The following is a 144,179-nucleotide window of genomic DNA, read 5'->3' as shown; positions in this document are numbered from 1 at the left end:
TTTGTAGAAATGTGACTCCTGATTAGGACACATAAGTACAGCACCTCCTTTTATAGGTATGTAGATTTTAATGGGGATCTCTTAGTACAGAATTATAGATGATGATCTGCCTTGTCCTGTCACCTTCAATTCTTGGGGGAGCCTATTCACTATCAGCTAATATTGGTGATGGCCAAGTCTGGGGCTGGCAGATATGAATGTTGGCAGGCAGCTAACTGTCCCTGACATTGTGGTCTCCAATGCCATGACCTGCTCAGTTTGTTCTAATATTTTGATTAGAGCTAGTAGTGAGTAGTTAAGACAAGTGTCTGGATGGCCATGAAGTTGTGGGGTAGACTCCAGAGGTGTTTTCTGTCCAGAATGGTGATAGGATGCTCCCAAAGGGAACTTTGATCACTCTTCTGTCACCTTTCCCCATCACTCTGAGTAGCCATAAATTTAGATGTTGAGATTATAAATGAGTGATTGTTTTCTCCCTAGGGCAATGACTGCTTTCCTCTGAATCTAAATCTCGGAACTAGCTCCAGCTCGGGGGTGGGGGGTTGATTAAAAGACAGGCTTTTCCTTCCATTCAGGAGAAACTGGATCTTCAAAGGAGTCAAGGACCAGAGAGGAAAGGAATGTATGCAGTCTTTTCCCTAATGCCCCTGAGTACTAATGGGCTTCCTATAAGTCTGAAGAAATGGTCTGGATGATTTACAAGTCTATGAATGTCAAATCCGTGTATTTGTCTCTTTCAGGAAAACGGATATGCGCTGGTGAGAGCCTGGCTCGGATGGAATTATTTCTGTTTTTTACTACCATCTTACAGAATTTTACCTTGAAATCTCCCATTGACCCAAAAGATATTGACACATCCCCAGTTGCCAGTGGTTTTAGCAAACTACCTCCATCCTATGAGCTCTTCTTTCTACCTTTCTAACACATGTGAAGGACCCTGCCTGGTTCCAACTCTACTAAAGTCTCTTCATGTGCTATGAACAAGCTATATTCATTCCATTTCCTGTAATGAAAGCCCCCTCTGAAAGCCCAATATACCCTTCTACCATAATCTAATACTTCTTTTACCTTTTGCATAAATCATGACTTAATTTTCCCCCAAATTCCCTAGAAATTCTATATTCTTTGAATATTTCTTCCCTTCCTTTTTCCCTTCCCTTCCTTTCCCTTCCCCCTTTTGTACGCATATTTCAGATCACAATTTAGATGTCATATCCTTGCGAGCTCTTTCATCCTAATAGTATGTACCATATAATTTAAGACTTAATTGTATACCCATCTTATATTATGTATTCTTTCAGACATGTTAGTAGATCCTGTCTTGTGCTCCTTACTAGATCTTAAGTTTCTTATTAGGATGGCCTTTATCATACTTTTGTGTGCAATTATCCACCACCGATGAGTTAGAAATCTTTTACTTCTCCTTAAATGTCTCAGGTTATATACATACATAACCTACTCTGATGGCTGCTTAACTCAACACAATGTGATGGCAGTGAAGTGGTACCATGGACAGAGTGTAGAACCTGGAGTTAGGAAGACCTGAGTTAAATCCAGCCTTAGACATTTACTGGCTGTATGACCCTGGGCAAGTCAGTTCATCTGTTTTTGCTTCAGTAATATGTATAATGGAGATAATCATAGCATCTATCTCCCAGGATGTTGTGACAATCAAAGGAATGGATAATTATTAAACATTTAGCACAGTGTCTGCTACATATTAAGTGCTATATAAATGTTAGTTGCAAGGATGATTATTATTACAAAATTACTGCTGCTATTACTACTATTACTACTACTACTACTACTACTACTAATACTACTACTACAACTACTCCTACTCCTACTCCTTCTTCTACTACTAAATATTTCACCTGCCTACTCTAATTACAAGGTATGTATGTTAAAAGAAATACAGGGCATATTTGAGTAGTCCTGTTTGACTGAAGTGTAGAGTGCCTAGAGGATATTAATATGATATGAGCCTGGAAAGGAAGATAGGCTTGAATGTCATGAAGAAGTGTTTGAACTTTAGTCAGTAAACAAAAAATGAGCTGCATATTGACCTGATCTATGCGTACGAAAGATTAGTTGGACAGAATGTGAAGAATGCATTTTATGGGGGAGGGGGATGGCTTTTGTGGGAATACAAAGTCAAGTAGGCCAGGTTATTTCAGGATTTGGGGAAAGGAATTATTTGACACAATATTACAATGATTGATTTAATGAAGATAGTAGATAGGATAGATATTCAATTCCAATGAACTATGCATCTGCCCGAGGTATATAGAACTATTCAGCTGGAAAACTGAATTCCTTATGACCCAAAGTGGAGGCTCCAGGTTGCCTGCCCACTCTTTCTTGCCTCTCTCTCTTCTAGCCTTCTAAAGGAAATAGTGTCCAGAGAACCAATGTCACCTAGTTCATATCACTAGTTGTGGGGGTAATAGCACTAGATGCTCAGCCTCCAGGGATACAAGTATATTTCAAAGGCATATTATTATGTGTACATTAGTCTAGCTTGTTATTAACAGTTGTATCTTCATCTTTAATACTGAACGATATGTGTTAACATATCAAGTAAAGAACACACCCAGTGGTCTCTCATTATTTGTATACAGATGAAAAGCATAACAATTACTCTTCCAATTGCTCTCTGGAGGAGAGCTCTTCATCCATGGAAACCCAGCACAGTGGCATTCTTTTATTTTTAAAGCTACCATATGAACAGTATGCTGAAATTTCTCAGTCTACAAAATGCTACCAAGAAGGGATTCTTTCATTTTACCATCGTGACATGTTTCCAAAATACACAGAAAAAAATCTACTTTTTTGTCTAAGAGTCTGGGAATTCTGGATTGGTTCTATGTGCAAGTACTAGCAAGTATTTAAAGGCATGATAAGCAGAAAGATGGCAGTTGGAAAGCAGAGACTTACCTAAAGTTCTCCCCCAGGACCCTCCAAACACCTACAAAAAAGGCTCTGAACAAATTCTAGAGCTGCAGAACCCACAAAATAGTAGGGGGAAGCAGGGCTCCAGCTCAGAACAACCTGGATGTTGGCTGGGTAAGTTCTATCCCATGGAGCTGGGAGTGGAGCAGAGCAGAGCCAAGCATGGACTGCACCTGGACCAAGCAGACCTGAAGCCAGGAAGAACAGGCTGTATGGCCCTGAATCAGTGAGCTGGGGCAGTTAGCAGACTTCTCAACCCACATATGCCAAAGACAACAGAGAAGCCTAGTGGGAAAAAAGTTCAGGGACAGAGTGAAAGGAGTTCGTGGTTCAGCTACCACCATGGGGGCAGCAGAGGTGGTGCAGCTACAGAATTACAGCTGCAGTTCCTTCTGGGCCAAGGCCCACCTGGTGGGAGGAACTAAGTGGTGGATCCCAGCAGCAGTGCATAGCCTGCTCCAATCTGAGTTGCAGTACAGGTTGGCAGTTCTTGGGGGAGGAGGAGCACTGGTGTGGCAGAGCTTCCTGTGTAGAAATATCTCTGAAAACAACAGCACAGCCCCTCAAGTTTGGGACAAAGCACTCTCTACTCTACAAGCAGACTATCCCAATGAAAAACTGAAGGGTCAAGTAAGTTGGCCTGGAACTTGGCCAGGTAGTGAAAATGGCCTCAGATTCAGACTCAGACTTTGGAATCTTTCTTTGGTGACAAAGAAGACCAAAACATACAGCCAGAAGAAGTCAATGAAATCAAAGAGCCTACGTAAAAAGCGTCCAAGAAAATCATGAACTGGCCCAAGGCCATGGAAGAGCTCAAAAAGGATTTGGAAAAGCAAGCTAGAGAAGTAGAGGAAAAATTGGGAATCGAAATGAGAGTGATGTGAGAAAACCATGTAAAACAAGTCAATGACTTCCTAAGGAGATGCAAAAAAAATACTGAAGAAAATAACACCTTAAAAATAGACTAAATCAAATGGCAAAAGAGGTCCCAAAAAACAATGAGTAGAAGAATGCCTTGAAAGGAAGAATTGCTCAAATGGAAAAAGGAGGTCCAAAGACCACTGAAGAAAATACTACCTTAAAAATGAGTTTGGAGCAAGTGGAAGCTAGTGACATTATGAGAAATCAAGATATTATAAAACAGAGCCAAAGGAATTAAAAATTGGAAGACAATGTGAAATATCTCATTGGAAAAACCACTGACCTGGAGAAACGTTCCAGGAGAGATAATTTAAAAATTATTGGACTACTGAATGGCGTGATCAAAAAAGGAGCCTAGATATCATCTTTCAAGAAATTATCAAGGAGAACTGCCCTGATACCTTAGAAATAGAGGGTAAAATAGAAATGGAAAGAATCTACTTATCACCTCCTCAAAATGATACCCAAAAGAGGACTCCTAGGAATATTGTCGCCAAATTCCAGAACTCCCAGATCAAGGAGAAAATACTGCAAGCATCCAGAAAGAAACAATTTGAGTATTGTGGAAACACAATCAGGATAATACAAGATCTAGCAGCTTCTACATTAAGCGATTGAAGGGTTTGGAATATGATATTTCAGAGGTCAATGCAGCTAGGATTAAAACCAAGAATCACCTACCCAGCAAAATGGAGTATCATACTCCAAGGCAAAATACGGGTTTTCAATACAATAGAGGATTTTCAAGCTGTCTCAGTGAAAAGACCAGGGCTGAACAAAAAATTTGAATTTCACACACAGGAATCAAGAGAATGATCAAAAGGTAAACAAGAAAGATCATAAGGGACTTGCTAAAGGTAAACTGTTTTGTTTACATTCCTACAGGGAAAGATGATGTACATAATTCATGAAACCTCAGTATTAGGGTAGCTAAAGGGAATATACATACATACATACATACGTGTATGTGTATATATATATGTGTGTGTGTGTATGCATATATATACATATATGCATATACATACATACATACATACATACATACATATATATACATATATATATATATATATATAGACAGAGGGCACAGGGTGAGTTGAATATGAAGGGATGATAGCTAAAAAAATAAAATAAAATTAAGGGATGAGAGAGGAATATACTGAGAGAGGGAGAAAGTGAGAGATAGAGGGGGTAAATTATCTCACATAAAAGTGGCAAGAAAAAGCAGTTTATTGGAATGGAAGACGGGGCAGGTTAGGGGGAATGAGTGAATCTAGCTCTCATCGCATTTGACCTGAGGAGGGAATAACATATACACTCAATTGGGTATCTTACCCCACAGGAAAGAAGGAAGAAGGAGACAAAAAGTGGGGACAATAGAAGGGAGGGCAGATAGAGGGAGGAGGTAATCAAAAGCAAACACTTTTGAAAAGGGATAGGGTCAAGGGAGAAAATTGAATAAAGGGGGATAGGTTAGGTAGGAGCAAAATATAGTTAGTCTTTCACAACATGAGTATTATGGAAGGATTTTACATAATGATACACAAGTGGTCTATGTTGAATTGCTTGCCTTCTTAGGGAGGGTGGGTGGCGAGGGGAGAGGGGAGAGAATTTGAAACTCAAAATTTTAAGAGCAGATGTTCAAAAAATGTTTTTGCATGCAACTAAGAAATAAGACATACAGGTAATGGGGCATAGAAATCTATCATGCCTTGTAAGGAAGTAAGGGAAAAGGGATGGGGTTGAGTGTGGTGACAGAAGAGAGGGCTGACTGGGGAACAGAACAATGAGAATATGTGCCATCTTGGAGTGGGGGGGTAGGGTAGAAATGGGGAAAAATTTGTAATTCAAACTCTTGTGAAAATCAAAGCTGAAAACAAAAAAAAATATTAAATAAATAAATAATAGAAAAAAAGAAAAGTAAGGAAAAAAGGTACAAAAAGTTAACAAGCAGTAATATTACAGTCAGCAGCCTCTGAAAAATGAGAAAAGTTCTTCTCCCTTCAGCCACATTTCCAGTCTTGGCTGCTTCTGGCCCTATTTGGGGAAAGTATGAAGATTTGAAGGGGTAATCAATCTCCTAGCTTCTTGCAGTGCCTGATATATGAAAAAATGCTTAATAAATCCTTTTTCATTCATTTATTTGTTCATTCACTCATTCATTAGGGCATTTAAAATCAAAGACCCACTAATTTTTCCCATTGGGACATTGTAGGTTGCATTTCTGTAGTTATGGTCGGAAACGCTGCAAAAAAAATCTTAGAAAGGACCTTAGGGTCAATGTGCTTCAATTTACACTATTTCCTTATCTTCTAACATTAGAAAACTTCCTCTAGTCTCAGAAATATTTGAAAAACATGGGCTACCAAGTAATGATAGTAGGAAATTAGTAGTTCTTATTGTACAAATATCAAATCAGTAGGTCACCCTAGAAAACAATTCAATAGATGAAATAGAAAACTTAGGGTCAGGAATCAAACAGTCAAGCAAATATTAATTAAGCCCTTCACAGAATCACAGAATTGAGTTGAAAGGTACTTCACTGCCTGTCTAGTCTAACCCACACTACAGCAATTCCCACTATAACACATGGAACAGTTGATGATCCAGTCTGCTCTATCCAAGCACTGTGCTAGATACTAGTGGTACAAACTCAAAATGGAAGCAATCCCTATCCTCAAGGGGCTTATATTCTGTGGAGGAGACAACCTGCCCATCCATAAGTTTGCTGTACATTTCATAAGTACAGGACCACATGATACCAATGTGGTACAATGGGAAGAGTAAAATGTTAGAGGATCTAGGTTCAAATCTCAATTCTGCCCCTAATCTGTGTGAACTTGATCAAGTGACAACCTCTCTGCACCTCTTTTTGTTTATTTGTAGAATGAAGGGATTAGACTAGGTGGTCCAACTGAGGTCTCTTTCAGTTCTAAATCTATGATCCTAAGAGTATATACAAAGTAAAGGCAAGGTAACTTTTGTGGGAAGTCACCAGTCGTTGGGGGATCAGGAAAGGAAAAGATTCCATGGTGGCCAGGCTTCTAATATTCTAAGTGACCATTTTTGCTAAGTCTGCTAGATTTATCTTTTGCTGGTCTCTAGAGAAAAGAATTTTGAGCTGGAAGGGATTTCATAAATCATCTGGTCCAATCTTTTCATTTTAAAGAGGAGAAAAAAGTAAGGTACAGAAAAGTGATGTGACCTGCCCCAGATTACATAATTGGTAGTTTCAGAATCCAGTTGTTATGACTCCAATTCAGTGCTTTTCCCATTATATCCTTCTTCTCCTACTTTATTCAGCTAAATATCCAAATCCCATATTTCTTAGTGTTGTAGTAAAATAGGTGACATGTGCATTTGCAACATGTTTTTATATCTATATATCTCTTTTTACCTAATGTGATCCTTGCCATCATTTTTCTTTGTCTGGGTTGGCAGATATCATGCATGATGTTTGAGCTAATACTACGTGTCCAGAAAGGCTTTGTTTATTATAGCTTTATGTTTTTTATAGAAAAGTGTGCTGGGAGTCACAAAGACCCATCTTCCTGAGTTACCATCTGGCCTCAGACACTTGTTAGTTTTGTGACCCTGGGCAAGTCTCTTAACTATGTTTGCCTAGGTTCCTCAACTGTAAAATGAGCTAGAGAAGGAAATGGCAAGCCACTCCAGTCAGTACCTTGGCCAAGATAACCCCAAATGGTTTATGAGGAGTTGTGACTAAACAACAACAAAAGGTGGAGTTAAGTGAATATATTTTTAAATCTTGCGTGTTCTTTCAACACGATCACTTTAAACCAGTTAACTATTTCCCATTCTCTAGCCTTTCTTATGGGCTCCAATAGTTGTTTGGAAAATTATAAGGAAGTTATGAAGACAGGAGGTGTCAAATCTGGTTTGGAACCCAGTGTGTGATTTGTGCTAACATTCTCCTTTCCCTTCATCCTGCTCTTTCACCCTTGGCCATGAGATCATTTTCTGGTCTGTTTGCCCATGGTCTACAGTGTGAGAGGCCACAGGTTAATCCTAAAGGATTGAGTCTGTCCTATTGGTTCAAATGTGCGATGGGGTAAGAAGTTCAAGAATCCAGAAATGGGATCTCAATCAGAACTGAGGAATAGAATTATGGGTATCACCTAGTTGTGGTATAGTTATGTCAATGGCTATGCACAGTTTAGTACCTTTCATGGCATAGTTCCAAATTGGTAGGGCCCTTAGCCATGCTGTCCTGAAAATGCCCTTGCTCCCTGCTGGACCAATACTGAACTCATTAAGTGTGTACTCCCTTCTCCTTTCCCACAGCCAAAACCTGGGATCCTGTCTGCTCAACACCACTAGACCTAGCATCAGGAAACAGCGAGGTTGGTGTAGCCCTTCAATCTTTCTCCACTCAGACATCTGATCCTCATCCTGGGTTAAAAGTTTGTGAAGTGCAAGCTCAAAAGGCCTTGAGGTGAAAGTTTTTGAGGCCTAGTCTGCTTTTCCCAGGGCTACTCTGTGGAAGTTCAAGAACAAGAGGGTTTAGCAGAAATAGGAAAAAAAAATTTTACCATTCACCACCTAAAGAAAATTGCAGGAGGAAAACTGACAAGAATGTCATTGTGAAGTATCAAAACTCCCAGGTTAAGGAGAAAATATTTTGAGCACCAGGAAAAAAAATACTGTAGAGATACAATCAGGATTTCACAAGACCTACCAGTTCAAGACCATAGGTTTTGGAATATTCTATTTCAAAGAACAAAAGATCTGGGGTTATGACCAAGAATAACTCACCCTGCAAAGGTGAGTAGTCATGAATGAAAAAAAATGGACATTTGACAAATGAAAAGACTTTCAGGTATTTGTGACAAAAACACCAGAACTGAATGGAAAGTTTGATATAAATAATTCAAAAGAAATAGAAGGAAACATTAAAGACCAATTATAATGGACTGTTTAAGTTAAACTCTTTACTTCTTATGTATGAAACTGTTATCAATATTCTTTACAATGTCATCATGGCTAGGGTGGATTGAAAGAAAAGTTGGGGCTGAATTGTGTATGAAGAGGTGTTTCTAAAAACAATTAGGTAGGAAAAGGCAAAAGCAGCAATTATCTCAAAAACAGGGCATGAAAGGAAGAACTGATATGGAAGAAGCAGGTGGAGGTAGAGGGCTGGTAATAAAGGAATCTTACTGTCATTGGATCTGGGTTGAAGAGGATACAATAAGAACATATCCAGGGGTGTAGTCATCTTCTGGACTTGTAGAGAAATGAGAAGAACAGGAGACATGGTTGAGGAGGAACTTTTGAAAGGGTATGCGAATTAAGATTTAAGAGGGCAGGGGAGAAGAAAAAAGCTTCTTAGAGGAGTGGGTAGAATAAAGAATAAGAGAATAAGGGGAGAAGATAATGTAACAGGGATAATCACAAATAGGAATTATAACTGTGAATGTGAATGAGATGAATTCATTCATAAAATGGGAACAGATAGCAGACAGGATTAAAAATCAGAATCCAACACTATGTTGTTTACAAGAAGCACATTTAAGAATGAGAGATACACAGAGAGTTAAAATGGAGAGCTCGAGCAGAATTTATCATTCTTTAGCTGATGCAATGAAGGCAGATGTAGCAATCATGATCTCAGACAAAGTTATGGCTAAAATAGATTTAATTGAAAGAAGTGAATAGGGTAACTACATTTTGATAAAAGGTACTAAAGACAATAATGAAGTATCAATACTGTATCTATATGCATCAAATGCTTTAACATGTATATTTTTAAAAGACAATTTAAATGAATTACAGGTGGAGATAGATAGCAGTGTTATAATACTAGGGGACTTTAACTTTTCTCTTTCAAAATTAGAAATCTAACCAAAAGTAATTGAAAAAGAATTCAAGGAAATGAATAGAATTTTTGATAATCCAGATATGATGGATATCTGTAGACACTTGAATGTAAATCTAAAGAAGTAAACCTTTTCCTCTGCATTTCATGGTATCTTTACAATTGACTGTATATTAGGACATTAAAATTTTATAGTTAAAAGCAGAAATACTAAGTGTGTTTTTTTCAAATCATTATGTAATACAATTATATTAGTAAAGGACCACAAAAACATATATTAAAAGCAAATTCTAGTTTAAAGAACCTAATCTTAAAGAATGACTGGGTTAAAGAAGAAGCCATAGAAATAATAAATAATTTCCTTAAAAAGAATAATAATAATGAAACAATATATTAAAACCTGTAGGATACAATAAAAGCAGTAATCAGTGGAAAATTTATATTTCTAAGTACTTACATCAGTAGAGAAAGGAAAGACCAAGGAATTGGGTATGCAATTTAAAATATACATATAAAAAACAAACTAAATTTCCCAATAAGACACCATATTGGAAATACTAAAAATTAAAGGTGAGATTACAAAAATTGAGTGTACAAAAACACAGTGAATTAAAAAATGAAGCTAGGAGTTGATTTTATGAAAAAGTCAATAAAAAATATATTATTGGTTAATTTGACTTAAAAAAGAAAGGAGAAAACCAAATCACTAGTATTTAAAACAAAAAGGGTAAATATATCACTAAATGAAAATGAAATTAAAGCAATTATTAGGAGTTCGTTCACCCATTGTATGGCAACAAATTTAACAATTTATGTGAAATGGAGCAATATTTATAAAAATATAAATTGCCTAGATTATCAGAAGAGGAAATAGATCTATTTTAGGAAAAGGAAATTGAACAGCCAATAAAAGAGCTTCCTAAGAAAAGAAGCACCAAGACCAAATGGATTTACAAGTGAGTTTTATCAATATTCAAAAATTAATTAATTCCAATATTGAGTAAATTATTTGAAATAATAGTCAAAGAAGGGATCCTCCTAAATTCATTTTATGAAACAAATATGATACTGATACTTAAACCAGGAAGAGCAAAAACAGAGAAAGAAAATTATAGACTGTTTCCCTAATGAATACAGATACAAAAATCTTAAATAAAATAGTTGCTAAAAGATTACAGCAATATATCACAAAGGTTATACATTATTACCAAGTGGGATTTATGCCAAGAACGCAGGGATGGTTTAACATAAGGAAAACTACTACTATGACTGATTATATCAATAGTAAAAGTAAAAAAAGAATCATATGATTGTATCAATAGATGAAGACAAAACTTTTGATAAAGTACAACACTCATTTCCAATGAAAAAACCTGAAAGTATAGATATAAATGAATTTTCCCCTAAATTGATTACAAGCACTTACATAAAACCATGGGCAGTCATTATTTATAAGGGGAATAAGTTAGAAGCCTTCCCAGTAAGATCAGGTGTGAAGCAAGGATGCCCACTGTCATCAATATTATTCAGTGCTGTATTGGAAATCCTAGTAATAGTAATAAGTGAAGAAATACAAAGAGAAGGAATCAGAATAGGGAGTGAGGTAATAAAACTATTTATTTTTAATTTTTTAATTTTAGACAGATACTAAAACTTAAATATATAATAAGAAAATTAAAAGAAACATTACAAACTTAAATATAAAATAAGAAAAAAAACATGTCATGTGATAATATGAACTAACAGCAGAACATCGGAGAGGATTCAGAGTATATAGCTATAGCTCATCATTTCAAGAAAGCCTGTATGTTAAATACTGTGAATTATGTTGAAAGCTGTCCATCTTTTCTTTGCTTCCTTCTAGGTTTTCTCCTGTTCTCTGCTGTACACTTTTTGCTTTATTCTTTTTTTCTCTTTCCTCCCCCCTCCCCACCAGCCCCAGGCTACAATTGAACATGGATATATTTATATGTAGGTATTAACATACAAATATATGTGTACACAGATACACAGATACATAGATACATATATAAACATACTTTTTCGAAGAGATGCCACTTCTAATCTTGTTTTTATGTTTGTGCATATCTCTTTTTCCTGTCTCTCCTAACTCCTCTACTTTACTTCTACCTGCTCACTTTCCCTCCTATTACTTAACCTATCCTTACTTCAGCAATCCCTCCCTTATCCTCCCATTCCCCTAAATCTAAACATCTTTCTATATCCCCCTTTCAACTTATTCCCTCACCCTTCCCTCTAAAGATCCTTCCTTTATCCTCTTCCCCCTCCCTACCCTCTTAGAGTTTTATTTCTTTCTAAATTTAGTAAACTTTTATAGTCTTTTAGATGTATATGTATTTTCCCCTCTTAAACCCATTCTTGATGAAAGTAGGTTTCCAGAACTAACAGCCCTTCTCCCTCATCTAATTCCTCTGTATTGGTTCTTCCTCTTGCACCTCATTTTAAGATGATTACTCTTGTAGCTGTTCTTGAATGGTTTTACTTTTTGAAGTCCTATCATACTCAGGTCTGGCCCAATCTTTTTTATAAGCTACATAATTTCTAGTTACAATCTTAGACGTAGGTTTTACATTTTCCATACACAAAATGTAAACATTCTATCCTTATTTGGTCCCTTCTAACTGGTCATTGATATGTACCTCATATTTCTCTTAGCTCTTGTATGTCAAGTCTTTTATTGAGTTTGGATTGTTTTTTTTTCTAAACAAAGTCCTGAAAGTCTGACAGTTGTTCAAATGTCCTTTTATTTTCATTCAGAACTATGCTTTGCTTTGCTGGGTATGATATTTTTGGCAGGAAGGTCCATTTCTTTTGCTCTTTGACATAGAGCGTTCCAAGACCTGTGATATTTAGTGTTCCAACACTAGATCTCTCCTGAGAGAACATGGTTTTTATTGAAAGACGGGGGAAGTACTCTAACAGACACAGTTAACACAACAAAGACAAAGACACAAACAACATAGATTCATCACCTCTCAGGGGAACTCCAGCACTTGATGCTCTCAAAGCTGAGGGGGGTCCCAGTTTACACAGTGCAGTTCAATCAAGGCCCGAAAGGGAAACTGATCCCAGGAAGCTTCCTCTCCATAGTGAGATCCCCCTATCTTGTTCCACGTGGGGACTTTTATAGCTTCCTCAACAAGGAGGGCCTACTGCAAACTGTCCCAGATGTTCCCCTCCAGAAGGGGCAGTCACTCCCCTCGGGAGGGGAAGATCTTGTCAATCATTTTGTTTGTGAGAACTGGCTAGGTCCTCAAGAAGCAGTTTCGGAATTTCCTGTCCTTTGTCCATTGTTTGGGCCCATCAATCAGAAAGCTGACGTCTGAGAGGTTAATGTCTGATTCTTTATTCCAAGCCGGAAAGTCTTAAAGCTCTTTGCAAGAAAGAAAGGGGGAAAGGAATGTCTGATATTCCAAACCAGAGAGTCTTGCTGGGGGTGGGGTGGGGGGGGATGGGGGGAAGGAAGAAAAGCCGGGCTTACACTATAATGTCGAAGATCTTCTATAATGATTTATCATTCACTCCCCCAGGAATACAGTGTGCAGATAATTTTGTTTCAGTTATGGAGTTGGGGATAGGATGGGAAAAAGGGAGAGATTGGGAATATGGTTTATTGTTTTGTACAAAAAAATTGTGTAATTTTAGTGTCCATTGCTGCAAGATGTTTTGCCAAATAAATGTTCTTTCTTGTTAGATGACTGAGTGAAGACCTTTTCTTGAAGGGCATAGGTCCTGTGCAATTTAATTCATTGTAGTAATGATTATGCATTAGCTAGTAAAGTACACCAATTCTCTGGCTAAAGAAGAGAATAACCAGATTATTGTTTTTGTAACTAGTTATGTTTTACTTCAAGACATTTTTATTCACATTTTTTGTTTTTATGTAGCCTTCATTTCTGAATGTCCCTTCCACTGCAAGTATTAGACACATATAGCCCACAACACTCCTGAGTTCAGCCTGAACCAGATTGAAATATAATGGGGAAATGTTTAACAAAATAAATAAAAATACAATAAAATAATGTTATATTTTAAAACTCAAGTCTATATGTGTCCTTCAGTATTCAAATGTCATGTATAATTTCATGGTCCCTATTTCTATTTGAATTTGATGCCACAGTTCTACACACCCTTCATGTGTCCTCCTACCTCCTCACACTTAGCCTGCAACAACTCCCTCCCCCGCCCCTTCCCTCCACCACCACAACCCCTCACCTTTCCCCCCACACTCTCTGGAAACAAGGGAGGGAAGTATTTTTTCTCATCTCTTCAGGAACAAGTTTGGTGCAGTCATCATAATTATTTGACATTTGGTTTAGGGTGGGTTTCCATTTTCTGTTATCATTATGAATAGTTTTCTTGGTTCTGCTTAATTTACTCTGCACTAATTGCCATAAATTTGTCCAGGGTTCTTTGAACTCTTCATGAAGAACAGACTATTAATAATTTTTACAATTACTCAATAGAGAACAGGATCTAATACAAGGGACACAGCTTTGGGATTATACTATACAATTAACAATAAACAGGTTCAGGGAATAGAGCACTGGCCCTGGAGTCAGGTGGACCTGAGTTCAAATCCAGTCTCAGATGCTTAATGCTTACTAGCTATGTGACCCTGGGCAAGTCACAACCCTGATATCCTCACCAAAAAAAAAAAAGTTCTGGAACCTCAGTTCTCAAGTGAACATATTCCTTAATGTTTACATCTTGGATTGGAAATTTTAAGATATTTACAGATTTTGTAATGTACCTTTAGATTAATAAGGATAACTAACATTTTTATAGTGTTAATTATGTGCTAGGCACAGTGCCTATACATATAAGAAAAGGAGAGACAGTGCCTGATGTCAAGGAGCTTACACCTGAGTGAAGGAAAACAACCCATAAAAGGAAGCTTTTTCCAAAGGGCTGGAATGGGGTAAGGTACCTGATGATGAGGATATGATAATGGAGTGTATTCCAAATAGTGCAGCTTCCTGGGAGCTACATATTTTTATACATGTTTCTTATTTTCCCTATGGAAACATACTATACTTGCTATCATTTTGTGATTTCAACTAAATATTCCTCCAAATTTTATGCAGGAAAATGGGCTTTGAGCAATAATGGATATTTTTTTGCAGTGACTTACAAATATCAATGTGAAGAATTAAAGTTAATCTTTTTTCAAGTAAATCTTAATCACAGTCTTTATACACAGTGAAGGAGGAAACCATAGATTTTTGAGCATTCTTGCACAAGATAAAATTTGTATTTAAACTGTTCCTTGGTTTCAAAAAAATTGTGGAGAAGGAGCAAAAGTAGAACTTAGAATATGTATTGCACATTTCAAGTCCTTTACTTTTTTGCATATGCTGAAAAATTATCTGTAACATAAATTTTAAAAATGGTTTCTAAAGTGTTAGTTTATTTTGTTGCTTTGTTTTTAGGATTTCAAAAAGCTTTTTGGGGTCCAGTCAATAATTAATAATACAATGGCAGTGCAAATTGCAGCAGTTACTCGGAAAATAACATTTTTCATATATGCACAAATCTGCCTTGGAAAATGTTAAAAATTTTAGAGTTGGATATCTTTTTCATTTTGCTCCCATTTTATTGTATTAAAAAATGAAATTCCTTTTAATTTGTCAAAAAGCAGTGCTTGCCAATTGTTGGTTACTTGTGATGTTTACTAAAATGACAGCCAATCTGTAGTTCAACAGAAATGGGATGCTATCTAAAAAAATAAAATAAAATCAAGTGGTGAGAGAGAAATATATTGAGCGAGGGAGAAAGGGAGAGATAGATTGGGGTAAATTATCTCACATAAAAGTGGTAAGAAAAAGCAGTTCTTTGGAAGGGAAGAGAGGGCAGGTGAGAGGGAATGAGTGAATCTTGCTCTAGTCAGATTTGATCTGAGGAGGAAATAACATACACACTCAATTGAGTTTCTTACCCACAGGAAAGAAGGAGGAAGGAGATAAAAAAGGCGGGGGATGATAGAAGGGAGGTCAGATAGGGGGACAAGGTGATCAAAAGCAAACACTTTCAAAAAGGGACAGGGTCAAGGAAGAAAATTGAATAAAGGGGGTGTGTTGGTAAGCAAAATGGGCTCTTAGCACTCAGTTCAACCAAGTGCCCTCGAAGAGTTTGGCTTTTGTTTCCTTTGATTAATTCAGTGTATTTCACTGAGTCTTACTAGGTGCTAAGCCCCAGGCCTAAACCCCTATTAGGTGCTAAGCCTATATGGGTGTGAAACTCCCAGGGTCCTAAGGGGAGGTGCTAACTCCAGAGCCAATCATAGCAGCCTATGTTCTGGTCATTCAGATGATGTTTGATGATGTCTGAAATGGTATAAGATGAGAAGAGAGAGCTATTTGCTCAGGCTCTCACTCTTGGTGGCGTGCTGGTGTGGAGACTCTGGGCAGCTGTAGTTAAGAGCCCTCCAGCTTGCCTGGATATCTGGACTTGGTTTTCTTGGTAACTATGAATTGTGATTTGGTCTGTTTCTAATGTACCTTTGTGTTTGTGTTTGCTCTGAAGTTCAGGGTGCTGGCTATTTCCCCTGAAATAAGTGACTGATGTTTGTACATTGGATTGAAATAAGATTGTTAACCCCTTAACGTTCCTTCCTTAGTAAAACAGATCAAAAGAACCTGGGCTTTGGCAGCGTTCTTGTTGTTGGGCTTGTGTTGGTCTTTCACTCCCACAACAGCTGCTAGCCAGATTGTTGAAACAGGGGGATAGGATAGGAAGGAGCAAAATATAGTTAGTCTTTCACAACATGAGTATTGTGGAAGGATTTTGCATAATGATACACTTGTGGCCTATGTTGAATTGCTTGCCTTCTCAGGGAGGGTGGGTGGGGAGGAAAGAGAGGAGAGAATTTGGAACTCAATGTTTTAAAAGCAGGTGTTCAAAAAAAAAGTTTTTGCATGCAACTAGGAAATAAAATATATAGGCAATGGGGCATAGAAATCTATCTTGCCTTACAAGAAAAGGAAAAGGATATTGGGGTGGGGAGTGGGGTGACAGAAGGGAGGAATGGGGCAACCAGAATTTATGCTATCTTGGAGTGGGGGGAGAGTAGAAATGGGGAGAAAATGGTATTTCAAACTCTTGTGGAAATAAGTGCTGAAAAATAAAACTATTGAATAAATAAATAATAATTAAAAAAGAAAACTGAAATGCAGGCAGCCAGAGATTTCAAAGGCTGCAGCTAGGGAAACAAAGACTCTTTTCCTTATAATTTCTGGTCTGACCAACCTGGAATTACAGTGGAAACAGAGCTAAAAATATTTTAACAGATTCTGGGATTAATCAATAAAATTTGGAAACTGATTAGTTGGAATTTGGGAGAGAACTCCTGAGACTGTAGATCACTCCAGGAGCTCATTTGTGCTAAAACACCTCCTCCCAAACCTGATCACTTATCATTCCCCACTCCCTCCCCAGAGTTAAGACGGAATCTTTTCCCTTAGATTTAAGTGAAACGTGTTACTCCTAATTTGACATTTAAGATAAGTCAGAATTTATTAGACCATTTGGCACTAACACAAATTGGGAAAATGCATAGATCTGAAAAAAGACACTTTGAGTTTCCCTGTATGGGGAAGAAGGGTCTAGGTGACACTGGATCTTTTCCAGAGTCCCACTCACGTTTGACTGGCAAATTCAAGGTTCTCACTTTCAGAAATAGTTTTTAAGGAGTGAACACAAAAGTGAAGTTCACTTGAGTAAAAGTTATAATCATTAAGATCTTTCACCCTGTTGTCCTGTCTCTAACCAAGCCAGGGCTGCAATAAAAGAGCAGCTAAAACAAATTTCTCTCATTCCAGATCAGATAAGGGAAGAGTGTAATGGAAGGCAATTTGAGTTACCCTCCCTCACCTTGGAAAAGAAAAAGAGGGGAGGTATAGTAGCAATATCGGGAACTCCACTGGCAACAGCCCTGGAGCTCTGGGCACCCTAAAGCCCACCTTTGAACTGCCTTGAGAAAATCTCCAACAAGAGCCCATGAAGTGCCCGCTAGATTAGAGTGGAGTCAAACTCAGTGCTGGAACCAGATTAAGATGTAGTTAGCAAATGTTTAACAAAACATACGAAATAACATAATGTAAATTTTCATTTTCTAAATTAATATAGGAATTATGAAGATTAATTTTAATTTGAGTTTGAGACTATTGTGTTATTAGATATACAGTAGAGGAGAAAATCACTAGTACTTTCTGAAGCAGCCCATTCTAATGATGGGTCGCTTTGATTTTTAAGAAGTTGTTTTTTGTTTTGTTGTGTTTTATTCCTTATATTGAGCCAAAATCTACCTTCTGTGCTTTCCATCAGTTACCCAAAACTCAACCTTTCAGGACACAAGCAAATCAAGTCTAATCTGTCTTCAATACAACTCAACAGCCTTTTATCAGAGGAGAATTTCCACTGAATTTTGTCTTCTTCAGACTCAATAACAACATCACTAGTCCTCTTACTGTCCTGTAATAAAGGATAACCTGTTAGTGTGTGTGTGTGTGTGTGTGTGTGTGTGTGTTTGTGTGTGTGTGAGAGAGAGAATCCTTTTAGAAAATGAGATTCTCAGTGCCTTGATTTGCTTATAATACTTTACCTTTGGGCAGGCAGAGGAACCTCTCCTCTCAAACCCCCAAATCCTTGCTCCCATATCACCAAAACCTGGAGCTTTGCTCCAAGTTTCCCAAAGCTGAGCACCTCCCATTAGGAGGCTCAAAGGTTCCTCAGGGACCCTCCTCCTTATCCACCAAATCCCCCTCCTCAGTGACTCCTGGGACCTTTAATTCAAATGCTTAACTCTACAGCCTCCCAGCACTCCCCAGTCCTTAGTCCCTCTCTCTCCCCTTTCCCAAATCCCTGACTCGACCATCCTTGAGTCCATAACGAGGCTCTGCAACTGCGGGGAGAGAAGAAAAGCCTCTGCACTTGGTAAACTCCACAATTCTCTGTTGGAAAACTATATTTTATCTCTGACCTGTTTCCTGATTTGCAAAGGGAAAAATAATAATGGTTTTTGTTATGGGATCAAAATGATATAATGATTTCAAAATGCTTAATATCATGACTGACTTATGTCAGAAACAACATTATTTTAAATGTAATTGTTAACTTTTCAGGTGGTTTTTGAATACTGAGGGCAATAAGTTGAATAATTTCTATATGTGATAATCTGTAAATGCAATTGATGTCATCTGAAGTTTATTGTTTCCATATTTCTAAAATTATATTGTATTTCTAAAAACCTTTTAGATTGTGAAATTTGAGAAGACTGCTATGTGGTAGAAATGATATTATAGCAGTTTTAATCTGATTTTGATAAATGTGAATTGGGTTTTTAAAAGGACATTATGAAAATTTGATAATTTGAAACTGTTATATTTGGTTATAACAAGCAATAATTAATAATACTGATATTTACAATGAGAGCAGATTTCTATTTAAAATCTTGTCCGTTATGATGGTTTAAAATTATAGTTTCAATATATTAATGATGAGATGAAAGATTCTCTCTGCAAGGAGATTTAGAAATGCATTCACCTAAATTGATAATGGGTTGTTTCAAGTTTTAAATACATAATAATATTTTGGACATTGTTACATTTCTAAATCATGTAATTTGGCAAATGGATGTATGAATAGTATTGCTAAAAATGCAATTTCTCTTGTGTGATATTAAGATGTTAGATGTTAGATTAAGAATTGAACAAAAAAAATAGGGGTGTGATTTTCAAGCCTGTTTCATCTAAGGAAAGGCCTGGTAAAATTTGTTATTGTGATAAAGCTAATTTAATTGGTTAAACTTATAGAAACTAAGTGTCCTCTCCATTACAACACCTTTTAGACTAAGGAACTTTGTAATATCTAGGAATTCTGTATAATATTTGAGACTGAGGACACTTTACATGAACTTTGTTTTAATGAATTCCAATGTTTAAATGATTACTCTGCTTTAAGGAGAAAGAAAGAGATTTCTATCATTTTAAAACTTTCCAACTAATTTTCTTCAGGAAAGTCTAGCAACTATTCCTTTCAATGTCAGGATACATTTTAAAACTGTTTTAAAAAGGGGAAACACTTTTGGAAAAAAATGTTTTAAAAATATGTTTTGTGACTTTAGAAGGCCTACTAAACTTTCATTTGTAAGATAATTAATTGCTAAGTTAATGTAATGAGTTTATACATCTTGCTGTTTTGATCTGAATTTGTAGTCTTTCCACGACCTAAGAAAGAGTTAGAGCCTATCACATGTGTGTAAGATTTAATTCCTAAAGTGTCCCTTTCCTCCAGAATGAGTAAATAAGGACATCAATCCATCGACCTGTGAGGTTGGTCATTAAGCTCTTTGCTTTGTTTAAGTTGGAATGGGATTCAAGTACAGACAGTTATGTCAGTAAAAAGTACTAAGCTATGAGCTATCTTGTCTTATAGGTGAAATGTAAAGGAAAGCTGAATAATGGTCTTGAGAGATTTGGAAATATAAATAAAGGTTTGATTGTAAATATGAAAGGGAGATAAGAAGATTTAGGGACAAAATGGAGGTTAACCCTCCTGTTTCCCTAGAAAGTTCTTCTGGACCCACTTGCAGATGGTTTAAGTAAGTTGAGAGAGTATGAGGAAGTATTTTATAAGACAGAAAAGTAATGTACCTGGATTTCATAATTAATACTCAATGAAATTTGGGACAGTCCTATCTGAAGGATATTTATTTACTATTAAGACTTTATGCGACTACAATTTATTGTGCATTAAGCTCTGATTACAAGGATAGGTGTCATAAAGCCAATAGTAGAATGGCATGCACTACAGGCTCAAAACTTCTAAAGGTGGATACCTGTGCCTGGGGATAAGTTTTGAAGACAACCTTGGACACAGCTGAGGTAGGATCTTCCTGACTCTGTTTCCCAATTTTGCTATTTCCTTTCTGAAAAGGAAACATTCCCCATCTGAAAGTTCTGCTTTCAACATCTAGTGGCTATATGATTGGCTACCAGATATGACTCATGCCTGAAAACAAGCAGAGCTAAGGAAGTTTTTTCCTTCTGCTAAGATATATGACATTGTCCCTCTTTTTCTCTAATAGCAAATTTATATTTTCAAGACGTTTTGTAAGCACAATGCTAAATCTATTAGGTAATAGATGGATATTGGAGTATCTCTGAGTTACTATGATGGGATGCAGGGATGAATAGCTTATGATTTTTACCTATGTTCATGGCCAAATAAAAATAAATATAATATAGAGATAACATCCTCCAAAAAGAGGAAATGATTGGACAAAGTAATAAGACAAAAATGTAATGTAGACAAGGTGATAAGACAAAGATGTAATGTGATAGATGTCTAATTAAACAGGAAAGCAAAATTTTGAGAAAAATAACAGGATTAGATTGATTCCTCTAAGAATAAATACTGATGCAGATGATTGACTTCCAAAATTTATTATGTTTTGGTAAATAGATATTAAGTTTGGATTTTTGCATAAAATGGTATAAGATAGTGGTAAAAGTAAAATTATTTCTCCTCTATTAAGGTATCTGATAATTTAAAAAGGAAGATGAGTTAAGTTTATGGTTGGACCTTCACATTTTAAAGGATTCCTATATCAAGTTCAAGATTTAGGTAAGGATAGAAACAGCAAATAATATATAAAATGAAATTCTCTGAAGTTTCAAAAATGGAGAACAAAATTTAAGTGATTGTACTAAGTTATATTAAGTAAGAATTATCTGGGAATTTCTAGATCTGAACCAGAGAAGCAGAACTCTTTTAGAACTGTCCTAAGAATAAGAACTTTTGTCAAAGAAAGGATATCTAGGGACCAGATAACTACATCAGGCATCTGGTATTAAAAAGTGCTGCTTAAATGGACATTGGGAATAGGTAACTGGGAAACAAGGAATTTAATGTTGGTTAACATTGTTAATAATGATTGCATTACTTTGTATGGTTTGTGTTTAAGTTTTCTTGGTTATCTAATGTGTAAATGTAAAACATGTGCCCCTCTCAATACCAGTCTATTGTGAACCATCTAAGTGGTTTGAACTGTTCCTGACTTAATGTAATTGTGCAATTTTGTGAATTGTGAGAAAAACTTTATTGTATTTGTTTAAACTCAGCCCTCTGTGACTGGGATATTGAATTATTTATTGCACTTTTTGAACTTAACCCTGTGTGGCTGGGAAACTGAAGCATTTCTATGTGCCTTTGGTCAAGGACCTTTGTTGTGTTGTTTTTCCCTCAACTATCAAATCATATGTGTTCTGGGAGCCCCTGTCAGTTCTGACTACTCCTATAGCTGCCAACTTGTGGATATCGACTCCTTGATCTTTCTGTCACATCTAAAGATTGCCCCTGCTCCCAAGTGGACATCTGAGGCAAAAGCAGACCTTGCCATTCAGTTTCAAAGTGGCCTGAAAAAGATGACATCAGATTTAACCAGACCTGAACAAAGAACTACTGTTTCCCTACCTTAAGTCCTTTTCTTATTTTGCTTAGTCACCCTATTTTTCCCATTATGCTCACTACCCTGATTCCCCTTGCAACTTGCTCCCTCTGTTTGTTTACAATTACTGCCCCATGTCTGGGGATGTCCTATCACAGAAAAAAAGAAAAACCTGAATCTACCTAGATAAGGATTTTTAGAACTTCACCCCTGAGGAAAATAGAGGTTTTTCCATACCTTCCTTGTTCTATAGGTGAAGTTTTCAGTTTGCCTTTGACCAAAAGGAGGAAATGATAACCATTTAATATCATTTTTGTAACTTCAGGAAGGGCCAGAGCCAGACATAGAATACTTCTTCCTATATCAACAAGGCCAGATCAGGCTGACATAAGAGCATTCTTTCCTTCTCTGCCTATGGCCATTAAGGATCAGACACTTAACCCAAGAAACCATCTTGAATAATGTGACTTTTTTTTTCTTAATATTGTATGGGCATATACTGTGTTATGGCTTCTTAATGGTAAATTAAACACAGAGATCCTGGGTTGTAATTTCAATTCACACTTTGTCAACTCTCTTATCTTATTGTATTTACAACCTATTCCATTAAGGAAAATCATTTTCTTGTACCATGGTTAAACATACATGCGGATCACAACAGTGAAGTAATGCAGGCATGCTGAGTTGGGACTAAAAAATGTATTTAAACCTTCTCAATCCTTTGTTCACACAGTCAGACTTTGTCTGGTCCCATACATGTATGTATCCACTAGCTTCAAGGGAATAAACCATATGAATTTACATATCACCTATCTTGTTTGCCTACTTTAACCAAACTTTCAGGTCAACGCTACATGTCAGGCACTTTGCTAAGTGCTTTACAAATACTTCATTTGATCCTCACAAAAACCTTAAAGATGGGTGCTTTAATCTATATTGTTACAGTTGAAATCAAGGCAAATAGGAGTAAAGTGACTTTCCCAGGATTACAGCTAGTGTGTCTGAGTTCAGGTTTGGATTTAGATCTTCCCTAACTTCAATCCCATTCATTGTTACCACTGCACTCAGCTGTCAAAGTAATCTATCCAAAGCTCAGGTCTGACCATTTCACTCCACTCCCCCTGCCTACGCCCACACCCATCTCCCGGGGTTTCCTATTACCTCCAAGACCAAATATAAAATCCTCTTTGACTTTTAAAGCCCTTCATAACCTCCCCATCCCATTTTACTTTGCCACTCTTCTTAGATCTTAATACCCTATCATATAATCTAATCTGGTGACACTGTCCTTTCTCATTCTTTAATAAGACACTCTATCACCTAACTTAGTATTTTCATTGGCTTAGCCCCAGACCTAGAATTCTTTCCCTCCTTATCTCTACTTCTTGGCTTCCCTAGCTTCCTTCATGTCTCAATATCTCACCCTTCATAAGAAACCTTCCTTGGTCCCTTTAATACTAGTCTTTCCTCCTAGAATGAAAGTATTGGGGGTGAGGTTTGAATAGACATAATTCTGGCTTAGAACCCCATATCTAAGGAGGACATTAGGGCTTTATGACCCCAATCTCCTGCTCCTCTCCTAGTAGGTATCTCCTTTGGAGAAGGTGGGCAGGGGAAACTAGAGATACCTAGGCACATCTGCTGTTGAGCCACATTTAGACAAACCAATAGGGACACACACAAACTGCTTAACCTTTCACAGACTGGGAGACAATTCTGGGAAGATGGCGAAGTAGGTCAGAAAATTCCAAGCTCTCAAGATTTTTCCTCACAAAAGAGTAAAAATAGCACCTTAGGGCAAACAAAGTGTGGGTGGAGACAAAGAAAACTGGGGCACAACCAGGGTTTTCCTCAGAGAGGTTGAGAAGATCTGAAGAGAAACCCCAGGACTAGGTTTGGTCCAGTGAGGAGTAAACAACGCCAGGCTAGGTTCAGTTTTAACAACAAGCTGGGAAGCCCTTTAATCAACTAGCGGCAAGCCCCAGGTTTACTTGGTCTGAGAGGTTGCCCCACCCCCAGTCACTGGAAATTTTCACTTTGGGATAGTACGACTATTTGTGCATTTGAGCCCAGGAAAACTGCAGGAACCTCTGCTGACAAGGAAAGCCAAACTCAGCTGTGTTGCAAGGAGTGGTAGGGGTGAGAAGGAACCAGCACATGCCTCATGAGTGCAGAAGCAATGGGGTAGAAAGCCTCTGGCTGTGGACAACTATAGAAGGTTGCAGCTCTAAAATTTATTCAGAGTCATTTCCTACAGGTGTTTGGAGGGACCTGGGGGAGAGCTTAAGTGAGTCCTTGTTTTCCAGCTGCCATCTTGGCTCTGCCCCCTCCCCTCCTCCTTTCTTCCCTCCCTTCCTCCCTTCCTCCCTCCCTACCTTCCTTTCTTCCTTTCTTCTTTCCTTCCTTCCTTCCTTCCTTCCTTCCTTCCTTCCTTCCTTCCTTCCTTCCTTCCTTCCTTCCTCCTTCTTTCCTTCCTCTTATAACAAGGGACTGGCCAGTGAAGCTGCAGTCCTGGAACGAACGACATGGATATTAAGTGGAACCCAGAGTACATATAAAAGATTCCCTTGGGGGGCCCTTTGTATCTTTCCCTTTTAGTGCCTAGTGAGGAGGATGAGCTGCTGTACTCCTCCCTGTGTGGGAAGGGTTTCAGACACTCTCTCACTCAGAGTTTATAAGGTCTTATATATGGGACCTTGCCTGGGATAAATATTGGAACCTTACATTTGTAGGAACCCATTGAAGAAATTCTTCACTTAGAACTTTTGTTACTGGATATTTTAAATTGAGTACCACTAGTCAATAACTGGCAATTGTTTTTCTCTCATATTATTTATTTTAATTTTTTCTTGACTAGATATAAAAATAATTTTAAGCATTCATTGAAAAAAATCTTAAGTTCCAGACTCTGTATGCATGTATGTATGTATATGTATGTTTGTGTACATATACATATATACATATGTATGTGTACATATAGATATAGTATAACTGTGCAATTATATAAGACATATTTCCATATTAGGAAATTACAAAAGAAAACTCAGGCAAAAAAACCCAACTAGAAAAAGAGGAGTTTAAAAAAAAGATTCGATCTGCATTCAGACTTCATCAGTTCTTTCTCTAGAGATGGAAAGGTATTTTCATCAAGAGTCTTTTAGAATTTTCTGGGATTATTATATTACTGACAATATCTGAGTCCTTCCCAGTTGGTCATCATTCAATATTGCTGTTACTGTGTACAATATTCTGCTGGTTCTGCTCACCTCTCTTTTCATCCATTCACATATGTCTCCTGTAATGGCCAGAAAAGAGGGACTTTCTCTTATTTTTCTTTTGGAGTATTTCTCAACACTAAAACAATCAAGTGCCTTTGAGTCTTGCCTTTGTTTCAATCAAGAGTCTTTGATTGAATCAGAAGTCTTTGATGACCTGCTTAAGCCACATTAAGGCCTGGGTCACATGGGTTTGGGTCTCATGGTTGTAACATTCTCTGACCCTGAAGAAGTATGTGTATATATATATATATATATATATATATATACTCAAAGGTTAGCATTTTGCTCACTCACTAGAGGAATGTCCTGTGATTTGACCAGATGACACTCTGGGTTTATGTTAAGGAGCCCCTCAACATTGAAAAAACCCAGATGTTGGTGCTTCTCTCTCTGGTAACTATGTATAAAATGTCTTGGACAGACAGCTAGAAACCTGTCTGCTAATTTGTGTTATTTTGTTCTGTTTAACTTCTGCTTGTAATTTCTGTTTGTGTTTTCTCTGAAGTTCAGGGTGCTAACTTTTTCCCTGAAACTAAGTGAATGATACATATATATGTCTATATATCTATATCTATATCTATATCTATACATGTTTTCACATAATTCCTGAGTTTGTTTTGGCAGGTAGACTCACAACTATTTTACAGTGTCAGTGGATATTTTAAATGCAATTTTCTTTCAATCTCTTACTGCTGGACATTGTTGGTAATACGTAGAAATGCTCATGATTTGTGTGGGTTTATTTTATATCCTGCAACTTTGTTGAAGTTTTTAATTATTTCTTTTTTTTTTTAGTTTTATCCTTTTTTATTTATTTACAATTGAAGTCTTTGATGATCTTTTCTTTTTCGTTTACAACACTCGGTTCTACATAATTTTTAGTTCCTGATTTTCTTCCCTCCCTTCCCCCCTCCCTCTCCAAGATGGCATGGAATCCCTTATATCTTCCCCTTATAACTTCACATTGAATTAATTTACACACTAGTCAAGTTGTGAAGAAGAATTATGACCAATGGAATGAATCATGAGAAATAAGAAACAGAACCACAAAAAAACAACACCCAAAACAAAAACAAAAGAGAGAAAGAAAGGGAAAAAAAGGTGAGCATAAAATGTGCCTCAATCTGCATTCATACTTCATAGTTCTTTCTCTGGATGTAGATAGTATTCTCAATTGTGATTCCTTTGGAATTGTCTTTACACCTTGTGTTGCTGAGAAAAGCAAAGTCTGTCAGGGTTAGTCCTCATAGAATCCATATATCTGTGGTTGTGTATAATGTTCTTCTGGCTCTGCTCTGCTCACTCAGCATTATGTCGGGTAGGTTTTCCAGGTTGTTATGAAGTCCGTGTCATCCCCATTTCTTATAGCACAACAGTATTCCATTACCTTCATATACCACAGCTTATTCAGCCATTCCCCAATTGATGGGCATCCCTTTGATTTCAAATTCTTAGCTACCACAAAAAGAGGTGCTGTAAATATTTTTATACCTATGGGTCCTTTTCCCACTTGTGTGATCTCTTTGGGATACAACCCTAGAAGTGGTATTGCTGGGTCAAAGGGTATGAACATTTTTACAGCCCTTTGGGCATAGCTCAATATTGCTCTCCAGAATGGCTGGATCAGTTCACAGCTTCGTATTAATTATTTCAGCTAAAATTTTACTTGATTCTCTAGAATCCTCTAACTATATCATTATATGATTTGCAAGGAGTCACAGTTTCATTTCCTCATCATCTATTCGAATTCCTTTGATTTCTTTTTTTGTCTCTTATTACTCTAACTGGTCTTTCTAGTACAATAGTGACATCCTTGCTTTACCCCTGATCTTGTTGAGAAAGTTCTTAGTTTCCCCCATAATAGATAATGCTTCCTGATAGTTTTAGATAGATACTATTTATAATTTAAGAAATCTTGATTTATTCCTATCCTTTCTAGTGTTTTCAATAGGAACGATGTTGTATTTTGCCAAAACCTTTTTTACATCTATTGCGAAAATCATATAATTTTGGGTTTTTTTGATATAGTTAATTATCTTGATAATTTTGTTAATATTGAACCTACTTTGCATTCCTAGTATAAATCCCACCTACTCATAGTTTGCTATAATCTCCTTGTAAATATTTTAGTTGCAATTTTTGCTTCAATATTCATAAGATAGATAATCTGCAGTATTCTTTCTCTGTTTTCACTCTCTTTCTAGTTTAGGTATCAATACCACATTGGTATTATAAAATGAATTTGGTAGGACTCTTTTCCTTTTTTTACAAATAGTTAATATAGTATTTGATTTATTTCTTCTTTAAACATTTGGTAAAATCCATCTGGTGCTGGGGATTTTTTTTCTTACGTAGCTCATTAATAGCTTGTGCAATTCCTTTTTCTAAGAAAGTGTTATTTAAATATTTTTTTCCTCATTTGTTAATCTGGGCAATTTAAATTTTTACAAATAGTTATCTATTTCACTTATGTTGTTAAATTTTAGGCATCTAACTTGGCAAAATAACTTGTAACAATTGCTTTAATTTTATCTTCGTTGGTGTTTAATTCTTTCTTTTCACTTTTTATAATGGTAATTTGGTTTTGTTCTTTCCTTTTTTAAAGTCAAGTTGAGCAATGGTTTATCTATCTTATTGTTTTCCCCCATAAAACTGACTCCTAGTTTTATTTATTAGTTCAATGGTTTTATTACTTTCATTTTTATTAATCCCTTCTTTGATTTTCCAGATTTCTAATTTGATGTTTAACTGGGGATTTCAAAATTGTTCTTTTTCTAGTTTATTAAAATTATTTGACCAACTTCTTGATCTGCTTTTTCACTGTTTCATTGATGTGTTTAGAGATATAAAAATTTCCCTAAGTACTGCCTTCCCAGTACATAATTTTTTGTATATTGTCTAATTGTCATTCTCTTTAATGAAATAATTTATTGCTTCTTTGATTTGTTCCTTGACCCACTCATTCTTTTGGGTTATGTTATTTAGTTTCTAATTAATTTTTTGTCTATTCTTCCATGGCCCTTTATTGACTATAATCTTTATTGCATTATGATCTGCATTTGGTTGTGAGGTTTTTATGCTTCAATAAATAGTCAGTTTTTGTGAAGGTGCCATGTACAGCTAAGGAAGTGAAATACTTCTTTCTATTCCCATTGTTTTCTGCAGAGGTTTATCATATCTAACTTTTCTAAAATTCTATTCACCTCCTTAACCTCTTTCTTGATTATTTTTTGTTTAGATTTATCTAGTTTTGAGAGGGGAAAGTTGAGGTCCCCCACCAGTATATTTTTACTGTCTATTTCCTCCTGTGCCTAATTTCTCATTTTCTTAAGTATCTTTTCTCTTTCTGTTTAGACTACAGTCATACATTCAATATTTCATTATCTCAGAAAACATTTTTTGACCTTTTTTGTGTAAGTACTGCTACCTGTTATATTTCTGAATCCTTTATAAGTATTTCTATTGTTACCCTGGGGTGTTGGTACCTACCTGCTCAATGTTCATATTTTCTTTCTGTCATTGAAAACAGACCTAGACTTCATGCCTTATTGTTAAAGACTTAAAGAGTGAAAATGCATAGGATATAGTTTGCCTGCTCACCTAAAACTCCCAAGTAATCATCCTCAATTTTCCTTTCTTGGGAGCTTCATACTTTATGGAGATATATCTTATCTTGTTATTCTGAAACTGAGGCTTAGATTACTTTTGCTTTGGCTTGGGTCCCTGGAGAAAATGTTGAGTGCTTTACGGGGCTTCAGAGACCTAGAAATTTTGGTATTCCCTCTGTATAAGGGCATATCTAGAGATGTTGCTTAGATTCCCTAGGGAACCCTGGAGAAAATTTGGGTTTCTCTACTATATTGCTGAATTTTATAGAATTAAATTGATTCTGTGAGTCTGACCTCAGAAGAAAAGGGTTGGACTTTAGAAAAAGATGGAGATGGTGAAGTGGCCCAGCTCCCCACAACCCATGAGAATAAGGAGGTGACCCCCTGTCTACCCTAAATCCTAAATCACTTCAGATTGAAATCAGAATGATCTGTACTTACAAGGTTTCATTCTGAAATAAGAATTTTCTTTTTCCTTTCTTCGTTTGTCTTTGGGTTGGTCAAGGCCTTTTTCAGCTCCTAGATAGGTCATGTAAAGTACTACACAAGATTTCTATTTTTTTTCTTTGTTGAATCTGTACAACTACATTTGTGGGAATTGTAATTTCTCTATAAAATATGTAGGACTTTTAAGATCTGTGTCACATTGACTGTTTTCAGACACTTTTACAGCACTGGGGGAAAGCAGCCAAGAAAAAGTATTTATGCTTCCCTGAGGTCCTAGGAAACAGTCATGGATTGAGGACATGGGCAATGTTTTCAGAAAACCCCATGGCTTATTTGTTGAGGACAGTAAAATTTTAACATGGGAGTGGGGAGGTGTAGGAAATGTTTAATGGGGGATTGGTCAGTAAGAGCTTAGTCCCAGCAGCATATGGATGTTTGGTGAACCTGCTTCTGGGCAAACTGAAGAACCCCCTTTCTACTTGGGAAGGTGAACATGCATTCTTACTGTCCATTTACCATGTCCCTTTTGGTTGACTACTGAGCTGGGATTGGAAGTTCATTGGAAAGACTCTCATGGGGGGGCAGTTCTATCTCTTTTGAGCTAGTTTCTCTTTAAAGGAGCCAGGAAGCTCTCTTTAGTACTTGATAGGTCTAGAGGACTGGGGCTTGAATCGTTGATATAAGCTCCTGTCTGCCAGAGAAAGCCCAATCTATGATTCTTCATAGGCTTCACAAAACTTTCTGTGATGTGAAAGTCAGTAGACCTTTCTCATTGGGCCTTGCTGCTGCAAATTATCTGGAATTTTCCAAACTGTAGTAGTTTCACTTTTAAAATGTAACTTGACTTAAAAGCATTGCAGAATTTATAAAAGGCTTTTTTGAAATTATGTGTTTTTGTCAAACACTAATAGTATAACTATAATGTACGGATCAATGAAAGCCATCTCCAGATGTGTCTGGTTATGTGTCTACAGTCAGTGACAGCAGGATATCTTGGGGAAAAATATCAACTAAAGATGAACACAAATAGCATTTTATATTAACTTTGATGAGGAATTTTAAAAGTATTAAACCCTAATGCTTTTCCTCAGCTATCATGATTTCCTTGCTTTTTCAGACTGAGGGACATTGAAATCTTACTGTTTTTTATTTCTAAAGCAGAAAAGCCTCAAAAGAACGTTAACACAGTGAGCTTTGTATTTTACAGTATTCAGAAGCAGCATGTGGCCTGGCCTTTGTGGTCATATATCTGTTTCTCTTCCACATGATATACCTGTACAATGAGCTCCTGACATGCCACACATTATTATTCCATGCTCACTTTGATCTTACACAAATTAACTATGCAACCAGGATATTTAAGGTTCAGTTACCATCTCTTTAAAAATGAAGATGAACATGAAGTGCCTCAGTGATGTTCATTGTAATTATTAAAGATTGTAACAAAGAATGAACCCTCAATTACCCTTTTCCTCCCCGAACATCTCAAATTTTGTTGAATGAAGTCTCACAAGTCCTTTCCATGAGACCTGAAAAAGACCTCAGGTTAAGAAGGTGAAGGTTTCCCACTGCATAAGGGGTCATCTCCAGTCATCCTGATCTATATCTTGCAAGTGGACCTATATAAATCTGGAGGAGAAAATGAGGCTACTGACTACACAGCCCTTCCTCACTTAAATCCAATTCACTTGCAAGTCATCTCCCTGATGTCATGATCTTCTTTGACAACAAAGGACAAACAACAATGCATCAATGAAATTTTTAATGTTATTAAAAATGGCCTCAATTTTGGAACAGATTAAGAAACATTTCCTCTCAGCAGAGTGCTAAAGTATTTAGGATATGCCATACACTGTCAAAGTCCTAGTGTCAATGGTTTTCCTTAATGCTTGTTAAACGTATTGATTGTAAGGGGAGGCTGGGCAATATTGGGAAATAACTATGGCATATACGGAGAAAAAACAATCAGCAAAGCTTTAAATAACAAATTGAATGGCTCCTGATTCTTTAAAATACACTCCTATAGAAAAAAGACCTACTCATTCCTCAGGCAGCAGAAATAATCAGGCACATTAAATACCCCTTTTCTTCCTATGGTGGGCAATAAGCATTTTAAGTGGTTCTGATGTCATTTTCTCCTAGAACTTTACAGTGATGATGTGAGCAGTAACAGCAGAGGATGGCATTTTTTTGTTCTCTTCATCTTATTGTTAGACCAAAGTCCATTGGAAGCTTGCTCAGGATGCCAGGGAATTATTAACTGACTAATCTTGCATTTGCAGTCCTCCCCAGTTTTGGATTCTAAGTCTTCTGTTGCATTAGTAGTAAGGAAGAGCATCAGTGGATCCATCTGTGGTCATTTTTCTTGGCTTACTGCTCTCTATCTCATGTCTGCTCTTCATTTCATCATGGAGCTTTGGAAAGGGAAGTTTCCACCTGGTCCTGTTCCTCTTCCCATTATTGGAAATATATTGCAGCTGGACCTTAAGAATATCCCAGAATCTCTTTGCATAATAAGTAAGCATCTCTTTCTTCTGTTGGTTTCATTCCTGACTATTAGCAGCAGTCGTTTTGTTTTGGGAGACTGTCTTCAAGCAGCTTATACTATCTAATGCAAAAGGCATATTAGACTCGGTAGGTAGGTACCTTGTTGGTTTTCTAGACCATATTTTGATTTACTGTAGTAGCCATCAGAGCCTAGTACTTCAGCAGTAGCTAGTGATATCAAGTTCCTGTAGGTGAACATGAGATCCATTCTACAAAAAGTGCCATCCTCTGCTATTACTGCTCCCATTGGCCCTGCAAAGTTCTAAGAGAAAATGCCATCAGTCCCACTTAAAATATTCATTGCCCACCATAGGGAGAATGGGGGTATTTAATGTGCCTGATTATTTCTGCTGTCAGAGGAACGAATAGGTCGTACAAACAGGTATGGGCCTCCAGCCTTTATTAGATCAGAGTGGAGAATGTTTTCCTTAAACATTCTTTCAATGGAGCACTCAGGCAGCCTCTATGTGCAGCCCCAGTAGTTGCATGTAATCTTCAATGGGCCCGGCTGAAAGCAAGCCCAGCTGCAAGAGGAGCTAGCAAGTGCTGAAATCAGACCTGTAGATCTCAAATTCTTTGAAAGGTAGCCTGGAATGGCAGAAAAGTCATCGAACTTGGGATTAGAAAGGCCTGGGTTTAAGTCCAGATTCTGACATTTACTGGCTTTGTGCTTTAGGAAAGTCATGATGACTTCTCTGGACCTTGATTTCCTATATCTGTATGAGGATATTATCAATAAATGTCCTATCTGCCTCACAGGGTTGTAGGAAAAGTTTAGGTGAGGCTAACATGTAGAAGCAAAAATATGTTCTCATTTTGACCTGGTAGATTGCCAAACTGATATTTTTACCATATCCTTCCCATGCGTACCCTGATCTTTGGGGCCTCTGTGTCCTCATTTACAAAACTATATGATTGGTTTAGAAGTGGAGTTCTTCATCTTGGGACCATGAACTCCCAGTGGGTCTGTTGATTTATTTCAGAGGTTCTGTGAGCCTGGATGGGAAAACTGACATCTTTATTTTTTCAAATATAAGTGGTTTGCTTTGTAATCCTTTGTATTTTATTCTGAAACATCAATCAGAGGAGTACATAGGCTTCACCAGACTATAAACAGAGTCCACAACCAAAAAATAGGTTAAGAAACTCTGGTTTAAATGACCTGTAAAGTCCCTTTTGGATCTGTATACATGATCCAATGGAACTTATTCATAGCATTTCTGTTGGAATGAGGACCCTTTGTTGCTCCATTATTTCACTGAGAAGCATTGTTCCTATTCCCCAACTCTCCTCAGAGCTTTAGATGAATAATAATAATGATAATAATATCACTTATATAGTGGTTTAAGATTTGCCCAATGTTTTACAAATATTATCTAATTATTATCACAATAAGCTTTAGAATTTAGTATTATTATTATCCTCAATTTACAGATGAGGAAACCGAGGCAGACAGATGTTAAGGGACTTCCTGGAGTCACATAGCTATTAAGTATCTGAAACTGGATTTTGAGTAAGGTCTTCTTGATTCCAAGTCCAGTGCTGTGTCCACCATGGCACCCAGCTTTGAAATATTAGCTCAACCTCTCAGAAAGGTTGGGGGTGCTGCACCAAGGTCATATACTGTGCCTCATTAGCCAGTCTCCTGGCTGCTAGCCCAAGGAATGGAGCGAAATTTTAGCCTTTTGAACCATCTATTGCTTGGGTTGGGTTCATGGGTTGTATCATCCTTTCTGTAATAAATGTCAGAAATGTTTTGGAGGAGTTGATAATGGAATGAGAACTTCTCCAATAAGATCAACAATAGTAATCCAAGCTGTTTATCTCATGACTGAGTGATGACTGTCTCACTACTGCCCAAGTCTCTTTTCACAGCTAACAAAAGAGTATGGCCCAGTGTTCACTCTGCAATTAGGTATCCAGTGTGGTGTTGTATTACATGGGTACCAGGCAGTGAAAGAGGCTCTGATTGATCATGGGAACAAATCTGCTGACAAAGGACATATGCCAATTTTGGAATTGGCAAGCAAAGGAGTAGGTAAGTTTCTTCTTGGTGTAGAGGAAGAAGAGAAAGACAAGAATAGGTAAAATAATGGTGTCTTGAGAAAATGATGGAAGTAGATCCACTTTCAAATCAAAGCCACCAAAGCAATGGCATGTTGGGAAGGATATAATGAGTGGTATAGAAGCCATTTGTCTTTTTTTCAGGGCAGCAACTGTGTAACATCATGTTATATGTTATAGCCAGTTAAAGGAGGAAGAAAGAAGCTAAGGGAAAAATAAAAGGAGACAGTCTGACAGAGACAGAGAGACACAGAGAGACACAGAGATAGAGAGACAGAGATAGAGAGAAAAAGAAAGAAAAGAGAGGAGGGAGATAGAAAGGAAAGAAGAAAGAAAGGAAGGAAGAGAGGGAAAATAAAGAGGAAAGAAAAGCAAAAAGAGAGATGCAAAGAATGGAGCCAAGGAAAGAAAGAAAGAAAGAAAGAAAGAAAGAAAGAAAGAAAGAAAGAAAGAAAGAAAGAAAGAGGGAAAGAAGGAGAGAATGATTGTGGGTGAAAGAGTCCTGGAGGGAGAAGTGAGATGTATTTCTCCCATCTTTCCTGTACAATTCTGTACAGGATTACAATCCTGTAATCATTCACCCTTCAGGTGTAACTTTTATCTTCAAAGATCCATTATTCTAGTTCATTTTCCACTTGTTTGGAGGTTTCTCCTTGCTTTTCTGAGATTTAGTGGTCATCTGTCTACCACCTACACTAGTATCTTCTTAGTGGACATTGACCACAAGTTTATGTAGCCTGGGATTCCTGGGAACATGTCTTCTGGCAATCTGACTAGTGTCTTCTCCATATTCTCTATGAGAATGTAATTGAGACATTGTCAGATGCCTTGCTGAAATCTGTGTCTAGTCTGGCAAGGCACTGCCTAAATCAACTAGTCTGATGATATTGTAAAAAATGAAAAGAAATTAGATTAAGCTAGCAAGACCTATTCTTGATGAACCCATGCTGACTCTTAGTGACCACCCTTTTTAAGTGTTCACAAATCAACTTCTCTTAAGAGGAGCAAGAAAGTGAGTAACTGAGACTAGACCCCACACTGTGTAGGCCACTGAGACCTTCGTCTTGCCTTGTACCTCTTGTTGGACAGAGCAGAAAAGTGTGATTGGAGCCAATAGATGTAGAAGGTTAGAAAATTTGCCACAAAATGGATGAAATGAAGCTGGTGGTCAGGGATTTGTTACTGCCACCAGTAACAGGTAAATCAAAATTACTTCAATATGCAAGGATAATGATCTTCCCAAATACTTAGCCTTTGAAGGCCAAGGAAGGTATAGTATAGCCAGTGTGGATTAGAATCCATATGAAGGAAAGGTATCCATACTTTTTGAAATAGTCTTAAAATTATAATAATCTGAGTACTTTTGGAATAGGTCACCTTGTTTAGGCTACTAGCCTAAAATTAGGACGAAAATACCTCTCACATGGAATTCTGTAAAGTACAGCCTGGCAAAAGTGTCTGATAACATTTTTCATTACCGCTTCTGATAACTCACTAGAAGCCAAACCCATTTCTCCTGTTACAGCAAATGTAGAACACTTGTAGTAGGGACATTTGAGTAAATCAAGGTGGGAAATGAAGGAATAACAACGGGTAACAAATACAGTACCTACTATGTGCCAGGCACTATGCTAAGTGCTTTATAAATATTATCTCACTTGATCTTTGCAACAACTCCAGGAGGTGGGTGCTATTGTTATTCTTCATTTTACAGGTGAGGAAACTGAGGCAAAAAGAAGTGACTAGCTCAGCTAGTAAGTATCTATGGCTATATGAGCTCTCCTACTATAGAATGTTTCACCAGGATTAACACGAACCAATGAGAGCAGCATTCCCACCCTCCTGTGGAATCTGGGACTTTTGCTGCTACTCTGCATAGATGTTTTCTCCCCCATTATGATGTAATCTCTCTGAGGGCAGGGACAGTTTCCCTAGTGCTTAGCCTACAGCCAGTAAGAGCTCAGTAAATGCTGCTGGATTGGTTGATGGATACTCTCCTCAGTTGCCTCTATAATGCTTTTCTCTAGTGGTTTCTCCTCCTGCCTGATTTTTGTTTCTCAATATTATTTTGCTGCATCACTATCCACCTTCAGTCCCCTAAGGGCGAATATCTCCAAGACTCTGTCTTTGGCCCTCTTCAATATAACCATCTCACCATTGACCCTGATGGAGAAAGCCCAGGACCTTCAAACCCAAGACCCTGGAGAACAGCAATACTTTCACTCTAGTGTCCATAGCCACTCCCTTGTGGAGATACAGGCTAGCAACTGCTCCCACAGATGCTAAGGCACATGGATTGAAAAATATTTACAAAATGAATACAAAGTAGTTTGGGGAGCGGGAACACATGAATGATCCTGGCTGGTCAAACCACCTCTGCCTTGAAGGTCATCTCCCCTCTGACTCTGATGGAAACAGCCCAGGCCCTTGAGCCCAAGGACTTGGGAATAGCAGTGTCCTCCCAACCACCAAATCACTTCCAGGCCAGTCTCTCCAATTCTCATTGAAAGAATAATACATTGTGGAGAAATCTTTCTCATTACCACTAGCAACAATTGATGAACAGCTACCACAAACAGATAGATAAGTACAGGCATCACAGGGATGGCAGCAATCTCTAGACCATTGGTCCTTTAGACCACTCATAGCTCCCATTGGGAGAAAAAACTCTCCTGAAGAAGGGGCTGGCCATCTCCACCAATTGCCAGCCAATTACCAGCCAATTTCTATTCATAAGGGAGATTAAAAAATAATCAACAAAATTAGAAACAGAACTAGACAAAGCAAGATGGCGAAAGCACTGGAGCACCCTGATGGAGAGTCAAGAGGCAACATATGCCAGTCAAGGCAATGTACCATCACTGCCTTGACATCATCACTCCTTAGACAGCCCAGGACTCTGAACCTAAGAGCATTTGGAATAGCAAGGCTTTCAGCCCTGTGCCTGCAACCCTCATTCTGGGGTTACTGATTGAAATAAAATGAAATACAATTTAAAATTAAAATGAAGAAGTCTGAAAGAAAAGCTGATTAGGGTGAAGTGATGAATAGGGATTTAGAAATGGGAAGTGATGCAATATGGTAGGAAGAGCAGTGTATCTGGGGCCAGGAGAGATTTTGGGTTGAATTCCACTTCTTGATCCTTCCTAGTTGTGGCATAAATTAACTAATGGTCTTGAGCCTCAGGAACCTCATGTATAACGTGGGAATTATACTATTTGCACTTAGGATTCTTATGTGGATCAAATCAGATGCTTTATACCGGGTGATTTATTTTCAAACTTGCTGTGCCAAATAAATGTCAGCTAGAATGTAAGCTAGAGGGGAAAGCAGTACAGTCAGGTCCTACCTAAAGGCAGGCAAGCCTTCCTTTTGATCATCATGGAAGCATTAAGGTCTTTATCTCTCTCTCTCTCTCTCTCTCTCTCTCTCTCTCTCTCTCTCTCTCTTTTGGGATTACCATGTGACCCCACATTAATCCTTGGGCATGCTCCCTGCAATGTAATCTGCTCTATAATTTTCCAGAAACACTTTGACTATAAAGACCAGAAAATTCTATTTTTATTGAAGCTTTTAGAATAAAACACCAAGACCCTAAGTTCCCCATGGATTCAGGTGGGAGCAATGTTCTCTGCTTTTGGAGCTCACAGTATTTTTTTTTCATTACTTCCAAGAAACTACTGGAAAGAGCTAGGCCAGAGTTCATCATGCATTCCATTGGAATATACAACAGTGCCACACTTGGCTGGAATAACATTTTCTTCTTCATTGACAGGCACTGAAGACAGAGAAGGTTGCCCCAATATGGTCTAATATGAGGGACATTATAAGGCCCCTCCCTGGAGTAGTTCATCCACTGCTCACAGGAACTGAATGTTAAAATTCATGTTACTATAGAGAAGCTGACATTTCCCTTTAGTACCTGGGTTTGGATCAAGTTAGCAGATGTGCTAACTGTCCCAGTAGAAGATGGTAGACAGAGCTCTTTGAAGACCTCATAATGAGAAAGGCTGAGAGCTTTTCTGTAGGAAGTAAGAATTGAGAGTGAAGGCCAAGATAGTCTCAGGCAACCAAGGAATAGAATACTAAATTATTCTTAGGGAGTTTGTATAGGAAATGATGGGAAAAGTCACTATTTTGCAAAGGGCATTTGTCCCACCTTCTCCTAAACATTATACCAATGCTAGAGCAGAGAATTATTTTCTCTTTCTAATAAAGTATGATGTAAAATTCTTCTTTTTAGGTCTATAATTCTTTTCCTTTTCTAGTACATTATCTTCCTGGATCTCATCACAAAGTAATTAAAAATGTTCATTCACTGAATGAATTTATTTTCTAAGAAGTGAAGGAATACCAAAGGACACTGGACCCCAGTAATCCTTGGGACTTCATTGATTGTTTCCTGATGAAAATGGAGCAGGTACAGTGTGAGCTGTATGTCTGAATCTCAGTTCTTGTACATGAAATGGCTTGTATATTAGAAGCTTACATTTTCACAAATGTATAGCAGTACATAATCATATATCATTGATAGTGTGCTCAGAGCATCATATGGGGTAAACATGATTAGAAGACGTGGTCCTAGCCCTAATGGAATTTCTAACCCAACAGAAAGAAGGAAGCACATGTAAGGAGAAGAGAATAAAAATCTGGAATGCGTAGAGAAAGATAAAATAGATTTTTTTTTCTTTTTTTTATTTATTTAACATATTTAGTTTTCAGCATTAATTTTCACAAGACTTTGAATTACAAATTTTCTCCCCATTTCTACCCTCCCCCCCCACTCCAAGATGGCATATATTATGGTTGCCCTGTTCCCCAGTCAGCCCTCCCCTCTGTCACCCCACTCCCCTCCCATCCCCTTTTCCCTTCCTTTCTTATAGGGCAAGATAAATTTCTACGCCCCATTGCCTGTGTATCTTATTTTCTAGTTGCATGTAAAAACATTTTTTTTTGTTTTTGAACATCTGTTTTTAAAACTTTGAGTTCCAAATTTTCTCCCCTCTTCCCTTCCCACCCACCATCCCTAAGAAGTCAAGCAATTCAACATAGGCCACATGTGTATCATTATGTATACCCCTCCCACAATACTCATGTTGTGAAAGGCTTACTATATTTTTCTCCTTCCCAACCCATCCCCCTTTATTAAATTTTCTCCCTTGACCCTGTCCCCTTTCAAAAGTGTTTGTTTTTGACTACCTCCACCCCCATCAGCCCTCCCCTCCATCATCCCCCCCATTTATTTTTATCTTCTTCCCTCTTCTTTCCTGTGGGGTACGATTCCCAATTGGGTATATATGGTATTCCCTCCTTAGGCCAAATCTGATGAGAGCAATGTTCACTCATTCCCCCCTCACCTACCCTCTCCCCTCCTCCCACAGAACTGCTTCCTCTTACCACCTTTATGCGAGATAATCCACGCCATTCTATCTCTCCCTAACTCCCTCTCTCAGCATGTTCCTCTCTCATCCCTTAATTTGATTTTATTTCTTTAAGATATCTTCCCTTCATCTTCAACTCACCCTGTGTCCACTCTCTCTCTCCATATATATATATATATATATATATATATATATATATATATATATACACACATACATACACATTCACCCATATACATACATAAACATATATGTATGCATATTCCCTTCAGCTACCCTAATACTGAGGTCTCATGAATCATACACATCATCTTTCCATGTAGGAATGTCAACAAAATAATTCACCTTTAGTAAGTCCCTTGCAATTTCTTTTTCTTGTTCTTTTTCTTGATTACCTTTTCATGCTTCTCTTGAGTCTTGTGTTTGAAAGTCAAATATTCTATTCAGTTCTGGTCTTTTCACTGAGAAAGCTTGAAAGTCCTCTATTTTATTGAAAATCCATATTTTGCCTTGGAGCATGATACTCAGTTTTGCTGGGTAGGTGATTCTAGGTTTTAATCCTAGCTCCATTGACCTCCGGAATATTGTATTCCAAGCCCTTCGATCTCTTAATGTAGAGGCTGCCAGATCTTAGGTTATTCTGATTGGGTTTCCACAATACTCAAATTGTTTCTTTCTGGCTGCTTGCAGTATTTTCTCCTTGATCTGGGAGCTCTGGAATTTGGCGACAATATTCCTGGGAGATTTCTTTTTGGGATCTATTTGAGGAGGCGATCGATGGATTCTTTCAATTTCTATTTTGCCCTGTGGCTCTAGAATATCAGGGCAGTTCTCCTTGATAATTTCTTGAAAGATGATATCTAGGCTCTTTTTTTGATCATGGCTTTCAGGTAGTCCAATAATTTTTAAATTCTCTCTCCTGGATCTATTTTCCAGGTCAGTGGTTTTTCCAATGAGATATTTCACATTGTCTTCCATTTTTTCATTCCTTTGGTTCTGTTTTATAATATCTTGATTTCTCATAAAGTCACTAGCTTCCACTTGCTCCAATCTAATTTTTAAATTAGTATTTTCTTCAGTGGTCTTTCGGACCTCCTTTTCCATTTTTCTAATTCTGCCTTTCAAGGCATTCTTCTCCTCATTGGCTCTTTGGAGCTCTTTTGCCATTTGAGTTAGTCTGTTTTTTAAGGTGTTGTTTTCTTCAGTGCATTTTTCAGTATTTTTTGGGTCTCCTTTAACAAGTCATTGATTTGTTTTTCATAGTTTTCTCGCATCCTTCTCATTTCTCTTCCCAATTTTTCCTCTACTTCTCTAACTTGCTTTTCCAAATCCTTCTTGAGCTCTTCCATGGCCTGGGACCAGTTCATGTTTTTCTTGGAGGCTTTTGGTGTAGGCTCTTGCACTTTGTTCACTTCTTTAGGCTGTATGTTTTGGTCTTCTTTGTCAGCAAAGAAAGAATCCAAAGTCTGAGACTGAATCTCAGTGCGTTTTCGCTGCCTGGCCATATTCCCAGCCAACTAACTTGACCTTTGAGTTTTTCAGTGGGGTATGACTGCTTGTAGACTGGAGAGTTCTATGTTCCATGTTTGGGGGGGAGGTGCCAGCTCTGCCACACCAGCACTGCTCCTTCCCCAACCCCCAACCCGGACTGGGCTTAGATCTTCAACAGGCTGTTGCACTCCTGCTCTGATCTGCCACTTAATTCCTCCCACCAGGTGGGCCTGGGGCCGGAAGTAACAACAGCTGTAGCTGCCTCACCTCTGCTGCCCCCGGGGCTGGAAGCCGAACTGCGAACTCCTTCTGCTCCCGCAGCTTTTCCCACTAACCTTCTCCGAAGTCTTTGGTGTTTGTGGGCTAAGGAGTCTGGTAACTGCCGCAGCTCACTGATTCAGGGCGCTAAGGCCCCCTCCGCCTGGCTTCTGGTCTGGATGGTCCACACTGTTTAGGCTGGGTTCTGCTCCACTCCGTTCCCAGCTCCCAGCTCCCAGCTCCGTGTGGGATAGACCTCACCCAGAGACCATCCAGGCTGTCCTGGGCTGGAGCCCTGCTTCCCTCTGCTGTTTTGTGGGTTCTGCCATTCTAGAATTGGTTCAGAGCCATTTTTATAGGTTTTTGGAGGGACTCGGTACGGAGCTCACACGAGTTCCTGCTTACCAGCCGCCATCTTCCATGGTATTGCATTTTTATTGATTTGGCTAAGCATTTCCCAATTACATTTTAATCTGGTTTGGGCTTCACACAGTTTTGCTTGTTGCTTGTGGCCTGAGGGCTGAGAGTTTGACAGCTCTGATGTGGTAGGCAAAGAGCTGGCCTCAGAGCCAGGCAAAACTGAGTTTAAGTCCCCTCTCTGACACAAAATGTCTATGTGATCCTGGGTGGGTCACTTAACCTGACAGTGACCTGGAGCTACACAACTCTATTGAGACTTTAAGTTTTTCAGAGAAAGGGCAGACTTGCCTTGGCAGAGAGAATTTTTTTTAATCTGGAAAAGTTCCCTATGCCAATGAAATTGCAGGGCTAGTCTCCCTCCCTCCTTCCCTCCCTCCTCTCTCTCTCTCTCTCTCTCTCTCTCTCTCTCTCTCTCTCTCTCTCATTCTCTCTCTTTCTCTCTCTCACTTTCATTCTCTTTGTCTCTCTGTGTCTATCTCTCTCTTTCAATTTCTCTTTCTCTCAATCTCTCTCTCTTTCAATCTCTCCATTTCTCTCTCTGTCTCTCTCTATGTCTTTCTTCTCACTGTCTCTCTCCTGTATGTACTATCTGCAACTACTAAACTACTTTGATAATTGCCAATTTCTTGTTCCACTTTGGATCATGCTGCTCAAACTTTATTTATAGGATTGTAGATTAAGAACTGAAAGGGATCCTGCAGGTCATTGAATCCAATCCCCTCATTTTATAGATGAGGAAACTGAAATATAAAAAGATTAAATGACTTTCCTAACATCAAGATCAGAGCTGGGGTGGGAGGGGCAGCTGCGTGGCACAGTGGATAGAACACTGACCCAAAGTCAGGAGGACCTTATTTTAAATCTGGCCTCAGACACTTACTGGTTGTGTGACCCTGGGAAAATCAGAACTGGGATTGAAACCAAGGTTGTCTGCCTCCAAATCCATCACAGTTTCCATTGTGCTCTGCTGCTTCCCATAATTTTCAATTAATCATGCCAAATTATTCCTAAGAAAAGCAACAACCACAGTCTGAATTTACCATTGAAAATTGGTCTCTATTGGAAGAGATTTATTTATTGCAGGAACAGAGTCAACAAGCACCACCCCGAGATATGCAATCTTGTATCTCCGCAATACCCTGAGATACCAGGTTGGATAACAGGCTAATAATACACATCCATGATTTAGTCAGCATGAAAGGGGGTCATGGTCCTTTTGAGAAGTTCCCTTAAATTTTTCTTTTGTCATTTTAATATACTTAAGTCATTAATCATTTAAGTTTACTAATTCCTCCACCTCTACCACTAACTCCCCCCTGCTTAGTTAAATGGTATTTAATTGTGAGTTATTATTAGAGATAGGCACAGAGTAGTGATAAGGATAGAGACTATAGCCCAGTGATAGAACTGGGAGGAACTGACTGATTGCTAGGCAGTAGTTCCTGATGGCTCATTGATCCTGTCTGACCACAGGAGGAGCTGTTGCATCTGGATGCCTGTCACTCATACGGTCACACAGGGAAGTACTTTGGAACTATGGTTGGTCATACTGTGTTCTGGAAAAGTCCATACTGAGACCTAAGGAGGACAGGAGGCTGCCTGATGGCATGGGGCATAGGTCCCTCAAGGGATTCTCAGCTTCCTTAACAGCCTAAAATGGAATATTCACTGATCTATCTATCTGTCTATCTATCTATCTATCTATCTATCTATTTATCTATCTATCTATTTATATATCTATCTATCTAGGAGAATGTGAAGATCAAGTGCCTTATTTACTAATGTAGCTCATCATGAAAAATCAGAGAAAATAAGAGAGAAGGCAGTTTTTGTCCCTAGTTTTGTGATCAATTTTCATTCTTATTGTGACAGGAAAAATTTGTGAAGACATTGATTGTGTGATTGGCTGAAATCGAAGTCCCTGCATGGAGGGCAGAAACAAGATGCTTTACACGAATTCTGTGATACATGAGATCCAGTGCTACATTGACCTGGTTTCCATCAGCTTGCCCCATGCAATATCAGATGTTCAATTTAGACAATATTTTATCCCCAAGGTCAGAAGTGTTTCTCACTCTGACACAAGATTTTATATACTCTCCTATTGAATTATAGAATCTTTGGTTTAGAAGGAACCTCAGGTGAAGCTACATCCCTGAGAAGTGGTCACAGAATTTCAGACTTTGAAGGGATTTCAGTGGTCATGTTGTCCAACCCCAATCTAAAAAAGAATCACATCTACCTATATGCTCACCTTGTGGTCTTCTAGTTTTTGAATAAATACTTTCAATGAGGAGGAACCACTCAATGCAATGCTGTGGCATTCCATTCTAATCTTGGGTAGCCCTAATTTGAGGGAATTTTTTTTCCTTGCATTAAGGCTAAGTTTGCAATTTTGTAACTTTAACCTATTCCTCTTTTTTTTTTTAATAACTGAGGATGACCTTTTTAATCACATATGCAAATTAGCATAGAATGTACAAAAGGATCAGATCTTTAGGTGGGTAGATCAAATAGTTGTCCAGAATCAAGTAAAATGGTATAGTCCCTGATGGTCAGTGTAATCACTGAAGCAAGACCTGTAAATATAACTTAGTTGAACTTCATGAAATCGATGTCTTTTGCATACTATCAGAAGCACGGGCGTCACATGTTCAGGCTATACTTGCCGATCGGGCCATGCCGGTTTGAACAGACATGGGATGACCAAGACCCCTGGCCGAATTTGCAAGGGTGACTCCAGTAGAGCTGCTGGTGACCCATGGCACCATGAGCAAAGACCGGAGACAAAAGCTATTCCTCTTGGTTTTGTCCTCTGGAACAAAGCAGAGCAATGTTTCTCTTTCTAGTAACAGTCCATAAAACACTTGAAATCAGCTATGAGGTCTCCTGTTCTATTATGTCTTCTGTTCTCTTGTTTAAATACCCCCATTTCCTTCAATCCATCCTCACATGGCATGGACCTGTTATTCTTACTATCATGATGCCCTCCCTTGAGTAGCCTCCAACTTTTCAATGTCCTCTTAAAATACGACTCCTAAGAAGAATACAATAGTCATTTGTTAACTAATGAGATCAGAGTACAATGGTACCTACTTTCATTGAGACTTCAATAACTACCCATTGTACATGGTCAGTCCATCAATTTTAAATCTACCTAATTGTATGATAGTTTAATCTGTATATTTCCATCATTTTGAGAAGAAGAAAATGAAAACCTCTATCAAATGCCTTGCTAAAATCTAAGTAAACACTATAGCATTCTCCTGATCTACCAGTTTATTAACACCCTGAAAAAATAATGATTTCACTCCAGATCTTTGTGACCACTGCTTTCTTATCTATCATATGTATCTTTCCTCATTCCTTCCCTATCCAAATTATCTCTTTAGAAATGTATTGTAGACTCTGTGTGCAAATTGAAGGTTACTTTTTTTTACTTAATTAAACCTGCACAGGTGTCTAGGAGCTCTCTTATTTTCTCTTTACTCCTCTGGGATATTAAATCCATGTTAGCCATATTGATTTATTTATCCTCTCCTTTTCAGTTTAAAGATAGTTCCCTTGGCCAGAACAAAAACCAGAAAAAAAAGAATAATTGAGAAATTCTGTATCTTCTCTTATCTCTTGTCATCCTCATCTTATAACTTTCTCAGTTGTGGGGTTATCCTTTCTATCAGGTACATTTCTCACAACAACATTGCAGATTTTCTAAGTTACTATTAGCAGTTAAAAAACTTGGCTCATTCCATGCCTAAAAATGGGAGGTTTTGGCTGGATGATAGTTCTTAGTTCTCTTTCGGCTCTAACATTTTATGGTACCACCACAATACCAGTACTGTCTTCTGTTCTGTCTGATGATCAAGAGTTCCCCAATCCAGACCAGTTTGACCCAGGTTACTTCCTGTATGAAAGTGACAAGTTTAAGAAGAGTGACTATTTCATACCTTTTTCAGCAGCTAAGACATCTTTTAAATGTGTGCATCAAAGATGGAGTGATAACTCAAAGGATCTGTTTTTCAGTCTAGCCTTACTCCTTATTACCTGTTTGATCTTGGTCAAATTATTTCATTTCTCTGAGCTTCAGTTTTCTTACATGCCAAAAGACTGGTTTGGACTAGGTGACCATTATGGTCCTTCCAAGTTCTAAAACCAGTGATTTTGTTGGAGTCGTACATCGTTCTTGTAATTCTTCTTGGCCCATGGTTCTAAACTAAACTAAATCAATTGGGTTTCAGTGTAGTTGTCTGAGCTAATCCAAAAAAGAAGTAGAAATGAGATAGTGGCCACCCTGTTCTACATCAACAACCCACAAGCCCCCTGCACTTTTCCATATTAAAAACTATCCTACCAATCACTCTCAACCAGGAGCTACTTCTCAGATAAGGTCTTCCAGGCTTTTATGTTAACATAGTACAATATTGAATCTTATTAACCTAAGGAAGGGGATTGGATTATTAAGCATTTATTACTATGTGTAGGCACTGGGGATACATTTACAAAGAATGAAACAATCCCAACATGTAAGCTTTCTGAAAGGAAGGATTTGTTTTTTAGATCTCTGGGACCTAGCAGTGTTTGCATAGTAAGCATCTAATAAATGCTTTTTTAAACTCTCCAATAGTATGGAGCCACAGAAAACCAGTAATTCCTTGCTTTGGAAATGGGATTGATTCAAACCCAATCTGTATTGTTTCAGTGTCAACCTGTGCATAGTATTACAATGATGAGATGAAGACAACCTGAGGGTATCCTTACTTGGAGTAGGTAGGACTGAGACTTGTAGTTTACAAGCATAGCCTTTTCATCTGGGTTTTCTGTTCCTTGCCATGACTTAGAGAAATGTGTCTGGATTATACCTGAAGGTGTATTAATGCAGAGAATAACATTCGAGATTTGAATGTCACAAAATTTAACATTTGGAAGATGGATAAGAACCCAGGTTATTAACTCCCAGACAAGTCTGGCCCATAATGCCAATCAGGAAGCCAAGCTTACCTGCTGCACAGACAGGTAACTCCAGGGAGTTATCCCTGAGACCTTCAATGCTCACCATACTACCCTGTCTGATGCTCTGAAGAGAAACCAATTAAAGCAGTGGCAAAAAAAGAAAAGAAAAAACTACAAAAAGTATTAATGAGAAACAAGTAAATAATCATAAAGTTCAGGGTTTAGTAATAACTCTTATTTCAATAATTTACAGATATTAACATGTTGCTTGAGTGCTAAGGGAGCATTAATAGTAGATTCATTAATAATTCATCTTCCTGAGTGTGCAGGGTGATGGTGACTATAAATACCCCATGTAACCAGCCTTTGTGCTGACATGATCTCCTTATGAATAAATTATCAATATTTCCTCAAAAAGCAATAAAAACAGATGCTGCAAATTTTTTTTTTGCATGCAACTAGGAAATAAGATATACAGGAAATGGGGCATAGAAATCTATTTTGCCCTACAAGATTCTAAAGGAAAAGGGGATGGGGGTGTTTCAACAATCCGGCTAGCAGCTTCTGTAGGGGTGTAAGATCCACCCACAGCCAGCACCCAGAAAGCTGCCAACAGCACAGGTTCTTCTGATCTGCTTAATTAAGGAAAGCAAGGTGAATGGGGTTGATAAGCTTACTTTTAATTCAGCATTCAAATGTCATTCAGTTGATTCAGGGGAAAAATCCAGCACCCTGAACTTCGAAACAAAATGCAAACAAATTACAAACATCAACAGACTTTGTCTTATTCGAATCCCAACACGTAGTTACCAGAGTTCAACAAAATTTCAGCATCTGGATTTACAAGCTAGAGGGCTCCTTAGCTACAGCTGCCCGGAGTGTCCTCATCAACACCATTTCCAGAGCCCCACACCAATGGCTCTGTCCTCCCTTCTTATAGGGCTTCAGACATCATCTGAATCACCAGAGCTCAGGCTCTGGTGATTGGTTCTTGAGTTGGCCCCTCCCCTTAGGACCCTGGGAGGTTCACATCCACATGGATTACGTTAACACCTAATGGGGTTTGGGCCCGGGGCTTAGCACCTAGTAAAGCTCACTGAGATAAATTGAGTCACTCAAAGAAAACAAAGGCCATTCTGGTTACAGGGGGGAGTGGGGTGACAGAAGGGAGGGCTGACTGGGGAGTGGGGTAACCAGAATGTATACCATCTCGGAGTGGGGGAGGGTAGAAATGGAGAGAAAATTTGTAATGCAAACTCTTGTGAAAGTCAGTGTTGAAAATATTAAATAAAGAAACTAAAATGCAAAAAAACCCAACAAATTTGAGATTAAACAATCTAATCTTAGTGCGTTAAAAATAAGTCAAAAATAATTAAAAATCATGAAAGAGAATGGCAATAATGACATAATGTATCAAAACTTATAGTATATAATAAAAGCAGTGATCAGTGGAAAATTTATATTTCTTATTGCTTACATCAATTAAATAGAGAAAGAACAGACCAATGAATTGCGTATGTACTTAAAAAAACTAGAAAAAAGAATAAATTAAAAATTCCCAATTAAACACTAAATTGGAAATCCTTAACATTTTAGGTGAGATTAATAAACTGAGTATGAAAAACCCAGTGAATTAATAAATGAGAGTAGGCATTGATTTTATGAAAAAAATCAATAAAATATATAAACCATTGGCTAATGTAATTTTAAAAAAAGGAAGAAGTATTGACTAGTATTATGTAATATTAGTATGTAGTATTAGTATTAGTAACACTAGTATTATGACTAGTATTAAAAATGAAAGGATATTAAATATAAAAGGATAAATATGCCACTAAATAAAGGTAAAATAAAAGCAATTATTAGAAGTTATTTTACACAATTATATGCCAATAAATTTAACAATTTAAGTGAAATGCAAAAATATTTCCAAAAGTATAAATTGCCTAGATTATCTGAAGAGGAAATAGACCTATTTTAGAAAAAAGTAATTGAATAGCCCATAAAAGAACTTGCTAAGAAAAAAAGCACTAAGACCAAATGAATTTATAAGTGAATTTCATTCATTAATTAATACTGAGTAAATTATTTGAAATAATAGGCAAAGAAGGGATCCTACCAAACTCCTTTTATGAAACAAATATACTGATACCTCAACCAGGAAGAGCAAAAATAAGAAGATTATCTGCTATTTCCCTAATGAATAAGGATGCAAAATCTTAAATAAAATAATAGCTAAAAGATTTCAACAATATATCACAAAATTATGCATTATGACCAAGTGCAATTTATATCAAAAAAATAAGGTTAACAAAAGGGAAACTATTAACGAGCTTGAATACAAGAATTAAAATTTTTTAAAAATCATATGATTATATTAATAGAAGAAGAAAAAAAGTTGATAAATTTGTAATATTAACTAAGGTGGGACTTTTTTTTACTGTTTTCTCTTTTGGAGCACTTATTTAACCAAGTGCCTTTTATTAAGTCTTACTAGTCCCAAGCTCACACGAGCAAAAGCTGGTTAGGACCTGAACAGGGTACAAAAACTCAGAACCTAGCATTTTGTTTGGGGCTCTCACTCATTGGAAGATGGTCTGTGTGGAGACACTGGGTAGCCATTACAGAGCAGCCCAGCTTTGAAGATATCTAGTTGTTTGTTTTGGGAGTTCTCACTCACTGGAAGAGTGTTGGTGTGGAGACTCTGGGTAACCCAGACATTTTGTTTGGGGCTCACTTGTGGAAAAAATGTTGAGACTCTGGGCAAGCCTTTGTAACTGCCCCCCAGCTTTGCTAACCCAGATTTTGGCTTAGATTTGCTCTGTTTATATAATGTATGTTTGTATTTGCTCTGAAGTTCAAGTTGCTGGCTTTTCCTCCTGAACTAAGTAAATGATGTTTGTATGTTGGGTTGAAGTGATATGGTTAACCCCTTAAAGTTACTTTCCTTATTAAAGCAGATCAAAGAAGCTGTGCTGGCAGCTCTTGTTGTTAGTCTTGTTGGGTCTTACACTTCAACAGCTGCTGCTAGCCAAATTGTTGCTACAAAAGTACATCACTTATTTCTAATAAAAAAACATTTGAAAGTATGGGTATAAAAGGATTCTCCCCTAAACTGATTAAAAGCACTCATCTAAAACCACTAGCAAGCATTATTTCTAGTGTGGATAAGCTAGAAGCCTTCCAAGTAATGCCAAGTGTGAAAGAAGGATGCCCATTGTCACCAACATTATTCAATGTGGTATTGGAAATTCTAGCAATAGCAAGAAGAGAAGAAAAAGAAATAGAAGGAATCAGAACAGGAAATGAGATAATAAAACTATCTATTTTGGCAGATGATATGATGATATACTTGGAAAAATCCCAAAGATTTAACTAAAACTCAGTTTAAACAATCAAGTTTAGCAAAAACAATACAAAAAACCCCAACAATTTTACCAAAGTAGCAGGATATAAAGTAAATCCACATACATCATCAGCATTCCTACATATTACAAACAAAACTTTACAACAAGAGATAGTAAGAAGTACCTCATTTAAAATAACTCTAGACAGTGTAAAATACCTGGGAGTATGCCTGCCAAAAGAAACCCAGGAACTATATAAACAAAATTATAAAAACCTTTTTACACAAATAAAACCAGATTTAAATAATTGGAGCAATAGTAATTGTTCATGGGTAGGCAGGGCCAATAACAAGTTTACCTAAACTAATTTATGTCAGTTTTTGTTTATGTGCCATGTACTGCCGAGAAAAGTTATATTCCTTTCTATTCCTATTCAATTTTATCCAAAAGTCTGTCATATCTACCTTTTCTAAAATTCTATTCACTTCCTTAGCTTCTTTCTTGTTTATTTTGAGGTTAGATTTATCTAGTTCAGAGATGGGGAACTTTGAGGTTCCGCACCACTATAGTTTTGCTGTCTGTTTCTTCCTGTAACTCCCTTAACGTCTCCTCTAAGAATTTGGATGCAATACCACTTGATTCATATATGTTTAGTAATGATATTACTTCATTTTCTATGGTGCCTTTTAACAGGATATAGTTTCCTTACTTATCTCTTTTGACTAGATCTATTTTTCTTTTGCTTAGTTCAAAATTAGGATTGCTAGTCCTCCTTTTTTCACTTCAGCTGAAGAATAATGTATTCTACTCTAGCCTTTTACCTTTACCCTATGTGTATGACCCTTCTTCAAATGAGTTTCTTGTAAACAACATTTTGTAGGATTATGGTTTTTAATCCATTCAGCTACCCACTTCCGTTTTTTGGGAGAGTTCATCCCATTCACATTCACAACTATGATTACTATCTGTGTCTTTCTTTCCAGCAGATTTCCCACCCATTTATGGTCTTACTTCTCCCTTCTCCCTTCCCCTCCTCAAAAGAGTTTTGCTTTTGACCACCGCCTCCCTCAGTCTTCCCTCCTTACTGTCAGCCCCCTTCTCTTTTCTTTCCCTTTTCCCTTACTACTTCTTCACTCCCTTCTAACCCCCTCTTTTCTTTCCCCTTTCCCCTCCCACTACCTGTAGAACAAGTTAGATTTCTATACTTAATGGAGTATGTTATTTCCTCCTCGAATCAAATCTGATGAGTAAAGCTGAAACAATGCTCATCTCCCTCCTTTCTTTCCCTCTACTACATGTTTTTGTGCCTTTTCATGTGATGTAATTTACCCTTTTTGCCACCTCCTTTTGTCTTATCCCATTACAATCCCTTAGCACCACTTAGCTAGGTATTTTTATCATCATTTCAGTTATTTTGTACCTACACCCTCTATCTATGTATATCTCTTTTAAATGTTGTAAGAAATCCACAATTCTCAAGATTAAAAGTATCATCCTCCCATATAGAATATAAAGAGTTTGGCCTTATTGAATAGCAAGGATTTTTATACTGTTTTTTCCTGTTTATCTTTCTATGCCTCTTTTGAGTCTTGTATTTGAAGGTTGAATTTTCCACTAAGTTCTGGCCTTTTTATCAGGAACGTCTGGAAATCCTTTATTTCATTGAATATCCATCTCCTTGCCTGAATGATTATGCTTAATTTTGCTGGGTTATTGATCCTTAGTTGTAGTCTAAGCTCCTTTGCCTTAAAGAATATTATATACCAATCACTTCAATCTTTTAATGTAGAATCTGCAGGTTCTTGTGTGACCCTCACTGTAGTTCCTTGAGATGTGAATTGTTTCTTTTTGGCTGTTTGCAGTATTTTCTCCTTGACCTTATAATTTTGGAATTAGGCTATGATATTCCTTGGTGTCTTCAATTTGAGATCTCTTTGGGGAGGTGATCAGTGGATTATCTCAATGACTATTTTACCCTCTGGTTCTAGGATCTCAGGACACTTTTCCTTGATGATTTCTTCGAAGATATTGTGCAGAATCTTTCTTTTTCATGGTTGCTTTCCAGAAGACCAATATTTCTTAGATTTTCTCTCCTGGATTGATTTTCCAGGTCAAGCGTTTTTCCAACGAGATATTTTATATTTTCTTCTATTTTTCATTCTTTAATTTTTGCTTGATTCTTGATGCCTCATAGAGTCATTAGCTTCTACTTGCCCCATTCTAATTTTTAAAGAATTATTTTCTTCAGTTACCTTTTGTACCTCCTTTTCCATTTGGTCTATTTTTCCTTTTAAAGAATTATTTTCTCCAGATAAGCTTTGTACCTCCTTATCCATTTGGCCAATTTTACTTTTTAAGAAATTGTTCTCTTCAGTGAATTTTTTTCATTTTGTCAATTATATTTTTTAAAATCTTTGGTCAATTTTTCTTCTACCTCTCCAATTTGGCTTTTAAATTCCTTCTCGAGCTATTCCAAGAATTCTTTTTGGGCTTCAGACCAGTTCATATTCACTTTTGAGGTTTCACATGTGGGTATAGTGTCAACACTATCCTCTTCAGAATTCATATTTTGATCTTCCCTGTCCCCATAGTAACATTTTATGGTCTTTACTTTTCTAGCTTGCTTCTTGTTCATGGTGGTTGCCTTTTTTCCTGGCTTTAAAAGTGGATCTCTGCCTCTGGGTCACAGGGGGTTCTGTCCAACATCTCTTGTGCTGGGAGCTAGAGTTCTGGTTACTGGCTTGTGTGCTGTAGCCTCTGGCTCTGTCAGCTGGAAGCTATTTAATGCTGCAACTCACCTGGTACTGAGCTGAAGTTGGCTGGTGTGTGCTGAAGTCAGGTCTTTCTGAGTTTCCCAGGGGTTACACTGAATTTCGCAGTGTGAGGTGTGGGGGAGAGGTGGTCTGGCCACTGGAGTCACCTGCTCCCCAGGATAGGTTTAGCCGCTGGTGGAAGCCTGTGCCAGTGTCTGCTAATTCCCTTAGCTCTGCGGAGGCACTCCAGAGGTCCTGGTGTTGGTGCTTACCAACTCCACCCCCCTGGGGCTCAGGATCTCCTGCTGATCTGCTGAGCTGGGACTTCCTGGAATGCTTCTGGTCCTGCACTGGATTCCTTTAGCCACAGCAAGAAGGACCCTTCCCTTTGATCTCCCTAGCCACCTGGGATAAAAGACTGCTGTACCCCTAGGTTCCACTATTCCAGGATTTTTCCTTGGGCAATATTTTCTAGTTTTTCCAACGTCAACATGGTGGGGGTGAGAGCACTTATGGTTTACTCTGCCATAATGGCTCCAGGAAGTTCAAGTAGGTGACTTGCATATATTTAGTCTGTGATATCCCCAGGAGTAGCTGCGGCTACTGCCACAGGCACTGCATTTCTGTCTCACCCAGTTCTGAGACATTCCCACCCTGCAATGAGAGGTTTGGGAATCACTCCTGTGGCTGGTGATTCAGTTTGCTATGGCCTGGTCCCATTTCACTATGGCCAAGTCTGTGCTGGTGCAACACAGACACTCTATGATCTCCCAGTCCAGGGCAACAGATCCTTCTTGTGAACCTTCCAGACCTGTTCTGCACTGGAAATCTGCCACACTCTGTCTCCCAGTGGATTCTGCCACCTCAAAAGTTGTTCAAATTCATTCAAATTCACTTCTTAGAGGTACTCAAAGGAATTTGTGGGAGAGCTCTGGTGAGTCTCTGCTTTCACTCTGCCATCTTGAATCTGCCTCCCTGCTTCTCAATATTCTTTTGCTCGAATCAATATCTGCTTTCAGTCATTTAAGTGTGTTTATCTCTAAGACTCTGTCTTTGGCCCTCTTTAATATAACCACCACCTCAAGCACCATCTCCCCTCTGAGTCTGATGGTGACAGCCCAGGACCTCTAAACTTAAAAGCTACATATATTGAAAAACATTTACAAAATGAATGCAAAGTATTTTGGGGAGGGTCAAACCACCTCAGCTTTAATGATCATCTCTGCTCTCATCCTGATGGAGACAGCCCAGGCCCTTGATACCAAGACCTTGGGAATAGCAGTGTCCTCCTCAACTCCACATCAATCCTAGGCGAGTCTGTACAATTCTCATTGAGAGGATAAATCACTGTGGACAAGATGCCCATCTTTCTCATTACCATTAACAATGACTAATGACCAGTTACTGCAACAGGTGGATAAATACAAGGGCCATAGGAGTGGCAGCAATCTCTAGACCCTTGGTCCTAGTCTAGTCCTCCCTGATCTCATTTGGGGAAACAACTCCTGTGGAGAAAGGGCTGGCCATCTCCATCAATTGCCAGCCAATTGCCAGCCAATTGCTATTCATAAGGAAAATGGGCCAGCCTGGCTAAAGCTATGGGGGCACCCTGAGGGAGAGACAGGTGGCAATACGTGCCAGTCAAGGCAACCTACCATTACCACCTTGACATCATCAATCTTTAGATAGCCCAGGAGCTGGAACCTAAGAGCATTTGGAATAGCAAGGCCTCCATCCCAGTGGCTGCAACCCTCATCCTGGGATTACTGATTGAAATAAAATGAAATATAATTTAAAAAGAGACATGAAGAAGTCTGAAAGCAAAAGTTTGATAGAGTGAGGTGACGAATAGGGATTTACAAATGGGAAATAATGTAGTACGGTAGGAAGAGCACTGCATCTGGGGCTTGGGGAGAATGTGGTTGGGTCCTGCTTCTTGATCACTCCTAGTTGTGGCATAAAGCAGCTAATTTTCTTGAGCCTCAGCAATCTCGTCTATAAAATGGGAATTATACTATTTGCACTTAGGATTCCTATGTGGGTCAAATCAGATACTTCATAAAGAGTGGCTTATTTTCAACCTTGCTGTGTGAAATAAATGACAGCTAGAATGTAAGGTAGAGGGGAAAGTTGGATAGTCAAGTCCTACTTAAGGCAGGTAAACCTTCCTTTTGATCACAATGGCAGCATTAATATCTCCTCTCTCTCTCTCTATCTCTCTGTCTTTGACTCTGTCTTTCTGTCTCTCTCTCCTTTAGGATTACCATGTGGGGACCCCACATTCATCCTTGGATCTGCTCCCTGCAATGTAATCTGCTCTATCATATTCAAGAAACATTTTGGATACAAAAACTAGAAATTTCTGTATTTACTGAAACTTTTAGAAGAAAGCACCAAGATTAAAAGCTCCCCATGGATTCAGGTGAGAGCAGTGTTCTCTCCTTCTATTCAAGCTTAGAATATTTTCTTTTCATTACTTCAAAGAATCTACTGTAAGGATCTGGACTAGAGTTCCTCATGCATTCCATTGGGAGGTACAACAGTGCCACACTGGGATGGGGTCACATTCTCTTCTTCATTAACAGGGACTAAAGACAAAGAAGATCACCCCTATGTGGTCTGATCTAAGGGACATTATAAAGCCCCTGCCAGGAGTACTTCACCAACTGGTCCCAGGGACTAAATGTTAAAATTCATGTTACTATAGAGAAACTGACTTTTCCCTTAGGCACCTGAGTTTGGATCAGGTTAGCAGATGAGCTAGCTGTCCCAGTGGAAGGAGGCAGGCAGAGCTCTTAGAACACCTTACAATGAGAAAGGATGATAACTTCTCTGCAGGAAGTCAGAATTGAGAGTGAAGGCCAAGGTAGTTTCAGACAACCAAGGAACAGAACATTAAAATATTTTTAGGGAGTTTGCATAGGAAATGACAAGAAAAGTCACTATTTTGCAAAAGGAATTTGTCCCACACTTATTCAACCCTCTTCTTAACATTATTCAAATGCTAAAGTAGAGAATTATTTTCTGTTTCTGATAGTGTGATATAAAATTCTTCTTCTTAGGTCTACATTTCTTTTCTATCTCTAGTACATTATCTCCCTGGATCTCATCACAAAGTAATTAAAATTGTTAATTTACTACATGAATTTATTTTGGAAGAAGTGAAGGAACACCAAAGGACATTGAATCCCAGTAATCCTCAAGACTTTATTGGCTGTTTCCTGATCAAAATGGAGCAGGTACAATGTGAGCAGTAGATCTGAATCTCATATATTGTACATTAAATGACTTGTGTATTAGAGGCTTACACTCACATTCACAATCATAGAACAGTAAAAAGTAAATGCAAAGTAGTAAATGGGGCAGACAGAAGAATTAGAAGATAGGGTCCTAGCCCTAATGGAATTTCTAACTCAACAGAAAGAAGGAGTCATATGTAAGGACAAGAGAACAATCATCAGGAATGTGTAAGGAAAGACAAAATAGGTTATAAACTGAAGATTTAAGTGATGAAGGAATTCAGAATTAGCAAGAAATATAATAGTTTTGGAGGGTTAACATATGGCTTCCTTCTGGACAAGTTAAGTTTTGATTTGGGTCTTGAAGAAGATCCTAGAGCTAGGCAGTTATGATTGGGCAGGACATCTCAAGACTCTGCAAAGAAAGTGGGGTATAGGGAACATTAGTTTGAGCAGCCTGATTGGAATGGAGGGGCTACTGTGGTAGGTGCTTGGGGGGAGGATGGTGGGTTTTATAGTCAAGATGGTGGGGTGAGAGGCTCCTCACTTTCCACCACAACCACAAATAGAGCAAAACCAAAGGGAAGAAAAATCATTGAAAAGTTACATAAGAAAAAAAATTGACTAAATTAGAAACAAAACAAGAACAAAGCAGTATGCTACTGTAATTCATACAAAATAAATGAAGCCCTGAAAGTACTAGAAGGTACTTCTAGACAGAAGGTAAAAGGCAGAAGGTAAAAGATATGCTGATGAACGTCCTGAAATGGATCAATGACCCACTTAAAGTAATGAAGTATACTCTGAGGTCCCTGCTTATGTTTTTTTTTTTTACCAGACCAACCAGAAAACACATTGATTCAAAAATGCATTTAATTTAGCAATATGGTAACACAACTGACAAAGAGAATCCTACCTTCTTCAGCTCATGTGCATAAGGGCATATTCTTCCACAGATTCCCATCCCATTGGTGGAAGAAGGAATACAGGAGAGAGCAAATATGTAAACCAGAGCAAAAGATTTTTAGAATGATTACATACAGTAATCTCTTGTAATGCACTCTGTTTCATGTGTGAGAACCTTAAGAATGCCATAGGCACCCCCACCACCACCCACAGTGGGAGTAGACCTTGGTTGACTCGAACTTGAATTATAAACTCTAGCACCTGCCTGGTATTCCTTTGTTTTTACCTTTCTTAACTTTATTCCATAGGATATTTGTTATATATTCAATTTATGACCTCAGTAGTGACTTTTCCTCAATACCAATACCTCATGGTCATGGCAGAGCATTTAGTGTCTCAATTTCCTCAACAATAAAATGACAATAATAATGTATTCCCCCTATCACAGTATTTGGACGAGGATAAAATGGGAAAACGTACATGGACCCCTATTTTATAAATTGTTATAAATATGTAAGTTGATAAATTTTTCCTTCCTCATTTGCTAAACTAATAAATCCTGTTTATCTCACTAAACTCATATACAGTAACAGGATTTATTAGCTTTGTAAATTGGGAGGAAAATAAAATAGCTTGTATATTTGCTATTTAGTCATTTCAGTCATGTCTGACTCTTCACGACTCCATTTCAGGTTTTCTTGACGAAGATACTGGAGTGGCTTTCCATTTCCTTCTCCGGTTCATTTTACAGACAAGAAACTTTAGGCAAACAGGAGTAGCTCGCCCAGTGACCTGTTCAAGGTCACTCAACCTGCAGTTTTCTGAGGCCATATTTGAAGATAAGTCTTCCTGACTTTAGGTTCAGCATTCAATCCACTGGACCTCCTAGCTGCTTGTGTATAGCCACAGATACTATTGATAAATCCTATATGTGTATAGATATTTTGAAAGATAGCATGATAGAATACAGTTGTGTCAAGCATGAATAGAAATGGATCCCAGCAGGCCTCATATTCATGTAGAAAAACCAGAAATTAACATTACCTATGTTGTATTGTATCTTTGTTATTTTTGCTAAACATTTCCCAATTGCATTTTAATCTAGTTTGGGCCCCAAACAGTTTTGCTGGTTGCTTGTGGCCAGTGGGCTGAGAGTTTGACACCCCTGTTGCAATAGATAAAGAGCCGGCCTCAGAGCCAGGCAAAACTGAGTTCAAGTCCCATCTCTGATACAAAATGTCTATGTGGTCATGGGGAGGTCACTTAACCTGACAGTGCCCTAGGGCTAGGCAACTCTCTTGAGGCTTTAAGTTATTTAGAAAAAAACAAAGACTTGTATTGGTCGAGAGAATTTTTTTTAAGCTGGAAATTCCATGTGCCAATGAAATTTCAGGTCTAGTCTCTTTCTCTCTCTTCCCCGCCCCAGGTCCTTCCTTCCCCCACCCAGGCTTTCTTCTCTCTGTCTCCTTCCCACATGTACTATTTGCAATGGCCAAACTTCCATGATAATTTCCAGCTTCTTCTTCCTCTTTGGATTGTGGTGCTTGAACTTAATTTATTTATAGAATCATAGATTTAGACCAGAAAGGGATCTTGGAGGTCATTGAATCTAACCCGCTCTTTTTAAAGAAGAGGAAACTAAAACATAAAAAGATTAAATGACTTGTCCAAGATCAAGATCAGAGCTGGTATGAGGAAGGGCAGCTGGGTGTCACAGTGGATAGAGCACTGGCTGTGAAGCCAGGAGGACTTGAGTTCAAATCTGGCCTCAGACACTTTCTAGCTGTGTAACCCTGGGCAGGTCACTTAACCCTGGTTGACTCCTCCCCCCAAATTTTTTTTTTTAAATTCAGAACTGGGATTCAAACCAAGGTTGTCTGCCTCCAAATCCATCATGCTTTCTGTTGTGCCCTGCTGTCTCCCTTACTTTCCAATTAATCATACCAAATTATTCCTGGGAAAACAACAATCAGAGTCTGAAGTTACCATTGAAAATTTGGTCTGTACTGCAAGTGATCTATTTCATGAAGGAACAGAGACAACAAGAACCACCCTGAGATATGGACTCCTACTTCTTCTGAAACACCCTGAGATTACAGGTAGGATAACTGGCTAATAATACACATCCGTCATTTTGTTAGCATGAAAGGTGTTCATGGTCATTTTGAGACTTTCCTTGGAAACTTTTCTGTTGTCATTTTCATATGTTTAACTCATTAACCATTCAAGTTTATTTATTCCTCCTCCCCCACTACTTCCTTCACCCTGCTTGGTTAAGAGGTATGTAATTGTGAGTTATTATTAGAGACAGGCATAGAGATAGTGATAGGGGTAGAGACTATAGCCCAGTGATAGAACTGGGAGGAACTGAATGATTGAGAGGCACTAGTTCCTGATTGCTCATTGATCCTCCCTGACCCCAGGAAGAGCTGGTGCATCTGTATTCCTGTCATTGCTAGAGTTGTGCAGGAAAGTACCTTGGGCCTATGGTTGTTCCCGCTGAGTTCTGGAACAAGTCCAGACTGAAACCCCTCCTCCTTTCCTTAACCAAGTGTTGCTTGGCCTGTATCTTTTTAAGGACAATGTGTGCCTGTCATGAAGGCATGGGTCATCGGTGCCTCAAGTGATTTTCAGCTGGCTGAAGGTACTAAAATGGAATTTTCACCTCTCTATCTATCTATCTCTCGTCTATCTATTTTTGAGAATGTGAAGGTCAAGTGCATTATTTACCTATGTAGCTCATCATAGAAAATCAGAGAAAATAGGACAGAAGGCAGTTTTTGGCCCTACTTTTAAGATCAATTTTCATTCATGTTGTGACAGGAAAAATTCATGAAGAAATTGATTGTGTGATTGGCAGAAATTAAAGTCCCTGTATGGAGGACAGAAACAAGATGCCTTACACCAATGCTATGATACACGAGATACAGTGCTACATTGACCTCGTTCCCACCAACTTGCTCCATGCAGTGACAGAAGATGTTCAATTCGACAATATTTTTTCCCCAAGGTCAGAAGTATTTCTCAATCTAACTCAAGATTGTTTACACTCTCCCACTGACTTATAGACTCTTTGAGTTAGAAGGAACCTCAGGCCAACCTACATTTCTGAGAAGTGGTCACAGAATTTCAGAATTTGAAGGAATTCCAGTGGTCATATTGTTTATCCCCAATCTAGAAAGAATTCCACCTACTAGTATGCTCATCTTCTGGTCACCCAATCTTTGCTTAAAGACTTTCAATGGGTGCCAGATGCTTTTTACTGTGATATTCCATTCTAATCTTGGACAGCCCTCATCTGAGGGAATTTTTTTCTTGTATTTAGCCTAGGTTTGAAGTTTTGTAACTTTAATTTGTTCCTCTTGGTTTTGTCCTCCCTCTGGAACAAAACAGAACAGAGTTACTTTCTCTTTCTAGTAACAGTCTATAAAACATTTGAAATCAGCTATTATGTCTCCTGTTCTCTTGTCTAAATATCCCCATTTCCTGCAACCCATCCTCACATGGCATAGACTTCTTATTCTTACCAGCTTATTTTCTTCCCTTGAGTATCCTCCAGCTCTTCTCTGTCCTCCTATTATACGACTCCTGGAATCAATACAATCCTCATTTGTGAGCTGATGAGATCAGAGTACAGTGGTGCCTACTTCCAAGTTACCACTTAAAACTTCAATAATGACCCTTTTTATATTTCTAGCCCATCAGTTTAAATCCACCTAATTGTATGATAACCTAACTTGTATTTTCCATCTTTTTTAGAAGAATATGAAAATCTTTATCAAATGCTTTGCTAAAATGTAAGTAAACACTATGTGCAGCATTCCCCGATCTACCAGTTTATTAACACCCTTAAAAAAGAAATAATGATGATGCCTCTCTTGATATTTGTGACCCCCATTTCCTCATCTAGATTCTTTTCCTTATACCTTCCTTATATAGATTAATTATCTCTTTAAAAATACATTCTAGTTTCTGAGTGCAAATTGAAGTACTGGTGTCTAGGTGCTCTCTTATTTTCTCCTTACTTCTCTGGGGCATGAAATCCCTATTACATATATTGATTTATTTATTCTATCCCTTTTGGTTCAAAGATGATTCCTTTGGTCAGAACCCCAGAAGCAAAAGAATTATTGAGAATTTCTGTATCTTCTTTTGTCATTATAAGGTCAATGGGGAATAAGATCTTCTCTGCCCATCAGCAGGCCTCATGTGTAGCCCATTAAGGGAAGCTTTCTTGCTTATAGGAAGGCTTACAACATTTTGTTAATTTCTAATTAGACTTCGAGCCTATTAGCTGAAAGAGTATATATTCTCAGAGGTGAGCTTTTTGCTTTTAGGGCTCACTTATGAAAAAGATGTTTTGATTCCCTGGTTGAGACTCTGAGGGGCCATATGTTCAGAGTTCTGCAACTTCTCAGAGTTAAAGTCTCTCTCAATTCAGTGGTAGATGTAAAGCTTTGATTCAGGCAGTAGAGCCCTTTCTGTTGGTCTTTATTTCTCTTTGTAGTTTTTCTATGTAATTAAATAAGATCATTGACCCCTTTTAAGTTGCTTTCCTTAGTAAAGCAGATCTAAGAACCTGCACTAGCAGCCATTCCAGGTATACCAGTGTAGTTGCTGTTACAGTCAATTGTCTTCCTCATCCTATAACCCTTTCAGTTGTGGCATTAGCCTTTCTTTATCCTCCTCTTTTCCACAATATAGTTTTTAAAAACCCCTTTTTATTGCCCTTTGCTGGCCTCACTAGACTCTGTTTATTCCAGGCTTCACCCATTCTGTCATTCTTAACAATTCTACTTTTTTTGGAGAGGGGAAGGCAGGGCATTTGGGGTTAAGTGACTTGCCCAAGTTCGCACAGCTAGTAAGTGTGTCAAGTGTCTGAAACCGAATTTGAACACAGGTGCTCCTGACTCCGGGGCTGGTGCTCTACTCACTATGCCACCTAACTGCCCCCTCATTCTCATGGAATTGTGACATGCTTCTTACACTCATCCTTGTCTTAAAAATCTAAGTTGGTTAGTGAGTTCCCTGTAACAATGCTAGTTATTGTTTATAAAGGACTTTGAGGTTTGGTTACATTGATTACCTCATTTAATCTTTACAACAACTCTGTGGGAGTAGATGCTATAATTATTCCTGTTTTACAGGTTAGGAAGCTAAGACTTAGAAAGACCAACTGGCTTTCCTAAAGGCATGCACTAGTAATAGTTTGAGTCAGGATTTGTACTAAGGTCTTTCTGATTTCAGGTCTTGTAGAATCTCCACTGCACCACCTGTCTACCTTATCTACACTGTTATCTTTATAAAATGTTCCTTTTGCTTCCATCATCAGGAGTGTTTTAATTTGTGTCTTCATAAAGTAACTTTTGTCTTTCTTGGTGATAATAATAATAGCTAGCATTAAGGTTTGTGAAGCACTTTACAAATATTATCACTTTTCATCCTCAAAATACCCTGAAATGTAGGTACTCTTATCGTTCTCATTTTCCAGATGAGGAAACTGAGTCTGAGAGAGGGTATGTAATTTGACCAGGGTCACAGAGCTAGTGAGTATTTGATGTCAGATCAGGTCTTTCTGACTCTAGGTCCTGCACTCTATTGGGCCAATTAGTTACCTCTGTTAAAAACTCTAAGACTAACCGGTCACTTTCCCAAAAATTCCCATAATTACCATCCATAGGAGTGTGCACAGGAAATGTGCCAAGTGTTATAGCATACCCTGCAACACAGCATAATCCCTTCAGAGGAAGAATGTTGTGCCACAGGGGTTCTGCAGATGTCTACTGACATCTTTGTTATCCAAGTTTCTCTCAGATGGAGAGGATTGGATCAATAAAAGCATTGCCCTTTTTAGGTTCCACTAAATTTGCAGGACAAAATTATCATTGAGAAAAGTCAGGGAATTTTGAGGTGCTTGTTTTTTACAGTAATGAAAGTAAAGGTTCTACATGAATATTTGAAGTCTCCCATCACTGCTATATCATGTCTAACCACCAGAGCTTACGTGTAGAATACTCTCATGACAACGTCACCCTTGATGTTGCCTGCATTTCTCTTTATCTAGATGATTCTCACCATTCTTCTTTCTTCTGCTTCTTATATATTCTTAATTTATACTACCACAGAACCCTGTTTTCCTATCCTGTTTCTTCTGAATAAGATATACTCTTTCCAGAGTTCATTCTTGTTAAGGGTCTCATCCTACCAAGTCCTAATCATAACTTTGAGGTCAAATTTGCTTCCTTGTCTTAAAATCTCCAATCCATCTTCATTTTTTAGCCACACTTTAAGCATTTAAAAACTCCTTTGACTATATTTACGAGAAATCAAAGGAATAACCACTCTAGTATTTGCTAGGTTCATCATTCCATTTTGGGCTAGGAGTCTATCATTCCTATGCTTTAATTAAGATGTGGTCCAGGAATCCAAATCCCATTATCAAACACCCTCTTACAAGATGTCTATTTCTGAAATCTGCCTTTCCTTTCTGAGTCTTTCTTCCAATTATCGCCCTAATGAATACACTACCTGTACTCCTAAGGTCTTAAGTTTTTTTTGTCCTAAATGTCAAAACCTTTGGAAATGCTTTCCATGTTCCTTATACAAGTATTATTTTTGCTCATGTGAATCACCAGAGGCGAGTAGTAGTCATCCTCTTTGACAAATCTTAGGATGTTCTCTCTTATGTTTCATATATGTGCTCTGAGAATACGACAGACCTTTCTGTTTTTGTCATTGTCAGCAAACAACTATTTCAGTATCTTTCCACAAGGATTCACCAACTATTACTCTTCGCTTCTTCCTGGATGTCTTCCTGTGAAGCTACTTTACCATTCTTTAGAGCACAAGCAAGTGCTTCTTTCTCAGAGCATCCAGTGTCTTCATCTTCACAAAGAGCTACCAATTTGTTTATCAGTTCTTTACTTATTTTCTGGGTGAAAATATTTTATTCTTAAACATCTTGATATGGGTAAGAATATTTCTGCCTGTGCAGATCTTCTGGCATCTGCTTGAACTTATCCATGATTGTTGTGCTTATTATTTTTACCCAGACAGTTCTCTCCTTCTTTGATAGGTATAATGGTCAAAAGTTATTTTATTAAATTTTAGTAACCTGAGATCTGCCTACTTGTATTTTTTACTCATCAGTCCTGGTTCTTCCCCACAAGGTCTCAAAATTTAGTTTCATTTCTTATAATAGTATTGCACGCTTTCTAATTTACTATCATCCCAGGCATTTAAAATACATGGGCTCTTCCTATACTTAAAATGAGGGGTTTTGGCTAGATGATACTTCTAAGCTCTTTCAACTCTAACATTCTATAGTTCTTATTTTCTAATTATTTGTTTGTATCTTCTCACTTCAGGGTACCACTATAATACCATCACTATCTTCTGTTCTCTATGATAATGAAGAGTTCCCCAATCCAGACAAGTTCCTGGATGAAAGTGACAAGTTTAGAAAGAGTGACTATTTCATGCCTTTTTCAGCAGGTAAGACATTCATCTAAAGGTATGCATCAAAGATGGATTGATAACTCGGAGGACCTGTGTTTCAATCCTGCTTTGTTACTTGTTACCTGTGCAACCTTAGTCAAATGATTTCATTTCTCTAGCTTTCAGTTACCTTGTATGCCAAAAGACTGGGTTGGACTAGGTGACCCTTATGGTTCCTCCAAATTCTAAAACCAGGGAGTAGGTTGGAGGCATAGTACATCATTCTTCTAATTCTCCTTGGGCCATGGTTCACCAACTAAATCAGGTGGGTTTCAGGGTAGGCATCTGAGTTTATACCAAAAAAGAGGCAGAACTGAGCTAAGTGGCCACTCCCCTCTCCATCCAGACCCGCAACTAAAGCCACCTCTACCTCTCATATTAAAAACCATCCTCCCAGGCAACCTCAACCAGGCAGTACTTCTCAGATAAAGTCTTCCATGCTTTTATATTAGCATGGTACAGTCTTGTACCTTATCAAGCCAATGAAGGGGATTGGGTTATCTTAAAGGCCCCTTATTCAGATACCATTATGGCCAAAGTTAAGGAAGGTCTAATCTTAGAATTTATAATTTTGTAGAAATGTGACTCCTGACTAGGACACATGAGTATGGAAACTCATTTCCTATTTCAGTATATATTAATAGACATCTATTTTTATAGAATTATAGATGTTGATCTGTCTTGTCCTTTCACATTCATTTCTTGTGGGAATCTATTGATTATCAGGTAATGGTGGTGATAGCCAAATTTGGGACTGGCAGACATGAATGTTGCTGTTCATCTAACTGTCCCCGACATTGTGATCTCCAACACCATTTCCTGATCCATTAGTTCTAATACTTGGATTAGAGCTAGGAGTGAATAGTTAAGACAAGTGGCTGGATGGCAATGAAGTTGTGGGGAAGACCGAAGAGGTGTTTTCTGTTCAGAATGGTGACAGGAGGTTCGCAAAGGGAGCTTTCATCATTCTTCTATCATCTTTTCCCATTCCAGTTATTTTGGGTAGCCATGAATATAGTTCTTGAGATTATAAATGACTGATTGTTTTCTCTCTAGAACAATGACTCCTTTACTCTGAATATAAATCCCAGGATTTGCTGTGTCTTAAGGGGATTGATTTAGAGAGAGTATACAGGAGGGGTCTTCCCTCTGTTCAGAAGGAACTGGCTCTTCAAAGGAGTCAAGGTCCAGAGAGTAAAGGAATGCCTGAAGTCTTTTACCTAATGTGACTGAATGTTAGTGAGCTCTCTACAAGTCTGAAGAAGTGGTCTAGATAATTTAAAAGTTTACAAATATCACATCCTTCTATTTGTCTTTTTCAGGAAAATGGATATGTCTTGGTGAGAGCCTGGCTCGGTTGGAATTATTTCTGTTTTTTACTATCATTTTACAGAATTTTACCTTGAAATCTCCCATTGACCCAAAAGATATTGACACCACCCCAATTGCCAGTGGATTTGGCAATCTACCACCTTTCTATGAGCTCTGCTTCCTACCTTTCGAAAACATATGAAGCACCACCCCTGGTTCCAACTGCTCTAGAGTTTCCTCATATGCTATAACAAGCTGTATTCATTCCATTATCTGGCAATGAAAGCCCTCCATGATTTCAGCCCAATATACTCTTATACCATAATTTAATACTCCCTTTGAATTTGGCCAAAATCATGACTTGATTTTCTCTGATACTCCCCAGAATTTCCCTGATTCTGAACTATTTCTTCACTTCTCCTCAACTCCTCTGATTGGAATCCTACTCATCCTTCAAATCACCATCCAGATGCCTTATCCCTGTGATCTCTTTAGTGCTTACAGTCTGTATTACCCAATTTAAGAACAAATTATACACCCATTTTATGTTATGTGTTCTTTCAGACGTATTAGTTGATCCTGTCTTGTGCTCCTCACCAGATCTTAAGCTTCTTAGTAGCAGGGGCCTTATCCTATACTTACATACAATTATCTACTACCAGTGGGTTAGAAGCTCTTTTCTTCTCCTTCAGTGTCTCAGGTATTACCCTTCAACACTTACACATGTCCTACTCTGATGGCAGCTTAACTGCTCACAATGTGAGAAAAGTTAGGTGATACCTTGGACTGAGTGTGGGACCTGGAGTTAGGAAGACCTGAGTTAAAATCCACCCTTGGACATGTACTGGCTGTATGACTCTGGACAAGTCACTTCATCTGTACTTCAGTTTCCTTATCTGTAAAATGGGGATAATCATAGCATCTATCTCCCAGAGTTGTTGTGAGGATCAAAATAGTTGATGATTGTTAAGCATTTAGTACAGTGTCTGGCACACAGTAAGTGCTATATAAATGTTACCTGCAAGTATTATTATTTCTACAGCAACATGAAAACTACTACTACTACTATTACTACTACTATTAGTACCACTACTATTATGTATTTCTCCTGCCTACTCTAATTACAAAATATTTATGTAAAAAAGTACAGGCCACATTTGAGCAGTCCAGTTTGACTGAAGCATAGAGTGCCAAGAGGATATCAATATGAGATAATCCTGGAAAGGAAGAGAGACCTTGACTGTCAGGAAAAAAAGTTTGAACTTTACTCAATAAACAAAAAGTAAGCTGAGTATTGACCTAATCTATGCATAAAGAAGTTTAGTTGGACAAAATGTTAAGAATATATTTAATGAAAAAGAGACAAAAACATATCATAAACTTAAATATGAAGTAAGAAAGAAAAAAAACATGTCATGTGCTTAGCAGAACATAGGAGAGGATTCAAAATATGTAACAATAAATTTTCATTTCAAAAAGGCCTGTATGATAAATAATGCACCTTGTGTTGAGAATTGTCCATCTTTTCTTTGCTTCTTTGTGTTTTCTTTTGTTCTCTGCTATGCACTTTTTAACTTTGTTCTTTTTTCCCCTCCCCCCCAAAGGCTACAATCTAATTTCTATTTTGTATTTGTGTTCTTGTAAAATAAATAAAGAACTGTCAAAAAAGAGATGGTGTAACTACAGTGGATTTATGCTATCTCTCTGGAAAATGCCATGTTTTATGTTAATTGTTTTTGATGTAATGTTGATGTCTTTTAATTAGAGTATAAAATGCGAAAAATTAAACACTTTAAAATTCTCAAAAAAAAGAATGTGTTTAATGGGGGAGATGCTTTTGCAACAATACAAAGTCAAGGAGGTCAGATTACTTCAGAATTTGGGGGAAAGGAATTATTTGACAGACATTACATGATTGATTTAATGAAGGTGATAGATAGGATAGTACAGGTATTCAATTCCAGTCAATTATACATCTGCCTGAGGATTTTCAACTGGGCTATATAGACTTATTCTGCTGACAAATCCAGTTCCTTCTGAGCCAGAGACCAGGCTCCAGGTTCCCCACCCACTCTTTGTTGCCTATCCCTCTTACGGCCTTATGAAGAAAAAAAGTGTCCCGAGAGGCAATATCAACTAGTCCATATCACTTGATGTAGATGTATTGTCCCCAAGTGCTCATCCTTCAGGGATACAAGTTTTTTCAAAGGCTTATCATTCATTACATGCACACTAGTCTAACTTGTTATTAACAGTTATATCCTCATCTCTAATACAGAACAATATTTTTAACATATCAAGTAAAGAACACACCCGGTGATATCTCATGCATTGTATACAGATGAAAAGGTAATAATTATTCCTCCAATTTTGTTCTGGAGGCAAGTTCTTTATCCATAGAGACCCAGTATAGTGTCATTCTTTCACTTTTAAAGCTACCATATGTGCAGGATGCTGAATTTTCTTATTCTACAAAATGCTATTGGGAAGGGATTCTTTCATTCACCCATTCATTTCATTTACCCATCATGACATGTTTCCAAAACATATACTAATAATCCACTTTTCTTTTTTCCAAGAGTTTGGGAACGTAGGATTGGCTATATGCACAAGCGCTTGCAAGTACTTAAAAGGCACAAAAAGGAAGCAAATAGGAAGTTTACTGCCAGCAGCCTCTGAAAAAAATGGGAACAGTTCTTCTCCCTTTAGCCACATTGTAAATCTTTGTTGATTCTTATCCTATTTCTGGAAAAGATGAAGATTTAAAGGGATGACCAATCTCCTTACCTCTCACAGTGTTGATATATAAAAAAATATTTCATGTATACTTTTTCATTCATTCATTCATTTGTTCAGGGCATTCAAAATCAAAGACCCAACTCCTTTTCTCATTAAGACCATGTACTAGGGCATTAAAACCTCACAATCCAGGGCAGTAAGCAGAAGCTGTCAAAGTATCCTTTTCAAATCATGATGCAATAAAAATTATTTGTAATAAAGAACCATGGAAAAATAATCTAAAAATTAATTGGAAGCTAAACAATCTAATTCTAAAGAATGAGTGGGCCAAAGAACAAATGATAGAAACAATTAATAACTTCATTCAAAAGAATGACAATAAATGAGACAACATACCAAAACTTATGGGATCCAGCAAAAGCAGTTCTTAGTGGAAGTTTTATATCTCTAAATGCTTACATGAATAAAATAGAGAAAAAGGTGATCAGTGAATTGGGCATGCAACTGAAAAATCTAGAAAAAAAAAACAAATTGAAAATCCCCAATTAAATACAAAATTAGAAATACTGAAAATCAAAGGACAGATTAATGAAATTGAAATCAAGAAAACTCCTAAATAAATAAATAATACCAAGAGGTGGTTTTATTTAAAGCCAATAAAATAGATAAACTTTAGTCAATTTGATTAACAAAAAGAAAGAAGAAAATCAAATTACTAATATCGAAAGTGAAAAGGGTGAATTCACCTTCAATGAAGAGGAAACTAAAACAATAATGGGAATTATTTTGCCAAATTGTATGCCCATAAATTTGACAACCTTAGGGATACTGATGAATATCTACAAAAATATAAATTGCCCAGGTTAACAGAAGAGGAGGTAAAATACCTTAATAACTCCATCTCAGAAAAAGAAATTAAGCAAGCCATCAATGAACTCCCTAGGAAAAAATGTCCAGGGCCAGGTGGCTTTACATGTGAATTTTAACAAATATTTAAAGAACAATTAATTCTTATACTTTATAGACTATTTAGGAAAATAGGTGACACAAATATCGTACTAATACCCAAACCAGGAAGAGTCAAAACAGAGAAAAAAAATATTGACCAGTTCCCCTAATGAATATTGATGCAAAAATGTTAAATGAAAAATTAATGAAAAGATTGCAGCAATTTCTCATGAGAATACTACACTATGACCAGTTAGGATTTATTCCAGGAATGCAAAGCTGGTTTGTTATTAGGAAAACTATCAGCATAATTGATCATATCAACAACAAAGCTAGCAGAAACCATATGATCATCTCAACAGATGTAGAAAAAGCCTTGGACAGAATACAACACCCATTCCTATTAAAAACACGAGGAAGCATAGGAATGAATGGAGCCTTCCTTAAAATTATGAATAGCATCTACCTAAAACCATCAACAAGCATTATTTGTAATGGGGATAAGCTAGATGCATTCCCAATAAGATCAGGGCTGAAACAAGGATGTCCATTATCACCCCCATTATTCAATTTGGTACTAGAAATGTTAGCTGTAGCAATAAGAGAAGAAAAAAAGAAACTGAAGGATTAGAAGTGGCAAAGAAGAAACTAAATTATCATTTTTTGCAAATGATATGATAATTTACTTAGAGAATCCTAGAGAATCAAGTAAAAAATTATTTTAAATAATAAACAACTTTAGCAAAGTTGTGGGATATAAAGTAAACCCACATAAATCCTCAGCTTTCCTATTTATTACTAACAAAGCCCAACAGCAGGAGACAGAAAGAGAAATTCCATTTAAAGTTACTGTAGATACTATAAAATATTTAGGTGTCTATCTGCCAAGACAAAGCCAGGGCCTATATGAACATAATTATGAAACACTTTTCACACAAATAAAGTCAGATCTAAATAAATGGAAAAATATCAATTGCTCATGGTTAAGCTGAGCTAATATAATAAAAAAGACAATTTTACCCAAATTAATTTATTTATTCAGCACCTTACCCATCAAACTACCAAAAATTATTTTACAGAGCTGGATAAAATAATATCAAAATTCATCTGGAAGAACAAGAGGTCAGAAATACATAGGGAATTAATGAAAAGAAATGCTAGGGAAGGAGGCCTAGCCATACCAGATATTAAACTATATTATAAAGCAACAGTCACCAAAACTTCCTGGTACTGGCTAAGAAACAGTCATGGATCGTTGGAATAGGTTAGAAACACAAGATGCAGTAGCCAATGACTACAGCATTCTACTCTTTGATAAACCCAAAGAATCCAGCTTCTGGGCTAAGAAGTAACTATTTCACAAGAACTGGTGGGAAAATTGGAAAATGGTAGGGCAGAAACTGAGTATAGACCAATATCTTACACCATATACCAAAATAAAGCCAAAATGTGTTCATGATTTAGGAATAAAGGCTGATACTATAAGCAATTTGGGAGACCAAGGAATAGTTTACCTTTCAGATTTATGGAAAAGCAAAGAATTCATGACACAACAAAATATAGAGAGCATTACAAAATGCAAAATGAATAATTTTGATTAAGTTAAATGGAAAAGTTTTGTATAAAAAAAAGAAATGCAACAAAGATTAGGAGGGAAGCAGAAAATTGGGAGAGCATCTTTACAACTAGTGTCTCTGATAAAAGCCTCATCTCTAAAATATACAGGGAACTGAGCCAAATTTATAAGAATACAGGTCATTCCCCAATTGAGAAATGGTCAAAGGATATGAACAGGCAGTTTTCAGATGAGGAAATTAAAGATATCTATAGGCATACAAAAAATGTTCTAAATCACTACTGAATGGAGAAAAGCAAATCAAAACAATTCTTAGGAACCACATCTCTCTTGTCAAATTGGCTAAAATGACAAAACAGGAAATTGATAAATGCTGGAGAGGATGTGGGAAAATTGGGACACTGTTACATTGCTGGTGGAGTTGTGAAATGATCCAGCCATTCTGGAGAACAATTTGGAACTATTCCCAAAGGGCTATAAAAATGTTCATACCCTTTGACCCAGCAATACCACTTCTAGGGTTGTATCCCAAAGAAATCACACCAGTAGGAAAAGGACCCATATGTACAAAAATATTTAAAGTGGCTCTTTTTGTAGTAGCAAACAAATGGAAATCAAGGGAGTACCCATCAATTGGGGAATGGCTGAACAAGTTGTGGTATATGAGTGTAATGGAATACTATTGTGCTATAAGAAATGGGGAAGATATGTACTTCATAATAACCTTGAAAAACCTACACCATATAATGCTTAGTGAGCAGAGCAGAAGTAGGAGAACATTATACACAGCCACAGATATATGGATTCTGTGATGACTAACCTTGATAGACCTTGCTCTTCTCAGCAGTACAAGGTTCAAAGACAACTCCAAAGGACCCATGAGGGAGAGAGCTATCTACATCCAGAGAAAGAACTATGGAGACTGAATGCAAATTGAGGCAAACTGTTGGTTCTCCTTTTGTTTCTTTTGTTTTTTGTCTCTTTTGTTTTTGTTTTTTGTCTTTTTTTTTTGGTTGTGTTTCTTCTTTCTCAAGATTCATTCCATTGCTCATAATTCTTCCTTACAACTTGACTATTGCGTAAATAAGTCCAATGTGAAGTTATATATAGAAGATATATCAGATTCCATGCCATCTTGGGGTGGGAGGAGGGGGAAGAAAATCTGGAACTCAAAATCATGTGGAATTGAGTGATGTAAACTAAAAATAAAAAAATCTTAACAAAAAAAGAATTTGTGAGAGAACTCAGGCATGTCCCTTCTTTCATTCCAACATCTTGACTCTACTGCTGGTTAGTCTATTTTTTAAGGCATCATATTCTTCGGGATTTTTTTGGGTCTCCTTTAGCAAACTGTTGACTTGTTTTTCATGATTTTCTTGCATCACTCTAGTTTCTATTCCCAATTTTTCCTCTACTGCTCTTACTTGATTTTTTTTAATTAATTTATTTATTTTTAGTTTACCACACATGGTTCTACATAGTTTTGAGTTCCAGATTTTCTCCCCTCCCTCCCCAAGACGGCATGGAAGCTCATATAACTGTCCTGTATAACTTCGCATTGAATTAATTTATGCACTAGTCAAGTTGTGGAGAAGAATTTTGACCAACGGAATGAATCATGAGAAAGAAGAAACAGAACCAAAAAAAACCCCAAAAACAAAAACAAAAGAGAAGCAAAAAAGGCGAGCATGAAGTGCACCTCGTTCTGTATTCAAATTTCACCGTTCTTTCTCTGGATGAAGATAGCATTCTCCATCGTGAGTCCCCTGGAGTTGTCCTTGCCCCTTAAGTTGCTGAGAGGAACACAGTATGTCAGGGTTGGTCCTCACAGAATCCATATATCTGTGGCTGTGCACAACATTCTCCTGGCTCTGCTCTGCTCACTCAACATTATGTCAGGTTGTTACGAAGTCTGCATCATCCCCATTTCTTATGGCACAGTAGTATTCCATTACCTTCATATACCACAGCTTGTTCAGCCATTCCCCAATTGATGGGCATCCCTTTGATTTCCAATTCTTGGCTACCACAAAAAGAGCTGCTATAAATAGCCTTGTACATATGGGTCCTTTTCCCGCTTGTGTGATTTCTTTGGGATACAACCCTAGAAGTGGTATTGCTGGGTCAAAGGGTATGAACATATCTATAGCCCTTTGGGCATAGTTCCAAACTGCTCTCCAAAATGGCTGGATCAGCTCACAACTCCACCAGCAATGCAACAATGTTCCAATTTCCCCACATCCTTTCCAGCATTTATCATTTTCCTGTTTTGTTATTTTAGCCAATCTGACAGGAGAGATGTGGTATCTAAGAGTTGTTTTGATTTGCATTTCTCTAATCAGTAGTGATCCAGAGCATTTTTTCATATGCCTATAGGTAGCTTTAATTTCTTCCTCTGAAAACTGCCTGTTCATATCCTTTGACCATTTCTCAATTGGGGAATGGCTTGTATTCCTATATATTTGGCTCAGCTCCCTGTATATTTTAGAAATGAGGCCTTTATCAGAGATACTAGTTGCAAAGATTTTCTCCCAATTTTCTGCTTCCCTCCTAATTCTTGTTGTATTGGCTTTTTTGTACAAAAACATTTCAATTTGACATAATCAAAATTATCCATTTTGCATTTTGTAATGCTCTCTATCTCTTGTTGGGTCATGAATTCTTTACTTTTCCATAAATCTGATAAGTAGATTATTCCTTGCTTTCCCAAATTACTGATAGTATCAGTTTTTACGCCTAAATCATGAACCCATTTTGACCTTATTTTGGTATATGGTGTAAGATATTGGTCTGTGCCCAGTTTCTCCCCTACCATTTTCCAATTTTCCCAACACTTTTTGTGAAATAGTGAATTATTAGCCCAGAAGCTGGCCTCTTTGGGTTTATCAAAGAGTAGATTGCTAAACTTGTTGATTTCTCCTACTTGTGTACCTATCCTATTCCACTGATCCACACCCCTGTTTCTTAACCAGTACCAGGCAGTTTTGATGACTGCTGCTCTGTAGTACAGTTTAATATCTGGTATGGCTAGGCCTCCTTCTCTAGCATTTCTTTTCATTAATACCCTCAATATTCTAGACCTCTTGTTTTTCCAGATAAATTTTGTTATAATTTGTTATAATATGTTATAGAAATTCTTGTTTTGTTCCACAAATCTAAAGCTAACTAAATAAAATTTAAAAAAAGAAATTGCTCTTTAGAAGGGTTGGACCAATTCACAGCTTCACCAACAGTCTATCAATTTTCCTACTTTTCTGAAGCTCTTGAAGCATTTGTCATTTTTCTGTCTTGTCAGTTTTGCCAATCTGATGAGTGTAAGGTGAATAGCTCCCACCCCCAAACAACCACCCCAGCTGTCACTCTGCAAACAAAGGAGGGAATATAGACAGAGGGCCCAGGATGAGCTGAGTATGAAGGGATGATATCTAAAAAAAAGCAAATTAAGGGATGAGAGAGGAATATATTGAGGGAGAAAGGGAGAGATAGAATGGGGTAAATTTATCTCACATACAAGTGGCAAGAGAAAGCAGTTCTGTTGGAAGGGAAGAGGGGGCAGGTGAGGGGGAATGAGTGAATCTTACTCTCCTCCGATTTGACTTGAGGAGGGAATAATATACACACTCAATTAGCTATCTTACTCCACAGGAAAGTAAGGGGAAGGGGATAAAAAGGGTGGGGGGATGATAGAAGGGAGGGCAGATGGGTGAGGAGGTAATCAAAAGCAAACACCTTTGAAAAGGGACAGGGTCAAGGGAGAAAATTGAATAAAAGGGCACAGGATAGGATGGAAGGAAAGTTAGCCTTTCACAACATGAGTACTGTGGAAGTCTAACCCCTCTCTGTGTGCACAAGCAATCTTATTCCATCCCATCCCATCTCCTTCAAAAGATTTCCACTTCTGTCATCCTCAATCTCTCCAACTCTACTGTCTCCTTCCCTACTACCTACAAACATGCTCATGTCTCTCTCTACCTCAAAAAAAAATTCTTCACTTGATTATTCCATCCCTGCTTGTGATCATCTTATGTCTCCTCCAACCTTTGTGACTAAAATCCTTGCAAAGTCTGTCTTCAGTAGGTGCTTCCACTTTCTGTCATCTCAGTTTCTTCTTAACCCTTACAATCTGGCTTCCAACCTTATCATTTTCATAAAAATTGCTGTCTCCAAAGTTGCTGATGATTTCCATTGACAAATCCAATGGCCTTTACTCAGTGCTAATTCTGAACTTCTTTGCAACTTTTGATACTGTTAATCACCCGCTTCTCCTTGATACTGTCTTCTCTCTAGGTGTTCAAGACAATGTTCCTAGTTCTCCTACTAATCTGTCTGCTCCTCAGTCTCCTTCAATAGATCCTTCTCCAGAGAATGCCCTTTAACTGTAGGTGTCCCAGAGGGTTCTGTCAGGGCTGCTTCTCCACCTGTCTACTTCACTTGGTGACCTCATCAGCTGCCATGGGTTTAATCACTACATCTGTGCTGATGATTCTCAAATCCAAGTATCTCTCTGCTGACCTCCAATCTCCCATCTCCCATTGATTTTCAGATATCTTAACCTCAACATGTAAAAAATTGAACACATTATATTTTCCCTCCTTCTCACTTCCCTATTACTATAGAAGGCAACACCATTTTCCTAGGTTCCCTATCTAGGTGCCATCCTGGAGTATTCACTATCTCTTATTCTCCACATCCGATCTGTTGCCAAGGCCCATTTCACTTTTGCAGCATCTTTTCAATAGCTCACCTTCTCTCAGACACTGCCACCACTCTAGTACAGGCCCTCACCACTTCATATCTGGACTATTACAATAACCTGCTAGTGGATCTGCCTGCCTCAAGTCTCCTTGCTCTAATCCATTCTCCATTCACCTGCCAAAATAATTTCCCTAAAGTGCAGGTTTGATTATGTCACCTCCCCAAACTCAATAAACTCCAGTGGCTCCCTATTCCCTCTAATATCAACTCCAAAATCCTCTGTTTGGCATTCATGGCTCTTCATAACTTAATCCCCTCCTTTCTTTCCTAGGCTCTTACACTTTATTCCTCACCATGTACTCTCATGTAAGGACACCGACCTCTTGACTGTTCCACAAACAAAGATGCAACATCACTTGTCTCTGGGCATCTCCTCCAGCTGTTCCCCATACCTAGAATGCTCTCTGTCCTCATCACTACCTACTGGCTTCCTTTAAATCCCAACTAAAATACCACCTTTTACAGGAAGTTTTTCCTAACCCCTTTTAATCCTATGCCTTTCCCTCTTTTGATTATTTTTATTTATTCTGTATATAGCTTGTTTGTGCTTCCTTGTTGTCTCCCCCACTAGACTGTAAGCCTGCTTGAGTTCAGGGCTTGTCCTTTGCCTCTTTTTGTATCACCAGCACATAGCAGTGCTTCTCACATGGTATATACTTAATAAATGTTAATTGGCTGACATACTCTACACAGTCATTTTTTACAAAGAGAAAGGAAAATAAACACAAGATAGAAATTACTCAGCAAGACTACTTCTGAGGGTACGTTGTTGAAGTTCTGACGCAATTAGGATCTGAGTTATAAACTTGACCATCCCCTTAGAATTCAGAGCTTTATAAGCCCTATTATTTCAGCAGGTAGACAACCACTAGGGTGCTGCTGTGGATAGAGCTGAGCCTGGATTTGGGAAGACCTGAGACACTTACTAGCTGTGTGAGTCTGGGCACTTATCCTCAGTTTCCTCAACAGTAAAATGAGAATAACATCACCCATATCACAAAGGTCTTGTGAGAATTCAATGAGACAATATTTATACAGTACTTGTACAGTGTCTGGTATCTAGTAAACACTATATAAATGCTTATTTCCTTTCCCCCAATAACTTTTTTTCTTTTTCCTGAGCTTCTAAGGTAATAATTTCTAGGGTTCATTAAGGGACAAGCAATTGCAACAACAAACTTTACTGCTCTCTCTTTTGCAATTATTGTTAGTTAACATTTAATTGAAAATTCCCTTTTCTTTATTCTAGTCTTACCCGGCCACATGCTCGTCTGGATAAGAATACTCCCACCATTTACCACCTTTGCTCTTACTCCTGTACTAATGAATGAAGCTAGAGAAAAGTGCCTATTTGGTCCAGTACAAACATTTTCTGTCATCTCAATTGGGCCCTCACTGTGACAGAGGAATCCTTTTATGCCTCCATAATCAATGAATGATCTTACAATGATTTCCCAATCTTTTTGTCCCCCTTCTAGCATCTCCAGGCTCACCATCTTTGCACCCTTCTGAGCTGACAGCCTCATCTCATATTTCAGCAAAATAACTGTAGTAATTTGCCCATACCTCCCTCTTATACCTCCCTCTGTCCCTCCTTCCTTCCTTCTTTCCTTCCTTCCTCCCTATTTCCTTTCTTCTTTTCTTTCTCCCATAACAAGGGACTGGCCAGTGAAGCTGCAGTCCTGGGAGAATGTGCATATTGAGTAGAAACCAGAGTATATACAAAAGACTCCCTTGGGGGCCACTTGGTCCCTCTCCCTTTTAGTGGCTAGGGAGGAGGGTGAGCTTCCCTGTGAGGGAAGTTACTAAGACTCTTTCTCACAAAGTGTTTATAAGGTCTACTATGTGGGATCTTGCCTGGAATATATATTAGACCCTTACATTTGCTGGAACGCATTGAACAAATTCTTCACTTGAAATCTTTGTTATTAGATTCTTTAAATTGAGAGCCACCAGTAAATAAAGTGGCAATTGTTTCTATCTAGTTCAATTTTTTTCTTAAATACATGTAAACACAGTATAAAACATTCATTTTTTAAAATTTTAAGTTCCAGATTCTCTCCTTCCATCCCCTCCTTGAGAAGGCAAGCAATTAGACAGACAGATAGAGATGGATAGAGATAGAGATACATATGTGTATGTGTGTATGTATATACACACACATGTACATATACCCACATAAATTATACATGTACAATCACACAAAACATATTTTCATATTAGCCAACTGAGGAAAACCATGTCCCAAAAAAAAGAAAAAAAAGTTTAAAAAAATTCAGTTTGGATTCAGACTCTATCTGTTCTTCCTCTGGAGTTGGAAATGATTTTCATCATGAGTCCTTCAAAATTCTCTTTAGTCATTATAATGCTGATGACACTAAAGTCCTTCCAAGTTGGTCAATATACAATATCACTGTTAACTGTGTTAACAGAAGAACAAATGTTCTTCTGGTTCTGCTCACTGCTTTTAGCATCCATTCACATACGTCTTCCCAAGTTTTTCTGAAAACATCTTGCTCACAATTTCTTATATCACAATAGTATTCCATCATAATCATATACCACAACTTGTTCGGTCATTCCCCAAGTAATGAGCAATCCCTCAATTTCCAATTCTTTGCCACCACAAAAGAGCTGCCATAATTATTTTTGTACATACAGGTCCTTTTCTTTTTTCTCTGATCTCTTTGGGGTATAGACCTGGACTATATTTCTAGGTCAAAACGTACGCACAATTTTCCATAGTTCCAAATTGCTCTCCAGAATGGTTGGATCACTTCACAATAGTTCACTGTTACAACAGTGCATTTGTCTCAATTTTCCTATATCTCCTCCAACATTTGTATTTTCCTTTTCTGTCATGTTAGTTAATATGATAAACATGAGGTGGCATCTCAGAGCTGTTTTAATTGACATTTCACTAATCAATAGTAATTTAGAGTATTTTATATCAATATAGATAGCTTTGATTTCTCTATCTGGAAACTATCTCTTCATATCATTTGACCACTTATTAATTGGGGAATGACTCATAATCTTAGATATTTCAATCAGTTCTCCTGTATATTTGAGAAATGAGGCCTTTCTCAGATAAATTTACTATGAAATTTCCCCCCAGTTTCCTGCTTTCCTTCTAATCTTGGTTGTATTCTCTCTCTCTCTCTCTCTCTCTCTCTCTCTCTCTCTCTCTCTCTCTGTGTGTGTGTGTGTGTGTGTGTGTGTGTGTGCAAAAACATTTTGATGAAATGTAATAAAATGACTCACTTTACATCCCATAATTTTCACTCTTACTTCCTCTTGAATTCCTTCCTTAACCATAAATTCAACTGGTAACATATTCTATGCTCCCTTAACTTGCTTATGCGATCACCTTTATGTCTAAATCATGTACCCCTTTGGACTTTATCTTGGTGTATGGTATGAGAGATTGTTCTATGCCTATCTTCTGCCACACTGTTTTCCAATTTTACCAGAAATTTTTGTCAAATTGTGAGGTTTTGTCTGAAAAGCTTGATTAAACACTAGATTATTGTGGTCATTTACTACTATGTATTGTGTGCTTAATCTATTCCACTGATCTACCACTCTATTCCTTAGCCAGTACCAGGTTGTTTTGATGATTACCACTTTGCAATACACTTGAGATCTAGTCCTGCTAGGCCACCCTCCTTCAGAATTATTTTTTCATTGATTCTCATGATATTCTTGAAGTTTTGTTCTTCGACTCAAATTTTGTTATTATGTTTTCTAATTCTATAAAACATTTTTGGTTGTTTGATTGTATGGCAGAGAATAAGTAAATTAATTTAGGTAGAAATTTCATTTTTTATTATATTGGCTAGGCCTCTTCATGAGCAATTAAAATTTCTCCAATTATTTAGATCTGAATTTATTTGTGTGAAAAGCGTTCTGTAATTGTATTTACATGGTTCCTCAAGTATTTTCTACTGTTAGTAGTTATTTTAAATGCAATTTATCTTTCTATCTCTTCCTGCTGGACTTTGTTGGTAACATATAGAAATGCTGATAGTCTACATGGGCTTATTTTATATCCTGCAACTTTGTTGAAGTTGTTCATCATTTCAACTATTTTTTAGATAATTCTGTAGAATTCTCTAAGTATATAATCATATAATCTGCAAAGAGTGATAGTTTTGTTTCCTCGTCATCTATTCTAATTCCTTCAATTTCTTTTTCTTCCCTTATTGGTATAACTAGCATTTCTAGTACAAGATCAAATAACAGTGACATCCTTGCTTTACCTTTGACCTTATTGAGAAAGTTTCTAGTTTATCCTCAATACAAGTAAAGCTTGCTGATGGTTTTAGTTAGATATTAGCTATAATTTTAAGGAAATGTTGGTTTATTCCTATGCTTTTCAGTATTTTTAATAGGAATGAGGGTTGTATTTTGTTAAGGGCTTTGTTTTTGCATCTACTGAAGTAATTGTATTGTTTTTGTTCTTGATATTGTCAATTATGCAGATAATGTTCCTAATACTGAACCAGTTTTGCACTCCTGATATAAATTGCACCCAGTCATACTTTGCTATACTCTCCTTGTTAATATTTTATTTATAATTTTTGCTTTAATATTCATTGGAGAAATAATCTACAGTTTTCTTTCTCTGCTTTTGCTGTTCCTACTTTAGTACCAGTGATATTTTTGTGTTGTAAAAGGAATTTGGTAGGACTCTTTGTCTTTTTTCCCAATGGTTTATATAGTATTGGAATTAATTGTTCTTTAAATGTTTGGTAGAATTCACTTGGGAAACCATCTGGTCCTGGGGAGTTTTTTCTTAGTTAGCTTATTGATAACTTGTTCAATTTCTTTTTTTAAGAAAGCGTTTTTTTAGTGTTCTATTTTTTCTTAATCTGGGCAATTTACATTTTTGTAAATATTCATTTTTTCCCTTAGATTGTTAAATTTGTAGGCATCTAATTGGACAAAATAGCTCTTAATAATTGCTTTAATTTTATCTTCATTGGTGATGAATTTCCCTTTTCATTTATATACTGGTAATTTGTTTTTCTTCAATATTTTTAAATCAAATTAACCCATAGTTTATCTATCCTATTCCCCCCCCCCATAAGACCAGCTCCTAGTTTTATTATTAGTTCAATGGTTTTCTTTCTTCAATTTTTATTAATCTGTCATTTGATTTTTAAGATTTCTAATTTGGTGTTTAGTTGAAGTTTTAAATTTTGTTCTTTTTCTAATTTTTTTAAATTGCATGCCAAACTCATTGATCTGCTTTTTCTCTATTTTATTGATGAGTTTGGAAATATAAAATTTTCCCTGAGTATTGCTCAGGCTGCATCCTATAAATTTTTGTATATAGCATTATTGTCATTTTCTTCAATGAAATTATTGTTTCTATGATTTCTTCCTTGACCCACTCATTCCTTAGAATTATATTTAGTCTCCAATTAATTTTAATGTACCTTCCCATGGACCTTTATTGAATAGAATTTTATTTCATTATGATCTGAAAGGAATTAATTTAGTATTTCTACTTTTCTGCCTTTAGTTGTGAGGTTTCTATGCCCTAATAAATAGTCAATTTTTGTGAACATGCCATGTAAGCAGAGTAAGAAGTTGTACTCAAGTTTTCTTGAATAAAGGTTTAATGGGTCCTATAAGTCCTTTCCATGAGCCCCAGGACAGTCCTCAGCTTAAAAAGGCCAAGGTCTCCCACTTTATCTCTGGTGATCTCCACTAGTGATCTGCATTTTGCCAGTGAACCCAGATGACTCAAGAGGAGAAAGGGAGGCTGTTGACATTGCACAGGCCTCCCTCACTACAATGTGATTCGCTTGCAAGTCACAGAATCACCTTCCAGATATCATGGTCTTCTTCAAGAATGGAGGACAAACAACAATGGGACAACGAAGTTTTTAGTGTTACAAAAGAGACCTCAATCTTGGAACACATTAAGAAACATCTCCTGTCAGCAGGGTAGTAAAGCATTATGGGATATGATATACACTGTCAAAGTCCTAGAATTATTGACTTTGTTTGATGTTTGTTAAAAGTATTGATTGTAAGGGGAAGCTGGGCTATATATGGAAATAACTGTGGTATATAAGGAGGAAAATGAATCAGTAAGACTAAACAACAAATCTAAGGGCTCCTGATACTTTTAAATACCCTATTATAGAACAAGTGTAGGGCTCTTTATCTTATTGGCAGGCCAAAGTCCATTGGAAGATTATTCAGGACACTTAGGAATTATTAGCTGATTCATCTCACATTTGCAATCCTCCACAGGTTTGGATACCAAGCCTTCTATTGCATTAGTAGTAAGGAAGAATGTCAATGGATTCATCTGTAGTCATTGCTCTTGGCTTACTGCTCTGTATCTCATGTCTGCTCCTTATTTTATCATGGAAAAAGGTCTATGAAAAAGGAAAGTTTCCACCTGGTCCTTTTTCTCTTCCCATTATTGGCAATATACTGCAGCTGGACCTTAAGAATATCCCAGAATCTCTTTGCATGGTAAGTAAGCATCTCTCTCTTCTGTTGGTTTCATTCCTGATTCTACTGGCGGTGAATTTGTTTTGGGAGGCTGTGTTCAAGCAGCTCATGTAATTAGTAGAGCATGTAGGGAGTAGGTAGTTAGGTACCTTGTAGGTTTTCTAGACTACATTTTGATTCACTAATGTGGCCATTAGGGCCCACTGCTTAAGCAAGATCTGGTGCTATCAAGTCCCTGTAGGTATGGATCAGATCCATTCTACCAAAAGTGCCATTCTCTGCTATTACTGCTCACATTGACCCTGCAAAGTTTTAGGAGGAAATGCCATCGGTCCCACTTAAAATGCTCATTGTCCACCATACGAAGAAAGAGGCGTATTTAATGTGCCTGATTATTTCAGCTGCCTGAGGAATGACTAGGTCCTGCAAACAGGTAAAGAACTCCAGCCTTTGTTGGATCAGAGTAGAGAATGTTTTCCTTCCACAATCCTTAGCAGGAGCACTCGGGCAGCCTCTGTGTGCAGCCCCAGTAATCTTAAGTGTGGCTGGATGAAAGTGAGCCCGGCTTCAACAGGAACCAGCAAATTTTGAACTTGGAGCTGTAGATTTCAAAGCCTTTGAAAGGTAACCTGTGGTGGTAGAAAAGGCATTGAATGAGGAAATAGAAAGGCCTGGGTTCAAGTCCAGATTCATTTGCCTTGGGCAAGTCATGATTATCTCTCTGGACCTCCATTTCCTATGTCTGTATCACAGTGTTATCAATACATGTCCTATCTGCCTCACAGGGTTGTGAGAAAAGATTAGGTGAGGTTAACATGTGAAAACAAAAATATGTTCTCATTTTGACCTGTTAGATTGCCAAACTGATATCTTTAACATATCCTCCCCTGACATAGCCTGGTCTTTGGGGCTTCAATGTCCTCATCTGTAAAATTATGATTGGTTTAGAAGAGGAGTTCATCTTGGGACCATGAACTCCCAGTGGGTCTGTTGATGTATTTCAGAGGTTCTTTGACCTTGAATGAGAAAAATGATGGCTCTATTTTTCTAATATAAGTTGTTTCATTTGTAATCCTATGTGCTTTTTTCTAGAAGTATTATTCAGAGGAGTACATAGGCTTCACCGGACTATTAAAGAGTCCATGACACCAAAAGGGTTAAGAGCCTCTTGTGATCTCTAAGGTCCCTTCTGGATCTACACCCATGATCCTATGATATCTATTTGTAGTATGTCTATTGGAATGAGGACCCTTTTCTGCTCCAGAGTTGCACTGATAGCATTGTCCCTATTCCCCAACTTTGCTATTCTTAAAGCTTTAGATGAATAATAATAATGATGACAATAATAGCCTTTATATCATGATTTAAGGCTGACTCAGTGTTTTACAAACATCTTATTATTCTCACAAGAATAGAACTATGTGTTATTATTATCCTCATTTTATAGATGAGGAAACTGAGGCAGACAGAAGATAAGGGACTTGCCTGAGGTCACAAAGCTACTAAGTATCTGAAACTGGATTTTGAGTAAGGACTTCTTGATTCCAGGTCCAGTGCTGTATCTACTATGGCACCTAGCTATGAAACATAAACTTAATCTCTCAGGATGTTTGGGGATACTGCACTAAGGTCATATACCGTGCCTCATTAGCCAGTCTTCTGGCTGCTAGCCTAAGGCACAAAACGAACTTTTAGCCTTTTGAACTGTCTTTGGAATGGGTTGCATCATCCTCTTTGTAACAAATGTCAGAAATGTTTTGAAGGAGCTGATGCTGGGTTGAGAACGTTTACAAGAAGGTCAACATTGTAATCTAAGCTGTTTGTCACCTGATTCAGTGATCGCCCCCTCTTTTCACAGCTAGCAAAAAAATACGGCCCAGTGTTCACTCTGCAATTGGGTATCAAGCGTGTTGTTGTGTTACATGGGTACCAGGCAGTGAAAGAAGCTCTGATTGATCATGGGGACAAGTTTGCTGGCAGAAGACATATGCCAGTTTTTAATGCTTCCAGGAATGGATTAGGTAAGTTTATGTATGGGGTAGAGCAGGAAAGAAAGGTAAGAACAGGGAAAAGAATCATGTTCTGAGAAATTGGTAGAAATACACCCACTTTCAAACCAAAGCCCCCAAAGAAGTGGCATGTTGGGGTGGATGCAATGAGTGATATCAAAGCTATTTGTGCTTTCTCCAGGGCAGTAGCTGTATATGTTATATATTATAGTCAAAGTAGGAAGAAAGCTATTTGTGCTTTCTCCAGGGCAGTAGCTGTATATGTTATATATTATAGTCAAAGTAGGAAGAAAGAGATGAAGGAAAAAATAGAGAGACAGAGACAGAGACAGACAGACAGACAGACGGAGGCAGAGACACAGAAAAAGACAGAGACAGAGAGAAAGAAAGAACGAAAGAAAGAAAGAAAGAAAGGAAGGAAGGAAGAAAGAAACAAAGAAAAACAAAGAAATAAAGGAAGGAAGGAAGGAAGGAGGGAAGGAAGGAAGGAAGGAAGGAAGAAAGAAAGAAAGGTCAAGAAAGAAAAGGAAGGAAAAAAGAAGGAAGGGAGAGAAAGGAAAGAAGAAAGAGAGAGCAAGGAAAGAAGAAAGAAAGGAAGGAAGAAAAGGAAAAAGGATGGAAGGAAGGAAGGAAGGAAGAAGAAGAAGAAGAAAGAAAGAAAGAAAGAAAGAAAGAAAGAGAAAGAAAGAAAGAAAGAAAGAAAGAAAGAAAGAAAGAAAGAAAGAAAGAAAGAAAGAGAAAGAAAGAAAGGAAGGAAGGAAGGAAGGAAGGAACGAAGGAAGGAAGGAAGGAAGGAAGAATGAAAGAGAATGATTGTGGTGTGGAAGAGTCCTAGAGGGGGAAGAGAGATCTACTTATCTTATCTATCCAGCCTTTACATTTTATTGTAATACTTCTCCCCACAGGTGTGTCTTTTACCTTCAAAGATCCATTATTCTAGTTCATTTTCCAGTTAGTTGGAATTTTCTCCTTGCTGTTCAGATGTCCAGTGCTCAGCAGTCTGGCACCTACACTAGTGTCCTCCTATTAGACAATGACCACTTTATGTAGCCTGGGATTCCTGGGAACAAGTCTTCTGGCAATCTGACCAGTGTCTTCTCCATCTTCTGTATGAATATTTCATTAGAGACATTGTAAGATGCCTTGTTGAAATCTGTTTCTTGTCTGTTTGAGGCATTGCCTAGATCTACTACTATGATAATTCTGTAAAAATTTAGATTAGGCTAAGAAGACTTATTCTTGATGAACCCATGCTGACTCTTAGTGATCATCCTTTGTAAGTGTTCACAAATCAAACTCTCATAAGAGTAGCAAGAAAATGAATAACTTAGACAAGACCCCATACATTGAGACCTTTGTCTTGCCCTGTTACATCTCTTGTTTGGCATAGCAGAAAAGGGTTAGTGGCAGCCACAAATGTACAGGGTTATAAAATTTGGCACCAAATGGATGAAATGAAGCTGGTGGGCAGGGATTTGCTGCCTGCCACCAATAACAGGTAAATCAAAATTACTTCAGTCTGCAAGGATAATGATTATCCGAAATATTGAGCCTGTGAAAACCAAGCAAGGTATAAAAATAAGATTACAATATGGATCAGAATCCATATGAAGGAAAGGTATCTGTACTTTTTGAAATAATCTTAATAATTATAATAATCTGGCTGCTTCAAGAATAGGTCACCTTGCTTAGCCTACTAGAGCTACAATCAGGACAAAAATCCCTCTCTCATGGCATTCTATAAGCTACAGACTGGCAAAAGTCTCAGATAATGTTTCTCATTATTGTTCCTGATAACCTGAGTAGAAGGAAACACCTTTCTCTTCCTCAGCAAATGTAGAACACTTGCAGTAAGGACATTTGTGTAATTCAAGGTGGGAAATGAATGAAATAATCAACAACAACAATAACAGCTAACAAATAGAATACCTACTATGTGCCAGGCCCTGTGCTAAGTGCTTTATAAATATTATCTCACTTGATCTTTTCAACAACTCCAGGAGGTGGGTGCTATTGTTACTCTTCATTTTACAAGTGAGAAAATTGAGGCAAAAAGGGGTCAACTGAGGTAGGGGCAGCTAGGTGGTACAGTGGATAGATCACTGGCCCTGGAGTTAGGAGGACCTGAATTCAATTCTGGCCTCAGACACTTGACACTTACTAGCTGTGTGACCCTGGGCAAATCACTTATGCCCCACTGCCTCACCCCGCCACAAAAAAATGAAAGAAAGCTGATGTAGAGAGAAGAATGATTAAGCAACTAATTAGATGTGAGGGAAAGAGAAGAGTTAGAAATCAAGGATCCCACTGAGGTTGTGAATCTGAGTGACTTGAAGGCTGGTGGATCCTTTAACAGAAGTAGGGAAGGAAAGAAGAAGGGAAGGTTTGAGTAAGGAAGTCAGTGAATTCAATTTTTGACATGATTTTGAAATATCCATAGGAAGGAAAGAAATGGGAACATGAACAGTAGTGATTTTCCTGTTATTTTCATTTCATTTTATGATCTGAGGTGGAAAGAATCCAGGATTTTAGTCAGGATTCCTAAGTCCTAAGTCCTAGGCATAGTCTGCAACTTAACCATTCCTGATTTTGGTGAGTCACTTAATCTTTCCCAGATTCTTCATGTATAAAATGAGGGGAGAGGACTGGACAATTTCTAATACCTCTTGACTATAACAGTTTATGATTCAGTAAAATCAGATACAGACCAATGGAAAAAGTTCAAATTTTCCCAAGCAAAATTTTCCAAAGTTCATTCTTCAGCTCTTCACCTGCACTGAAGGCGGCTGGATTTTCCTTTCTTTTGTTTTCTTTTCTTTTCTCTTCCTTTCTTTTCTTTTCTTTTGTTTTCTTTTCTTTTCTCTTCTCTTCTCTTCTCTTCTTTTCTTTTCTTTCTTCTTTTTGAGGGGATTCTGAGGCAGAGCAGGAGTTACTTAAGCTGCAGAGTTCCTTGTGTTATGAGATCAACAGTATGTGTTAGGGAATACAATTTGTGAGAATGTCCTCAAAGCAGAAGTCCTTTGCTGGGGATTTCAACTTTTCTATAGATCCTAGAAGGCCTCACCAGGTTGGCTTCTACTTTTTCAGAGTGATATTTAATGAAGACAACATGAATTGAAGTTCGTTACAAGGAATATCAGTCATTTTTTATTTGAGCATTCCTTTATGAAGGATCTTGAAGCAGAAGGTGAAGAAGTTGATCCTGATAAAGGTCCTATGGAAATAAGATTACAGGCATAAGTATAGTTCCCAATATAAGGGTATTTGGGTGAAGTCTTCATCCTATATCTGGAATCACAGGGTCATGTCTGAAGGTAGGAAGGTGTGATGTATTCAGGGAAAGAAAGATTTGTCATGTTAAACTTTAATATGTGTCTATCATGTGTATATCATTAATATATGTGTAGACCTTGGCCATTGCTCAAATTAAGTACAATCCTTTGTGTAATTGCTGTATTCTGTTTTGACTCAACAGTCATTTCCCCATAATCAACCATCCTACATAGTAACCTTTCTTAGAGGAAAAAAATGTAGACTCAGAAAAGCCATCTGATACAGGCTGGATTTGAACTCATGAAGATTAGTCTTCCTGCCTCCAGGCCCAGTATTCTGTACACTAAGGAACCTATTAACCCACAAAAAGAGAAGAAACAGAAACTCTCAGTCTTCCCTGTGTGAAGTAGGGAGACTAGCACTTCAAGACATCCTAATCCTGTAGGTTCTTTGGGTCAAAAGATGCAGAGACGAAACTCACTTACCCTACAAACATTCAGGGTCTCCAAAATATGTCTTTATCGAGCCCTCCCCCTCTGTGGCAACTTCATTTCCAGGAGGGAGATGTGAATATAAGGCCGCCTAATGTGTTTATGACTGTGAGGAAGAAAGAATGATGTGTAGGATGGGACAGTAAACAGTATCATTGAAAGAGGAGAAAGCAAACTGATACCTCCCCCACTTCATTCTATTCTCCTAGAACAAGGGGTGTGAGTCAAGGGCCCTTGGGCATGGACTTTTTGACATGGGCTATAAGGAACTTTGGAGGCTAAGGCTCCTCTTCTTCCTGCTCCCCTTTATAGGTGTTGTTTTAAGCGGAGAGAGGTGGAAGCAAATCCGGCGCTTCTCCCTCGTGACCCTGAGGAATTTTGGGATGGGAAAGAGGAGCATTGAAGAGCGAGTCCAAAAAGAGGCGAAATACCTTGTGGAGGAATTAAAAAAAACAAAAGGTTGGTGTTTCTTTACATTGTTACCACTTACCTTAGAAAAATCCATCCCATCTCTGGTAAATTATGCAGACTGAAGTTGGTCCAAGAAATTTACTGTAGTCTGAAACCACCATGTTTGCAGTTTCGGGTCCATTCTGGGGCTATGCCCATAACTGTGTGGTCATTCCTAGAAGGCCTGAAGGGCAGGACTGCTGAGAGAAGAGATGAGAGGCAGTGCAGCTCTGTAATGAGTTCATGCTAATCTTGGGAGGAGGCAGTGTGGGAGGAAGGTTTATGGGGATAACCTTCCGTGTTTTTATTCCTTTTCAGATGGAGCAGAGCTCACAAGAACCTAGAAGCACTAGTTGTTACTTTGGGTCAACAATTCCAGGGGTAGAAGGCATTCTTTTAGGATCATTTTGGGGAGTCCAGGGGTTTTCGTGATATTTTACTGACTAGCCAAAGGAAAGGAAGCAGGGCTGGTAACATTGCTAGGAAGGCACTGAGTTGACTCAGGAGCATTTCTTGGCAGTTCTTTTCCTTCAAGCTTCCTCCTCCTCCTGGATCTAAGCTATCTAGCAGAGGGGTTGTCTTCCTTCTATGAAATCTGAAACACAGGGCACTTGAGGAGGGCATAAATAGAGTTGCTGATGCCATAAATTCTATGGGATAATCATATTTTAAACTGTAAAAGGCAAAACCTGTGTGTGTGTGTGTGTGTGTGTGTGTGTGTGTGTGTGTGTGTTGAGTGACAGTAATAGGGCAATAGTAGGGTACTGTCAGAAGTTGCTCCTAATTAGCTACATGAGCTCTCCTATTCCAGAGTATTTCACCAGGAATAATATAGGAATAAAATGAGAGCAGCATTCCCGCCCCTCTGTGGAATCTGGGACTTTTGCCACTACCTTGTGCAGATGTTGTCTCCCCATTACAATGTAAGCTGTCTGACAGCAGGGACCATTTCTCTTTTGTCTCTGAACACCTGGTGCTTAGTTCAGAACCCAGTAAGAGCTCAGTAACTGCTAGAGGATTGGTCAATGGATACTCTCCTCAGTTTACTCTATAATGCTTTTCTCTACTGGTTCTTCTTCCTGCCTGATTTTTGCTTCTCAATATTCTCTTTCTGGATCACTATCCACCTTCAATCCCCTAAATGTGTATATCTCCAAGACTCTGTCCTTGGCCTTCTTTAATATAACCATCTCCCCTCTGACCCTGATGGAGACAGCTCAGTATGTTCAAATCCAAGAACCAGGGGAATAGCAATACTTTCACTCCAGTGTCCATAGCCAATTCGTTATGGAGATGCAGCCTAGCAACTGCTCTCACAGATGTTAAGTCACACATATTGAAAAATGTTTACAAAATGAATGCGAAGTAGTTTGTGGAGGTGGAACAGGTGAATGATTCAGGCTGGTCAAACCACTTCTGCCTTGATGATCATTTCCTCTCTGACCCTGATATAGATAGCCCAGTACCTTGAGCCCAAGACATTGGGATTAGCAGTATCCTCCCCACCTCTGACTCACTTCTAGGCCAGTCTCTACAGTTATTATTGAGAGGATAAGTTGTTGTGGGGAGGGGCCCATCTTTCTCATTACCACTGCAACAACTGATGACCAGCTGTAATGGCAAGCAAAGTGGGACTTTTTGCTGGTGTTTTGGAGTGCTTCTCAGCACTAAGACAATCAAGTGCTTTTGATTGAGTCTTGCCTTTGAATCAAGAGTCTTTGATTGAATCAAGAGTCTTTGAATACCTGCTTAGGTCACAAGAAAGCCTAAGTCACATGGGTTTTAGTCACATGATTGTGATGCCTTCTGACCCAGAAGAAGTGTGTTTATACCCTGATGTTAGCATTTTGCTTTGGGGCCCACTTATTGGAAGAGTGTTCCTGTGACTTGGTCAGAGGAGACTTTGGGTAGCTGTTAAGGAGTGCCCCAACCAGTCTTTGAAATCCGAGATGTTGGTACTTCTCTTTCTGATAATTTTGTATGCATTGCTATAGAGAGACAGTTAGAAGCCCTATCTGCTGATTTGTGTTATTTGCTCTATTTATCTAGTTTCTGCTTGTAATTTCTGTTTGTGTTTTCTCTGAAGTTCAGGGTGCTGACTTTTTCCTCTGAACTAAGTGAATGATGTATGTGTGTTTAATTAGAGTGAAATGGTAAACCCCTGAAAGTTGCTTTCTTTAGAAAAGCAAATCAAAGAACCTGTGCTAGTGGCCCTCCTGTATGCTGCTATTGTTGCTCTTACATCTCCCTAGCAGCTGCTACTAACATAGGTGTTACACCAGCTACTGCCAAAAGGTAGATAAGATAGGAGTGGCAGCAATCTCTAGTCAACTGGTCCTAGTCCAGCCATCATTGCTCTCATCTGCGGAAGCAACATCTATGGAGAAGGGGTTTACCATTGCCACCAATTGCCAGCCAATTGTTCTTCAAAAGGCAGATGGACCAGTCTGGCTAAAGCAGTGGGCCACCCTAAGGGAGAGACGAGGCAATATATGCCACTCAAGGCAACCTACCATCACCATCTTGACATCATTCCTCCTTTGACACCCCAGGACCCCAAACCTAAGCGCATTTGGAATAGCAAGGCTTCCAGCCCAGTGCCTGCCACCCTCATCCTGGGATTACTGAAGGAAATAAAAAGAAATATGATTTTAAAAGAGACATGAAGAAGTCTGGAAACAAAAGCTAGATAGGGTGAAGTGATGAATAGAGATTTAGAAATGGGAAGTGATGTGGTATGGTAGGAAGAGCACTGTATCTGGGGCCAGGAGAGTTTTGGTTGAATCCCGCTTCTTGATCTTTCCTAGTTTGGGCATAAAGCAGCTAATTTTCTTGAGCCTCAGCAACCTCATCTATGAAATCAGAATTGTTCTATTTGTACTTAGGATTCTTATGTGGATCAAATCAGATGCTTCATAAAGGGTAGTTTATTTTCAAACTGGCTATTCCAAATAAATGTCAGCTATAATGTAAGCTAGGGGGAAAGCAGGACAGTCAGATCCTACCTAAAGCCAGGAAAGCCTTTCCTTTCCTCACAACGGCCGCGTTAAAGTCTTTCTCTCTCTCTCTCTCTCTCTCTCTCTCTCTCTCTCTCTCTCTCTCTCTCTCTCTCTCTCTCTCTCTATCTCTCTCTCCCTCTCTTTTAGGATTACCATGTGACCCCAAGTTCATCACTGGGTGTGCTCCTTGCAATGTAATCTGCTCTATCATTTTCCAGAAACATTTTGAATACAAAGACCAGAAATTTCTTTATTTAATGAAGCTTTTAGAAGAAAACACCAGGATTGCAAGTTCCCCATGGATGCAGGTGAGGCTAATCTTCTCTCCATTTGTACCTCAAGATATTTTCTTCTCATTACTTAAAGAAGCTACTTCTAGGTACTAGGCTAGAGTTCATCATGCATTCCATTGGGAAGTACAACAGTGTCATGCTGGTTTAAGTTCACGTTTTCTTCTTCATTGACAGGGACTAAAGTCAGAGAAGATCACCCCATGTGGTCTGATTTGAGGGAGAGTATAAGTGCCTCCCTGCACTAGGTTACCCTCTGGTTCCAGGGACTGAATGTTAAAATTCATGTTACCATAGAGAATCTGACTTTTCCCTTGAGCACCTGGGTTTGTGTCACGTTAGCAAATGAGCTAGTTGTCCCAAAGGAAGGAGGTGGGCAGAGCTCTTAGAAGACCTCATAAAAAGAAAGGATGAGAACTTTTCTGTAGGAAATAAGAATTGAAAGCGAAGGCCAAGGTAGTCTCAGGAAACCAAGGAATAAAATACTAAAATATTTTTAGGGAATTTGTATAGGAAATGATGAGAAAATTCACTATTTCACAAAGGGTATTTGTCCCAGCCTTAGCCCTTTTCTGAACATTATCAAAATGCTAGAGTAGAGAATTATTTTCTCTTTCTAATAAAGTATGATACAAAATTTTTCTTTTTAGGTCTACAATTCTTTTCCATCTCTAGTACATTATCTCCCTGGATCTCATCACAAAATAATTAAAAATGAACACTTATTAAGTAAATTTGTTTTGGAAGAAGTAAATGAACACCAAAGGACGCTGGACCCCAGTAATCCTCGGGACTTCATTGACTGTTTCCTGATGAAAATGGAGCAGGTACAGTGTGAGCAGTGGTCTGAATCTCAGTTCTTATACATGAAATGTCTTGTGTATTAGAGGATGACACTCACATTCACAAACATAGAGCAGTAAATAATCGTATATTAATCATATTGTTCTCAGAGCATATGTGGGGCAGACAGAAGATTTAGAAACCACGGGCCCAGCCCTAATAGAATTTCTAACCCAACAGAAAGAAGGAATCACATGTAAAGACAAGAGAATAATTATTAGGAATGTGTAAGGAAAGATAAAATAGATTATAAATTGAAGATTTAAGTGATGAAGGACTTTGGACTCATCAAGAAATATAGTATTTGGGGAGGATTAACATAAGGCTTCCTCCTGGAATTGTTAGGTTTTGATCTGGGTCTTGAAGGAGGTCCTAGAGCTAGGCAGTGAGGACTGGGCAGGACATTTCAGGACTCTGCAAAGACAGTCTGAGAAACCTGATTGGAATGGAGCTGCTGCTGTAGTAATTACTTGGGGGGAGGATGGTGGGTTTTACTGTCAAGATGGTGTACTTAGTCATCCCCTCCATGAACAACAAAGAGTAAAATCAAAGGGAAGGAAAATTGTTGAAAAGTTATATAAAGAAAAAAAAAACAAACAAATTAGAAAGAAAACTAGAACAAAGCAATATGCTAATGTAATTCCCATGGAGTAAATGAAGCCATGAAAGTACCAGAAACATGGCAGAAGGTAAAAGATATGCTGATAAGCACCTGAAATATGTTTATCTCACTTAACTTTATTAGCTTAGTAAATCAGGAGGAAAATACTGTGGCTTACATTTATATGGTGCTTGTGTATTTGTTGTTTAGTTATTTCAGTCATGTCTGACTCTTAATAAGCCCATTTCAGGTTTTCTTGAGTAAGATACTGGAGTGGTTTTCTATTTCCTTCTCATTTTACAGATTAGGAAACTGAGGCAAACAAGGTTAAGTGACTTGTCCAGGGTCACACAGCCAGTATGTGCCAGAGGCTGATTTCTAACTCAGAAAGAGGCATCTTCCTGACCCTAGATCCAACAATCAATCCATTGCACCTCCTACCTGCTTGAGTATAACCCCAGATATTATTGATAGATACTATATAGGTATGAATACCTTGAAAGATAGCATCATATAGTACAGTTGTGTCAAACATGAACAGAAATGGATTCCAGTCGGCCTTATATCAACTTAGAAAACCCACATATTAACAATATCTGTGCTACATTGTATCTTCATTTATTTTGCTAAACATTTCCCAATTACATTTTAATTTGGTTTGGACCCCCACATTTTTGCTATTTACTTGTGGGCTGAGCGATAAGAGTTTGACACCCCTAATGAAGGAGAGAAAGATCTGTCCTCAGAGCCAGGCAAAACTGAGTTCAAGTCACCTCTCTGACACAAAATATGTGTGTGATCCTGAGTAGGTCACTTAACCTGACCCTGCCCTAGGGCTAGGCAACACTCTTGAGACTCTAAGTTGTTCAGAGAAAAGGCAGACTGGCATTGGCAGAGGGAATCTTTTCACCTGGAAATTCCCTGTGCCAATGAAATTGCAGGTCTAGTCTCTCTCTCTCTCTCTCTCTCTCTCTCTCTCTCTCTCTCCATATATATATATATATATATATGTGTGTGTGTGTCTGTCTGTCTGTCTCTATTTCTCTTTCTTTGTCTCTATTTCTCCTTCTTTGTTTCTCTCTATGTATTTCTTCTCTCTGTTTCTCTCCCATGTTTCATATCTGCAACAGCCAAACTGCCTTGGTAATTGCCAGCTTCTTGTTCCTCTTTGGATTGTGTTGCTCAAACATAATTTATTCATATGATTTATTCATAGATTTAGAACCGAAAGGGATCTTTGGGGTCATTGAGATCAAGATCCTTATATTACAGATGAGGAAACTAAAACTTAAAAAGGTTAAGTGGCTTGCCCAAGGTCAAGATCAAAGTGGGGGTAGAGGGGAAGCTACTGGCACAGTGGATAGGACACTGGCCCTGAAGTCAGGAGGACCTGAGTTCCAATCTAGGTGCAGACACTTACTGGCTGTGCGACCCTGGGCAAGTCACTTAACCCTGATTACCTCCCCACAAAAAATTATTTAAAAAAAATCTAAATTTGGATTCATACCAACCTCCTCTGCCTTCAAATCCACCATCCTTTCCATTGTGCTCTGCTGTCTCCCTTAATTTTCAGTTAATCATAAAAAAATTATTCCTAGGAAAAGCGACAACCACAGTCTGAATTTACCATTGAAAACTTGCTCTGGACAGCAACTGATCTATTTGATGCAGGAACAGAGACAACAAGCACCACCCTGAGATATGGACTCCTGCTTCTCCTGAAATACCCCGAGATAAGAGGTAGGATAACAGGCTAACAATACACATCCATCATTTAGTTAGCATGAGAGGGGTTCATGGTCTTTTTGAAGCTTTCCTTGGAAACGTTTTTGTTGTTGGTTTTATATATTTAAGTCATTACATGTTCAAGTTAACTTATTCCTTCCCCTCCACCTTGCTTAGTCAAGTGGTATGTAATTGTGTGTTGTTATTAAAGACAGGCATAGAGATAGTGATAGGGATAGAGACTGTAGCCCAGTGATAGAAGTGGGAGGAGTTGAATGATTGCAAAGGCAGTGTTTCCTGATTGCTCATTTATCCTGCCTGACCACAGGAGGAGCTGGTGCATCTGGATTCCTATCACTCATAGAGCCACCTAGGGCAGTGCCTTGGGCCTATTGTTGGTCACACTGAGTTCTGGAAGATGTCCAGACTGAGACCCCTCCTCCTTTCTATAGCCAAGTGCTGCTTGGCTTGTATTTTTTAAGGACAACTTGACCCTGTCCTAAGGATATAAGGCATAGGTGCCTCAAAAGATTCTCAGTTGGCTTAAGAGACTAAAACTGAATTTTCGTCTATCTATGAAAATGTGAGAGTCAAGTACATTATTTACCAAAGTAGGTCTTAGTGAAAAATCACAGGAAAATATAAGAGAAGGCAGTTTTTGTACCTACCTTTCAGATCAATTTTCATTCGTATTGTGACAGAAAAAGTACATGAAGAAATTGATCGTGTGATTGGCCGAAATCGAAGTCCCTGCATGGAGGACAGAAACAAGATGCCTTACACCAATGCTGTGATACATGAGATACAGAGATACATTGACCTCCTTCCCACCAGCCTGCCCCGTGCAGTGACAGAAGATGTTCAGTTTAGACAGTATCTTATCCCCAAGGTCAGAAGTGCTTCTCACTCTGACACAAGATTTTATACTCTCTCCCATTGAATTATAGAATCTTAGAGTTAGAAGGAGCCTCAGGTCAACCCACATCCCCAAGAAGTGGTCACAGAATTTCAGAATTTGAAGGGATTTCGGTGGTTGTATTGTCCATCCCAATCTGAAAAAAAAATTCATCTACAATATGTGATCTTCCAATCTTTCCATAAAGACTTTCAATGAGGCAGAAGCACTGTGAAATTCTGTGGCATTCCAGTCTAATCTTGGGTAGCCCTAATTTGAGGGAATTTTTTTCTTGCATTAAGCCCAAGTTTGCAATTTTGTGACTTCAGTCTGTTGCTCTTGGTTTTGTCATTTGGAACAAAACCGAGCAAAGTTACTCTCTCTAGTAACAGTCCATAAAACATTTGAAATCAGCTATTATGTCTCCTGTTCTATTATGTTTTCTGCTCTCTTGTCTAAATATTCCCATTTCCTTCAACCCATCCTCACAAGGCATGGACTTCTTATTCTTATCATCCTGGTTTCCCTCTCTTGAATAGCCTCTAGCTCTTCAATGTCCTACTAAAATATGAGTCCTAGAACGAATAAAATCCTCATTTGTGAGCTGATGAGATCAGAGTACAGTGGTGCCTGCTTCCAAGATGCCATTAAACCTTCAGTAATTACCCTTTGTATCTATGGTCAGTCAATCAGTTTTATATCCACCTAATTGTGTGATAGTCTAACCTGTATATTTCCATCTTTTTCAGAAGAACATGAAAAATGTTAGCAAGTGCTTTGCTAGAATCTAAGTAAACTCTATGCACAACACTCTCCTGAACTACCAGTTTATTAACACCCTCAAAAAGGGAAATAAAGATGATTCCACTCCACATCTTTATGACTACTACTTCCTTATCCAGAATCATTTCCTTATTCCTTCATTATCTAGATTATCTCTTTAAAAATATTTTCTAGACTCTGAGTGCAAATTGAAATATACCTTTTTCTCTTTATTTTTCTTGCACAGGTGTCTAGGTGCTCTCTTATTTTCTCCTAACTTCTCTGGGGTATTAAATCCCTAACAGTCATACTGATTTATTTATACTATCCTTTTCAGTTCAAAGATTTTTCCCTTCATCAGAAAAAAAGAGAAGCAAGAGAAAAAGTGAGACGTTTTTATCTTCTCTTGTTTCTTGTCATACTCATCCTATAATGCTCTGAGTTGTGGCATTATCCTTTCTTTAATCCTTCTCTTTTTCACAATATACTTTTTAAAAAACCCTCTTGTTGCCCTTTGTTAGCATCACCAGCCTCTGTTCATTCTGGGCGTTACCACTTCTGTCCTTCTTATGGAACTGTGATATGCATCTTTTACTCTTCTTTGTCTTCAAAAATCTAAGTTGGTTGGTGAGTTCTCTGTGATAATAATAGCTATTGTTGATAAAGTACTTTGAGGTCTGCTTTCCATAGGTTATCTCATTTAATCTTTGCAAGGCTCTGCTATTATTATCCCCACTTTACAGGTGAAGCAACTAAATCTTAGAGAGACCTCCTGGCTTCCCTAGGGTCAGGCAGCTAGTAAGTGTCTAAGTCAGGATTTGTACTAAGGTCTTTTTGATTTCAGGTCTTGAAGTCTCTCCACTGCACCACCTGGCTACCTTATCCACTTACCTTTAGAGAATGTTTCTTTTTCTTCCATCATCAGAAGTGCTTTTCTTTGTGTTTTTAGAAACTAACTCTTGTTTTTCTTGGTGATGATAATAATAATAGCTAGTGTTAAGTTTTGTGAAGCACTTTACAAATATTATCCCTTTTTTATCCTCAAAACAACCCTGAATTGTAGGTGCTATTCTTTTCCTCATTTTTCAGATGAGGAAACTGTGTCTGAGAAAGGGTACGTGATTTGGCCAGAATCACACAGCTAGTGAGTATTTGAGGTCAGATCAGCTCTTTCTGACTCTAGGTCCTGTTCTCTATCCATTGGACCACTTAGTTACCTCTGTTAAAAACTCTAAGGTAGACTTGTCACTTTCCCCCAAATTCCCATCATTACCATCCATAGATGTGCACAGAAAGTGTGCCAAGTGTGACACCATCCTCTGGACCATATCATGATCACTTTAGAGGAAGCATGTTGAGCCATGGGGGTTTTGCAGATCTCTATCCACATCTATGTTGTCCTACTTGCTCTCAGATTGTGAGAATTGGATCAATAAAAGAATTTCTTTATTTTGGTTCTGCTACCTTTGCAGGATAAAATTATCATTAAGAAAATTGAGGGAATTATGAGTTGCTCTGTTTTTGACAGAAAGGAAACTCAAGGATCTTATTGAATAATTGAATTCTTCCACCACTGCTATATCTCATCTAACTACTAGAGCTTAGAAGCTGCTTTCTGTATTCTTTGTCTATTTCTTCTTTCTGTCCCAGTGGTCTGTAGAATACTCTCATAACAATGTCACCTTTGATGTTGCCTCCATTCCTCTTTATGTAAGTGCTTCTCATAATTCTTCTTTCCTCTGTTTCCTATATCTTCTTAACATATACTACACCACCCTCTTTTTCATATCTTGTTTCTTTTGAATAAGATGTACTGTTTCCATCACTTCATTCTTGTTAAGAATCTCATCCTACCAAGTCCTCGATATAACTTTGAGGTGAAATTTGCTTCCTTGTCTTAAAATCTTCAATCCATCTTTTTTAGCCACACTTTAAACATTTAAAAACTCCTTTGACTATATTTGTAAATCTAAAGAATAATCTTTCCTGCCTTTGCTGGGTGCATCATTTGATTCTTGGCTAGGAGTCTATCATTCCTATAGTTTAATTAAGGTGTGGTACGGAAATCCAAATCCAATTCTGAAACACCCTATTACAAAATGTCCATTTCTGAAATCTGCCTTTCCTTTCTGAATCTATTGCTTCCACTTATAACCATAAGGAACACACCTAATGTACTCCTATGGTCTTTTGGGGTTTTGGCCTAAACATTAAATTTTGGAAATGCTTCCCAGGGTCTTTACTGAAGTATTATTTTTGTTCACATGAATCACCAGAGGTAGATAGTAGTCATCCCCTTTGACAAGTCTTGGGAGCTTCTCTGTTATGTCTCTGATATAAGCTCTGGGAATATGGCAGACCTATATCTATTTTTTTTCATTGTTATCAAACAATTGTTTCAGTATCTTTCCACAAGGATTCACCAACCATTACTTTTCTTCCTGGTGTCTTACCAGATAACACCTGTGAACCTACATTACCATTCTTTAGAGTATAAGAAAGTTTTTCTTCCTCAGAGCATCCAGTTTCTCAATCATCAAGAAGAGCTACCAATTTGTTTATCAGCTCTTGCCTTATTCTTCTGTGTGACATCATTTTAATCTTCAACATCCTGACACAGATCAGAATAGATTTCTGCCTCCTTAGATCACATGGCAACTGCTTCAACTTATCCACAATGGGTAAGGCAGTTCTTTCCTTCTTCGATATATCTGATCATCAAAAGTAATTTTATTAACTTTTCCTAACCTGAGATCTACCCCCTTGCATCTTTTACTTATCGGTACTGGTTCAGTCCCACATGGTGTCAAAATTCAGTTTCATCTCTCAGAATAGTATTGCAGATATTCTAATTTATACATACTACCAACAGAAGTGTTTTAAAAAATTGCCTCCTTCCATACATAAAAATGAGGGGTTTTGACCAGATGGTAGTTTTAAGTTCTCTTCCAGTTCTAACATTCTATAGTTCTTGTTTTCTAATTGTTTGTTTGTATCTGCTCATTTCAGGGTACCACCATAATACCAGTGCTGTCTTCTGTTCTGCATGATGATGAAGAGTTCCCCAATCCAGACAAATTTGACCCAGGTCACTTCCTGGATGAAAGTGGCAAGTTTAAGAAGAGTGACTATTTCATGCCTTTTTCAGCAGGTAAGACATTCATCTAAAGGTGTGCGTCAAAGATGGATTGATAACTCAGAGGACCTCATTACCTGTGTGACCTTGGTCAAATTATTTCATTTCTCTGGGATTCAGTTACTTTATATGCCACAAGAATTGGTTGGACTAGGTGACCATTATGGTCCTTCCAAGTTCTAAAACCAGAGAATAGGAAAGAGACATAGTACATCATTCTTCTAGTACTCCTTTGGCCATGGTTCATCAACTAAACGAAATCAGCTGGATTTCAGAGTAGTGGTCTGAGCTTATTCCAAAAAGGGCAGAACTGAGATAGTGACCACTCTGTTTTGCATTCACAACCCACAAGCCCCCTCCACCCTCCATTTTGAAAACTATCCTCCCAGTCACCCTCAAACAGGAACTGCTTCTTAGATAAAGTCTTCCACGCTTTTATGTTAACACGGTACAATCTTGTGTCTTACAAAGCCAAGGAAGGGGATTGGGTTATCTTAAGGCCTATTACTCAGATACCATTATGGATGAGGTCACCGAAGTTCTAATCTTAGAATTTATAGTTTAGTAAAAATGTGACTCCTGATTAGGAGAATGGAACCTCCTTTTCTAGTTATGTAGATTTTAATGGGAATCTCTTGATATGGAATTATAAATTATGGTCTGCCTCGTCCCTTCACCTTCAATTCTTGGGGGAACCTATTGGTTATCAGGTAATATTGGTGAGAGCCAAGTCTGGGGCTGGCAGACATGAATGTTGGCAGGCAGCTAACTGTCCCCGACATTGTGACCTCCAATGCCATGACCTGCTCCATTGGTTCTAAAACTTTGATTAGAGCTAGGGCTGAGTAGTTAAGACAAGTGGCTGGATGGCCATGAAGTAGTGGGGTGTACTACAGAGGTGTTTTCTGTCCAGAATGGTCATAGGATGATCTCAAAGAGAACTTTGATCATTCTTCTGTCAGCTTTCCCCATCACAGTCACTCTGAGTAGCCATAAACTTAGTTCTTGAGATTATAAATGAGTGATTGTTTCTCCCTAGGGCAATGACTTCTCTCCTCTGAATCTAAATCCCAGAACCAGTTCCAGCTCAGGGGGGATTGATTTAGAGTGAGGATACAGGAGGGTCTTCCCTCTGTTCAGGAGAAACTGGATCTTCAAAGGAGTCAAGGACCAGAGAGGAAAAGAATGTATGCAGTCTTTTCCTTAATGCCATTGGGTGTTAATGGGCTTCCTATAAGTCAGAAGAAATGGTCTGGATGATTTACCAGTCTATGAACATCAAATCCTTGTATTTGTCTGTTTCAGGAAAACGGATATGTGTTGGCGAGGGCCTGGCTCGGATGGAATTATTTCTGTTTTTTACTACCATCTTACAGAATTTTGCCTTGAAATCTACCATTGACCCAAAAGATATTGACACATCCCCAGTTGCCAGTGGTTTTGGCCACGTACCCCCTTCCTATGAGCTTTGTTTTCTACCTTTCTAAAACATGTGAGGGACCCTGCCTGGTTCCAACTCTACTAAAGTCTCTTCATGTGCTATGAGCAAGCTATATTCATTCCATTGCCTGGCAATGAAAGCTCCTTATGAAAGCCCAATATACCCTTCTGCCATAATCTAATACTCCTTTTGACTTTTGCCAAATCATGACTTAATTTTCCTCAACATTCCCTAGAAATTCCCAAATATTCTTTGAATATTTCTTCCCCTCCCTTTTTCCCTTCCCTTCCCTTCCTTTCCCTTCCCCTCCACTGATTGAAATCCTACCCATATTTCAGATCACAATTTAGATGTCATATCCTTGTGAGGTCTTTTATCCTTATATTATTACCACATAATTTAAGACTGAATTATATACCCATCTTATGTTGTGTATTCTTTCAGACATGTTAGTTGATCCTGTCTTGTGCTCCTCACTAGATCTTAAGCTTCTTATTTGGAGAGCCTTTATCATATGCTTGTGTGCAATTATCCTCCACCAGTGGGTTAGAAGTCCTTTTCTACTCCTTAAATGTCTCAGGTTACATACATCATCACACAAACATAGCCTACTTTGATGGCTGCTTAACTGAACGCAATGTGATGGCAGGGAAGTGGTACCATGGACAGAGTGTAGGACCTGGACTTAAGACCTGAGTTAAATCCAGCCTTAGATATTTACTGCCTGTATGACCTTGGGCAAGTCAGTTCATCTCTTTTTCTTCAGTTTCCTTATCTGTAAAATGGATATAATCATAGCATTTATCTCCCAGGGTGTTGTGACAATCAAAGGAATGGATAAATATTAAACATTTAGCACAGTGTCTGATGCATAGTAAGTGCTATATAAATGTTAGTTGCAAGTATGATAATTATTACAAAACAATAACAACTACTACTACTTCTACTACTAAGACTACTATATATTTCACCTGCCTACTCTAATTACAATGTATGTTAAAAGAAATACAGGGCACATTTGAGTAGTCCTGTTTGACTGAAGTGTAGAGTACATAGAGGATATTCATATGAGATGAGCCTGGAAAAGAAGAACTTTATTCAGTAGACAAAAAGTGAGCTGCATGTTGACCTGATCTATCCATAAGGAACATTAGTTGGACAGAATGTGAAATGTATGTTATGGGGGAGATGGATTTTGTGGCAATACAGAGTCAAGAATGTCAGGTTATTTCAGGATTTGGGGAAAGGAATTATTTGACACACATATTACAATGATTGATTTAATGAAGATATTAGATAGAATGCTACAGGTATTCAATTACAATCAACTACGCATCTGCCTAAGGTACGAAGACTTGTTCAGCTGGCAAATTGAATTCCTTATGACCCAAAGTTGAGGCTCCAGGTTGTCTGCCCACGCTTTCTTGCCTCTTCCTCTTCTAGCCTTCTAAAGGAAATAGTGTCCAGAGATGCAATGTCAACCAGTCCATGTCACTAGTTGTAAAAGTAATGTCTTCAAGTGCTCATTGTCCAGGGATAAAGGTATTTTTCAAAGGTTTATCATTACATGTACATTAGTCTAGCTTGTTATTGACAGTTATATTCTCATCTTTAATACAGAACAATATCTGTTAACATATCAAGTAAAGAATACACCCAGTGATCTCTCATTCTTTGTATGCAGATGAAAAGGGTAACAGTTACTCTTCCAACTGCTTTCTGGAGGTGAGTTCTTTATCCATAGTAACCCAGTATAGTGGCATTCTTTCACTTTCAAAACTACCATATGAATGGTATGGTGAAATTTCTTATTCTCCAAAATGCTGCTGAGAAGGGATATTTTCATTTTCCCATTATGACAGGTTTCCAAAATACACACAAATAGCCCACTTTTCTTTTTTTCTGAGAGTCTGGGACCTCAGGATTAGTTCTGTGCACAAGTACTTGCAAGTACTTAAAAGGTACAAAAAGCAAGCAAGCAGTAAGATTACAGTCAGCAGCCTCTGAAAAATGAGAACAGTCCTCCCTTCAGCCACATTACCAATCTTGGTTGCTTCTGGCCCTATTTGGGGAAAGGATGAAGATTTGAAGGGATAACCAATCTCCTACTTTCTCACAGTGCCTGATATATGAAAAATGCTTAATAAATCCTTTTTCATTCATTCATTTGTTCATTCACTCATTCGTTAGGGCATTTAAAATCAAAGACCCACCCATTTTTCCAATTGGAACATTGGAGGTTGCATTTCTGTAGAAATTATGGTCAGAAACACTGCAAAAAAATCTGAGAAAGGACGTTAGGGTCAATGTACTTCAACTTGCAGTATTTCATTATTTTTTTAACATTAGAAAACTTCCTCTAGTCTCAGCAATATTTGAAAAACATGAGCTACCAAGTAATGATAGTAGGAAGTTTGTAGTTCTTACTGTTCCAGGATCATATCAATAGGTCACCCTAGAAAACAATTCAATAGATGAAATGGAAAACTTAGGTTCAGGAATCAATCAATCAGTCAAGCAAATATTAATTAAGCACTTCACAAAATCACAGAATTGAGTTGAAAGGGAATTCACTGCCTGTCTTGTCTAACCCACACTACAGCAATTCCCACTGTAACACATGGAAAAATTGGTGGTCCAGTCTCCTCCACCCAAGCACTGTGCTAGATACTAGTGGTACAAAATCAAAATGGAAGCAATCCCTATCCTCAAGGAGCTTATATTCTATTGGAGAGACAGCCTGCCCATCCATAAGTTTAGTGTATATTTTATAAGTACAGGACAACATGAACTTATATACTATGTGATACCAATGTGGTGCAATGGGAAGAGTAAAATGTCAGAGGATCTGTGTTCAAATCTCAATTCTGCCACTAATATATGTGAACTTGATCAAGTGACAACCTCTCTGGACCTCTGTTTGCTTATTTGTAAAATGAAGGGATTGGACTAGATGGTCCAACTGAGGTCTCTTCCAGTTCTAAATCTATGATCCTAAGAGTATATACAAAATAATTGCAAGGTAACTTTTGTGGGAAGTCACTAGTTGTTGGGGAATCAGGAAAGGAAAAGACTACATGGTGGCCAGGCTTCTAATATTCTAAGTGACCATTTTTGCTAAGTCTGCTAGATTTATCTTTTGCTGGTCTCAAGAGGACAGAATTTTGAGCAGGAAGAGATTTCATAAATCATCTGGTCCAATCTTTTCATTTTATAGAGGAGAAAAAAGTGATGTCCAGAAAAGTTATATGACCTGCCCCAGACCACATAATTTGCTAATTTCAGAAGTCAGGTGCCCTGACTCCAATTCAGTGCTTTTCCCATTATATCCTTCTTCTCTTACTTTATTCAGCTAAACATGCGAATCCCATGTTTCTTAATGTTGTATTAAAATAGGTGCAACATGCATTTGCAACATGTTTTTAAATCTATGTACCTGTTCTTGCATAATGTGACCCTTACAACTATTTTTCCATGTCTGGTTTGGCAGATATCATGCATGATATTTGGGCTACTACTAGGTATCCAGAAAGGCTTTGGTTATTATAGCTTTATGTTTGTTATAGAGAAGTGTGCTGGGAGTCACAAAGACTCATCTTCCTGAATTCAAATCTAGCCTCAGACATGTATTAGCTTTGTGACCCTGGACAAGTCTCTTAACCATGTTTGCCCAGTTCCTCATCTGTAAATTGAGCTACAGAAGGAAATGGCAAACCACTCCAGTACCTTTGCCAAGAAAACCCCAAAGAGGTCATGAAGAGTTGTGACTGAACAACAACAAAAGATTTCCTTAGATGGAGTTAAGTGAGTATATTTTAAAACCCAGTGTGTTCTTTCAACACCATTACATTAAACTACTAAACTATTTCCCATTCTCCAGCTGTTTCAACAATCTGGTTAGCAGCTGTTGTGGGGGTGAAAGACCAACACAAGCCCAACAACAAACATGCTACCAGCACACTGGAAAAGCACAGGTTCTTTTGATCTGCTTTAGTAAGGAAAGCAATGTTAAGGGGTTGACAAGCTTACTTTAATTCAGCATACAAATAGCACTTACCTAGTTCAGGGGAAAAAGCCAGCACCCTGAACTTCAGAGCAAAATACAAACAAAGTGCAAACATCGACAGATAGACCATGTCTGATTCAAATTCCAATACATAGTTACCAGAGTTTAATAAAGTCCCAGCATATGGGTTTATGAGCTGGAGGGCTCTTAGCTACAGCTGCCCAGAGTCTCCACATCAGCACATCAACACCACGAGTGAGAGCCCTGTGCAAATGGCTCTGTCTTCTCTTCTTATAGCATTTCAGACATCATCAAATGTCATCTGAATAACCAGAACTTAGGCTCCTATGATTGGCTCTTGAGTTAGCACCTCCCCTTAGTACTCTGGGAGCTTCATATCCACATAGGCTTAGCATAGGGGCCTGGGGCTTAGCACCTAGTAAGACTCAATGAAATGCACTGAATTACTCAAAGGAAACAAAAGCCAAACTCTTCAAGGGCACTTGGTTGAACTGAGTGCTAAGAGCCATTTTGGTTATCAACACACCAGCCCCTCTTGTGGGCTCCAATAGTTGTTGGGGAAATTATAAGGAAGTTATGAAGACAGGAGGTGTTAAATATGGTTTGGAACCTAGTAAGTGATTTGTCCTAGCATTCTCCTTTCCCTTCATCCTGCTCTTTCTCCTTTGGCCATGAGATCATTTTCTGGTTTGTTTTGCCCAGGCTCTACAGTGTGAGAGGCCACAGGTTAATCATAAATCCTATTGGTTCAAATGTGGGGTGGAGTAAGAATTTCAAGAATCCAGAAATGGGATCTCAATCAGGAATGAAGAATAGAAGTATGGCTATCACCTAGTTGTGGTGTAGTCGGGTCAAAGGCTATATACAGTTTAGTATCTTTCGTGGCATAGTTCCAAATTGATATGGCTTTGAGCCATGCTATCCTTAAAATGCTCTTGCTCCCTGCTGGACCAGTACTGTACTCACTGAGTGTGTGATCACTTTTCCTTTTCCACTGCCAAAATGTGGGATCCTCTCTGGTCAACACCACTAGACCTAGCATCAGGAAACATCCTCATGCTGGGTTAGATGTAAGTTTGTGAAGCGAAAGTTCCAAAGGCCTTGAGGTGAAAGTTTTTGAGGCCTAGTTTGCTTTCCCCAAGGCTGCTCTGTGGAAGTTTGAGAACAAGAGAGCAAAGTAGAAATAGGAAAAAAATCTACCATTCACCACCTAAAGGAAATTCCAGGAGGAAAACTTACAAGAATATCATTGTCAAGTTTCAAAACTCTCAGGTTAAGGAGAAAATACTATGAGCACCAAGAAAAAAAAGCGATTTAAATACTGCAGAGTTGCAATCAGGATTTCACAAGACCTAACAGTTTCTACATTAAAAAACCATAGGTTTTGAAATATTACATTTCAAAGAACAAAAGATCCAGAGTTATGACTAAGAATAACTCACCCTTCAAAGTTGAGTATAATCCTGAATGAAAAAAAATGGACATTCGACAAACTGAAAGACTTTCAGGTATTTGTGACAAAAAGACCAGAACTCAATGGAAAATTTGATATAAAAAATTCAGAAGAAATATAATGAAAACATTGAAGACCAATTATAAGGGACTGATTAAGGTCAAACTCTTTACTTCTTATATATGAAACTTAGATACTTTGAAAGAAACTTGGGGCTGAGTTATGTATGAAGGGGTGATTCTAAAAACAATTAGGTAGGAAAAGGCAAAAGCAGCAATTATCTCAAAAATGGGGCATAAAAGGAAGAACTAATATGGAAGAACCAGGTGGAGGTGGAGGGCTGGTAACATTGGAATCTTACTCTCATTGGATCTGGGTTGAAGAGGATACAACAAGAACATCTCCAGGGGTGTAGAAGTTTTCTGGACTTTTAGAGAAATGACAATAGGAGACAGTGTTTGGGAAGGAATTTTGGAAGGGTGTGTAAAGATTTAACAGGGCAGGGGAGAGGAAAAGAGACTCTTAGAAGAGTGGGTAGAATAAAGAATACAAGCATAATGGGAGAAGATAAGGTAACAGGGATATTCACAAATAGGAATTATAACTTTGAATGTGAATAGGATGAATTCACTCATAAAATGGAAACAGAACAGAACAGAACAGAACAGGTATCAGAATGGATTAAAAATCAGAATCCGAGAATATGTTGTTTACAAGAAACACACCTCAGAAAGAGAGATATACTTGGAGTTAAAATGCAGAGTAGAATTTCTTATGCTTCAGCTCATGCAAAAAAGTCAGAGGTAGCAATCATGATCTCAGACAAAGTTATGGCTAAAATAGATTTAATTAAAAGAGATAAACAGGGTAACTACATTTTGATACAAGGTACTATATAAAGCAATATCAATACTGAACCTATATGCATCAAATGCTTTAACATCTAAATTTTTAAAAGAAGAGTTAAGTGAATTAAAGGTGGAGACAGATAGCAGTGCTATAATAGTGGAAGACTTTAACATTTCCCTCTCAGAATGAGAAATCTAACCAAAAATAATTAAAAAAGAATTCAAGGAAGAGAATAGAATTTTAGATAATCCAGATATGATAGATATCTGGAGACACTTGAATGGATATCAAAAGAAATAAACCTTTTCCTCTACATTTCATGGTATCTTTACAACAATTGATCATATATTAGGACATAAAAATTTTATAGTTAAAAGCAGAAATATTAATAGTTTCCTTTTCAAATCATAATGTAATAAAAATATATTCATAAGGAACCACAAAAACATAGTTTAAAAATGAATTCTTGTTTAAGGAAACTAATCTTAAAAAATGACTAGGTTAAAGAACAAGTCATAGACATAATCAAAAATTTCATTAAAGAGAATGATAATAATGAAACAACATATCAAAACCTCTGGGATACAATAAAAGCAGTGATCAGAAGAAAATTTACATTTCTAAATGCTTACATCAATAAAATAGAGAAAGAACAGACCAATGAATTGGGTATGCAATAAAAAAAAAACACTAGGAAAAAAAAACAAACTAGGTAGCAGGGGGTGGAGCCAAGATGGCAGCTGGAAAGCAGGGACTGGCATGAGCTCCCCACCAAGTCCCTCCAAAAACCTATAGAAAATGGCTCTGAACCAATTCTGGAACTGCAGAACCCACAAAATAGCAGAGGGAAGCAGGGCTCCAGCCCAGGACAGACTGGATGGTTGCTGGGTAAGGTCTATCCCACATGGAGCAGGGAATGGAGTGGAGAAGAGCCCAGTGTGGGCGGCATGGACCAACCAGACCAGGAGCTGGGCAGAACAGGCCCTAGCACGCTGAATCAGTGAGCTGCAAGAATTACCAGACTTCTCAACACACAAACACCAAAGACAACAGAGAAGGTTAGTGGGAAAATCTGCGGGAGTGGAAGGAGTTCACAGTTCGGCCACTGCCCCAGTGGCAGCGGAGGTGGGGCAGCTACAGAACTACAGCTGCAGTTGTGCAGTTGCTTCCGGCCCCAGGCCCACCTGGTGGGAGGAGTTAAGTGGTGGATCAGAGCAGGAGTGCACAGCCTGCTGAAGATCTAAGTCCAGTCCGGGTTGGGGGTTCTTGGGGAAGGAGGAGTGCTGGTGTGGCAGGGCTGGCACCTCCCCCCCAAACGTGGAACATAGAACTCATTAGTCTACAAGCAGTCATACCCCGCTGAAAAACTCAAGGGTCAAGTAAGCTGGCTGGGAACATGGCCAGGCAGTGAAAACGCATCCAGATTCAGTCTCAGACTCTGGAATCTTTTTCTGGTGACAAAGAAGACCAAAGCATACAGCCAGAAGAAGTCAACAAAGTCAAAGAGCCTACAACAAAAGCCTCCAAGAAAAACATGAACTGGTGTCAGGCCATGGAAGAGCTCAAAAAGGATTTGGAAAAGCAAGTTAGAGAAGTAGAGGAAAAATTGGGAAGAGAAATGAGAAGGATGCGAGAAAACCATGAAAAAGAAGTCAATGACTTGCTAAAGAAACCCAAAAAATACTGAAAAATATACTGAAGAAAACAACACCTTAAAAAATGGACTAACTCAAACGACAAAAGAGCTCCAAAAAGCCAATGAGGAGAAGAATGCCTTCAAAGGCAGAATTAGCCAAATGGAAAAGGAGGTCCAAAAGACCACTGAAGAAAATACTACCTCAAAATATTATAGTATTTTCTGCAGTATCTACAGTGGGGTGGGGAACCTGCAGCCTAGAGGCCACATGTAGCCCTACAGGTACTCAATTTTGGCCCTCCAGGCCTCGACACTGCAGTTCCCAAACCCTGATATACTCTTCTTTTTTTCTCCCCCCAAGGTATTTTTAAAGCAAAAAAAAAAATGAAAAAAGAAGAGGAAAAATAAGCATTACTGATAAATACAACAAAAAATCTGAAACTATGTGCAATGTGCAACACTTGTGGACCTCTAACCTCTATAATGTGGTGAGATGGGAATATCTTTGCCTGTCTCTTCTTTTAAACCATACTTGTTTTTACAATTTTGCAAAATTCACTTTTTAAAAATATGTGTAATTGTTCTTCCTACTGATATTATTGTGGTCATAGTGTATATTATTGTCCTGACATTGCTTACTACACTCTTCATCAGTTCATATAGTTCTTTCCAATGCTTCTCAATAACATTTATCATCTCTCATAGCACAGTAATATTCTATTACATGCCTATACCCTAAATTTGTTTATCTAGTCCCTAATAAACAGGCATCTACTTTGTTTCCAATTCTTCACTACTGAGCATAATTTAATATCATTTTATATCATTTTTGCAATTTCAATGAGACCCAGAGCCTGAGTTAATAATCAGCTGGAAGAAGAGCCTGGCCCTGAGCTTCTTTGTTCTCTAAAGTTTGCTCAGATAATATCTTTTCCTTGTCAACAAGGCCAGATCTGGCTGACCTAAGAACATTCTTTCCCCTGTTAACCATTAAAGGATGAGATCCTAATCCTGAGAGAGACTACCTCACTTAATATTCTATGGCTACATACTTTAACTGACCTTTGTCAACACTCTTGTCTTTACAAACCTATTGCAACATGCTGAATTGTGATCATTCTAAAAAATATATAAAACTTGTTCATGTTTCTGTACAAGTCAGTCAGGCTCTATCTGGCTCAATCCATGATCATGTCTGTCCGCAATGCTTAAAGGGAGTGAATAAATAAATAAGTAATATGAATTTTTCTATCACCTAGTTCTGTTTGCCTCCTTTAACCAACTTTCAGGTTTAACAGTTATGGTGCCGTGAGCTGCGGATGGAAATGATGGAATCGGGACAAATAACTGCAAGCCCAATCCTGCCAACGCCATTCTTAGGCACCTCAGGATTTATTTTTTCCTAGAATCTTGGCCTTGACGAGATGGGGGTAAGTTCTCCCCATTCCCAGCTTCCAAAAAGGACTCCCACAAATTTGGTCGAAGTCTGAAATTCCCTTTAAGCTAGCTCTGGGGTCGGGACCAATTCGTGTTAAATCGCTTTGGATTAATTCAGTTCCCTCTGTAGATCGATCTTCAAAAACAAGTTGGGAATGTTTTTCACCTTGGGCTTGCTGAGATGGCTGAGTGAGAACAAAAGGCAAAAGCCTTTTCCCTTAAGATTCCCAAAGCTGCTAATTCCCTCAACTTCGCTCTCCCCCTTTTCCAACAGCTCCAGCTCTAGCAGTTCTCCTCTGTCTGCCCTATTACCTACTCTAACCCAGAGGGAGGTAACTTTGTTCTGCTATCGTTGCCTTCTCTCTCTCCCTCCTCCTCCCCTTTCCCTCCCTTCCCAAGGCCTTTTGTTCTTGAGAAGGTCAGCTACACTCTGGATGTAGATTATGAAGAGTCAGTAACATCAGGGATGCCAAGGCTTCCCCAAAGACCATAGGGGTGCTAATAGCCAATTCATGAAAGCTTCTAATTCCCTCTCTCTGTTGTTTAAACTCTGAGCTCAGTCTGTATTTGTTCTGTTAATTGTCAGTATGTGTCAGTGTGTGTGTGCTGTGAAGTGTCTATACCTTTAAAATCTGAAACGCAGGCAGCCAGAGAATTCTAAGGCTGCAGCAAGGGAAACAGAGCAAAAAATTTGGAAACTGGTTAGTTAGATTTGGGGAAAGAGAACTCCAGAGACTGTAAAATCATTCCAGGAACTCACCCTTGCTGAAACACCCTCCCAGTGCTGATCATTTATCATTCCCCACTCCCTCCCCAGAGTTAAGAGGGAATCGTTTCCCTTAGATTTAAGTGCAAAAAGTTTTTAAGGAGTGAGCAAAAGGTGAAGTTTACTTGAGTTACAATCATTGAGACCTTTTACCATTGTTCTCCTGTTTCTGACCAAGCCAGGACTGCAGTAAAAGAGCAGCTAAAACAAACTCCTCTTGTCCCAGATCAGATTATGAGAAGAGAATGCAGGAGAACTGTGGGGAAAACTTAAATCACCCTTCCCCACCTGGCAAAAGGAGGAGAAGGGCAGAAATTCACAGACTGACAGTATCCTGACAGTCCTGTGCCCCCTGGGTACCTTTGTAGCCCATCCTTTTTGGCAAAGCTTGGAAATGTCATCCAGGTCCTATACATTTCACCCATTCTGTCCCCAGCAGCTGCAAGACTGCGCTAGGCTCAGTAACTTCTGCAGTTGTGAGGGAAGGGAAAAGTAGGTGGATTTGGACTGTGGTTAGCATTCTCTAAGCTCTGCCTCCAAGAATTGTCACCACTGAGAAACCAGCTTCTATTCTAGGTAAACTTCACACTGCTCTGTTCCAACTGCAAAACTGTATTTTATCTCTGTTTGACCTGTTTCTTGATTTATAAAGGAAAAATAGTAATCATGGTTGTTATGGGATCAAAATGGTAATGATTGTAAAATGTTTAACATAATGTCTGGTATATGTTAGACACAACCTTATTATTATCTCTCTCTGATTTAATGTAATTGTTAACTTTTGAAGTGGTTTTTAAATATCAAAAGTAATAAATTGAATAATTTCTGTATGTGGTAATCTGGAAATGCAATTGATGTCATTTGAAATTTATTGTTTATCTATTTCAAAAATTCCATTGTATTCCTAAAATCCTCATATATTGTGAAATTTGAGAAGCAATTCTAATCTGATTTGATATATGTGAATTGGGTTTTTAAAGGAATGTGATAAAAATTGATGATTTGGAACTTATAACAAGCAATAATTAATAATACTGATATATACTATGAGAGCAGATTTTCCATGTGAAAACTTTTCTATTATGAGAATATATCTGGTGGTTTAAAGTTATAGTTTCAAATGATGAGGTGAAAGATTATCTGTGCAAGGAGATTTAGAAATGTGTTCACCTAAATTGATAAATGGGTTGTTTCAAGTTTTAAAATACATAATTATGTTTAGGGCATTGTTGCATTTCTAAATTGTGTAATTTGGCAACAGATGTATCAGCAATATTGAAGAAAAATATGATTTTATAAATAATAATCTTTTACAATGCTAGGAGTATTGGCCTTAGAAATTAAAATGTTACCACTAGTGATTATGAATCCAGATTTGATTTGCTCATCCAACTAAGTTATAGTCACCTGATTGTTAATCAATAGATTCTGTTTCAATTTTTAAATACATGATAATTGCTTGTGGTGTGCTTATATTTCTAAATTTTCTTATATTGTACAAAGTGGTTAGCATTGCATTACCTATATTGATAGAGGAAAAAAAACAATTCCTCTTATAATCTAGATGTTGTTAGATTAGGAATTATACTTAATTAAGAAATTGAGGTTGTTAACTGAAACAAGGACTTTTGAAACCATCTAGTCATGGATTCTTATCCATCTTGTGTAAAGCTTTCTGTATAAAGGAATTCCTATGGAGAAAGGTTTTTTTTGTTTGTTTTTTGTTGTTTTGTTTGGTTTTTTTTTTTTGCTTTTTGGCAGGGTAATTGGGGTTAAATGACTTGCCCAAGGTCACACAGCTAGTACATGTGTCAAATGTCTGAGGCCGGATTTGAACTCAGGTCCTCCTGACTCCAGGGCCGGTGCTCTACTCACTGCGCCACCTAGCTGCCCCTGGAGAAAGTTTTTAAAGTCCTGGTAACGTTTGTTATTGTGATAAGGCTAATTAATTGGGTAAACTTATAAGAAACTAAGTGTCCTCCCCATTAACAACACCTTTTTAACTACTGAACTTTGTAATATCTAGGAATTCTGCATAAATATTTGAGAATGAGGACATTTTCCACCAACTTAGTTAATGAATTCCAGTGTTTAAGGTTTAATTTGCTTTAAGGAGAAAGAAAGAAACGTCTATCATTTTAAAACCTTCTAAATAATTTTTCTCAGAAAAGTTTAGTGAGTATTCCTTTAACATCAGGATAAATTTTAAACTGTTTTTAAAGAAGGGAAATAATTCTAGAAATGTTTTGAAAAATATTTTTGTGATTTTAAGCAAGCATTAGAGCTCATCAGTGTGTATAAGATTTAATTCCTAAAGTGTCCCTTTCCTCCAGAATGAGTAAATGGAGACATAAATTCATCAACCGATGAGACTAGTCATTAACCTCTTTGCTTTGTTTAAGCTGGAATGGGATTCCAGCACAGACAGTTATGTCAGTAAAAAGTATTAATTTATGAGTTGTCTTGTCTTATGGTTGAAACATAAAGGAAAGCTGAATAATGATTGGTTCGAAAGATTTGGAAAGATAAATAAAGGTTTGATTGGAAATACAAAAGGCAGATAAGAAAGTTTGGGGACAAATGGGAATTAGCTAAGCCTCTCCTGTTCTGAGAGAATGCTAGTTTCATATGGTTTAAGTAAGTTGAGAAAGTGTGAGAAAGTATTTTGGAAGACAGAAAAGTTATGTAGCTTGATTTGATAATTATTAGCTCAAAGAAATTTGGGACAGTCCTATCTGAAGGATATTTATTTGCTATTTAAGACTTTATGGGACTACAATTTAATATTGTTTTAAGCTCTGATTACAGGGATAGGTCACATGAAGCCAATAGTAGAATGACAGGCATTACAGGCTGAGAATTTCTAAAGGGATGTCTGTGCCTGGGAAAAAGTTTTGAAGACAACCTTGGACATGGCCTAAGTAGGATCTTCCTGACTCTATTTCCCAATTCTGCTATTTCCTTTCTGAAAAGTAAAAGCACTGCCTGATTACTCCTAAGCCCTGCTTTCAACATCTAGTGACTACGTGATTGGCTGTCAGATATGACATGCCTGGAATCAAGCAGAGCTAAGGAAGGTCTTTCCTTCTGTTCAGATATATGACATTGTCCCTCTTTTCTTTCATAGCAAATTTATATTATCAAGAGGTTTTGTAAGCACAATGCTAAATCTATTAGGTAATAGATGGATATTGGAATATCCCTGAGTTATTATAATAGGATGCAGGAATGAATAGCTTACAATTTTAACCTATGTTCATGGCCAAATAAAGATTAAAATAACACAGACATAACATCCTCCAAAAGGAGGCAATGATTAGACAAAGTAACAAGACAAACATGCAATGTAATAGATGTCTTAAAAAGGGGGGGGCAGGTAACAAATTTTGAGAAAGGCAATAGGATCAGATTGATTCCTCTAAGAATTATATACAGATGTGTATCATTGGCTCCAAAATTTTTCAATCATGGAAATTCAAGTTAATAAGTGTGTTTTGGTAGTAAGATCTTAAATTTTGATTTTTGCACAAAATTGAATGAGACAGTAGTACAAGTGAAATTAAATCTCCTTTATTAAAGTATCTGATAATTTTAAAAGGAGGATGGGTTCAATTTATGGTTGGACCTTCACATTTTAAAGGATTGTTATGCCAGGTACAAGATTTAAGTGAGGACTTACGGGGTGGAGCCAAGATGGCGACTGGAAAGCAGGGACTTGCATGAGCTCCCCACCACGTCCCTCCAAAAACCTATAAAAAATGGCTCTGAACAAATTCTAGAACTGCAGAACCCACAAAATAGCAGAGGGAAGCAGGGATACAGCCCAGGACAGCCTGGATGGTCACTGGATGAGGTCTATCACATGAGGAGTGGAGGGGAGTAGAGCTCAGCATGGGAGGCAGCAGGACCAGCCAGACTAGGAGCCAGGCAGAACAGGCCCTAGCACCCTGAATCAGTGAGCTGTGGCAGCTACCAGACTTCTCAACCCACAAACACCAAAGACAACAGAGAAGGTTAGTGGGAAAAGCTGCAGGGGACAGAGTTCGCAGTTCGGCTACCACCCCAGGGGCAGCAGGGGAGGTGCAGCTACAGAACTGCAGCTGCAGTTACTTCCGGCCCCAGGCCCACGTGGTGGGAGGAATTAAGTGGCGGATCAGAGTAGGAGTGAAGAGCCTGCTGAAGATTTGTGTCAGGTCCGGGTTGGTGGTTCTTGAGGAAGGCGGAGTGCTGGGGTAGAAGAGCTGGCTATATAGAAATAGCTCTGAAATCAATGGCACATCCCCTCAAGCTTGGAACAAAGTACTCTTTGCTCTACAAGCAGTCATACGCCAATGAAAAACTCAAGGCTCAAGTAAGTTGGCTGGGAACATAGCCAGGCAGCAAAAACACACCCAGACTCAGTCTCAGACTTTGCAATCTTTCTTTGGTGACAAAGAAGACCAAAACATATGGCCTGAAGAAGTCAACAAAGTGCAAGAGCCTACACCAAAAGCCTCCAAGAAAGACATGAACTGGTCTCAGGCCATGGAAAAGCTCAAAAAGGAGTTGGAAAAGCAAGTTAGAGAAGTAGAGGAAAAATTGGGAAGAGAAATGAGAATGATGCAAGAAAACCATGAAAAACAAGTCAATGACTTGCTAAAGGAGACCCAAAAAAATACTGAAAGAAATATTGAAGAAAACAACACTTTAAAAAATAGACTAATTCAAATGGCAAAAGAGCTCCAAAAAGCCAATGAGGAGAAGAATGCCTTGAAAGGCAGAACTAGCCAAATGGAAAAGGAGGTCCAAAAGACCACTGAAAAAAATACTAGCTTAAAAATTAGATTAGGGGGCGGAGCCAAGATGGCGGCTGGTAAGCACGGACTAGAGTGAGCTCCGTACCCGAGTCCCTCCAAAAACCTATAAAAAATGGCTCTGAACCAATTCTAGAATGGCAGAACCCACAGAACAGCAGAGGGAAGCAGGGCTCCAGCCCAGGACAGCCTGGATCGTCTCTGGGTGAGGTCTATTCCACACGGAGCTGGGAGCTGGGAACGGAGTGGAGCAGAGCCCAGCCTGAGCGGTGTGGACGATCCAGACCAGAAGCCGGGCGGAGGGGGCCCTAGCGCCCTGAATATGTGAGCTGTGGCAGTTACCAGACCCCCTCGACCCACAAACACCAAAGACTGCGGAGAAGGTTAGTGGGAAAGGCTGCGGGAGTGGAACGAGTTTGCGGTTCGGCTTCCAGCCCCGGGGGCAGCGGAGGTGGGGCAGCTACAGCTGTTGTTACTTCCGGCTCCAGGCCCACCTGGTGGGAGGAATTAAGTGGCGGATCAGAGCAGGAGTGCAACAGCCTGCTGAAGATCTAAGCCCAGTCTGGACTGGGGGTCCTTGGGGAAGGAGGAGTGCGGCTCTGACAGAGCTGGCACCTCCCCCCCAAACGTAGAACATAGAACTCGTTAGTCTACAAGCAGTCATACCCCACTGAAAAACTCAAGGGTCAAGTTAGTTGGTTGGGAATATGGCCAGGCAGCGAAAACGCGCCCAGATTCAGTCTCAGACTTTGGATTCCTTCTTTGGTGACAAAGAAGACCAAAACATACAGCCTAAAGAAGACAACAAAGTCATAGAGCCTACAACCAAAGCCTCCAAGAAAAACATGAACTGGCCCCAGGCCATAGAAGAACTCAAAAAGGATTTGGAAAAGCAAGTTAGAGAAGTAGAGGAAAAATTGGGAAGAGAAATGAGAAGGATGCGAGAAAACCATGAAAAACAAGTCAATGACTTGCTAAAGGAGACCACAAAAAATACTGAAAAATATACTGAAGAAAACAACACCTTAAAAAACAGACTAACCCAAATGGCAAAAGAGCTCCAAAAAGCCAATGAGGAGAAGAATGCCTTGAAAGGCAGAATTAGCCAAATGGAAAAGGAGGTCCAAAAGACCACTGAAGAAAATACTACTTTAAAAATTAGATTGGAGCAAGTGGAAGCTAGTGACTTTATGAGAAATCAGGATATTATAAAACAGAACCAGAGGAATGAAAAAATGGAAGACAATGTGAAATATCTCCTTGAAAAAACCACTGACCTGGAAAATAGATCCAGGAGAGATAATTTAAAAATTCTTGGACTACCTGAAAGCCATGATCAAAAAAAGAGCCTAGATACCATCTTTCAGGAAATTATCAAGGAGAACTGCCCTGATATTCTAGAGCCACAGGGCAAAATAGAAATTGAAAGAATCCATCGATCGCCTCCTCAAATAGATCCCAAAAAGAAATCTCCTAGGAATATTGTTGCCAAATTCCAGAGCTCCCAGATCAAGGAGAGAATACTGCAAGCAGCCAGAAAGAAACAATTTGAGTATTGTGGAAACCCAATCAGAATAACCCAAGATCTGGCAGCTTCTACATTAAGAGATCGAAGGGCTTGGAATGCGATATTCCCGAGGGCAATGGAGCTAGGATTAAAACCTAGAATCACCTACCCAGCAAAACTGAGTATCATGTTCCAAGGCAAAAGATGGAGTTTCAATAAAATAGAGGACTTTCAAGCTTTCTCAGTGAAAAGACCAGAACTGAATAGAAAATTTGACTTTCAAACACAAGAATCAAGAGAAGCATGAAAAGGTAATCAAGAAACGGAAATTGCAAGGGACTTACTAAAGTTGAACTGTTTTGTTTACATTCCTACATGGAAAGATGATGAGTATGATTCATGAGACCTCAGTATTAGGGTAGTTGAAGGGAATATCCATATGTATATATATATATATATATATGTATATATATGTTTATGTATATATATATAAGTGAATGTGTATGTATGTATATATCTATGTGTATATGTATGTATGTGTATATATATATCCATATGTGTTTATGTGTATATATATATATATATGTAAAAGAGAGAGAGCAGACACAGGGTGAGTTGAAGATGAAGGGAAGATATCTAAAAGAAATAAAATGAAATTAAGGTATGAAAGAGTAACATACTGAGAGAGGGACATAGGGAGAGATAGAATGGGGTGGATTATCTCGCATAAAGGTGGCAAGAGGAAGCAGTTCTATGGGAGGAGGGGAGAGGGCAGGTGAGGGGGGAATGAGTGAACCTTGCTGTCATTAGATTTGGCCTGAGGGGGAATACCATACATACTCAGTTGGGTATCTTACCCCACAGGAAAGAAGAGGGAGGAAGATAAAAAAAAAATAAAAGGCGGGGGGATGATGGAGGGGAGGGCAGATGGGGGTGGAGGTAATCAAAACAAACACTTTGGAAAGGGGACAGGGTCAAGGGAGAAAATTCAATAAAGTGGGATGGGTTGGGAAGGAGCAAAATGTAGTTAGCCTTTCACAACATGAGTATTGTGGAAGGGTTATACATAATAATACATGTGTGGCCTAGGTTGAATTGCTCAACTTCTTAGGGAGGGTGGGTGGGAAGAGAAGAGGGAAGAGAATTTGGAACTCAAAGTTTTAAAATCAGATGTTCAAAAACAAAAAAGTTTTTGTATGCAACTAAAAAATAAGATACACAGGCAATGGGGCGTAGAAATTTATCTTGCCCTACAAGAAAGAAAGGGAAAAGGGGATGAGAGGGGAGGGGGGTGATAGAGGGGAGGGCTGACTGGGGAACAGGGCAACCAGAATATAAGCCATCTTGGAGTGGGGGGGAGGGTAGAAATGGGGAGAAAATTTGTAATTCAAAATGTTGTGAAAATCAATGCTGAAAACCAAATATGTTAAATAAATAAATTGCATTTAAAAAAAAAATTAGATTAGAGCAAGTGAAAGCTAGTGACTTGATGAGAAATTAAGATATTATAAAACAGAACCAAAGGAATGAAAAAATGAAAGACAATGTCAAATATCTCATTGGAAAAACCACTGACCTTTAAAATAGATCCAGGAGAGATAATTTAAAAATTATTGGACTACTTGAAAGCCATGATCAAAAAAAGAGCTTAGATGTCATCTTTCAAGAAATTATCAAGGACAATTGCCCTGATATTCTAGAGCCAGAGGGTAAAATAGAAGTTGAAAGAATCCACCGATCGCCTCCTCAAATAGATCCCCAAAAGAAAACTCCTGGGAACATTGTCACCAAATTCCATAGCTCCCAGGTCAAGGAGAAAACATTGCAAGCAGCCAGAAAGAAACAATTTGAATATTGTGGAAAAATAATCAGGATAACCCAGGATCTGGCAGCTTCCACATTAAGGGATCGAAGGGCTTGGAATACGATATTCCAGAGGTCAATGGAGCTAGGATTAAAACCAAGAATCACCTACCCAGCAAAACTGAGTATCATGCTCCAAGGCAAAATATGGATTTTCAATAAAATAGAGAACTTTCAAGCTTTCTCAGTGAAAAGACCAGAGCTGAATAGAAAATTTGACTTTCAAACACAAGAATCAAGAGAAGCATGAAAAGGTAAACAAGAAAGAGAAATCATAAGGGACTTCCTAAAGTTGAACTGTTTTGTTTACATTCCTACATGGAAAGATGATGTGTATGATTCATGTGACCTCAATATCATAGTAGCTGAAAGGAATATGCATATGTGTGTGTGTATACATATATATACATATGTGTGTGTCTATGTGTGTGTATATATACACACACACACACACAAAGGGCACAGGGTGAGTTGAATGTGAAGGTATGATATCTAAAAAAATAAAATCAATTTAAAGGATAAGAGAGGAATATATTGAGAGAGGGAGAAAGGGAGAGATAGAATGGGGTAAATTATCTCACATAAAAGTGACAAGAAAAAGTGGTTCTGTAGGAAGGGAAGAGGGGGCAGGTGAGGGGGAATGAGTAAATCTTGCTCTCATTGGATTTGACCTGAGGAGGGAATACCATACACACTCAGTTGTATATCTTACCCCACTGGAAAGAAGGAGGAAGAAGATAAAAAGGGAGGATGATAGAAGGGAGGGCAGACAGGGGAAGGAGGTAATCAAAAACAAACACTTTTGAAAAGGGACAGGGTCAAGGGAGAAAATTCAATAAAGGGGGATGGGTTAGGAAGGAGCAAAACATAGTTAATCTTTCACAACATGAGTATTGTGGAAGGGTTTTACATAATGATATGCATGTGGCCTTGCTTGCCTTCTTAGGGACGGTGGGTGGGGAGGGAAGGGGGAGAGAATTAGGAACTCAAAGTTTTAAAAACAGACGTTCAAAAACAACAACAACAAAAAAAAGTTTTTGCATGCAACTAGGAAATAAGATACACAGGCAATGGGGCATAGAAATTTATCTTGCCCTACAAGACAAGAAGGGAAAGGGGGATGGGAGGGGAGTGGAGTGACAGATGGGAGGGCTGACTGGGGAACAGGGCAACCAGAATATACGCCATCTTGGAGCGGGGGAGGGTAGAAATGGAGAAAAAATATGTAATTCAAACTTTTGTGAAAATCAATGCTGAAAACTAAATATATTAAATAAATTTTAAAGAATGAAAAAAAACATTTAAGTGAGGGTTGAAGCAGCAGATAACACATAAACTGAAATTTTCTGAAGTTTCAAAACTGGAAAACCAAATTTAAGTGATCGCACTAAGTTATATTAAGTAAGAATTATCTGGGAATTTCTAGATCTGAACCAGAGAAGCATAACTCTCTTTTACTATCTAGGGACCAGATAACTACAATCAGGTGTCTGGGGAAAAAAATAGGTGCTGCTTTAAATAGACATTGGGTATATGTAACTGGGATTTAAAGTTACTTTGTATACAAATTGGCCAATTAATTGCTGGAATTAAATCAGAAACATTTTATCTATCATATTTATATGGTCCATTTTTTAAGACATCATGCAAGTTATCTAAAGCTAGTCTTAAGGATGCTCTTTAAACAATGTGAGATTATGGTACAGTAAAAAATCTATTAAAATAATTGATTATGCAACATCTTAGATCACTATAGGACTGGAACTAGTGTTCCTGTATAAGTTAGGGTCTTTAATTCTTGGTAACAGTGTGAAGACAATTAGGTCAAGGGCTTGTGAGAATATTATTTTGTTAATACCATGCCTGTCTAAAGCTTTGTTAAGGATGGCTTGTGATTCATTTTATAAATGCCATTAAAAAGACATGGCATGACTAAAGGTTTATAATGTTCAACATTGTTGATAATGATTACATTACTTAGTATGGTTCATGTTTAAGTTTTCTTGGTTATCTAACGTGTAAATGTAAAACATGTGACATGTAAATTTCCCCCTCTCAATACGAGTCTATTGTGAGCCATCTAAGTGGTTTGGTCTGTACCTCACTCAATGGAATTGTGCAGTTTTGTTAATTGTGACAAAAATTTTATTGCACTGGTTGAACTTAGCCCTATGTGACTGGGACCTATGTTGTGTTGTTCTTCTCTCAATTATCAAATCATATGTGTTCTGGGAGCTCCTGTCAGGTCTGACTATTCCTATAGCTGCCAATGTGCGGATATGGACTCCTTGATCCTTCTGTCACATCTGAAGGCTGCCCCTGCTACTGAGTGGACACCTGAGCCCATAGGAGACTTTGCCCTCCCGTTTCAAAGAGCCTAAAGGGGACAGTATCAGACGCAGACAGCTTTTTCCCAAGAGTCCAGATCAGAACCTGTACAGACAACTCTCTTTCTGATTCTTTTGCATTCCCAAGACTGTTTGCCATGTCCTTAGTATCTTTTGCCATTATGCCCCTTACCCTGATCCCCCTTGCAATGTGCTCCCTCTGCTTGTTTACAGTTAGTTTACGATTACTGTCCATCTCTGGGGATGTCCAACCATAGAAAGAAAAAAAACTGGGATCCGCCTAGATAAGGATTTTTAGAACTTCACCCCTGAGCAAGACAGAGGTTTTTCCATACCTTAATTGGTCTATAAGGTGAAGCTTTCAGCTTACCTTTGACCAAAAGGAGGAAACAAGCATAATTTAATATCATTTTATATCATTTTTGCAATTTCAATGAGACCCAGAGCCTGAGTTAATAATCAGCTGGAAGAAGAGCCTGGCCCTGGGCTTCTTTGTTCTCTAAAGCTTGCTCAGAGAATATCTTTTATCTGTCAACAAGGCCAGATCTGGCTGACCTAAGAACATTCTTTCCCCTGTTAACCATTAAAGGATGAGATCCTAATCCTGAGAGAGACTACCTCACTTAATATTCAATGGGTATATACTTTAACTGACCTTTGTCAACACTCTTGTCTTTACAAACCTATTCTATTAAGGAAAATCTTTGTCTTCTGGTTAAACATACATGGGGATCATAAAATTGAGTAAGATGCTGAATTGTGATTGTTCTAAAGAAATATAAAACTTGTTCATGTTTCTGTACAAGTCAGTTAGACTCTGTCTGGCTCAATCCATGATCATGTCTGTCTGCTATGCTTAAAGGGAATGAATAAATAAATAAGTAATATGAATTTTTCTATCACCTAGCTCTGTTTGCCTCCTTTAACCAACTTTCAGGTTTAACATTATCAAAAGAAGTTCTGCTATTAATATTTTGATGTAAATGGGAACTTTCTCCTTAATAGCCTCCCTGGATTAGAAGCCAAGGTATAGAATCTCTGGTTCAAAGGTTATAGATGTTTGAGTCGCTTTACTTGCACAATTCCAAATTGATTTTCAAAATGATTATACTGAGTCATAGCTCCACAAAGAAATGTACCAGTATGTCTGTCTTCCCACAACTCCTCCGACATTGACTGTTCCCACCTTGTGTTATCTTTTTCAATTGAGGAAGTGTGAGGTGAAACTTTAAAATTGTTTTGATTAGCATTTCTCTAATTATTAATGGTTTAGATAATTCTTTCATGTGGTTGAACTATTTCCCTTTTAATTTTAATAACTTTTTAAATGCAAAGACCTTTCAATTTCATGTAATAAAAATTGTCCATTTTATTCTTTGTGATTCTCCTTATTCTTTAATTAAGAATGCTTCTCTAATCCATATCAGTGAAAGGTGTCTCCTTCTTTGCTCTAATTTGTTTATTATGTGAAATTTTATATCTAGGTAATTTATCCATTTGGAGTTTACTATGCCATGTGGCATTAGATGTTGGTCTAAACCTGATTTTGGCCTGCCTGCTTTTTATCTTTCCAGGAACTTTTGTTGAATGCTTACCCCAGTGGTTCAAATCTTTCTTCCTAGAGCACCTACTCTGGGGCTCCTTCGTCCTGATTGGGATTTGCCTCACTTGCCCACCACATCTAGGTCAGTCTCCTGTCATGTTTCACTTTAGTATGGTGTGGGACAGAGATCACTTCCAAAATAAAATATCCAGAGGCTAAGTTACTTAGAAGCAGAAAGGAGTTCATTACTTTCTCCTGAGAAAGGACACTCCCCTCAGGGCTCAGAGTAGCCAACAGATAGGGAGTGCAAATTAGCTATAGAGATCATAATCCTTTTATATCCTGAGGGAGGTGGGGAAGCCTCCACCTCCCTCTTCCCCCTTATCCAGCTTGGCTAGAGTTCCTGCTTCCCAATCTATTGTGGAAATCTTCAGTAACCAAGGGCAGTGGGAAATTACAAAACTTTATCCAGAGACAAGGAAAAGGAAGTCTTTTTGTAATCTTTCTGTTACATGCTTTAAAAAAGACAGGATAGGATGTGAGTGTGATAAGGGGGTCAGGATGTCTGAATGTGCAGTTCTTTTTTTCCCCACAACTCTGCAGATGCTGTTTTGCAGGAATGTGCAGTTTCAGCAACTGCGTGGGGCACACAGGGAATCATTAATCCCTTGAGGAGAATTCACCCTTTAGAAATTATCCCTCATTTTCTCATGATTCGTTCCATTGGTCATAATTCTTCTCCACAACTTGACTAGTGTATAAATTCATTCCTTGCAAAGTTATACGTGGTAGTTATATGAAATTCCATGCCATCTTGGGGAGGGAGGTGGGAAGGAGGGGAGAAAATCTGGAACTCAAAATTATGTAGAACCATGTGTTGTAAACTAAAAATAAAAAAATAAAAATAAAGGAAAAAAAAGAAATTATCCCTCACAGTATCATCTCCTCGCCACCAGTCTTGCCACTGAACTCCTACCCTCTGCACTGCTATACAGGAGTTGATTTCCATTTCTGGCTCTATAAGCAAATCAGCTCTGTCATTGCTTATATAAGGGATAATGTAAACTCACTCCCCTATACCTTTATAAATTGTCCCATTAACTTTCCAAATCAATATATCCTTGCCTCATATGTCATAACTTCTCATTTTAGAATATAAGGTCTTTGAAGACAAGAATTATCTTCACTTTTGTATTTATTCCCCCAGCACTTACCACAATGCTTGGCATATAATAAGTGCTTAATACTTGTTTTTTTTTTTAATCTATCCCTTCATTCATTCAGAGTTGGGTTGTTGAGGTTTAGTCTCTGCCCACCTAGGGCCAAATAATGTTGGGGTTTCATGATGTGTTGTGGTGGAACAGTCTGAAAGAATTCAGTCAGACCACATGTAATCCAAGTATAGGCATTTATTGAGATTGACTCCTCTCATGGGCCAGGCTAAATTCCAAGAGGAACCAGCAGCTTCAGAGAAAACAAGATGGATTTTTATAGGCTAAAGATGCAATAACACAATCAAAATTTACATAGAATATAGGAATATGATTAATATTAAAAAGACAGGAGGAACTTGAGGGATTAGGTAATGGAGGAGGGGTCCCAGCCTCAGTGGAACTGTGCAGGAGCCATTGTAGGGTGGGCCCTGTCTACAATTTGGTGGTCAAGCATTCTGGTCATGCTGCCCTCCCATTGGCTAGCTATTGTGGTCCTGTGTAGTCAAGACAGATAGTTAGGTATTGAGATCCTGTCTCAGGCTAAATGGATGATGTGATTGTTACTGAATACAAGAACACACCTGTTCAAATATGTGGGAAAGGTTATGGGGCAGTGCTGGGCTTCTGTTTCTTTGGGAACTAAGAATTCAGGCACATGCCTGTTGTTCTAGTGAGCAGTGAGGCATAAGTTAGGACATTGATGGGGCGGTAGGGAAGGGGGCTGGGTAGGTACAGTGGTCCTGTAATGAAGTTAGAATATTGGGACTGGGGGCAGCTCTATTAGGACTCCATCAGGGTGACTTCTATCAAACTTTGTTCTAATTTATTCATTTCTTTCTGAATGATGTGTAATTAATCTGTTCTGCTGTACCAAACAGTTTTGATGATTAATACCTTGTACTATAGTTTGATATCTGGTACTGCTAGGCCTCCTTCTTCAAAACTTCAAAAAACTTATTTCCCATGAGATTCTTGTCAATTTTTTTCCCTAATTATATTATTATTAGCCTTTTGCTCCTGAATTATGTTATTATTTTTCTTATCCTTTAAAATAATTCTGCAGCATTTTGACTGGTATGACATTGAATAAGTAAGTTAATTTAGGTAATTTTGTCATTTTTATTATTTTAACCTCACCCAATCATGCACAATTAATATCTCTTCAATTATATAAGTGTCATTTCTTTTAAGTTACATACATATAGTTCTGGTGCATTTCTTGGTAGGAGGAATTGCCAATATTTTCTTTATTCCGTAGTTGTTTTGAATTTAATTTCTCTTTCTCTGCTAGGCTTGTTGGTAATACAGAAAGGATGATGATTTGTGTGAGCTTATTTAATATCCTATTGCTTTGCTGCTAAAGTTATTGTTAGTTTCATTTTTTAATTGTTTAATTGAATGCAACTCTTTAAGTAGATCATCATATTCTCTGAAAAAAGTGAAGATTTTGTTATTGTTGTTTTTTGGCTTATGTTTATTCCCACAATTTTTCTTTCTTTTTCAATCAATCTATCTATATGAAACTCTATTTAACTAGTTCATATTTTTGTTTTTCTCCTTATATTTCATATATATGTATATATATACCACTCACATATGAAAGATAATAAATACAATTATACATAATATATTTTTATTATTTTTCATATATACCATATATATAAAATATACTGTTATATACAATAAATATCATTATAGGTTACATAGATGATATACATATTATATATCATATTATATGTATGAAAAATGTGAAGGGAAAAACACAAAAATACAAACTAGTTAAAATTTCTGGGGGAAGCCGTTAGTGGTTGCAGAGATCAGGAAAGGCTTTACTTACAAAGGTGTCTGAGCTTCATCTTGAATTAAGAGAGGAATCAGTGTGGCACAGGGGAAGCAGGAATATATTTCAGGCATTGGAGGGAGCCAGTGCAAACTCTGAGGCTATCCAGTTTTGTGTGTGAGTTAAAGAATATCTTCTTGGCTGGATCACAGAGTGTGAGACAGGAAGCAATGTACAATGAGGGTGGAAAGACAGATTGGGGGCAAGGTTGTTAAAGGTTTTAAAAGCTAAGCAGAGGAGCTAATATTCAGGTCTAGAGGCTAAAAGAAGCTGTTGAAGGTGATTGAGTAGGAGAATGAGACGGTTAGATTTGTACTTAAAGAAAATCATTTTGGCAGCAGTGTCTCTGTGTGTGTGTGTGTGTGTGTGTGTGTGTGTGTGTGTGTGTGTACCTAGGAGTCCATTACAATTAACCTAGACAAGAGATGATGAGCTAAGGTGGTACCTTTGCCTAGGTGTACTGGTAAATGCTTAAGAATCGCTTAGCCAGACTAATGTAGTAACTAAATGCCTTTTTGGCTTTTATCCAATTCAAGAAAAGGAGAAAAGAATAATCACATGAGTCTAGGCAACTCCTTACTTTACTTGTGAACACATATGACTTCCTTCGGTATTCCCAACTTGTAAATACTGTGGAAAATTAAGTTAAATAAACCTGTCAATCCCATAAGTGGTTTTTGTAAAACGTTAGCAGCTTTCGATAGAATACAAATCCATTTAAAAGCATGATAATAATTGTACTATACTACATACCATGTACGTATATACAAATGTACAAATGTACTATGAATATCCTCTGATTTAGAAAATAACTTTTTTAAAATGTATGAATTTTTATATTTCCTTCACAGATCAAATGAATGCCTCTGTGCCAGTTAAAGAGAATGGGGGAATTTTCAAGGTTTTAGAAAATTCTGAAGATTCAGTTGCTGATTATGATGTAAACAATGACCTCAAAGAAAGTCCTTCTGCACATAAAGTGATTTACCTGTTGGTTTATCTACCTTTTAGTTTTCAGTTGCATGTAACAGACTACATATGTAACAGGTGCAGTCCCAACAGATGGTAGGTTTCTGAACAAAAGAAAAAAAAATGTTAGATTAAGGTTTTCAGGTTCCTTTTGAGTTCTAGTAGTGTTCTTGATAAAGGCCATTGTATACTTAACCATTTTACACTTTAAATACTTAAACATTGTATACTCAAGCCAGATTTATATAATCTCCTTTGGAAGTTTTTGCATGTCTTTCTGCATTCCCCCTTTTACCTCTGCCAGGAACACAGTTTGCAGATAATTTGTTTCAGTTAGAGTTGGGGATAGAATGGGAAAAAGGGAGAGATCTGGAATATGGTTTATTATTTTGAACAAAAAAAAATTGTGTAATTTTAGTGTCCATTGCTGCAAGATGTTTTACCAAATAAATGTTCTTTGTTGTTAGATGACTGAGTGAAGACTTTTTTTCTCAAAGGGAGTAGATCCTGTGAAGTTTAATTCGTTGTAATAATGATTATGCATTAAGCTAATAAGGTGCACTAATTCTCTGGCTAAGGAAGAGAACAAATAGATTGATATTGATTGTTTTGAAGGTGAGAACAGGCCTTCAGAATGTAGAATCAATTATTGTTTTTGTAACTCATTATGTTTTACTTCAAGACATTTTTATTCACATTTTTTGTTTTTATGTAGCCTTCATTTTTGAATGTCCCTTCCACTGCAAGTATCAGACACATATAGCCCACAACCCTCCTGAGTTCAGCCTGAACCAGATTGAAATATTATGGGGAAATGTTTAACAAAATAAATAAAAATACAATAAAAAGGAGTTATATTTTAAAACTTAAGTCTATATGTGTCCTTCAGTATTCAAGTGACATGCATAATTTAGTGGTCCCTATTTCTATTTGAATTTGATGCCACAGTTCTACACTCACTTCATGTGTCCTCCTTTCTCCTCACACTTCCCCCTCAACAAATCCCCCTCCCACCACAACACCTCACCTTTCCCCACACACACTCTGGAAACAAGGGAGGGAATTATGTTTTCTCATCTCTTCAGGAACAAGTTTGGTGTGGTCATCATAATTATTTGACATTTGGTTTAGGGTGTGTTTCCATTTTCTGTTATCATTATGAATAGTTTTCTTGGTTCTGCTTAAATTACTCTGCACTGTCATAAATGTGTCCAGGCTTCTTTGAACTCTTCATGAAGAACAGACTATTAATAAGCTTTTACAATTACTCAGTAGAGAACAGGATCTAGTACAAGGGACACACCTTCGGGATAATACTACACAATTAGCAATAAACAGGGTCAGTTAGGTGGTTCAGGGAATAGAGCACTGGTCCTGGAGTCAGGAGGACCTGAGTTCAAATCCTGTCTCAGATGCTTAATGCTTACTAGCTATGTGACCCTGGGCAAGTCACAACCCTGATAGCCTCACCAAAAAAAAGGTTCTGGAGCCCCAATTCACAAGTGAACATATTCATTAATGTTTACATCATGGATTGGAAATTTTAAGATATTTATACATTTTGTAATGTGCCTTTAGATTAATAAGGATAGCTAACATTTTTATAGTACTAATTATGTGCCAGGCACAGTGCCTATACATATAAGAAAAGGAAAGACAGTGCCTGCTGTCAAGGAGCTTACGCCTGAGTGAAGGAAAACAACCCATCAAAGGAAGCTTTTTTCAAAAGGGCTGGAATGGGGTAAGGTACCTGATGATGAGGGTATGATAATGATGGAGTGAATTCCAAAGAGTGCAACTGCCTGGGAACTACATGTTTTTATAGATGTTTCTTATTTTCCCTATGGAAACATACTGTACTTGCTATCATTTTGTGATTTCAACTCAATACTCATCCAAATTTAATGCAGGAAAATGGACTTTGAGCAATAATGGATATATCTTGCAGTTATTTACAAATATCACTCTCAATGTGAGGAATTAAAGTAAATCTTTTTTAAAGTAAATCTTAATCACAGTCTTTATACACACTGAAGAAAGAAACCATAGATTTTTGAGCACTCTTCCATAAGATAAGCTTTGTATTTAAACTTGTTCCCTGGTTTTAAAAAAAAATCATGGAGAAGGAGCAAAAGTAGAACTTAGAATATGTATTGTGTATTTGAAGTCCTTTACTTTTCTGCATATGACAAAAAACTATCTGCAACAGGAATTTGAAAAATGGTTTCTAAAATATTAGCTTATTTTGTTACTTTGTTTTTAGAATTTCAAAAAGCTTTTTAGGGTCCAGTCAATAATTAATAACATAATAGCAGTCCAAACTCTAGCAGTTACTGGGAAAATAACATTTTTCATATATGCACAAGTCTACATGGGAAGATGTTAAAAATTTGGATATCTTTTTCGTTTTGCTACCATTTTATTGTATTAAGAAATGAAATCCATTTTAATTTGGCAAAAGTTAGTGCTTGCATCTTGGCAGTTACTTGTGGCTTCTAGTAAAATGACAGCCAATATGTAGTTCAACAGAAATGGTTCTTCACAAAGACAATGCACAAAGATTGGGTTTCTAAGAATAATTATTGCACACGGACCATTTAGCCACTCCTTGCTTGTCTAGCAACTCAGTACAACTTGAGTAACAGCCTATTCCCCTCTGCATACTCTATAATCTATACATGTCCTCCGAGATTCTGCCCTGGACCTTCTTTCTCCATTTCACTTGGTTATTTCATCAGCTCCCTGTGGATTGACATCTCTATGCAGATGATTTCTAAACTCAAGTCCAATGCTGATCTTTCTGCCTCAAACACTTCCCCTCTCTCTAACTTCCCCATAACTCTCAAGGAAACCACTTTTACCAGTACCTAGATTTCAAACAGCGATGTCATATTCTTAATCATTCCCATTTAATTCCTAAGTCCAATATGTTGCTAAATCCTTTTAACTCTCTCTACAATAGCTGTTATAGACCCTTTTTCTCCTCTGATATTGCTGCTATTCTTATACAATCACTCATCACCTCATGCCTGGTCTAATACAGTTGCTTTCTGATTGGTCTACTTGCCTCAAAAGGAAGGGGGGAATAAACATTTTTATTAGTGCCTACTATGTGTCAGGCACTGTGCTAAGTGCTTTACAAATATTTCATTTGATCCTCACAAAAACCCTACAGCTGGGTGCTTTAATCTGTATTTTACATTGAAACAGAAGCAAGTAGAGGTTAAGTGACTTGCCCAGGATTACAGTTAGTGTGTCTGAGGTCAGATTTGGATTCACATCTTCCCTGACTCCAGGCTGATCCACTGTTACCACTGTACTCAGCTGTCAAAGTGATCTTTCCAAAGCTCAGGTCTGACCATTTCACTCCCCTCCCCCTACCCATTCCCACACCGAACTCCAGGGGTTCCCCATAACCTCCAAGACCAAATATAAAATCCTCTTTTACTTTTAAAGCCCTTTATAACCTCCCCCCCATTTCGCTTTGCCATTTTTCGTAGATCTTAATACCCTACCATATAATATAATCCAGTGACAATGGCATTTCTCATTCTTGAATAAGACACTCTATCACCTAACTGGGTGTTTTCACTGGCTTATCCCCATGCCCAGAATTCTTTCCCTCCTTATCTCTACTTCTTGGCTTACCTAGCTTCCTTCAAGTCTCAATATCTCACCCTTCATAAGAAGCCTTTCATGGTCCCTTTAGTACTAGTTTTTTTTTTCACCTAGAATAACAATATTGGGAGTGAGGTTTGGATAGATATACTTCTAGCTTATAACCCCATATCTGAGGAGAGCAGTGGGGCTTTATAGCCCCAATCTCCTGCTCCTCTCCTAGTAGGTATCTCCTTTGGAGAAAGTGGTCATGGGAGACTAGAGATACCTAGGCACATCTCCTGTTGAGCCACATTTAGACAAACCAATATGGACACACATAAACAGGGTAACATTTCACAGACCTGGAGAGGATTCTGGGAAGATGGCGGAGTAGGTCAGAAAATTTCAAGCTCTTGAGATTTTCCCCCACAAAAGAGTTAAAATAGTACCTTAGGGCAAACAAAGTGTGGGTGGAAACAAAGAAAAATAGGGGCACAACTAGGGTTTTCCTTGGACAGTTTGAGAAGATCTGAAGAGAAACTCCAGGATTAGGTTTGGTCCCCTTGAGGACTAAACACCTCCAGGCTAGGTTCCATTTTAACAACAAGCCAGGAAGCCATTTAAACAACTAGCTGCAAGCCTCGGGTTAGTTGGTCTAAGAAGCTGCCTTGGCCCCAGCCACTGGAACTTTTCACCCCAGGATAGTGAGGAGAATTGTGGGTTTGAGCCTAGGAAGCCTGCGGGAACCTCTGCTGACAAGGAACGACAGACTCAGCTGTGTTGCGAGGAATGGTGGGGGCGAGAAGGAACCAGCACAGGCCCTGTGAGTACAGAAGCAGTGAATTAGAAAACCTCTGGCTGTGGGCACTTACAGAAGGTTGGAGTTTTGGCTTTGGTTCCAGGCTGGAGGAGAGAACTAAAGATCTGGGGCTCAAGTTCCCATACCCCAGGGCTAGAGGTGATTACAAAAATCAAGTTACTACTACAAAAAAAATGCGCAAAGGAGAAAGAATCCAACCGTAGAAACCTATTACAGGAATAGAGCTGACCAGGGTTTATCTTTGAAGGAGGATATTGAAGTAAATAAACTCCCAAAGAACAATGTCAAATGGTAACTTGCCCAAAAAGAATTTATAGAAGATCTTTAAAAAGAGTTTAAAAATCAAATGATATTTTGCCCTACAAGAAAGTAAGGGAAAAAGGGATGGGGGGAAGTGGGGTGACAGAAGGGAGGGCTGACTGGGGAACAGGGCAATGAGAATATATGCCATCTTGGAGTGGGAGGGAAGGCATAAATGGGGAGAAAATTTGTAATTCAAAATCTTGTGGAAATCGATGCTGAAAACTAAAAATATTAAATAATAATAATAATAATTTTAAAAAATCAAATTACAGAGATGGAGAAAAAAATAAAAAATAACTAAATAAAAATAATCCAAGAAAAACAAGAAAGTTATGAAAGGAAAATCAACCAATTAGAAAAGGAGATCCAGAATCTCAAGGAGGAAAATGACACCTTGAAATTAGAATTTGGCAAAGTGAAGCCAGTGAAATTATAAGAGATCAAGAAATAATTAAACAAAACATGAATAATGAAAGAATAGAAGAGAAAGTAAAACATCTTATAAGTAAAACAACAGATTTGGAGAATAGATCCAGAAGAGAAAATATAAAAATAATTGGAGTAACTGAAATCATGATCAAAAAAAGAATCTTGATACAATAATACAGCAACTAAAGAAAATTGTCCTGAAGCATTAGAACAAGGTAGGGAAGTAGAAATAGAAAAAATCTATAGCATACCACTTAAAAGAGATCCTATCAGGAAAACTCATAGGAATATCATAGTGAAATTCTGGAAACCCCTGCTCAAGGATAAAATATTAAAAGCATCAAGATTAAAACAATTTAAATATGATGACACCACAATTAGAATTACACAAGACCTAGCAGCAGAGACATTAAAGGACCCCTGGTCTTGGAACACAATGTACTGAAGAGCAAAAGACCTGAGACTTAGGCCAAAAACATCATACCCTTCAAATTTCAGTATTATCTTGAATGGAAAAAAATGGACATTTGACAAACCCTCAGACTTTCAAGACTTTGTTAAAAAAAATCCTCAACTTAATAGAAGATTTGACATACAAGGACCAAGAGAAACATAAGGTACACATCGAAGACTGACTATAACTGATTCATAAGAATAGAATGCTTACCTTTTATGTAACATAAAATGTAAAATGTATGTCTAACATTCTTATTAATAATTGCCAAGCTCATAAGAGAGGGATAACCCTGACTATGATATGAATTTAAAAAGTAAAAACCATTCAGAAACAACTAAAAATAGTAACTATTTTATACAAAAGAGGTGCAAGAAGAAGCAAGGATACAGAGGATTTAGATGGGGAGGAGGGCTGGTAGTTCTGGTAACCTACTTTCATCTGGAATAGGTTTATGAGGGAACAATTCATATATATGTAGAAGAATATGAAAGTCTTCTGAATTTAGAAGAAATAAAATGGTAGGGGTATAGTGAGGGGGTAAGGACAAGGGAGGGATTTTTAGAGGGGAGAATGAGGGAATAAGTAAAGGGAGTTTAGATTAATGGGAATGGGGAAATAGGAGAGGGATCCTTAGAGGGGGGAAGGCAAGTAACAGGAGGGCAGGGTGGTTGGTGGAGGAGAGGGGTAGGCAAGTAATAGGAAGGAGATATAGTGAGTAGAAGCAAAGTAGAGGAGGCAGGAAGGGGAAGAAACAAAAGACATGTACAAACATAAAAAACAAAGATAAGGAATAGATTATGTTTGGGAAAGTATATGTCTATATATGCATGTATGTATGTCTAAGTGTGTATACATATATATCTGTATGTCTATGTATATATCAAGAAATATCTAAATTACATTGTAGTCTTCTGGGGGGGGCATGGGAGGGAGGGGGAATAAAGAATAGAGTTAAAAAGTGCACAGCAGAGAACAAAAGAAAACACAAGGAAGCAAAGAAAACATGGACAATTCTCGACACAAGGTGTATTATTTATCATATAGGCTTTCTTAAAATGAAAATTTATTGTTACATATTTTGAATCCTCTCTTATGTTCTGCTATGCACATGACATGCTTTTTTTCTTACTTTGTATTTAAGTTTCAATATTTAACTTTATGATATCTTTTTGTTTCTTTTCTCTATTCTGTATTTGTGTTCTGGTGAAATAAAATAATTTTTTTAAAAAATTAGAATTGGGCAAGTAGAAGCTAATGACTCTGTGAGGCATCAAAAATCAGTCAAACAAAATGTAAAGAATGAAAAAATAGAAGAAAATGAAAAATATCTCATTGAAGAAACAATAGACCTGGAAAATAGATCCAGGAGAGAACATATAAGAATTATTGTTCTACCAGAAAGCCATGATGAAAAAAAAAAAGAACCTGGACAGAAATCATCAAGGAAAACTGCTCCAGAATCCTAAAACCAGAGGGTAAAATAGTCATCAAAATAATCTACCAATGACCCCTTGAAAGAGATCCCAAACTGAAAACTCTAAGGAATTTTGTATCCAAATTCCAGAACTATCAGGTCAAGGAGAAAATATTGGAAGCAGCCAGAAAGAAACAATTGAAATATCACAAAACTACAGTGAGGATCACACAGGACCTTACAGCTTCAACATTAAAAGATCAGACATATTGAAATATGATGTTCTGAAAGGCAAGGGAGCTTGGACTACAACCAAGGATCAACTACCCAACAAAATTGAGCATAGTTTTTCAGGCAGGGAGATGGACATTGAAGGAAAAAAGGGAATTCCAGACCTTTCTGATGAAAAGGCCAAGGCTCAATGGAAAATTTAATCTTCAAATACAAGACTCAAGAGAGGCATAAAAAGGTAAACAGGAGGGAAAACAAGAAAAAAAACACCTTATTATTCAATAAGGGCAAATGGGATACAACCCTATATGGGAGGATGATACTTGTTAATCTTGAGAATGGTATAGTTACTATGACAATTTAAAGGGATATACATAGACAGTGGATGTGGGTATAAATTAACTGATGTGATGATTTAAAAACCTAATTAAGGAGTGCAAAGGGATTGTAATGGGAGAAGAGGTAAGGAGGAGGCATAAAAAGGTAAATTACATCACATGAAGAACAAAAACATATTACAGTAGAGGGAAAGAAAGGAGGGACATGAGCAGTGTTTTAGCTTTATTCTCATAAGATTTGGTTCAAAGAGGAATAACATACCCTGATAAGTATAGAAATCAAACTTGCCTTACAGGCAGTAGGAGGGAAAAGGGAAAAGAAAAGGGAGAGGATGGTTAGAAGACAGGGAAGAAGTAGTAAGGGAAAAAGGTAAGATAAGAGAGGAGGTGATAGGGAGGGAAAATCGAGGGAGGTAGTGGTCAAAAGAGAAACTCTTTTGAGGAGAGCAAGGGAGAAGGGAGAAGTAAAAGCATAAATGTAGTGGGGGAAATAGGATGGAGAAAAAGGAACAGATCTTATCATAACTGTGAATGTGAATGGGATGAACTCTCTCATAAAAGGGAGGTGGATAATAGGATGGAGTAAAAATAATAACCCTACAATATGTTGTTTACAAGAAACACATTTGAAACAGGGGGATACACACAGGGTAAAGGTAAAAGGCTAGAGTAGAATACATTATGCTTCAGCTGAAGTAAAAAAAAAAAAGCAAGGGTAGCAATGCAAATCTCAGGCAAAGCAAAAACAAAGATAGATTGAATTAAAAGAGATGAGGAAGGAAACTATATCCCACTAAAAGGCACCATAGACAATGAAGTAATATCATTACTTAACGTATATGAACCAAGTGGTATAGCATACAAATTCCTGGAGGACAAGTTAAGGGAGTTACAGGAAGATATAGACAGCAAAATTAAACTAGTGGGGGAACTCAACCCCGACCCCTGAACTTGACAAATCTAACCTCAGAATAAACAAGAAAGAAGTTAAGGAGGTGAATAGAATTTTTTAAAAGGTAGATGTGATAGACCTCTGGAGAAAACTGAATGGGGATAGAAAGAAATATACCTTTTTTTCCCATGGCACGTGGCACATACACAAAAATGGACTATGTACTAGGGCATAAAAACCTCACAATCCAGTGCAAAAAAGCAGAAATAGTCAATGCATCCTTTTTAGATCATGATGCAACAAAATTTATTTCTAATAAAGGGACATGGAAAGAGTGACTAAAAATTAATTGGAAACAAAATAATCATGCCCTAAAGAATGTGTGGGTCAAACAACAAGTCATAAAAACAATTAATGACTTCATTCAAGAGAATGACAATAATGAGACAACATGCCAAAACTTATGGGATGCATCGAAAGCAGTTCTTTGGAGAAGTTTTATATCTCTGAATGCTTACATGAATAAAATAGAGAAAAAGGAGATCAATGAATTGGGCATGTAACTGGAAAAAAAACTAGAAAAAGAACAAATTGAAAATCCCCAATTAAATACCAAATTAGAAATATTGAAAACCAAAAGAGAGATTAATAAAATTGAAATCAATGAAACTATTACACTGACAAATAAAACTAAGAGCTGGTTTTATGAAAAAACCAATAAAATTGATAAACCTTTCATCCATTTGATTAAAAAAAAGAAAGAAGAAAACCAAATTACCAGCATCAAAAATTATTTATGAGTGAATTCTATCAAACATTTAAAGAACAGTTAATTCCCATACTTTATAGACTATTTGGGAAAATGGGCAAAGAAGGAGTCCTACCAAATTCTTTTTATGACACAAATATGGTACTAATTCCTAAACCAGGAAGAGCCAAAACAGAGACAGAAAATTACAGACCAATTTCCCTGATGAATATTGAGGCAAAAAATTTCAATAAAATATTAGCAAAAAGATTACAGCAAGTCATCATGAATATAATACACTATGACCAGGTAGGATTTATTCCAGGAATGCAAGGCTGGTACAATATTAGGAAAACAATCAACATAATTGATCATATCAGTAACAAAACTAGAAGAAACCATATGATTATCTCATTAGATGAAGAAAAAGTTTTTTACAAAATACAACAACCATTCCTATTAAAAATACTAGAAAGCATAGGATTAAATGGAGTCTTCCTTAAAATGATAAATAGCATTTATCTAAAACCATCAGCCAACATTGTACATAATGGGGATAAACTAGATTTATTTCCAATAAGATCAGGGAGGTGAAACAAGGATGTCCATTATCACCACTGTTATTCAAAATGGTACTAGAAATGGCAACTTTAGCAATAAGAAAAGAAAAAGAAATTGAAGGAATTAGAATAGGCAAAAAAAGAAGCTATCACTCTTTGCAGATAATATGATAATATACTTAGAGAATCCTAGAGAATCAAGTAAAAAGCTACTTGAAATAATAAACAACTCTAGCAAAGGTGCAGGATATAAAATAAATCCACATAAAACCACGGCATGCCTATATAATACAAACAAAGGCCAACAGCAAGAGATAGAAAGAGAAATTCCATTTAAATTTACTGTAGACACGATACAATATTTGGGAGTCTACCTGACAAAAGAAACCCAGGAACTATATGAACACAATTACAAAACACTTTTCACACAAATAAAGTCAGACCTAAATAAATGGAAAAACATCAGTTGCTTGTGGTTAGGCCAAGCTAATATAACAAAAATGACAATTTTATCAAAATTTATTTATTTATTCAGTGCAATACCAATCACATTACCAAAAAATTACTTTATTGAGCTAGATAAAATAACAGAATTCATCTGGAAGAACAAAAGGTCTAGAATATCAAGGAAATTAATGAAAAGAAATGCTAGGAGAGGTGGCCTAAGCACACCAGATATTAAACTGTATTCTAAAGCAGCAGTCATCAAAACTACTTGGCACTGGCTAAGAAATAGTGATGGATCAGTGGAATAGGTTAGGTACACAAGACACAGCAGTCAATGACTATAGCAATATACTCTCTGGTAAAACCAAAAAGTCTATCTTCTGGGTTAAGAATTCACTATTTCACAAAAACTGCTGGGAAAACTGGAAAATAGTGTGGGAGAAACTGGGCATAGAGCAGTATCTTATGCCGTGTACCAAAATAAAGTCAAAATGAGTTCACAATTTAGGTATAAAGGCTGATACTATAAGCAATTTGGGAGATCAAGGAATAGTTTACCTGTCGGATTTATGGAGAAGGAAAGAATTTATGTCCAAACAAGAGATAGAGAGTGTTATGAAATGAAAAATGGATAATTCTGATTATGCTAAATTGAAAAGTTTTTGTACAAACAAAGCCAATGCAACAAAGATTAGGCAGAAAATTGGGAAAGAATTTTTACAACCGGTGTCTCTGATAAATGCCTCATCTCTAAAATATAGAGGGAACTGAGTCAAATTTATAAGAATACAAGTTATTCCCCAATTGACAAATGGTCAAAGGATATGAACAGGGCAGTTTTCAGAGGAAGAAAATAAGATATCTATAGGCCTATGAAAAAAATGCTCTAAACCACTGTTGATTAGAGAAATTGCAAATAGAAAAACTCTTAGGTACCACATCTCTCCTGTCAGATTGGCTAACGTGACAAAACAGGAAAATCATAAATGCTGGAGAGAATGTGGGAAAATAGGAAAACTGTTATATTGTTGGTGGAGTTGTGAACTGATCCAGCCATTCTGGAGAGCAATTTGGAACTATGCCCAAAGGGCTATAAAAAAGTGCATATGCTTTGACTCAGCAATACCACTTCTAGGGCTGTATCCCAAAGAGATCACACAAGTGGGAAAGGGACCTGTATGTACAACAATATTTATGGCATGTCTTTTTGTGGTGGCAAAGAATTGGAAATCAAGGTGATACCCGTCAGTTGGGGAATGGCTAAACAAGTTGTGGTATATGAATGTAACAGAAGACTGCTGCGCTATAACAAATGAGGAGCAGACAGATTTCATAATAACCTGGAAAGACTTACATGATTTTATGCTCAGTGAGGGAGCAGAACCAGGAGAACATTATACACGATTAGAGACACATGGTGTCTGTGATGATTAACTTTGATAGATTTGGCTCTTCTCAGGAATACAAGGTTCAAAGACGGGTCCAAAAGACACATGACGGAAAAAACTATCCACATTCAGAGAAATAATTACAGAGTCTAAATGCTGATTGAGGCAAACTATTTGCTCTTTTTTTCCTTCTTTTTTGGTTTTGTTTCTTCTGTTTCATGATTCATTCCATTGGTTATAATTCTTCTTTACACCTTGACTATCATGTAAATAAGTTTAATGTAAAGGTATATGTAGAACCTATACCAGATTTCATGCCATTTTAGGGGGGGAAGGGAGGAGGTGTAGGAGGGGAAGTAAATTTGGAACTCAAAAACTTGTGGAACTGAGTGTTATAAACTAAAAATAAATTTTAAAAATTATAGAAGAATATGATTGTGTCTTAAGAAATGATAAAAAAGGGGGTAGCTAGGTGGTGTAGTGAGTAGAGCACCGGCCCTAGAATCAGGAGGACCTGAGTTCAAATCCGGCCTCAGACACTTACTAGCTGTGTGACCTTGGGCAAGTCACTTAACCCCAATTGCCCTGCCTACCTTCCTTCAAAATAAAAAGAAATTATAGAAGTGATGATTTCAGCGCAACCTGGGAAATCTTATAATGCAGAGTGAGCTCTGTAACCTTTCCTAAAGTCATATCACTCACTAGACATCTGTTTCTTCAAACATCATCTATAAAAGGAGGGCAATGGGTACTTGATTGGTTTCTAAAGTCCCCTCCTTGGTGCCATCAAGAAGCTGATCATGGACTAGGGGAACACCACAGAATGACTAGAAATATTTCTATGGAATGATTTTAGATAAAAATGTTCTGTCTTCTCAACGTAAAGGAGCAGTCATTTTTCAGTGCTTGTTGGAAAGAGCAATTCTTTTGCCTCACTCAAATGATTCAGGGTCTCAACTGAATCTCAAAGGAGGGAGAACAGGGAGAAAGGAGTGAATATGGATATGATAAGGCAGGTAGAACTTGATGAGGTGAGACTCACTGAGGAGCCCTGAATTCCCTTGGTCAGGGTAGTGTAATGGAGAGCTTTGAACTTGGGGTCATAAGACATGGGTTTAAGTTCTGGTGCTGATAGTCATTGCTTCTTTCTGGACCTTACTTTCTTCATCTCTAAAGTGGGAACAACAGTATTTGTACCAGCTATCTTACATGTCTATCTTGAAGAAAGTAATTTGTTGCTAAAGAAATGGGTTATTATTAGATCATAGAAATATAAGACGTTTTACACTTAGATCTGGCAGGAGTGATCAAAAGAGTTATCAATTGCAATCACCTAATTTTAACTGAGCCCCAGAGAAGTTCAATAATTTGCCCATGGTCACACAGTTTATAAGTGGCAGAGCCATTACTTGAACTCAGGTTCCCCTGACTTCAAAACTCATGACTATAGCCTCTAGAATGCAGCAATCACTGTGGACCATTCTCAGTGAAGTACATTGAAGCACACATTATGTGTGTCAATAGATCACCTCACCTGGGTCCTGGGGCAGAACTCTGGTTCAGTGAGCTCTCCTAGACTGATGATATCTGGGAACCTCAGCTGGCTTACTGCTTGCTTAGATAAAAAGCTCAATTCTCTTTATAGCTTCTATTCCTCTGCTCTCATGGAGATCCCATTTCTGGATTTCAGAACTTTTTACGCCACCCCACCTTTGAACCAATAGGACAGACTCAACCCTTTATGATTAACCTGTGGCCTGTCACAGTGTAGAGCCTGGGCAAAACAGATGAGTAAATGATCTCATGGCCAAGGTTGAAAGAGCAGGATGAAGGGAAAGGAGACAGTTTTAAGACAAATCACACACTGGCTTCCAAATTGGATTTGACACCTCCTGTCTTCCTAACTTCCTTATGATTTCCCAAACAACTAGTGGAACCTACAAGCAAGGCTGGAGTGGGAAATATTTAACTAGTTTAACATAATGGTCTTGAAAGAACACACTGGATTTAAAAACACACTTAACTAAGGAAATCATTTGTTGTTGTTCAGTCACAACTCTTCCTGACCCCATTTGGGGTTTTCTTGGCAAAGACACTGTTGTGGTTTGCCATGTGCTTCTTCAGCTCATTTTACAGTTGAAGACCTGAGGTAAACAAGGTTAAGTGACTTGCCCGGAGTCACACAGCTAATAAGTCTCCAAGGCCAGATTTGAACTTAGAAAGCTGAGTCTTTGTGACTGTTAGCCAACTTCTCTATAACAAACATGAGGCTATAATATTCAAAGTCTTTCTGGACATCTCGTAGGAGCCCAAACATCATGCATGATATCTGCCAACCAAAACATAGAAAAATGATGGCAAGTGTCATACTAAGCAAGAAGAGATACATAGATATAAAAATGTATTGCAGATGCATTTCCTATCTATTGTATGGTATCATTAAGAAACATGGGATATGCATATTTAGTTGAATAAAGTAAGGGAAGAGGAATATAATGGGGAAGTCACTAAATTGGAGTTAGGACACCTGGATTCTGAAATTAGCAAATTATGTGGTCTGGGGTGGGTCACATCACTTTTCTGGACCTTTTTTTCTCATCTATGAAATAAAAAGATTGGACCAGATGATTTGTAAAATCCCTTCCAGCTTCAAAATTCTGATATCCTGAGACCAACAAAAAATAAATCCAGAAGACTTAGCAAAAATGGTCACTTAGAATATTAGAAGCCTGGCCACTATGTAATCTTTTCCTTTCCTGATCCCCTGACAACTGGTGACTTCCCACAAAAGTTACCTTGCATTTATTTTGTATATACTCTTAGGATCATAGATTTAGAAATGGAAGAGACCTCAGTTGGACCATCTAGTCCAATGCCATCATTTTACAAACAAGGAAACTGAGGTCCAGAGAAGCTATGACTTGACCAAGTTTGCACAGATAAGTGGCAGAGTTGGGATTTGAATCCAGGTCCTCTAACTTTTTTCTCTTCCCGTTGCACCACATTGGCATCTTATATTTATATAAGTTCATGTTGTCCTGTACTTATAAAACATACACGGAACTTATGGATAGGCAGGTTGTCTCCCCAATAAAATGTAAGCCCCTTGGGGGTAGGGATTGTTTCCATTTTGATTTTGTACCACTAGCACTTAGCATAGGAGACTGCACCAGCTGTTGTTCTATGTGCTATGGTGCAAATTCCTGTAGTGTGGGTTTGACTAGACAGGCATTGAAAGGCATTGAAGTCCCTTTCAGCTCAAATTCTATGATTCTGGGAAGTGCTTTATCAATACTTGCTTGACTGATTGATTGATTCCTGACACTAAGTTTTTTGTTTTCTAGAGTGACATACTCATCTGACCTTGGAGCAAAAAGAGGTACTCATTTCATACCATCATTACATAGTAGCCCATGTTTTTCAAATATTGCTGAGACCAGAGGAAGTTTTATAATGTTAAATGATAATAAAATAGAGCAAGCTGAAGTATACTGATCATTCTAAGATTTTTTTTGCATTGTTTCTGACCATAAATACTACAGAAATGCAACCTAGAATGTCCCAATGGGCAAAGGGGGTGGGTCTTTGATTTTGAATGCCCTAATGAATGAGCAAATGAATCAATCAATGAAAAATTATTTATTAAGCTTTTTTATATCAGGCACCGTGAGAAGCTAGAAGATAAGTTACACCTTCAAATCTTCATCCTTTCCTCAAACAAGATCAGAACCGGCCAAGATTGGCAATGTGGCTGAAAGGAGAACTCTTCCCATTTTTCAGAGACAGCCGACAGTAATCTTACTGCTTCCTTACTTTTTGTACCTTTTAAGTACTTGCAAGTACCTGTGCATAGAGCCAATCCTAAGTTCCCAGACTCTTGGATAAAAAAGAAAACTGGACTGTGTGTACTTTGAAAGTATGTCATGATGGGTAAATGAAAGAATCCCTTCTCAGTAGCATTTTGTAGAGTGAGGAATTTCAGCATCCTGCTCATATGGTAGCTTTAAAAGTGCCAGAATGTCTCTGTACTGGGTTTCTATGGAGAGAGGCCTGGCCATCAGAATGGAAGAGTAATTGCTACCCTTTTCATCTATATACACAGAATGAGAGATCACTGGGTGTGTTCTTTACTTGATATGTTAACAGATATTGTTCCATATTAAAGATGAGGCTATAGCTGTTAACAAGCTAGATTAATTTACGTGTAATGCTAACCTTTGGAAAAATACTTGTATCACTGAAAGATGAGCACCTCTACAACTAGTCATATAGACTAGTTGATATTGTCCCTCTGGGCACTTTTTCCTTTAGAAGGCTACAATAGTGATGGGCAAAAAAAAGTGGGCAGGAAATCTGGAGCCTGGCCTTTGGTTCAAAAGGAATTAGATTTGCCTGCTGAACCACTATATATAACACAGTTTAAAATCCTCAAGTAGATGCATAATTGATTGGAATTGAATACCTGTAGTATCCTATCTACTATCTTTGTTAAATCAATCATTTTAATGTGTGTATCAGATTATTCCTTTCCCCAGATCCTGAAATAACTTGGCTTCCTTGACTTTGTATTGTTGCAAAAGAAATCTCCCCCATAAAATACATTCCTCACATTCTGCCTAACTAACCTTCCTTATGCATAAATAAGATCAATATTCACCACACTTTTTGTTTACTCAGTAAAGTTTAAACTCTTCTTCCTGACATTCAAGGCCTCTTTTACTTTACAGGTTTATCTCATATTAGTATCCTCTAGGTACTAAATGCTTCAGTCAAACTGGACTACTCAAATGTGTCCCCCATTTTTTTTAACATATATACTTTGTAATTAGAGTAGGCAGGTGAAATACTTAGTAGTAGTAGTAGTAGTTGTCACAATAATAATAATAATAATAATAATAATAGTTGTAGCTAACATTATATAGCACTTACTATGTGCCAGACACTGTGCTAAATGCTTAAAAATTATCGACTCCTTTGATCCTCACAATGACCCTGGGAGATGGGTGTTATGATAATCCTTATTTTACAGATTAAGAAACTGAAGCAAACAGAGATGAAGTGACTTACCCATGGTCATACAGCCAGTAAATGTCTAAGGCTGGATTTTGACTTAGGTCTTCTTAACTCCAGGTCCTACACTCTGCCCAAAGTACTATCTCCTGCCATCATATTGTGAACTTTTAAGCTGCCATCAGAGTAGGGTATGTGTATGTGTTTAAATG

The 144,179-nt window shown here is 37.9% G+C and overlaps 2 protein-coding genes, 1 long non-coding RNA gene and 4 pseudogenes across 3 annotated transcripts in view; 5 read left to right on the top strand and 2 right to left on the bottom strand.

The window, feature by feature from the left end:
• Positions 1 to 2,059, top strand: part of LOC118828246 — a 20,054-nt pseudogene extending 17,995 nt beyond the window's left edge.
• A 35,525-nt stretch (positions 2,060 to 37,584) lies between these two features.
• On the top strand, positions 37,585 to 45,822 carry LOC118829561 (annotated as a pseudogene).
• Positions 44,265 to 44,435, bottom strand: LOC118828534 (annotated as a pseudogene).
• Positions 45,823 to 54,108: 8,286 nt separating the features above from the next.
• Positions 54,109 to 65,877, top strand: LOC118829559 (annotated as a pseudogene).
• Positions 65,878 to 81,810: 15,933 nt separating this feature from the next.
• On the top strand, positions 81,811 to 103,025 carry LOC118828175 (cytochrome P450 2C42-like). The gene is made up of 9 exons (XM_036734615.1): positions 81,811 to 82,191; positions 84,029 to 84,191; positions 88,256 to 88,402; positions 91,540 to 91,700; positions 92,333 to 92,509; positions 94,725 to 94,866; positions 95,553 to 95,740; positions 99,518 to 99,659; positions 100,950 to 103,025. Exons 1-9 carry the CDS (start codon positions 82,006 to 82,008, stop codon positions 101,129 to 101,131), a joined length of 1,488 nt encoding a protein of 495 aa, XP_036590510.1. The 5' UTR covers positions 81,811 to 82,005; the 3' UTR covers positions 101,132 to 103,025.
• A 7,137-nt stretch (positions 103,026 to 110,162) lies between these two features.
• Positions 110,163 to 127,796, top strand: LOC118859134. The gene is made up of 3 exons (XR_005011042.1): positions 110,163 to 110,480; positions 123,339 to 123,449; positions 127,213 to 127,796. It is a non-coding gene; the product is annotated as an uncharacterized LOC118859134 (long non-coding RNA).
• A 16,294-nt stretch (positions 127,797 to 144,090) lies between these two features.
• LOC118828830 (cytochrome P450 2C19-like) overlaps positions 144,091 to 144,179 on the bottom strand; it is a 16,419-nt gene continuing 16,330 nt past the window's right edge. Inside the window, exon 9 of the mRNA XM_036735698.1 lies at positions 144,091 to 144,179. This exon is cut by the window's right edge and continues 700 nt beyond it. The gene's annotated coding sequence lies outside the window, so the exon portion shown is untranslated.

Source organism: Trichosurus vulpecula, chromosome 8 (assembly GCF_011100635.1).
Source record: "Trichosurus vulpecula isolate mTriVul1 chromosome 8, mTriVul1.pri, whole genome shotgun sequence".
NCBI lineage: Eukaryota > Metazoa > Chordata > Mammalia > Diprotodontia > Phalangeridae > Trichosurus > Trichosurus vulpecula.
Note: the sequence above shows the minus strand (reverse complement) of the source record. Positions and strands in the feature narration are given on the sequence as shown.

What these genes read in the sequence shown, in the direction of transcription:
- LOC118828175 (XM_036734615.1), top strand. Translation starts at nt 82,006, where the DNA reads ATGTCAATGGATTCATCTGTAGTCATTGCTCTTGGCTTACTGCTCTGT. An exon ending in TCCTGATGAAAATGGAGCAG is followed by an intron (nt 92,510 to 94,724) that starts GTACAGTGTGAG and finishes AATTATTCCTAG; the next exon opens with GAAAAGCGACAACCACAGTC. An exon ending in GACAGTATCTTATCCCCAAG is followed by an intron (nt 95,741 to 99,517) that starts GTCAGAAGTGCT and finishes TGCTCATTTCAG; the next exon opens with GGTACCACCATAATACCAGT.